At 41.2% G+C, this 144,179-nt stretch overlaps 6 protein-coding genes, 6 non-coding genes and 1 pseudogene across 13 annotated transcripts; 3 read left to right on the plus strand and 10 right to left on the minus strand.

The window, feature by feature from the left end:
* Positions 1-7,802: 7,802 nt before the first annotated feature.
* Positions 7,803-7,956, minus strand: LOC117446045 (U1 spliceosomal RNA; annotated as a pseudogene).
* A 156-nt stretch (positions 7,957-8,112) lies between these two features.
* Positions 8,113-8,276, minus strand: LOC117446052 (U1 spliceosomal RNA). The gene has a single exon (XR_004552084.1). It is a non-coding gene; the product is annotated as a U1 spliceosomal RNA (small nuclear RNA).
* A 2,943-nt stretch (positions 8,277-11,219) lies between these two features.
* On the minus strand, positions 11,220-11,383 carry LOC117446055 (U1 spliceosomal RNA). Its single transcript, XR_004552087.1, has one exon. It is a non-coding gene; the product is annotated as a U1 spliceosomal RNA (small nuclear RNA).
* A 2,943-nt stretch (positions 11,384-14,326) lies between these two features.
* LOC117446056 (U1 spliceosomal RNA) lies at positions 14,327-14,490 on the minus strand. Its single transcript, XR_004552088.1, has one exon. It is a non-coding gene; the product is annotated as a U1 spliceosomal RNA (small nuclear RNA).
* Positions 14,491-17,434: 2,944 nt separating this feature from the next.
* LOC117446057 (U1 spliceosomal RNA) lies at positions 17,435-17,598 on the minus strand. Its single transcript, XR_004552089.1, has one exon. It is a non-coding gene; the product is annotated as a U1 spliceosomal RNA (small nuclear RNA).
* A 2,943-nt stretch (positions 17,599-20,541) lies between these two features.
* LOC117446041 (U1 spliceosomal RNA) lies at positions 20,542-20,705 on the minus strand. The gene has a single exon (XR_004552075.1). It is a non-coding gene; the product is annotated as a U1 spliceosomal RNA (small nuclear RNA).
* A 1,048-nt stretch (positions 20,706-21,753) lies between these two features.
* LOC117446042 (U1 spliceosomal RNA) lies at positions 21,754-21,917 on the minus strand. Its single transcript, XR_004552076.1, has one exon. It is a non-coding gene; the product is annotated as a U1 spliceosomal RNA (small nuclear RNA).
* Positions 21,918-22,643: 726 nt separating this feature from the next.
* On the plus strand, positions 22,644-25,201 carry cks2 (CDC28 protein kinase regulatory subunit 2). The gene is made up of 3 exons (XM_034080939.2): positions 22,644-22,865; positions 23,714-23,841; positions 24,656-25,201. The coding sequence occupies exons 1-3, from the start codon at positions 22,807-22,809 to the stop codon at positions 24,697-24,699; spliced, it is 231 nt and encodes a 76-aa protein (XP_033936830.1). The 5' UTR covers positions 22,644-22,806; the 3' UTR covers positions 24,700-25,201.
* Positions 25,202-25,243: 42 nt separating this feature from the next.
* On the minus strand, positions 25,244-82,970 carry cpamd8 (C3 and PZP like alpha-2-macroglobulin domain containing 8). 2 transcript variants are annotated; one of them, XM_034080936.2, is made up of 47 exons: positions 82,364-82,970; positions 79,865-80,016; positions 79,406-79,428; positions 78,315-78,480; positions 77,947-77,999; positions 77,115-77,132; positions 76,483-76,537; positions 76,120-76,233; positions 75,748-75,832; positions 75,131-75,239; positions 74,644-74,871; positions 73,235-73,405; positions 73,014-73,142; positions 72,357-72,555; positions 71,573-71,751; positions 69,611-69,760; positions 69,144-69,305; positions 68,598-68,740; positions 67,434-67,496; positions 64,747-64,978; positions 62,863-63,016; positions 61,099-61,229; positions 60,883-60,934; positions 60,383-60,681; positions 58,775-58,843; positions 58,533-58,689; positions 58,092-58,268; positions 57,314-57,395; positions 52,243-52,399; positions 52,082-52,156; positions 49,443-49,608; positions 48,312-48,398; positions 46,974-47,110; positions 46,103-46,258; positions 45,281-45,343; positions 41,788-42,047; positions 41,598-41,685; positions 37,507-37,581; positions 37,274-37,379; positions 36,945-37,055; positions 36,653-36,865; positions 35,219-35,293; positions 32,105-32,244; positions 27,595-27,625; positions 26,770-26,880; positions 26,256-26,369; positions 25,244-25,746 (listed from the first exon to the last, which is right to left on the minus strand). In XM_034080936.2, the coding sequence occupies exons 1-47, from the start codon at positions 82,447-82,449 to the stop codon at positions 25,259-25,261; spliced, it is 6,291 nt and encodes a 2,096-aa protein (XP_033936827.1). In that variant the 5' UTR covers positions 82,450-82,970; the 3' UTR covers positions 25,244-25,258. The 2 variants fall into 2 exon arrangements, with proteins under 2 accessions (XP_033936827.1, XP_033936828.1); XM_034080937.2 differs by lacking the exons at positions 25,244-25,746; positions 26,256-26,369; positions 26,770-26,880; positions 27,595-27,625 and adding an exon at positions 30,376-31,352 and having other exon boundaries at positions 32,043-32,244; positions 82,364-82,965.
* A 271-nt stretch (positions 82,971-83,241) lies between these two features.
* On the minus strand, positions 83,242-87,291 carry sac3d1 (SAC3 domain containing 1). The gene is made up of 4 exons (XM_034081330.1): positions 87,234-87,291; positions 86,051-86,462; positions 84,969-85,251; positions 83,242-84,230 (listed from the first exon to the last, which is right to left on the minus strand). Exons 1-4 carry the CDS (start codon positions 87,260-87,262, stop codon positions 83,770-83,772), a joined length of 1,185 nt encoding a protein of 394 aa, XP_033937221.1. The 5' UTR covers positions 87,263-87,291; the 3' UTR covers positions 83,242-83,769.
* Positions 87,292-87,770: 479 nt separating this feature from the next.
* Positions 87,771-95,163, minus strand: haus8 (HAUS augmin like complex subunit 8). The gene is made up of 10 exons (XM_034081520.2): positions 95,039-95,163; positions 94,632-94,696; positions 94,357-94,418; positions 93,463-93,583; positions 92,811-92,903; positions 92,615-92,718; positions 92,326-92,484; positions 91,128-91,269; positions 89,877-90,018; positions 87,771-88,077 (listed from the first exon to the last, which is right to left on the minus strand). Exons 1-10 carry the CDS (start codon positions 95,101-95,103, stop codon positions 87,951-87,953), a joined length of 1,080 nt encoding a protein of 359 aa, XP_033937411.1. The 5' UTR covers positions 95,104-95,163; the 3' UTR covers positions 87,771-87,950.
* Positions 95,164-105,064: 9,901 nt separating this feature from the next.
* Positions 105,065-106,312, plus strand: foxe3 (forkhead box E3). Its single transcript, XM_034082024.1, has one exon. It carries the CDS (start codon positions 105,065-105,067, stop codon positions 106,310-106,312), a length of 1,248 nt encoding a protein of 415 aa, XP_033937915.1.
* A 5,469-nt stretch (positions 106,313-111,781) lies between these two features.
* foxd2 (forkhead box D2) lies at positions 111,782-114,090 on the plus strand. The gene has a single exon (XM_034081395.2). It carries the CDS (start codon positions 112,212-112,214, stop codon positions 113,304-113,306), a length of 1,095 nt encoding a protein of 364 aa, XP_033937286.1. The 5' UTR covers positions 111,782-112,211; the 3' UTR covers positions 113,307-114,090.
* The last annotated feature ends 30,089 nt before the right edge of the window (positions 114,091-144,179 follow it).

A 144,179-nucleotide genomic window follows, 5' to 3' on the forward strand; every position in this document is an offset into this window, starting at 1 on the left:
TGAGTGAATTGTTTTCTAACAAGACCCTTTTATTTATATTAGGTCTTAACGTTTTTGCAGTTAAGTGATTCATTCAGGAAACGAAGCAGTTGCTGCTTCGGACGTCATTTGTCACGTGATTTGAAGCAAGCTTCGAAGCACTGCTTCTATGGAATAGGAAGTCCAGGGTTGAAGCAGCGCCATATAGATAGAAGAGTTACGACAACGGAAGTCCAAAAACAGTTATCGTCACGTGGTTCATGTAGACGAGGATCGTTCCCCGGAAGTTCATGGCGGGCAATGTGAATGCAATGATAACAGGATAGAACTACGATTTTTGGTAATCATTAGAGAATAAAGGTTTTGATTTGCAATATTTATACAACAAATCGATATGTGTATGTATTTACATCAATATGTTTTAAAAAATAAAATAGAATTTGCTAATATTAAGTGATAATATTAGGATTAGTGTGAACAACTAGTTTACATGTTACTAATAGTGCCTTGGTTAAAGAGCCTGTTGCTGTTTATTTATAGCTTTGAATTCTTTAAAACCAATATTATCTTCTTAAACTTGTATGGTAGTCAGGAGCATCACTTTCTAATGTTTATTGATATATTTAGCGGGAGGGGATCTAAAGTAATGCTTTAAAATTCAGATTAGATTAATTTCTACCATTTTCTTAAATTCATGGTAGTTTCAGTAACCCCATGGTAATTGAGGACACAAGTTACCTAAATGACTAATGTCATCTTTATGGCTTTCAGAAAGGACAGGTGACTATCAAAGGACTAGCAGCAGCAGCAGCAGCATGATGATGATGATGATGATGATGATGATGATGATGATGATGATGATGATGATGATGTTAAATGTGTTGTTTTAGGAACATCCATTGCAAATACATGGAATTCAATAAACATTGAATAGCATATCATGCAGTTTGTCTGTGCCTTTTCCTCCGTGTTGTCCTGGTTTGCTGTGCTGCCTCCTAGTCGCCACCATGGTTTGCTGTGCTGCCTGGGGATGCTCAAATCGCTCCGAGAAAGGAGTACGAATGTACGGCTTCCCCACTGACACAGAGCGGAGGAAAAAATGGCTGGCTCAAGTCAGCAGGAGCAATTTCACGACCAACAGCAACAAAATATGTGATGTAATTATATACAAACACTGCATTTGCACTTTTTCACAAAACGAAAACCACACCATTGGGAAAGCTTAATGTTTTGTTTAATACAAAAAAACAGGGAAAGGCTTGAAAAACACTGAGAGTTGAGACTCATGCCCTTTTCACACCAACGCGTTTTCAGCTCCGGCTCGGAGCTGGAGCTGAAAAGTGCCGGTTTTTCCTGTTCACACGGCAGCGGCGCCGCCTCTTAGCTCCGGAATCCGGTTCACTTCCAGCTCCAAAAAATTGTCGGTCTAGAGGCAAGAGCTTCGGAGCTAAGAGGTGGCGTCGCTTACGTCTCTCTTACGTCGAGGTGTGCAGGAAACTAAACCCACCTCCCCTGAACATGGGTTGACTGTCATGCCAGCCTACAAGCAGTAGTGCTTATAAACACACTTTATAAAGTCAGGCAACACTAACCAGGCTTCGTGTGATTCTGTTTATTTGTACCTTACTTTGACCATCCGTTCACTGTTATCGATCATTGTGGAGAGAGGCAGACGTGTTGTTTTGTATTATAGCAGCTATCGGATGGAATCAATACATGGGCTGCACAGGTTGTCGTGTCCGACTATCACAAGTAGAATCATAATAAAAATACGCCGGTAAAATGTGCCTGTAGGAAACGGTTTATGCCACAATAGGATAGCAATAGTTTAGCTTCGGTTGCTATGCTAACATCACCCATTTTATACCAGAGAAACTTTCATAACAGCGTTGTGATGCCAAACAGCGTCAATTCAGACTGACACACATTCACTTAAGGGGAACTGGGGATATGTATCAGCTGCTCGTGTGAGTCGGACAGTGAATAGTAATACTTTAGAGCGGCCGCTGCAGTGTGAGCTAACCGGGAGCTAACGGGAGAATAAACTCCTGTGGAAGAGCAGCACTGCAGCGGTCGGTAAATGCCGCAGAAACACATTAATAAACAATGAACCACGGCACTCTGGAGAAAAGCATAAGGTTGGAGAAGTCGTTATTTAATTGAATCTGGCTTCGTGTGATTAAAAGCAACACGATCATCAACCCGACGCAGTTGTTGTTGTTGTGAGCGTCGTAACGCCGTTGGGGAGCAAATCAGCGATGTAAACGGTGACGTCATGACGCAGCAGCGGCAGCACCAGTCGGGCTCTGGGCGGTGTGAACAGAGTGGGAGAGGAAAAGGGAAACCGGAGCTGAACCAGAAAAGCTCTAGCTCGGAGCTAGAAAGGGAAAAGCGCTGGTGTGAAAGCCGCATCAGGGTGCAGGGTGAGGGTCTCAGTGCAGGTATTCAGGCTCCATTGAATCCCCCTCTGGTTCTTCTGCTGAAAGAGGGAGTAACAGACAGGAGAAAGGGTTATACACACCTATATAGCACACCTATTGGATGGGAAATTGCCTTGGGGAGATAAGGTGTTTACTTATATAAAACAATAGTATTAAACTTACCTTGTGTTTTCACTCTCACTTAAGTCCCTCTCCCTTTGCCATCAATCCAAAATCAGCTGAGCTGCAACATTATACAGACAGGTAATAATCAACATAATCACAAGGACACAATATGGCTCTGCTAAAAACACTCACTCTTACACGCACCAAAGTTATATGTATCTAATATTTAACTCCCTCCACCCCCGCATACAATCCCGTTTAGAAGCCCCTCTTCTCTAATTCAACAACGTTGGACGAAATGACATTAAGAGAACGGAATGTACAATTAAAAGGCTGTTCAACGTGTGTTGCTAACTTGCTTCGGTATCCTAGCTTGATCTGTTATCTGTAAACGTTCCCTAAATCTACTAATTTAGGGATAATCCACTGACATCCTTTAATACACATGTTAATTTGAATCAGATGTACTGATAATATCCGCAATATAAATCTTTAAACTTCTTCTTACCTTTAAAAGTCCGTCACGAACGGTCTATTATGCTGCAACTCTACAGCTCTGCTAGCCTTGGCACTAACTTCCGGGGAACGATTGAGAGGCTCCACGATCCGCCATTGCTGTAAAAAAGTGGTCCATTGGCATGGGAGCCTGCCTGCAGACCTCCACTCTCAGGACAGTTCCGGTGCAGACCTCCACTCTCAGGACACCTCCACCATAGATATATATAAACACTAGAAAGATGACTCACCCGCGCTGCTGGCCAATGGAGACCGACGTTGCCACTTGGCCGCCATCTTGCTACAGGGAGTTCTCTCATTCATAACATTATGGTTTACTATTTAAATAACCATAGCTTGCTCAATTTTCAACCAATTTTCAAACGGTTTGGTTTTTTATAAACATCAAAGATGTAGTTATGATACTGCATACTTATAATCATGGACTTTCATATGAAAATAACATTAATCAGATAAAGCAATAGCTATACACACACAAGGTATTTATATTAAATATTTGCCGGTGTATATATTTCCATTTATTTTATTATATTGTTAATATTTAAAATAAATTATAAAATTAAAATACATTTATATTTTATATATAAAAATCGGTCTCATGTTACCACTCTGTAAGTCAAGAGTTGTTAATTTAGCAATGCCTTAGCTTTAAGAACAGGGACACAACTAATGACAATAGCATATGTTGGTATATTATTTAGATATTCACACCTTTATCAGAAGAACCAAACCAACATAAAATGTGCTCACAGACAGGCCAGTTCTGTCTAATTTATCACAATTATTTTTGACATGAGATCTTCATATCATCCTAGTTTTGTATTTAGTTTCTAGATTTGTAAACAAATCCAGAACCTTTGAAATATGTTATTGAAAAAAGACCAAGAATAATATAAACTGTACCATGTGTCCTTTTGTGTCCTTCTGTAGTCCATTTGTGGTTTATCTTGTCTCACCCCGGCTGATATATCACAAAATCCACTGTTTCAATTGTTCCCTATATTGCCCCTATGCAATATAGGGAACAATTTAAACATAAACTATCCTATGTGTCCTTGGGTGTTATGAAAGGCGGCCCCCCAAAATAAATGTATTATTATTATTAAGAAGAACAACTTGGTGTGGTGTGGAGGGGATGTAGGAAGCAGGAGCAGGTGGGGAGAGATGGGACTTCAAGGTTATTTGTTTTAAATGTGTCTTGGAGATAAGGACCAGCTGCACACAATAAAACACAGTATAACACAAAACCAATAAGACACACGGTGACACATGGCACACCAATAATCAATCATCGTCCAGCCTCAGCTTTGGTATTCTTTCACAACCATGTTATGGGTTTATTAGACTGAGCAAACATAAACATATGTGGGGAACATAGTGCTGCGTCTCATGGAACATGAAGATTTAATAAATACATAGTAGGTGGCGATATATGCTCCTAGTGGTAGCGATTCGCCATTAATATATAAATATCAAAATATACGAATATATAAATAATAGTAATATGGAAATTAATATCCTTCTTCTAATATCCCTTCTTGTGCACAGCGTCAGTGTTGATCCTCCAGTCCAGCCCATTGTCTAAGTGCACTCCCAGGTATTTGTAGTCCTCCACAACAGCCACATCCTCTCCCAGAATGCACAGGGGTAGAGGAGACGTCCTCACCCTCCTGAAATCAATGACCATCTCTCTGGTCTTGGCCATATTCAGAATACTCACAACATTAGGCTGAGGTTCATCTTCCGCTCTTCTTGAAGTGGTTGTGCTTCTTGTTGCTTCTGGCTAAAATAAACATTAAAGACATGTTGAGTGTTTAAAATGTGCTGTAATACACAACACATTATTTATTCCTAAACTTGCAGAAAAAAAACTAAAGTGTGACATTTAATCACATATTTATATTAGGGCTGTCAAACGATTAACATTTTTAATCAGATTAATCACAGCTTAAAAATTAATTAATCATGATTAATCACCATTCGAACTATGTCCAAAATATGCCATTTATTTATGTATATTGTTGTGGGAATGGAAAGATAAATGAAAGAAGGCGAATATATCCATTTAACATACAGTATCTATGTTTATTATAAAATGTTTCTGCATGTCAAAATGAAAGACAACCCACACACCTATCAATCATCAAACCGTGGGGTCTTAATTCATTACGTGTTGACTTCTATCAACGGGGGAGTACTTCAGGAAAGTCGACAGAGGGGGGGGGGGGGCTAGTGGAGTACTTCGTGACCACAGAGTGTGAACGTTGTGATCAGCTGTTTTAGCGCAGTTCTCCAGTGAAGGGGGGAGTCTCCCTCCGCAGCCGGTTGGCGTAGTTTTGGCACAGTTCCGTTGTACAGACCGACGTTAACAGCAGCCATGTATGTGCACACGGAGACCGACTCTGTCGTCCGGTGATCTAACCGCCTTCTGGAAAAGCTTCACAAGTACGTCGGTACGCAAATGCGCTTTGTGACACAAGTGACGGTACGCATTTCAGATTACGCACATAACCTGCGTACCAGTTATGTGCACCCCTGTACCAGAGCCATATTATTACTATTATATGGCTCTGCCCTGTACTACAGCAAAAGTATTCTCCGTCGGGACTTCCTGCAACAACACCACGCCGTTATCAAAGATGTTCTATTGAGAAGACGATCACTACGTGACAAAAGTTTTCAAAACCGTGGCTACTGAAATCAATCTTACTAACTGCTGTCTGTGCAATTTACTCCGCGCGAGTTGGCAGACTTTATTTTGCTTACTTTAACATCATTTTTCATGGTGGGGCTAAGCCATTTCTTGGTTTGGGTGTAGCCTACCCCAGCCATACCCTGGCGCTGCCACTGGTGGCACGTATGGGGCGGGCCATGCTGCACATGCATTAAATGCGTTAAATATTTTAACGCAATTAATTCAAAAAATTAATTACCGCCGTTAACACGATAATTTTGACAGCACTAATTTATATATCAATCTTATACACCTTGAATTGTTGTTGGCCAATGATACACATACCCTTTGAAGATGAGCTGGGAAGTTGAATATTGTTGGCACAACACCATCTTTAAGCCGGACAGTCTGCCCTGTCCGGTCAAATTCCTCACTCCTGAAGTGCTCACTGCAGAGCAGTGTCCTGTCACAGGAAACAAAACCGTCCCTTCTTAGGGCGAGTTCCCACTGCCTCCTCCTCTCTTTGGTTTTGGGAAACCTTAAAAACATGAGAAAGGTAGCCAGATATATAAATTATTGTCAACATGTTCCTCCCTTCTTTCCTTTAACATTAAGGGTAGGACAAAAATACACACCGAAATTATCATATTTTTGGTATTTATGCATGTATGTATAGCCTACTTTAAGAATAAGACAACCACACTAAGAGTAATAAAAAAGGTGTCCAATAGAAACATTAAATAATTGTGTAAAGAAATGGTAACAACTAGAGCCGGGACTCGATTAAAAAAATTAATCTAATTAATTAGAGGCTTTGTAATTAATTAATCGAAATTAATCGCATTTTTAATCAAATATACATATTTGACCTGAGAACAGTGAGAAGCAATTTTCACATGGATTTTACTCCAAGTGGTCTACAGTCCAAGTGCATGACATTAAGGATTTTGGCCCTGTGGGCCATCTAAGCTAATTTACAGATGGCCCTGAGCCCAATAGAGATTGCCCTGAAAAATGCACGCGGACGAAATGGCACGAAGGGTTTTGGGGGCCTCCGTCCCCCTAGAACATTTTGATTTTTGCAGGTCTTAGATTAAAATAATTAGTGGCGTTAATTTTTTTTTGCGTTAACACGTTATTAACGCGTTAACTTGACAGCCCTAGTTTATATATATCGATGACCTCCACTGTCAGTACAGGAAGTGACGATTCTGACGCATTTTTTTCCCGCCCACCGAAGGACTCGTTTGATGGAAGTTTTCAAATCACAATGGAGACTCATCACGGAGGTGATGAGTCCGCCCACCGTGCACTTTGGGTCGGCCTTGGTCAAGCCCTTTTGACCCCCCCAGCCTGGTTCTTGTAAAAGTTTTTCGCTCTAATGACACCATGGAGGAATGTAACGGGAGTTGACAAGGGACTCTGCCCGCCTCACAAGTGCCTATTTGTGGACACGGTTTTTTCACTTTTCCCCGGTTTTATTATTTATTTATTTTTGTGGCTATTTCACCCGGCCTCCGCGCCGGCCCGGCCTAGTGCCGGTGCTCTGGCGGGTTCCTCCGAACTGCGGGGAACCACGGGTCCCGCAGCTGGGTGAAGGTTCCCAGCTGGAACCTCCCCACCTCCGGTTGTTTCTCGAACCTTCCACTGTTGTCTAGCGGGTGTAACTAAAATACAAGATGTCATATTTATATAAATAAATATATATCTATATAGATAATAAGTGTCAGTACGATTTTTATTTTGTATTTGCGTGCATTTCCTGTTCGAAAAGTGGCGCTGCGGCTGTACTGATAGTAACAACAATACAAGGTGTCCGTATATATAGATATATACATATGTATATAATTATTGTCAAGATCCGATTTTATTTTGTATTTGCGTGCATTTCCTGTTTCAAAAGTGGCACTGCACTGATAGTGGTGATTTTATTTTGGAATTCTTAGCTTGCACTTCCTGTCCTGAGAGTGGAGGTGTCCTGAGAGTGGAGGTCTGCACCGGAATTGTCCTGAGAGTGGAGGTCTGCAGGCAGACCCCTCTCTCCATTGGAGTGAACGGAGATGTCGTAACTCTTCTATTATATGGCTCTGGGGAGAGCGCGAACGCAGTCCCCCACTACCACAAATAGTGCAGTTGAGATTTCTACATTTGAGAAATTCATCTGGGTCAGTTTGGCCGGAGTGCAATGGCCGAGCCTCACCAAAGGAGAACCACCTTTGTTAGCTACAGCTAAATGAGATAATGCAGTAAATAAATGTATTCTTTGATATGTATTCTTTGATATGGCTTTCTCCGGCTACAACATGGTTAAGGTTACGAATATTATTAAGGAATAAAAATCCCTCTTTGCAGTGTTTAACAGGCTCCTTAGGCTTTTCAAATTCTTTCACAATTTATCAGGGGAGAGCGCGAACGCAGTCCCCCACTACCACAAATAATGCAGTTGAGATTTCTACATTTGAGAAATTCATCTGGGTCAGCTCGGCCGGAGTGCAATGGCCGAGCCTCACCAAAGGAGCGCCACCTTTGTGATCATGGTATTTCCCCTGCCAGGTAAGTATGATTTGTACACGACTGACGCAGGATAGTGATACACAGGAATACCATGTTAACTGATGGTGCAACAATTGAAATGTCAAAATTCAAGAGATATAAAGAATGCATACAATACATGACTGTAATATAGAAGACACACCATATGCATGATATTACCCATGGATGTAAGAACGATATTACCCCTCATGTAGGCTACCCGGGCCCGGTGACACGATGGAATTAAGAGAGCTCAGACCCTCACTTATATAGAGGTCGGAACATGTAATAAGTATGAATAAGTAAAAGCATAAATAAATGTAGGAATAAAAACATGAATAAATAAATATAGGAATAAATAGGATCCAGTGTTTTCAGGTAGACTCACTCTGGGCTGTGGCTCAGCTGGAAAGCAGTTGACTCACAACCGCAGGGTCCCTGGTCCAACAACTGGTCAATACGTTTTTTTTTATAAAAGCTACAGCTAAATGAGATAATGTAGTTAATAAATGTATTCTTTGATATGGTTTAGCCTTTCTCCGGCTACAACATGGTTAAGTTTACAAATATTATTAAGGAATACAAATCCCTCTTTGCAGTGTTTACCAGGCTCCTTAGGCTTTTCAATCACAATCATTAAACTGGAATAAATACAATATTGTTAACATGAAAATATGATTGTATGTTCGTTGTTTAGAGTTATTCTAAGGCTTTACTCATCGGGAACTCGGTATGATATAGACTATCTCATACCGATAGAGCACACTGTTGAGATGTAGTGATGGCAAAATGAAGCTTTGAATGAAGCATCGAACCACTTGGACAATTGTGTCGGAATTAGGTTCATTTCTCGAAGCTTCAGTTACAGCGACCTATCCTGGCGAAGTGCAAGGATGCAGTGGGTTTAACGTATCTTTGTCTTGAAAAATATTCGATACACACACTAAGACTGAATATCATGCTCTATTTGCAATTAAATATTGATAATTGTGTGTATTGGGTTATTGAGAAGAGACTAGAGAGTGCTGGACATTTTTTTTGGGAGGAGAGGGCCTTTTATCAGTTATTAAAGTTGAAAAGCAATGATTAAAATACATCCATTCCTGGCTTTGAACCAGCTGCGCAGAGGACAACGCCACATTCGGGCCGCCGGCTGTACCCACTGGGCTATCTATTCCTTGAAATATTTAACTGTTTTTATATTACTGATAATTGTCTTTTTGTTCACAACTTCTCCACATTTCAAAGTGTTTCCCGAGCCAGAACGACCTATCTTTCTTCCTGGTTTGCTCTATAATGATATAAAATGCAATACCAACAGCAACAACGCAAACTACGACAACAACCCACACATTGTGCATTGTTTAGAGCGGTCATAAAGTGTTAAAGCACTCAAATTTGAAACTGTTTCAACCTGTCACCTGTCAGAATCGAGACGAGGCAGTGCATTGCATCTCGTGAATGGACCGCGAACCAGTCAAGTGATTCATTCATGAAATGAAGCAGTTGCTGCTTCGGACGTCACATGTCACGTGATTTGAAGCAAGCTTCGAAGCACTGCTTCTACGGAATAGGAAGTCCAGGGTTGAAGCTCCGTTCGAAGCCCTTAGTAGGCGGAGTCGGCCACTAACGGCTCGACTGTGACGTCAGAGTCTAATCCCGCCTGCTCCAAATAAGGGCATAGAGGCGGGACCTGCTGCCTCTGAACTGGAAGTAAACAGAGCTAGCTCAGGCTAAGAAGCTAAGCTAACATGAAATACATGCATACCAAGTTACTGCTAACAGTGTCGTTCCCCTATATAAACGTTACATTCATAATCAAATGAGACAATCTGCAAGAGAATTAGCTATATTTTGTTATTCTTAATGCTTGTCATTCACACGTTGAGAAAAGACGGACTCCACCGCCCGGACCTAACGGAGCCGCAGTGGGCTAGCTCCGAGACGCCGGCTGGAGCTAGCCCCCTGCGGCTCCGTTAGCTCCGGCGGCCACCACTGGGCTAATTGGGTCCCCTATTAACATTTGCTCCCGTTTAGCATTATGGGCGTCATAGCCATAGACTATAAAAGTCTTACCCAAGGCTGGATCATAAACTAAAATGTATGTATGCATAAAGGGTTACGTCCTTAGCTGGCTAATAAGTAACAAGCTAAGCTACCAAGCACACAAACACCTGCGAACGGGTTAACATGTATAATATGATCATTTTAGACTTCTTGGAAGTTCTGTTAGTACATTCAAGCACACAGCACGACATTTTAATTGTCTGGTATTTGTAACAATATTCCCTAAAAGGCACAATCACCACGAACACGGCTAATGTTGTAGCCTAGCAGAGTGGACAAGTTGCTGTTAGCTGACAGTGAGGCATGTACTGTCCATCAACGTGACCACGCCCTAATTTATGCAAACACTTTAAGACCTAATATAAATAAAAGGGTCGTGTTAGAAAACAATTCACTCACAGATTCATAATCATGAAGGTGAAATCTAACTATATCGATAATAATATTTATTGCATCCATGGTAGAAACATGTTTTTTTCTGCTGTAAAGTTGGGCATTTTAACATGGGGGTCTATGGAAATTGTTCCTTTCTGCAGCCAGTCCCTAGCGGCCCATGTATGAACTGCAGTGTGTGGCACTTCCGTATTGGCTTCCCGGCTGTTCCCCAGAGTTTGCCGCTTGGTTCAAATGAAGCCCATGATGAAGCCTCATGAGATAAACCCTTTAGCGAACCAATTCAAGGTTCTTTAGTGTTGTCGATGAAAATCTTAGGTCAGAGGCTTCTCCAACAGTGCAACACAATAATAATACATTAAAGATAAACATAGTCCTCCAAGTAAAGATTAAAAACTAAAATGTGTTTAAATTAGCTGGTAAGCTTCATCAGGCCATCACCATTATGGATGAGGAAGCACATGAGGTAGCGTGCAACCATGTTGTTGGCAATTTTTTCTTTCACAATTTATCAGGGGAGAGCGCGAACGCAGTCCCCCACTACCACAAATAATGCAGTTGAGATTTCTACATTTGAGAAATTCATCTGGGTCAGCTCGGCCGGAGTGCAATGGCCGAGCCTCACCAAAGGAGCGCCACCTTTGTGATCATGGTATTTCCCCTGCCAGGTAAGTATGATTTGTACACGACTGACGCAGGATAGTGATACACAGGAATACCATGTTAACTGATGGTGCAACAATTGAAATGTCAAAATTCAAGAGATATAAAGAATGCATACAATACATGACTGTAATATAGAAGACACACCATATGCATGATATTACCCATGGATGTAAGAACGATATTACCCCTCATGTAGGCTACCCGGGCCCGGTGACACGATGGAATTAAGAGAGCTCAGACCCTCACTTATATAGAGGTCGGAACATGTAATAAGTATGAATAAGTAAAAGCATAAATAAATGTAGGAATAAAAACATGAATAAATAAATATAGGAATAAATAGGATCCAGTGTTTTCAGGTAGACTCACTCTGGGCTGTGGCTCAGCTGGAAAGCAGTTGACTCACAACCGCAGGGTCCCTGGTCCAACAACTGGTCAATACGTTTTTTTTTATAAAAGCTACAGCTAAATGAGATAATGTAGTTAATAAATGTATTCTTTGATATGGTTTAGCCTTTCTCCGGCTACAACATGGTTAAGTTTACAAATATTATTAAGGAATACAAATCCCTCTTTGCAGTGTTTACCAGGCTCCTTAGGCTTTTCAATCACAATCATTAAACTGGAATAAATACAATATTGTTAACATGAAAATATGATTGTATGTTCGTTGTTTAGAGTTATTCTAAGGCTTTACTCATCGGGAACTCGGTATGATATAGACTATCTCATACCGATAGAGCACACTGTTGAGATGTAGTGATGGCAAAATGAAGCTTTGAATGAAGCATCGAACCACTTGGACAATTGTGTCGGAATTAGGTTCATTTCTCGAAGCTTCAGTTACAGCGACCTATCCTGGCGAAGTGCAAGGATGCAGTGGGTTTAACGTATCTTTGTCTTGAAAAATATTCGATACACACACTAAGACTGAATATCATGCTCTATTTGCAATTAAATATTGATAATTGTGTGTATTGGGTTATTGAGAAGAGACTAGAGAGTGCTGGACATTTTTTTTGGGAGGAGAGGGCCTTTTATCAGTTATTAAAGTTGAAAAGCAATGATTAAAATACATCCATTCCTGGCTTTGAACCAGCTGCGCAGAGGACAACGCCACATTCGGGCCGCCGGCTGTACCCACTGGGCTATCTATTCCTTGAAATATTTAACTGTTTTTATATTACTGATAATTGTCTTTTTGTTCACAACTTCTCCACATTTCAAAGTGTTTCCCGAGCCAGAACGACCTATCTTTCTTCCTGGTTTGCTCTATAATGATATAAAATGCAATACCAACAGCAACAACGCAAACTACGACAACAACCCACACATTGTGCATTGTTTAGAGCGGTCATAAAGTGTTAAAGCACTCAAATTTGAAACTGTTTCAACCTGTCACCTGTCAGAATCGAGACGAGGCAGTGCATTGCATCTCGTGAATGGACCGCGAACCAGTCAAGTGATTCATTCATGAAATGAAGCAGTTGCTGCTTCGGACGTCACATGTCACGTGATTTGAAGCAAGCTTCGAAGCACTGCTTCTACGGAATAGGAAGTCCAGGGTTGAAGCTCCGTTCGAAGCCCTTAGTAGGCGGAGTCGGCCACTAACGGCTCGACTGTGACGTCAGAGTCTAATCCCGCCTGCTCCAAATAAGGGCATAGAGGCGGGACCTGCTGCCTCTGAACTGGAAGTAAACAGAGCTAGCTCAGGCTAAGAAGCTAAGCTAACATGAAATACATGCATACCAAGTTACTGCTAACAGTGTCGTTCCCCTATATAAACGTTACATTCATAATCAAATGAGACAATCTGCAAGAGAATTAGCTATATTTTGTTATTCTTAATGCTTGTCATTCACACGTTGAGAAAAGACGGACTCCACCGCCCGGACCTAACGGAGCCGCAGTGGGCTAGCTCCGAGACGCCGGCTGGAGCTAGCCCCCTGCGGCTCCGTTAGCTCCGGCGGCCACCACTGGGCTAATTGGGTCCCCTATTAACATTTGCTCCCGTTTAGCATTATGGGCGTCATAGCCATAGACTATAAAAGTCTTACCCAAGGCTGGATCATAAACTAAAATGTATGTATGCATAAAGGGTTACGTCCTTAGCTGGCTAATAAGTAACAAGCTAAGCTACCAAGCACACAAACACCTGCGAACGGGTTAACATGTATAATATGATCATTTTAGACTTCTTGGAAGTTCTGTTAGTACATTCAAGCACACAGCACGACATTTTAATTGTCTGGTATTTGTAACAATATTCCCTAAAAGGCACAATCACCACGAACACGGCTAATGTTGTAGCCTAGCAGAGTGGACAAGTTGCTGTTAGCTGACAGTGAGGCATGTACTGTCCATCAACGTGACCACGCCCTAATTTATGCAAACACTTTAAGACCTAATATAAATAAAAGGGTCGTGTTAGAAAACAATTCACTCACAGATTCATAATCATGAAGGTGAAATCTAACTATATCGATAATAATATTTATTGCATCCATGGTAGAAACATGTTTTTTTCTGCTGTAAAGTTGGGCATTTTAACATGGGGGTCTATGGAAATTGTTCCTTTCTGCAGCCAGTCCCTAGCGGCCCATGTATGAACTGCAGTGTGTGGCACTTCCGTATTGGCTTCCCGGCTGTTCCCCAGAGTTTGCCGCTTGGTTCAAATGAAGCCCATGATGAAGCCTCATGAGATAAACCCTTTAGCGAACCAATTCAAGGTTCTTTAGTGTTGTCGATGAAAATCTTAGGTCAGAGGCTTCTCCAACAGTGCAACACAATAATAATACATTAAAGATAAACATAGTCCTCCAAGTAAAGATTAAAAACTAAAATGTGTTTAAATTAGCTGGTAAGCTTCATCAGGCCATCACCATTATGGATGAGGAAGCACATGAGGTAGCGTGCAACCATGTTGTTGGCAATTTTTTCTTTCACAATTTATCAGGGGAGAGCGCGAACGCAGTCCCCCACTACCACAAATAATGCAGTTGAGATTTCTACATTTGAGAAATTCATCTGGGTCAGCTCGGCCGGAGTGCAATGGCCGAGCCTCACCAAAGGAGCGCCACCTTTGTGATCATGGTATTTCCCCTGCCAGGTAAGTATGATTTGTACACGACTGACGCAGGATAGTGATACACAGGAATACCATGTTAACTGATGGTGCAACAATTGAAATGTCAAAATTCAAGAGATATAAAGAATGCATACAATACATGACTGTAATATAGAAGACACACCATATGCATGATATTACCCATGGATGTAAGAACGATATTACCCCTCATGTAGGCTACCCGGGCCCGGTGACACGATGGAATTAAGAGAGCTCAGACCCTCACTTATATAGAGGTCGGAACATGTAATAAGTATGAATAAGTAAAAGCATAAATAAATGTAGGAATAAAAACATGAATAAATAAATATAGGAATAAATAGGATCCAGTGTTTTCAGGTAGACTCACTCTGGGCTGTGGCTCAGCTGGAAAGCAGTTGACTCACAACCGCAGGGTCCCTGGTCCAACAACTGGTCAATACGTTTTTTTTTATAAAAGCTACAGCTAAATGAGATAATGTAGTTAATAAATGTATTCTTTGATATGGTTTAGCCTTTCTCCGGCTACAACATGGTTAAGTTTACAAATATTATTAAGGAATACAAATCCCTCTTTGCAGTGTTTACCAGGCTCCTTAGGCTTTTCAATCACAATCATTAAACTGGAATAAATACAATATTGTTAACATGAAAATATGATTGTATGTTCGTTGTTTAGAGTTATTCTAAGGCTTTACTCATCGGGAACTCGGTATGATATAGACTATCTCATACCGATAGAGCACACTGTTGAGATGTAGTGATGGCAAAATGAAGCTTTGAATGAAGCATCGAACCACTTGGACAATTGTGTCGGAATTAGGTTCATTTCTCGAAGCTTCAGTTACAGCGACCTATCCTGGCGAAGTGCAAGGATGCAGTGGGTTTAACGTATCTTTGTCTTGAAAAATATTCGATACACACACTAAGACTGAATATCATGCTCTATTTGCAATTAAATATTGATAATTGTGTGTATTGGGTTATTGAGAAGAGACTAGAGAGTGCTGGACATTTTTTTTGGGAGGAGAGGGCCTTTTATCAGTTATTAAAGTTGAAAAGCAATGATTAAAATACATCCATTCCTGGCTTTGAACCAGCTGCGCAGAGGACAATCGCCACATTCGGGCCGCCGGCTGTACCCACTGGGCTATCTATTCCTTGAAATATTTAACTGTTTTTATATTACTGATAATTGTCTTTTTGTTCACAACTTCTCCACATTTCAAAGTGTTTCCCGAGCCAGAACGACCTATCTTTCTTCCTGGTTTGCTCTATAATGATATAAAATGCAATACCAACAGCAACAACGCAAACTACGACAACAACCCACACATTGTGCATTGTTTAGAGCGGTCATAAAGTGTTAAAGCACTCAAATTTGAAACTGTTTCAACCTGTCACCTGTCAGAATCGAGACGAGGCAGTGCATTGCATCTCGTGAATGGACCGCGAACCAGTCAAGTGATTCATTCATGAAATGAAGCAGTTGCTGCTTCGGACGTCACATGTCACGTGATTTGAAGCAAGCTTCGAAGCACTGCTTCTACGGAATAGGAAGTCCAGGGTTGAAGCTCCGTTCGAAGCCCTTAGTAGGCGGAGTCGGCCACTAACGGCTCGACTGTGACGTCAGAGTCTAATCCCGCCTGCTCCAAATAAGGGCATAGAGGCGGGACCTGCTGCCTCTGAACTGGAAGTAAACAGAGCTAGCTCAGGCTAAGAAGCTAAGCTAACATGAAATACATGCATACCAAGTTACTGCTAACAGTGTCGTTCCCCTATATAAACGTTACATTCATAATCAAATGAGACAATCTGCAAGAGAATTAGCTATATTTTGTTATTCTTAATGCTTGTCATTCACACGTTGAGAAAAGACGGACTCCACCGCCCGGACCTAACGGAGCCGCAGTGGGCTAGCTCCGAGACGCCGGCTGGAGCTAGCCCCCTGCGGCTCCGTTAGCTCCGGCGGCCACCACTGGGCTAATTGGGTCCCCTATTAACATTTGCTCCCGTTTAGCATTATGGGCGTCATAGCCATAGACTATAAAAGTCTTACCCAAGGCTGGATCATAAACTAAAATGTATGTATGCATAAAGGGTTACGTCCTTAGCTGGCTAATAAGTAACAAGCTAAGCTACCAAGCACACAAACACCTGCGAACGGGTTAACATGTATAATATGATCATTTTAGACTTCTTGGAAGTTCTGTTAGTACATTCAAGCACACAGCACGACATTTTAATTGTCTGGTATTTGTAACAATATTCCCTAAAAGGCACAATCACCACGAACACGGCTAATGTTGTAGCCTAGCAGAGTGGACAAGTTGCTGTTAGCTGACAGTGAGGCATGTACTGTCCATCAACGTGACCACGCCCTAATTTATGCAAACACTTTAAGACCTAATATAAATAAAAGGGTCGTGTTAGAAAACAATTCACTCACAGATTCATAATCATGAAGGTGAAATCTAACTATATCGATAATAATATTTATTGCATCCATGGTAGAAACATGTTTTTTTCTGCTGTAAAGTTGGGCATTTTAACATGGGGGTCTATGGAAATTGTTCCTTTCTGCAGCCAGTCCCTAGCGGCCCATGTATGAACTGCAGTGTGTGGCACTTCCGTATTGGCTTCCCGGCTGTTCCCCAGAGTTTGCCGCTTGGTTCAAATGAAGCCCATGATGAAGCCTCATGAGATAAACCCTTTAGCGAACCAATTCAAGGTTCTTTAGTGTTGTCGATGAAAATCTTAGGTCAGAGGCTTCTCCAACAGTGCAACACAATAATAATACATTAAAGATAAACATAGTCCTCCAAGTAAAGATTAAAAACTAAAATGTGTTTAAATTAGCTGGTAAGCTTCATCAGGCCATCACCATTATGGATGAGGAAGCACATGAGGTAGCGTGCAACCATGTTGTTGGCAATTTTTTCTTTCACAATTTATCAGGGGAGAGCGCGAACGCAGTCCCCCACTACCACAAATAATGCAGTTGAGATTTCTACATTTGAGAAATTCATCTGGGTCAGCTCGGCCGGAGTGCAATGGCCGAGCCTCACCAAAGGAGCGCCACCTTTGTGATCATGGTATTTCCCCTGCCAGGTAAGTATGATTTGTACACGACTGACGCAGGATAGTGATACACAGGAATACCATGTTAACTGATGGTGCAACAATTGAAATGTCAAAATTCAAGAGATATAAAGAATGCATACAATACATGACTGTAATATAGAAGACACACCATATGCATGATATTACCCATGGATGTAAGAACGATATTACCCCTCATGTAGGCTACCCGGGCCCGGTGACACGATGGAATTAAGAGAGCTCAGACCCTCACTTATATAGAGGTCGGAACATGTAATAAGTATGAATAAGTAAAAGCATAAATAAATGTAGGAATAAAAACATGAATAAATAAATATAGGAATAAATAGGATCCAGTGTTTTCAGGTAGACTCACTCTGGGCTGTGGCTCAGCTGGAAAGCAGTTGACTCACAACCGCAGGGTCCCTGGTCCAACAACTGGTCAATACGTTTTTTTTTATAAAAGCTACAGCTAAATGAGATAATGTAGTTAATAAATGTATTCTTTGATATGGTTTAGCCTTTCTCCGGCTACAACATGGTTAAGTTTACAAATATTATTAAGGAATACAAATCCCTCTTTGCAGTGTTTACCAGGCTCCTTAGGCTTTTCAATCACAATCATTAAACTGGAATAAATACAATATTGTTAACATGAAAATATGATTGTATGTTCGTTGTTTAGAGTTATTCTAAGGCTTTACTCATCGGGAACTCGGTATGATATAGACTATCTCATACCGATAGAGCACACTGTTGAGATGTAGTGATGGCAAAATTAAGCTTTGAATGAAGCATCGAACCACTTGGACAATTGTGTCGGAATTAGGTTCATTTCTCGAAGCTTCAGTTACAGCGACCTATCCTGGCGAAGTGCAAGGATGCAGTGGGTTTAACGTATCTTTGTCTTGAAAAATATTCGATACACACACTAAGACTGAATATCATGCTCTATTTGCAATTAAATATTGATAATTGTGTGTATTGGGTTATTGAGAAGAGACTAGAGAGTGCTGGACATTTTTTTTGGGAGGAGAGGGCCTTTTATCAGTTATTAAAGTTGAAAAGCAATGATTAAAATACATCCATTCCTGGCTTTGAACCAGCTGCGCAGAGGACATCGCCACATTCGGGCCGCCGGCTGTACCCACTGGGCTATCTATTCCTTGAAATATTTAACTGTTTTTATATTACTGATAATTGTCTTTTTGTTCACAACTTCTCCACATTTCAAAGTGTTTCCCGAGCCAGAACGACCTATCTTTCTTCCTGGTTTGCTCTATAATGATATAAAATGCAATACCAACAGCAACAACGCAAACTACGACAACAACCCACACATTGTGCATTGTTTAGAGCGGTCATAAAGTGTTAAAGCACTCAAATTTGAAACTGTTTCAACCTGTCACCTGTCAGAATCGAGACGAGGCAGTGCATTGCATCTCGTGAATGGACCGCGAACCAGTCAAGTGATTCATTCATGAAATGAAGCAGTTGCTGCTTCGGACGTCACATGTCACGTGATTTGAAGCAAGCTTCGAAGCACTGCTTCTACGGAATAGGAAGTCCAGGGTTGAAGCTCCGTTCGAAGCCCTTAGTAGGCGGAGTCGGCCACTAACGGCTCGACTGTGACGTCAGAGTCTAATCCCGCCTGCTCCAAATAAGGGCATAGAGGCGGGACCTGCTGCCTCTGAACTGGAAGTAAACAGAGCTAGCTCAGGCTAAGAAGCTAAGCTAACATGAAATACATGCATACCAAGTTACTGCTAACAGTGTCGTTCCCCTATATAAACGTTACATTCATAATCAAATGAGACAATCTGCAAGAGAATTAGCTATATTTTGTTATTCTTAATGCTTGTCATTCACACGTTGAGAAAAGACGGACTCCACCGCCCGGACCTAACGGAGCCGCAGTGGGCTAGCTCCGAGACGCCGGCTGGAGCTAGCCCCCTGCGGCTCCGTTAGCTCCGGCGGCCACCACTGGGCTAATTGGGTCCCCTATTAACATTTGCTCCCGTTTAGCATTATGGGCGTCATAGCCATAGACTATAAAAGTCTTACCCAAGGCTGGATCATAAACTAAAATGTATGTATGCATAAAGGGTTACGTCCTTAGCTGGCTAATAAGTAACAAGCTAAGCTACCAAGCACACAAACACCTGCGAACGGGTTAACATGTATAATATGATCATTTTAGACTTCTTGGAAGTTCTGTTAGTACATTCAAGCACACAGCACGACATTTTAATTGTCTGGTATTTGTAACAATATTCCCTAAAAGGCACAATCACCACGAACACGGCTAATGTTGTAGCCTAGCAGAGTGGACAAGTTGCTGTTAGCTGACAGTGAGGCATGTACTGTCCATCAACGTGACCACGCCCTAATTTATGCAAACACTTTAAGACCTAATATAAATAAAAGGGTCGTGTTAGAAAACAATTCACTCACAGATTCATAATCATGAAGGTGAAATCTAACTATATCGATAATAATATTTATTGCATCCATGGTAGAAACATGTTTTTTTCTGCTGTAAAGTTGGGCATTTTAACATGGGGGTCTATGGAAATTGTTCCTTTCTGCAGCCAGTCCCTAGCGGCCCATGTATGAACTGCAGTGTGTGGCACTTCCGTATTGGCTTCCCGGCTGTTCCCCAGAGTTTGCCGCTTGGTTCAAATGAAGCCCATGATGAAGCCTCATGAGATAAACCCTTTAGCGAACCAATTCAAGGTTCTTTAGTGTTGTCGATGAAAATCTTAGGTCAGAGGCTTCTCCAACAGTGCAACACAATAATAATACATTAAAGATAAACATAGTCCTCCAAGTAAAGATTAAAAACTAAAATGTGTTTAAATTAGCTGGTAAGCTTCATCAGGCCATCACCATTATGGATGAGGAAGCACATGAGGTAGCGTGCAACCATGTTGTTGGCAATTTTTTCTTTCACAATTTATCAGGGGAGAGCGCGAACGCAGTCCCCCACTACCACAAATAATGCAGTTGAGATTTCTACATTTGAGAAATTCATCTGGGTCAGCTCGGCCGGAGTGCAATGGCCGAGCCTCACCAAAGGAGCGCCACCTTTGTGATCATGGTATTTCCCCTGCCAGGTAAGTATGATTTGTACACGACTGACGCAGGATAGTGATACACAGGAATACCATGTTAACTGATGGTGCAACAATTGAAATGTCAAAATTCAAGAGATATAAAGAATGCATACAATACATGACTGTAATATAGAAGACACACCATATGCATGATATTACCCATGGATGTAAGAACGATATTACCCCTCATGTAGGCTACCCGGGCCCGGTGACACGATGGAATTAAGAGAGCTCAGACCCTCACTTATATAGAGGTCGGAACATGTAATAAGTATGAATAAGTAAAAGCATAAATAAATGTAGGAATAAAAACATGAATAAATAAATATAGGAATAAATAGGATCCAGTGTTTTCAGGTAGACTCACTCTGGGCTGTGGCTCAGCTGGAAAGCAGTTGACTCACAACCGCAGGGTCCCTGGTCCAACAACTGGTCAATACGTTTTTTTTTATAAAAGCTACAGCCAAATGAGATAATGTAGTTAATAAATGTATTCTTTGATATGGTTTAGCCTTTCTCCGGCTACAACATGGTTAAGTTTACAAATATTATTAAGGAATACAAATCCCTCTTTGCAGTGTTTACCAGGCTCCTTAGGCTTTTCAATCACAATCATTAAACTGGAATAAATACAATATTGTTAACATGATTGTATGTTTGTTGTTTAGAGTTATTCTAATCTAAGGCTTTAGTCATTGGGAACTCACAATGACATCTCAACGCACACTGTTGAGATGTCAAATCTGCCTGTTTTACACACTTTTGTGTTCAAATGAAGCCCATGATGAAGCCTCATGAGATAAACCCTTTAGCGAACCAATTCAAGGCTCAAGGTTCTTTAGTTATGTCGATTAAAATCTTAGGTCAGAGGCTACTCCAACAGTGCAACACAATAACACATTACAGATAAACAGAGAAATATAGTCCTCCAAGTAAATATTAAAAACTAAAATAGTTTAAATTGGCTGGTAAGCTTCATAAGGCTTCATTTCGCCATCACCATTACGGATGAGGAATCACATGAGATACGGTGAAATCATTTTGTTGACAATTTATCAGGGGAGAGCGCGAACGCAGTCCCCCACTACCACAAATAATGCAGTTGAGATTTCTACATTTGAGAAATTCATCTGGGTCAGCTTGGCCGGAGTGCAATGGCCGAGCCTCACCAAAGGAGCACCACCTTTGTGATCATGGTATTTCCCCTGCCAGGTAAGTATGATTTGTACACGACTGACACAGGATAGTGATACACAGAAATACCATGTTAACTGATGGTGCAACAATTGAAATTTCCAAATTCAAGAGATATGAGGAATGAATACAATACATTACTTGAATATAGAAAACACACTTGTTTACTAAGTCTGAACATTATTATTATTATATATATTATTATATATTCGACAATATCCCATCATGCAATGCGGTATCCGGAAAAACGAACCCAACATTAAGTTTCATGTATTTTACTCCAAAAACAACATTTTAAAATGGAGGCCATACATAAATCACACGCTTCTAATCAAACACGTGTAAGGCACAATTGAAATTCACGGGGAAAGATTGTTTTATTTAGACTTTACAGTTATTTCCGGTTTCTTCCCGATACCAGTCGATTTTTAGTCGAGAGAATAAAGCAGCGAAGAGCTCTTGTTAAACCCATTTTCCTTCTCAGAAAAATAGCTGGCAAATTACCAGAAACATTTTTCAAATCCATAAAATACCTTACCTTCAAACACCTGGTGCTGATTTTAACAATATGCCACACAACCGAAAAGTAACATACAATCCAAAATGTATCATTTTAATAAATGTTACGTGGAATTAAACATCAAACTTTGCCTCTTCGTTAAAAGGTGACTGAGTGTTTCATCTTTCTTTTATAGGCGATCTTGTTAGATGGGAAGTACACGTGATGCTGTCTTGACCAATCAGGTGAGTGTGGGGAACCGTTGGTGTTTGAATGTCTCCTGAAAACAGCGGCAGATGACAGCAGCTTGTTGCTCTCGCAAACAATACTAGTTACTTTCTTAGTGAGCTAGCGTCTTCTCCCCGCTTAAAAACTGCTTTTTGGGCTTCAGTTTCGTCTACTATCATCAACTGAACATGTCGAAAAAACAAATTTACTATTCTGACAAGTACACCGATGAGGAGTTCGAGTACAGGTATGGTTAAAGATGTGTGGTTTGTCGTTAGCTAACGTTGTTTTCAAACGTCCGTTAATTAAAACTGAGTTACGTCGTTAGGTTAGCTTACTTAGCACGGCTCAATTAAACGTTAACGTGTGCTGACAACTTCATTTTGTATTGGGTTATAACGTTTAAGTCAGTATGGTATTTAGCTTAGCTTAAGTTGAGTAGTTAACTAATACAACTCAAACATGCCTGCTAACTGCTTCTAAACGTCAACGTAAAGTTATTTTGAAAATGTTTATGAGATGACGTCATTGACGCTGCAATGTAAAAAAAGAAAATACCACATTTAACCTATGCATTTAACAACAACGTTATCTAATATAGATTCAAAGGTTTGATTGTTATATATACAGTAGCTACAGTGTAGTTATGGCAATGCAATCCTGAAGTCCCAGGCTTCTCCAACAATAAAACAACAAGAAATAGTGCAAGAGGAATGTTGCAAATGACCAATGTGCAGGTAAATGCGTAAACTGGTAAATGCATAAGAAGTAAGCTATATTCATGTAAAATTGAATAACATGAGATAAAAACAGAATGAAATACTGTACAAGGATAACATACTGCTTGTTTTAGTAATTAATAAACATGTAAAATGCAAACAGATGAATGCTTGACAGTTATTAAGGCACTTAAGAGCTCAGCATTTCAACAGTATAGAGCCTGTGGGATAAACTGTCCCTGATACTGGTGGTCTTTGTATTGAAGATACTGGACATTGTCTTCCTCAAGGTTTAGTTGACTTACTGTGTTCTTAAATGTGTTTTCTGAGCCATAGTTAGTGGGTAATTCCTGACTGTTCCTTTATCTTTCCACAGACATGTGGTGCTTCCAAAGCAGCTGTCCAAACTGGTGCCCACCTCCCACCTGATGACAGAAGATGAGTGGAGGGGACTGGGGGTGCAGCAGAGCCAGGGCTGGATTCACTACATGATCCACAAGCCAGGTAAGGGACGGGACGGGGGATTTGGGAACAACGTTTTTTATTTCTACAGGTTTTGTCTTAAAACAGTGCTCACAAGCCCACATGCATATTGACAAAGCTATTGCTTATTGTAATCATCCAAGCTGTCCATAGGTTTAATTGTCATGACACTTGACTAAGTACAATTGCAATTATGAAAGACAATAAAGTAAAGTTATATTATAAATATTAGTAGTAAGTAGAATTAAAAAAAATATATATTGAAAACAAGTTAGTAATGCAACCAAGCTTTAACAATGCAAGGCATAAAGTTGTTAGTTAGTTGTTGGAACCGATTGAATACAAGAGATCAGAGACACAATCCTCGGTCCTTGTTCCGTCAATTGTAATGTTCAGCTAAAGCAAATGCATTGTTTTATGGTACTTTCGGCAGTCTGAGTAAGTTTAATCAAAATGGATATTAACAATTTAACAGTATTATTATATATATATTTTACCCTTTGTCTTAGTTTCACTGCAGCTCCGCAATGAAAGAGTGCAGGGAAATGCATAGATTGGATTTTGTATTTAAGACTGTATATTTTGTGCAATTTGAAAATGCTGATGCCTTGTTTTAACTCGGCTTAAGACGGCATGTATACTAAGTGCGTTTTCCACAATCCGTTACACTGCCACATGAGATCTCTTCATGACCATGTGGTGTAGAGAAAGGATTACAATAAACAGGAACTATCGTTACTCTTTTTTTACATCGGCATGTGAGTGCTGCATTAAGATCTCTGTACTGTACAGTATCTCATGCTGACAGATTCTTCTTCTTTGCTTTGTTCTCCAGAGCCACACATACTGCTTTTCAGAAGGCCTCTCCCAAAGGATTAAAATGAGAACCATCTCTAAATGCCTGCTATCGTCTTTGCTGATTTGTATTGTATTTGAACCATACATCTCCTACAAACACATCTACATATGTTCTAATGTATTGTGTAGAAACCCTTAGTTGTGTGTTTTTGTCCTTTCCAACTTCCTCAATTTTTAGAGGTAACGAGAGGCAACCTGATTCCACTGTGAGTGATAACCTTATAAACAATATGAAGGTGGGGTTTGCCTGTCAATTGTATATTTTATTACATTTTAAAAAATGTTTTCTGATGTCATTTTGTCATGATACCATTATTTACTGAGTATCCTACAGGCATAGGATTTCATTTTTCTCAAGCCCACTTTTTTATCCTAAAAGCTTTGTTTTTGCTGTTCTTTAAACTTATATTTGTTATGTACATAATATTATTTCTAGATATTCTAAATGTTGAAAGTGAGTCATGGTTGACTCAACACATTCTTTGTTGCTGAAAGAACAAAATTAAATGTACTTCTTCACATATGTTTGCTCATTTTTCTGCCAGATCACGTCGTTATGTTTCTTTCATTCTGAAGACGTTCAGTCAGAAACATAGACAACCAGTGGAGTCACGAACTCTGAGTGTCTGACGCCCAGGGAGAAGGCAGGGGCCCGGGCCTTGTGAACCGTCACTTTCTCTGGATTATAAGTTCCTGGTCCGGGTTTCTCGGTGGCATCTTTAGGTAAGCTGTGGCGTCCCAGCATGGAGAAGGCCGGCTGTCTGGGTAGATACACACTGGGGTCCGTGCTGTTGTATCTGCACGGCCCCGGGGTCTGGGCTAGATCCACTGACGGCCCCCCTGCGCTGTAACTACCTGACATCGTGTAGCTTGCGCTCGCCTGCTTGTTTGGGACCTGAGGGCCCATGAGAGGAGGGAGACAGTACTTGTTCGGAGCCGGTACTGGGTCCACGCTCCGGTAGTGAGTACGGGACCCCATGGTGTAGGAGGGGGGTCTGCGCTGCAGGTTGCATGGGGGGGTTTTCTCAGGGCTGTATGCTCCTGGGCCAGGTGTCTGGAAAAGCTCCTCTAGTGAACAGAAAAACGGTTTGTTAATACAAACATATGGTGGAGTGTGTTTAGTTTGAGGGCTTCAGATTTACAGTTAGAACAGCTGACACTGGATCTGTCGAGCAGTGTCCAAAACAAATGCCTTGTTCAAGGGTTCGTCCTTTCAAGATGATGGAGCGGTTAGTTTGGTCTGCATCATTATACAACCCGTGAATCAAAAACCATTATATTCTGTGAGAGAATACCTAAATATTGATATAAAATATTTACACTTTTTGATAAACAAAAGTCAGTAATGTGGATGTTAAGGTACATTTATAAAATGACTAGAACAGTGGTACACAAATTAAAATAACATTTGACACTCTATTGCACAAAAAATAACACTTTTGCCATGTTACAAGAAATCTACGACATTATCTTTCCTCAAATCAAAATATCAATATATGTCATAGCCCTAAAATGAGTTTGAAACTATGTGAATTCAGAATAAAAGTAATTTTACGTTGATAAAGAGGAACACTTACTCTGTGCCTTGGATCGGCCCAGCATGGAGTAAGCGGGCGTGCCGTCCCTCCCAAAGCGGGTGATTTTGGCATCAACGCGGTACTGCGGCCCTGGACTTGAGTCTACACAATACACTGCAAAATAAAACAAAAAATATTTATCATTGAATATATTTTAAACTGTCAGCCTAGTTGTATCATCCACTGGTCTAAAGAACTGAGCCCATAACCGTTATGTGATGAATAACTATAGAATTGTGAGGTTTTGTCTCCCCCTACTGGCTCTCATTATACATTACAACAATTTGGATGTTTACTTTGACTTGGCTAAAGTTATGTATTTGAGTCATAACTTAAAAAAGACAACATCCATTAGCTAAGTCTCCTCATACAAATGTCTGTTTCTAAAATTATATGCTTTGGCATCAATGTTCTTACTGACATTAAAGGCATTTATTCACACATATTGAACGTTTTCTCTGCAGCATGTAATATGATAATTTAAAAGTCAGAGAAAGACATTTTAAAAGCTCACTGGTGTCACTCATCCTGCCATGGAAGGAGTAGGCGGGGCTGGTGGACTTGGTGACGTCATGGCCCATAAACCCAATGGTGGGAGGGAGCCCGTATCGCCCGGGGCCCGGCCCTACAGAGACATGGGGGACACGTTAGCGAACCTCCCACACACACTATAACAATGTTGTTCATTAATGACATCATTGTGCAGTCAAGAAGATTCAAGTGGAAAAACGTTTTGCCTAAAACAAGCTGGGCTTCGGACGCTTTTTGTGCCGTATAAAAGTAGTGTATTTCAGCCCCATACACTTTAAAATAAAAATGATTTGTCCATAAAAGTTGCATATTTATGAAATTTGATCAAACATTAGATAAACTTCAGATAAGAAGTCCTAGTGACCTGCATCATCATTCTGCTTAGAGTCATTCTCTTATCGTTGTATGTCTGTCAGATAAACAGCCAGTGAACAGGATGCAGGCAGCATCGAGACACATCCCTGAGCTAAGTGTTACATCGGTAAACAATTTTTGTGACATGTGCACAAGCAGGGAAAGTGGAACAAAAATTCCTAGAAAGAGCGAGTCCAGGCAGGTCTGCAGACTGAGGAGTCTGCTCAACTCGATGTCCCCGCTTCACATCATGAAGTGGCAAATGAGTAACTGGAATATAGATATTTGATGTAGTAGCTAATCGTGCTGCTTTTACTGGGTATTGTTTCTCCATTTATCTCTTCGTAGAAGTGACAGACACATACCAAATGATATTAAACATAGCTACTTATATATGCCTGCAGTTCTACACACATGTTTTTACATAATCAGTAACTTCTATTAATGAACTTACCTTTTTCTCTCCCTGCTATTAGTGGGTATTTCTTCTCCATGTGTCTCTCTGTAGTTCCCTCAATGGATGCACTGCTACCAAAACATTCGTACAGAATGTCCGTCACGAAGCTGGCTTAAAAAGTCCCTTTTCTTTGCACCTTACCACAGATAATTCCCATTTTCAGGCCAGATCTGAAGCTAGCTGCATACTAGATAATGATATTATTAGAGGAGCACCTCCATGTCAACCTTCACATATTGTTCCTCCAGGAGTGGGGCCTCTCTGACAGTGAAACCCAGAACCCTGGATCCTCCACAATCAACCTCTAATTTCCTCTGAAACAAAGAGGAAACCTGAGCTCTTTAATAAATATCAGTGTCAACAGCAGAGCGGACTCTCCACTGGAAAGGGTTTGATCTATCTGTCCTCCCTTTGTCCACCTGGGGTGAATAGCCCTTCCTCCACAGAGGGTGATGTATAGGGGCACTCAGCTGGTGCTCAGGAACAATGTCATCACTCCGATTCACCCTCATGTAACGCTAGCTCTCCCTGCACTCCATGAAACCAAGATCCCCCTCTGCCTCCTCTCCCTTTTCACTCTTTCTGCTCATCGCACTGTGGAGACGCAATATCACTCTTCAGCCATGCATGCGGTTGCCACGGAGACTGCTGCAGACATTTGGACCCCTGCACTGCTGGTGTTTGGTCACCGCAGGAACCAGGTTTTACTGTTAGACTGGAGGGGGTGAATCCTACTGCATCATCTCAGGACTGTGTCTTTATTAGCAGCAGCATAAGAGACTCTCCCTCGGGTCGATGCACATACACACGTTTCCACACTATAGCCACATACACACAGCAAACTAAAACAAACACATTACATAAAACTATCAATCAAATATGGAAGTAGAAGAAAAAGTCAGATTGCATCATCAAAAGCCAAATATGATCAAATTATTCCTCAAGAATATATAAAATACTTCTACAAATAAATAGTAACTCATGACTAATACAAGTAATTGTCTGAAAAGACTTTAAATTAAATATGTATGTATCCTGCTATCCTGCATCAGCTTGGGTGGTCTTCAAACTTCCTATTATTCTCTTTTTTAGGTTCATTTGTGTATTTTGTGCTTCACGTATGGCTGAATGTATGGGGTGTCTTTGCAATACTTCCTGGTTTGAAAATGCATACTGTGTTTTTCGCCCTCAAACACGCATAGGATGCAGATGAAAGTGCAGCACACTGACCAGTGACAGGCCGAGTATAACATAAACATTCTACTCATATACAAAGCTGTCCATAACCTTGCCCCCATCTACATCTCTGACCTCCTTCAGGCTCCTCCCGCACCCTCCGCTCTTCGTCCGTAGGACTTCTCACCGTCCCAAGCTATCGCCTCAAAACCATGGGTGCTCGAGCTTTCAGCTGCTCGGCTCCCAGACTCTGGAACACCCTGCCACGACGCATCCGGCAGTCTGATTCCATAACAACATTCAAAACCCACCTGTTCAAACTGGCATTCTCTATAATCTGTACCCTGTGTCCTTTCATGTCCTTTTGTGTCCTGTTGTTTGTCTTGTCTTACCCCGGCTGATACTTCACTAAATCCACTGTTTTAATTTGTAAGGTAAAATTGTAAATGTAAATTGTAAATCTGTAAGGTGTCCTTGGGTGTTTTGAAAGGCACCCCCCAAAATAAATGTATTATTATTATTATTATTATTATTATACCTTTATCGCCAGTCATTGCATTTTCATCATACAGCCCTCTTCTTTGACCTTCACCTTAAGGTCAGACTGACCCCCCAGATGCAGTTACAGTTGAGCCCTCTTTGATCTCCTCTAATCCGAGTGATGATTTGTAGTTGGGATTTGAAGGACTCATTTAAAGGCCCGATCAGCCAGAGGCCACAGAAACCGAGAGGGTCGACGAGTGACACGTGGAGACAACAAACATTAAACTTTAACAGGCTCAAACTCTCTCCTGGCTGCTGCTTTGGAAACCTGAATCTTTAGTTCGGAGCACGTCCACCTGGAGACGTGGGTACGATGTGATATGCACATGCTCTCTGTCTCCAACACAGAAGCATGGCAGGGTCACAGTCAGCTATCAAAGCAGCCGCAATCCAGCTCACTGCTGACAGGAAATCATCTCCAGACTTAACGAGCCTTTCAAAGGAAATGGAGCGACGCAGCTTTCTGCTCGTGCATCAAATACATGTATGTGCTCAGAGGTGGAACAAGTACCCAGGTCCTTTAAGTACAACTACAAATACTGTGGTTTTAAGAGTTATTATTAGAAAACAATGCACTTAAGATTACTATTATTCCGTTTTTATCACCAGCATGTCATCTTTTAATGTTGTATTTTGTCAATTTCAAATACTGTGTTTATTAGTAGTACACCACTGCATCATGTTATAAGCACATTATGGGTTTTTGTGTACAAAGTACCTATGAAGTTATTGTGTTTTGAAGTAAAAGGTGCCATATTTGCCTCGAAAATATAGTGGAGTAGAAGAATGTGTAGCATATAATGGAAATACTCAAGTCAAGTATGTCAGAATAGTATTTAAATATGAATACTTGAGTACATGTGCTTAGTTAAACTTCCACTGACTGTGCTGCATATGCAGAGTTAAACAAAGTACTCGCACACTTTAGAGGAATAGGTTCGTAACCATGTGCAAAAGTCACGTCATAAACTCAGGTAACACATAATGACTGAAAACATGAGTAAATACATTATTTATATTTCCATGACATTCATACTAAAAACTCAAATAAACCACAGCTTTGGATTGTATACAAATTTTATTCTCGTTTGTCTTAAAAAGCACATTTTGTTATGAATCGGGGCTACATTTAATCAAATTTGGTAAATTTACAGAGATTCAAAACTTCATTCTTGATTTCTTTTTTAACTTGATTGCTTCACGAATCAAAATTGAACAAAAACAAAATAGCTTATGAACTGTACAATCAAATCTCAAGGTAGAAAGAGAGAGTGACTTGAGAGTAAATGTTGATGTGTCTGCGTACGACCAGTTTGTGTCGCACAGAGGGTTTGTGTCATGTCGCCTTCTCTGTCTCTCGATCTGTGCTGCGCCGTATGACGAAGGCAAGAAGCCCAAACTAATCTTTAAACTGAAAAACATTTGAGCTTATGTTTCGGTGAAGCATATGGTTAGCATATGTCTTCTTCCAGCAGGATACCAGCACAGGAATTTCATCAAACCTTTCAATAATTGGGTTAAAGCTTGCTATGGAAGAAGGTAAAAGCCTTTGACAGCACATGTCTTTTGAATGTACGGCAGAGAGTATGGGAGGGGCGTTGACAATAGAATATAATAAAAATTATATGACATCTAGCTAAAAATAAATACCACAGATAGAAAATATAACAAAATATGTTTTGCTTAAAGTCAGGTGTAATTACAAACATAAATACTTGATTATTTATTCTAGTGATTATAACGGCAGTACAGTGAATAACAAAGATGCTATGGTGCCTATTGGTGACCAGGAGTCTGCAGGAAGGACAACAACCGTCTGGAGGACACTATCCTAATAGCTTTCACACACAACCACACACACACGTATAGATGCATCCACACACACTTCATTCCTAAACACACACACTCTCCAGACTCCATTATCTCTTCCTCTCAGGCTGCACCCGTCCCAAGTCTCTCTTCTCTTTCCATTCACTAGCATATTCACAAATAATGTACAATTTGGAGGCGAGTATGGCTTCACTCAGTCAGCGTCTCTGTGGACGAGAAGAACAAAAGGACAAACTGTATTATGACATCATCCAAGACACTTGAACACTTACACAAACTGTATACAGTTCAATCGAACAGACTTCTTGGTGCAGATGTGAGCGTCCTTAACAACGGTCAATAAGTGCTTGACAGCGGTCTGTCTGTTCTGGATTAACGTGTCACGTGTTCTGAATTGACCAATCAGAATCGAGTATTCAACTAAACCATGTAATAATATCTATTATTTATTTTATTTTATTATTACTGCCAAATTGTATTCCATTCTATTTCTATGTAAATACTGCTATATTTTATATAATATTTTTAAATGCTATTATAGTTCTCCATCTGTGTTTTTACATTTTTGTTTTACTTTTACATCAAGTCAAATTCCTCGTACGTGTCAACCTGGTGATAGACCTGTTTCTGATTCTGATTATTTCCCTGAACAATATCAACCTGTTAAAACCACCTGTGGATATTATTATTTACTGTTTGAAGGAATAAGGAGATCGGGCAGAGTAGACGTCTCGGGAAATGTTAAGGGAAAGATATTTGCCTTTTACATGATACTTTGACAGAAAGAAATGCAATAATAACACCAAATTCAAATTCAAACAAAACACATGAGAAACATGCCTGAGATCCAGAAAGCCTGATTACATTTATCTTTAAATAAATAGAGCATCTCCTACCATCGCTCAGGGGTGTTTTTTATGTCCAGTGTGGGTAGCTGGGTGTCGGCCGGCGGGAGAACCTTCTGCTCTACGTCCGCCCCCCCGTCAGGAAGGTCAAACTGGTCTCCTCCATCTGCATCAGCGAGGAAATGCTCCGAGTCCTGGTCGTATTCGTAGGAGTAGTAGGACACCTCTGCCATGGACCCCTGCTCCTCTTCACCTGCACAGATCAGAGACCGGGGAAGATTGAGACACAGTCAGAACATGTAAAAATCCGGCCTTTACATGGTAGCCGTTCAAAGTGTTAATACATATCTGTTATACAATGACTATAGTTGCATTCGGAGTAAATAACTGGATGTCATGGATACATAAAGATACCCTGATGTAGCTCGTGGAGGGATGTCTGTTCTCACACATATGCACAAGCACGTACATGCATGAGAATGATCCGATGCACATTCCTGCTGAATAGTTTTATTCTGTTCCACTGATCTGCAGGTGGTGATAACTCACAAAGAAATAAAAGGATGCGGTATGGAGAGAGAAGAAGGCCGTTACAATAAAAAGGTTTCAACTTTTTAAGGGAAAACATGCTTTTTAGATGTTTTATGAATTAGGAAACGCATACAGCATGTTTGTAGACCTTCATATTCTTTAACACTTGATGTAAACTTAGCCTTTAACATCTGAAGCTCTTGCAGCAGTACACGTCACAGACAGTAGGGGGCACCCCATGCTTAACATTTAGTTTTCTCCCAAAACATGCTACCTTAGACATGTTTTTCTTTTAATGTTTATTAACTATCGGTCCACTATAATCATATCTTCAACTTGTGTTATCTTGCACTTTATGGAGAAGTCCAAACACACTCAAAAAAAGAATATGCACACATTTGATTCTTGCACAGAAAGTGGCTCCAGCGCTGGCATATGTAGGATAACTGTCCGTGTATCTATATCATGTATGACGTCCTCTGGTAGAAGTTCACTAATAAGACAAGTCCGCACAGGGAAGCTAATTCCAGAGCTCCAGCTTCCGCCTCTGTTCCAGTGGAAAGTGTCAGATCCTTGGCACAGACCTTCACCTTTTACACTCTCAGTGCACTTAGCGGGCATGTCGTCAACAATCTAATGGTTTACAATGACTGTGTTTCTACAGTACTTATTCAATCTAATCACCCCTGGGTTATCTTATCGAGGTGAGAGTGTGTGTGTGGGAGAATGTGCCCGTGAGCAAGCAATGTGTGTGTGTGTGTGTGTGTGTGTGTGTGTGTGTGTGTGTGTGTGTGTGTGTGAGATATGTGTGTGTGTGATATATATGTATATGTGTGTGTGATATGTATATGTGTGTGTGATATGTATATGTGTGATATATATGTATATATGTGTGTGTGATATGTATATATGTGTGTGTGTGTGTGTGTGTGTGTGTGTGTGTGTGTGTGTGTGTGTGTGTGTGTGTGTGTGTGTGTGTGTGTGTGTGTGTGTGTGTGTGTGTGTGTGTGTGTGTGTGTGTTAGTCCATAACAGCATTCCTGTGGTGAGTGTGAAGCGTTTTTGTACTACAGAGACCTTTGACTGAGAGCAGCTTTGTGAGGTTCTGCTAACAGGAGCTGCAGGCTGGGAAACAAGTCAGTGCAGGCTGTGCCACATATCACACACACACACACACACACACACACACACACACACACACACACACACACACACACACACACACACACACACACACACACACACACACACACACACACACACACACACACACACACACCACACACACACACACACACACACACACACACACACACACACACACACACACACACACACACACACACACACACACACACACACACACACACAGGCCGACCTTAATGTTCAGAAACAGCTCACATATCACCCTCACACTCGCAGCGTGCATGTACAGTACGCACTCTTCTGCTACTTGTGAATGACCGCAGTGGCTTTCTTGTGTTTTTGTTGGCAAATGCACCACAGCTACATCCTCCCTCCACACGCAGACAAACATCCTATCAGGAATTCACTGGCTGCCTCTGTGGAAGTGGCAGCTGATCTTCATGGCAGAGCTACACTCGAGCCTGCAGTGTGAAAGCCATCCACCTATTTATCACAGCGATCGCAGACATGATGTGGTGTTAGGGGAATGTGCTGCCACACACCCCACCTACGTATCTACTTTCCTCTACGTTCTTCTCATCCTGCCTCTCCTTTTACTTGGCGCTTTTATCTTTCATCTCGTTTCCCGCTCATCAATCTTTGACTATCTCTCCCCCCCCTTCTGTTCACACCCCCACACACACACACCCTTTCATCTCTTTGTCTCTCAATTGTTCTTCTTTCTGCCCTTGTGGACAACACACACACAATTCACTAAAACAACACATGTCTGAAGTCTCAACTCTCTTCATTTACATTTCAGACACAGATTCCCAGATTGACTTTTGATGGATGCAGAATAAGATAAGATTTGGAGGACAAAAAGAGAGCAGATGTAACATGCTTCTGACTCTTAGGGTGGATTCACACCTAAAGGTCCGGTTCCTGAATCAAACAAGCAAAGATTATATATTGGTTCAATTTCCCAACTGGTTCGGTCCGCCTTCACCAAGGCTACACATCAATTGGTCTAGACAATGTAATGTTGGTGGAAATGTCTTTTGATTATTGGTCACACAGTTGGATCCTCGTAAGACTAACTGTGTTTTCCTAAGCAAGCTAACTTTCTATCTCAACCATGCTTTAATTATACACTTTGGATTGAAGGACCTTAGAGTGCGCTAGCTAATTAGCGTCTTATCTGTGGACTGATAAACAGTAAATTCATTAAATGTTTAACCAATTAAGATACACACACATGATACCCTTCCTGTTACTGATTCAGGAAGTGTTCACACAAGAAATAAGGAGGACCAGAGTTCACTTAAAGGGGTCCAAACGGCTCTTTTGAGGGTGGAGTAGGGACCGTTTGTTTAGTTCACACAGGAGAACGGATCCAAATGAACGGCACCACGGGGGTACATATCCTGGTTTTGGTTTAACAAGGCTGCGACGAATGCCCAGTTTAGAACATGTGTATTATCCCCCATAGTGGGCATAGAGATAGAGGGGAGATAGACTGTAATGCAAAGCTGTGTATGAGTAGGGGAAAGGTGTGTGTGATGAAGTTACCTGTGTGTACAGGCACTGAAGGCAGCTCAGTTTCCTGGGTTACTATTGGCTGCCTGTCCTCCACCGCGGCCTCCACTGGAAATACAAACACACACACGTTAGATGATTCACATTTATGTGGCTGCCGCAGCCACTAAATAAACTAGTAATGAATTCAACAGAGTTTCAGTGTTGCATAATGTAAATACTGCCCAGAAGCATTATCCCCCCCCACTGAGCAACACTTTACTGGTAAAACAATCGTGTACACTCAGTCCCAACAAGATTAAAATGTTTCCAAAAATAGCAGGGGCTAAACTGTGGCCAGCAGTGTGTGGAAACAAATTGTATCTTTCTCCTTTTCAAAACAGGGAGACGGTGGCATGAATCTCCCCGATGTAACCATACACAAACAAACAAGGCCGGGGCGCTCTAAACAAACATATGATTCTTTTTGATGTTCTGCAGCATGAACCACTTGGCACACACCGAGGACTTTTCCCACCAAAGTTTTGTCTATTTTTCCAATCTGCTCCACAACATGAAGGCTGCTTTGTTGTTGGGCTGTGCGTCGGAAAGGAATGTGACAAGGATTTCAAAGGGCTGGACAAAAGCACTCTGTCATTTGGAGAGAGCCCTGTAATACAGCAGAGAGCGAAAAGAGGGGGGGGGAGGGCACGGCGGGTAGCTCTCCTCAGAAAGCTCATCCAGTAATCAGTTCAACACCTGAACAGCTGTTTCTACCACTCAGACCATGGCACACACACTGTGCACAATGGATAAGTGGACGATCTCACACACACACACACACACACACACACACACACACACACACACACACACACACACACACACACACACACACACACACACACACACACACACACACACACACACACACACACACACACACACACACACACACACACACACACACACACACACACACACACACACACACACACACACACACACACACACACACACACACACACACACACACCTGATATTCATTGTGATTGTGTTTTATATGAGAAGCATGTTTCGTGCCATGCTGCACCACCACGTTTCTACAGTAGACCAGAAAAGACAAATCAAACACTGGCTCTAAAGAAGGTCTTTTACGTGTTTTGCTTGAAAGCCATCGTATGCTCTACACATTGGAAAGGGAGGATTGAGAGGAGGGGTATTGAATTGGTCAATCTCATCCATGCTGGCCCCTCTTTCCACGAATGTAGCGATTGTATGTAGTCGGCTAATCATGCAAGAAGATGACACCTGATTATTCATCACGCTTTCTTAACTCTAATTAATTGACTGTTTCTGCAACTGGCAGACCTCTTTTGAATAATTGAAAGAAGCTTAGATATCGGTGGAGATCCAGGGGTCTGGAACCAGGTGAGTGATTGAGGGACACTGCCTAGTTGTGAGGTTGTGTGATGAGAGAGCTCTTACTCTGAGGACACTGGGACAGGGGGACCTGCTTGATGCGTGTCCCGTTCCGACAGGCAAACACCTCCATCTGACACTGGTTCTGGTAGAGCTGTCCGTCTGACCCACACACCGGCTCTCCGTCGTACCCGCAGTCTCTGTAGCAAGTGCAGCGCTCAAACTGCTCCTCCTCCGGGCAGCCGAACACATTGTTGCACTGGTTTGCCTGCACAAACCCTGATGGAAAGAAGTGTTTTTAAGACACTGATGAAAGTGGGGTGTCCATGAATCATTCAGTGTGTAGCATGTGTCTCACCTATCCACTGATTGGTTGAACTTTCCACCTCATTGCATGTGGGCCCGTCACACAGCTCCCGAGCTAGCGGGCTGCTCTCGCTAACGTTGTAGAACCGGGTGGCTTCAAAGGCTGCATGAAAAGCACAGACCCACACCAGCACATTCACACATACACACACACACAAAACAATGATGACACTTACCAACACTATAGGTCATAAACTTGAAAAGAAAATCCAATTTCCACGAGAAAAAGAAGCCACTTCATAAATCACCGGTGAGTTAGACAGTTGTCCTGCTCTGTAACTCTTTAAAGAGCAGCACTTAAAATATTCATCAGAGACACACCTGGTTCGTAGTAGTCATAGATCTTGACCGGAACAGGCGCTGTCTTGCCCACAATGTACTCCCTGACAGCTTGAAAGGCCACACACGTCATGCATTGGCTGGGGATCTGAGAAGGGTAACATAGCACAGGATAACGTACTTAGAAAAATACAATTTTAACAAACAATTCTCCCCAAACCTGTGCAAAGACAGGTATCTCCACACATACAGCATTCTTTTAAACAACAACTCACCTCATCAAAGTAGAACAACACTTTTCTTCCACTCAGCTCGTATCTCTTCAGACCCACTCGCTTGTCCATCAGCAGCTGTGGAGAAAGACACAATTGAATGTAGGCTCAGTAAAACCAACACCACTGGATAGGAAATAGTTGTCCTTATACTTCTGTGATCCTTCTCAGTCGTTTATAGAGTTACCCTCTGGAAACAAGATTACAATGTAACTTTTTGAAGGCACCACTCATCCATTAGTGTAAAATAAGACTTAAAGGTGGGGTAGGTAAGTTTGAGAAACCGGCTCGAGATCGCTAGAATTTGAAAATACACAACCGGAGAAAATCTGCCACTTCCTCACAGAGCCCTTCCTCCAACACACACGAACGCGCACATGACCAATGAGGGCACGAGGTAAGTTTGTGCCCCGATGGAAGGCTGACAGGCAGGTAGGCCATTGGATGTACTTTTTACAGTATTACGGCTTCTTCAGATTACATTTTTTTATGGATTTTTTGTCAAAGCACTTCAGATATTCATTGCTATCGGGATGTTAAGAGCACTCCATGGAATATAACAAAAAGTGTATCTCGAGCCGGTTTCTGAAACTTACCTACCCCACCTTTAAGAGGCCCTATTATGATTTTTGGGGTTTCCCTTTCCTGTAGTGTGTTATATAGCTTGTTGTGCATGAAAATGGTCTAAAGGCTAACATCCAAAAGAGGGAGTTTCTCTCCCACACACTTCCCCCCCCCCCGTTGGAAATGCCTCCATTGGACTCCTTTGTTTACTTCTGTAAATAGTGACATCACTATGTAACACTCGTGCATCCATGGGCTAGCGCTCCAACAGTTTGGACGTGATAGAGATGTCCCGCCCCTTAGCCTAAGCGGTTGACAAATGACAACCGGCCAGCTAACCAATCAGAGCAGACTGGGCTCTGGTTTCAGACAGAGGGTGAAAAGAGGTGCAGCAGCACATGCAGTATGAGAACAACTTCTAAACCGCCTCTCTTCAATAATGTTTCCACATCATAATGATATTTATACTCTAGCGTTGCTATGGGATGCGACTAAGATATTACATTTGTGAATAAAAAGCACATGGCTTAGAGTTAAACCAGATCAACATTTAATTCTAACATATATGGACTACTATTGGTCATGGACATAGAAATCGATTTAAAAAGTAATCAGCACCGGACAGCTCCATCTCATGCTAAACAAGTTTTTATTTGTTATCATCTTTATTTAATGTCATGCTTCCCAACACATGGTATTGCTTTTAATCTCTTTTCAACACATTTACAGAGCCGGAAACACAACTGATGTGTTCTGAATGCGTCTATATAATGTATATGTTTGTTTGTTGTGTATGTGGATGTATTCATGTGAGTGTTAGCCTTATATAAACAGCTGAAGTGAATTGAATCAGAGATGTGATGTCTTAGCATAGAGACGAACACTGATGATCAAACGGCAGTCAGCCATTGGGAATCTTTGAGCTGAACTGAACGATTCAAATAAGCAGTGATTTTCACAATGTATACTTCTAGTATAGTGCACCTAAAACCCCATCGTCAAGAGTCCACATGGTCTGCATTTGAATCCACAACTGGAATGCAAAACATATGCACTCTACCATGACACTACTGCAGGGTGGAACATGTAAAAGGTTACCAATCATGGACTCTTGCCAGTTGAAATCAACAAGAGATCATAGTTCTCCTCTTGGACATGTGATCAGTTTTATATCCTCTGGAGATTTAGTCAACCTTGTGCATAATGTATAGTTCTGTCATAGATGCATTAGAACATCTGAGTTTATGAATGAGTAATGGGGAAGCTGTTTACTACAAATGTGAGTGTGTGCATAGAGAGCCAGCAGAGTTCATTTCCCCCCGCGGGAGATTTTTCATTCTATCAAAGGTGGCAGCCTTTGGACAGCAGGGGTTTATGAGGTGCTCAGCCTGAGCTGGCGCCACCGAGACACTGACACACACACACACACACACTCTCTCTCTCTCTCTCTCTCTCTCTCTCTCTCCCTCTCTCTCCTACACACACTACACAATTGGTCTCTGTGTTTACCAAAGCATTGTTTGTCTATCTAGCAACTACACATTGCCAATGAACTCCCATAGCTCTAATGTGATATCCACAGTGTGTTACACAAAGCTCATTATATTGGGTGATAAGAGCCAGTGGCTGTGGAAGCTGCCGGTCAGTCACCGTCTAATCCTTCACAACGGCAGCTTCCACGAGAGCAACTAGACATGACTGCAGAAGCCAAGCTTGCCACCATAAATTGAGGAATGTAAGTGGCAGTCGGGCAGGCAGCAGTAAAAGCCCGAGGGAGGCCAGCAGGGGTGTAAACCGAGTTTGTTAGCCACTACAACACAGGTCAGCCTCAACGGACACACTTATAGGACTTTAGTGTGTGTGTGTGTGTGTGTGTGTGTGTGTGTGTGTGTGTGTGTGTGTGTGTGTGTGTGTGTGTGTGTGTGTGTGTGTGTGTGTGTGTTTAACATCTCCCCAGGTAGCCAGAGAGGTGGCTCTTTTAGAGGTGGAAGCCTGCAGACTAAGGCCCAATAACTGTGTAGTAATGAGGGACAGACTCCTGATGGGTGGCTGGGGAGCTGACCTGGATCCAGCCCTTCATTTAATCATCACCTACTCTCTCTCTCCATTAGTAAACCCATAGCACAAAACCCCAATCCACCCAACATCTTTTACCAGTAACAGATACTCCATTATCTGTCTTTTCGCTCCGTTATGTGTAACAATCCGAGGTTTCTCTGGAGTCTGAACCTCACAAGGCCTAAAAGAGGTGCCTGTGCACGACGGCCTCTGACCCTGAGACATACGGGGTCTGAGCTGGTCTTTCTCTTATCATACCTAGAAAGACCACCATGCAAAGGACCCTCACCTTAATGATTTAGCATACAACACTCAGACATACACATAGAGTCCCACATGTGTGTTACATGCAGGATGTGTGCTACATAAGATGAACACAAAATAAAAACATTAAAGCCTAAACTCAACCAAAATGATATATTTGAGGTCATTGACACCGTTGTGTTCAGTTTTCTTTCAGAAGATATAATACGTTGAGTATGTCCTACTCTTGAAATACACCAATTATCAATATTATCGCTTGTCACATTATTCCCGTTGCCAAGGAGGTCATGTTTATGCAACTCAGAAACAGATATTATTTGTCCCGTTTGAAGGCAGTCTTTTATTAATTGTCTTAAAAACAATGGATATTATATCAGGGAATCACTCATTCCTGCTCTGAACATACAGGGACATGATACCTTCCAGTGTATCACAGGAAAAATAGGAAAAACTCCTCGAGAAATATACTTAAGATATGAAAAAAATATCGATATTTACAGTATGTGTGCGTTTGTTTTTGCATGTGCTTTAAGAGATGCTTCCTGTGTGGGTGTGAATGTGTACATAGAGCCTGGGGTTTGCAGAGGAAACAGGAAGAGTCTGATGCATTCCATGACATACTATTTTTTTGTGAAATTGCCTCCAGATGTGCATCTGTTTCTGTTTCCACCTGCCTTACAGTTCGGGAACTTACCTGACATGTGCCCTGCCTGTTTAGCAGTCTGTGAGCTACTGTGGCAATAGGCATTGGTTTTCGATGACCCTGTGTCAGAGACGGTTTGAAACATGGACATAGTCTAGAGGTCACTTACAGGCTGAAGTTTGTCAATGGAGCTAAGGTAAGCCCAGAAGATGCTGCAGAGCAAACAAACCCACCTGTTACTCAAAGTAGCCACACTTTTAATTTTGCAAAACTTCAAGCCTTAATATAATTTAACCGCCTGATTGTCGATGTAATAGATCACCCCCCGTAAAGATGTCACAAACGGGGGTAAATCAGCTATTGAGCCATTTAACATTTTGTTTACCAGGCTTTTATCATGTTTATTTCTGCTTTAATGCTGGGCGTTTTAAACATGGGGGTCTTTGGGGATTGATTTGTTTTTGGAGCCAACCTCAAGTGGCAATTCGAGGAACTGCAGTTTCTGAAATGATCTCTAGAACTTTGGCAAAGTGTGCACATGTATATTACTGTGATTACTACGTACCCTCTCTAGACTCTCAATATCTGCCCGGAAACCGGAAATCATGGGAACTTCGATGACGGCCATGTTGGACGATCCTGAGTGGAGCCACCTGCACAGAGAGTGGAGGTCAGGATGAAAATGGGGGATTGTCAGAAGCAGCGCTGTGCATGTGTGCCAGCGTCTTCTCTTTAATGTAGTGTGTGTGCTGTACCTGGCACAGACTTCTAAGGAGATTTGGAAGTCCATTTTGTCCTGGTGGGCTGCTGGGTCGTCGTCATCGATGGGCGCCCGCCGCTTCCTGTTTAGCTCAGACCGGTTGTCAGCGCGGCTCCGGGGGCGAGAGGACGGATGACGGGAAGACGGCGAGGAGGGAGGCGGCGTGTGTCGCTCCTGGAAAGGCTCTTTCAGGTCCACCTTGAGCTGGAAGGCCGGCTTAGATACTGGGTCAGGTAGGTTGTAAGATACATCAATCTAAAGACAAACAGGGAGCAGTGCAAGTGCAGGATTAATGAAAAATATCAATGAAATTAAGGCTTTAAATACACATTACACTACATATATCCTTATGCCTGCTGAATTGATGTTTACTTGCGATTTTAAATGTCTGCATTGTAAAGTTACTTTATGCAAGCTGCATGGCTGTAGAGATGGCAAAGTTAGTATGTTTTGCAATTTGGTTTAAACTGTAATATTGCTATTTCATGAATTGCCATTAAAGTGTGTTCTGGAAGTCATGGTCCGCTGTCAGATAAGCGTACAGTTCGTTATAATGTCTGCTATCAAAGTAGTTTTTCATTTGTTTGCCAAATTTGCCATTTGTAAAAAATATAAATCTATATTTTTTGTATGACGAAACAAAATCAATATGTTTTGGCAGCATCAATTGGAAACTAACCACTAAGAGTTCATCTATTTAAGAACTCTGGCCTTAAAAAGACCAGAAAGGGAGAAATAGCTACTGAGGCAGAACTTTAATCTGTTAAACCCTGAGCCTGTTGTTCAGGTCTCGAAAATTACATTCCCAGAACAAATGACTATATCTTCCCTTTTAAAAAGGGGTAAATGCATCATCTTTTTTCTCAAAGCAATGATAAACCTGTGAGTTGGATGTAAAAAAGTCAGAATCAATATAGATTTTTTAAATTTTAATGTAAATTCAGATTGAACATAGTAAAAAAATGTAAATTATAGTGTCCGTCCAAATTTTTGTTTTACTTATAGTGAAAACCACCCTTGAAGGATGGGATAGTAGACTAAAAGCTTTAGGAATCCAAACTACAACATATAATAAGTACCCTGTATCAAGATTGATGCAAAACAAGTGACATTTTACCTTTTTATAGAGATTTAGAAGAAAAAAAACACTTCTGGGGTCATTTGGGTGGATTTTCCATATCTCTGGCCCCCCTTGCTTGATTTTGATGATTGACATCTCTTTTTAACCGTTAGAGCCAATAGAATCGAGGGGAAGTTCCTAAAATCCATCTAAACATTACCCATTGGCGAATGAGTTCTGCGCAGCCAGAATGCCCCGGAACTGGAAGCTGCGATACACTCTGGTGGCAGCTAAATTAAAATATCCGATTTTTACATAAAAATTGAATTATGGATTATCAATACTTTTTTTAAAGTGACAGACACATTGGATTAACCTATGAATTAACCTTCAGCCGCGTTTTTATCGTTTTAATGCCATTGAACAGGTGAGGTGAGAATATCTCTGTGATGCTACATGTTGTGATGTCTGTGTTTGCTTCCCCTGTCGCAAATTCTGATCGCTCAGTGGTGATACCAATACCTATATAATCTGTGGAATCTCATCTTTAAATCGGATATCTTGTATGTGCAGTTACGATAAGTAATAAGGGTATTTTTACCTTGAGTTCTGTGCTAAGTAAGTTAGCATTTTTTCGCTTAGGGCTAATTTAGACGCTTCTTGTGAGACTTGTGCTTTGTTCCGGTAACATTTTTCATTTCTTCAGTTAGCTGAGTTTCTAACCGTTAAGTGAGTATGACACATTAATAGGTTTTTAAATATTAAGAAGCCCTGAGACACAGTTTCGTGAAAAAACTACCCGCCAGACCCGGATTGGGTTCCTCTCGGGTTTGTTAAAGCCTGAACCACAAATCATGTTCACTGGACAGTGGACACCAGACATGCTTTTAGTAGACTTGTATTTCAGCCGCAAGACATCGACACTGCTTTAAATGCTCTTTTTAAATTTCACAACATATTATTATTGCAAGAACTGTAATACATAAATCATCCAGTCTGAGAGTCCTTTGCAAAGCTACTAAATAATTATCCTGAAGCACAGGACACACCACATACTGTACAGTCTGTTAAAACACACACACACACACACACACACACACACACACACACACACACACACACACACACACACACACACACACACACACACACACACACACACACACACACACACACACACACACACACACACACACACACACACACACACACACACACACACACACACACACACACACACACACACACACACACACACACACACACACACACACACACACACACACACACACGTCTCTGATTGCCCCGCTCTTGTATTTCATTAGAGCCCAGGTGCTGCTGGCCTGAGGGTCTGTCAGAGAGTGTGTTGACGCACAGAGAGGTGTGGATGGAAGGAAAGTAGAGACGGAGAGAGGTGTGAAGAAAGAAAGTGTGTGTTTCTGCATGTGTGTGTGTGTGTGTGTGTGTGTGTGTGTGTGTGTGTGTGTGTGTGTGTGTGTGTGTGTGTGTGTGTGTGTGTGTGTGTGTGTGTGTGTGTGTGTGTGTGTGTGTGTGTGTGTGTGTGTGTGTGTGTGTGTGTGGGAGAAACCTGCTGAGTAGAAGATGTTTCAGAGACTGCACAGCAGAACACAACATCCGCTGCTGCAACTAGCCCTGCCTCAGTCAAATCAACTCATCTCACTTACTTAAGTTTCCAAAAATGGGATTGTAAACATCTTTGATCCCTGGTGATTTTTCACTTATGCCTAGTTTGGTTTTTAAGCAGACAGACGTTTAAAAATGGGGGACAAAAGTGAAGAATGATTGTTTTCCTTTATTGGAAAGCATAGTCAAAGGTAGACAGAAAAGACAGAGTGCAGCAAATAAGATACAATTAGATTAACCTTTATCTATAACAGCAATAGGAGACAAAGGAAAGGGCAGAACATATTTTATTTTGTATCCTTCTCTTACAACTTGTTTCCTTATACTGTGTTTATGTTTGCACCGCTGTGCCATGTTGGCAATACACCGATTCTGATTCTGATAAGGGCACACACAGGGATAACAAGAATACAAATGTAGAAGTTGTAAGTTATAGTATAGATTAATTCAAAAACAACAACATGGCCACAGGTCAGATTTGAACCCCGGCCCGACGCAGCAAGAACTCTGCATGAGGCGCCTCAGGACGAATAACTGAATGATTGTACTTACGAAAGAGGTTTTTTATGTCTGTGTTAAAGAACTAAACTGCATCCTGTTCAGGCGACTTCAGGAATCAACAGGAATTACGCAACAACTCGCTAAACTCTACCAGATTACTCCAGTTTAAAGGGAGGAATGTGGGCAGTATTAATGGCAACTGACTATCCTAAACCGTCACATGCAGAGTATAATGGAAGACAGTTTGTGTGAGTTTGTGTTGTGTGTGAGAGTACTGCAATACCTGCATGAGACAGCAACCCTCTCCTTTAGCGCTGACAAAAAGGCCTGTGGGGATACTGGGGATCTGAAAAACAAAACCAGAAGAGAAACAAAGACAGTCAGAGGGGGCAGGGAGAGGTGAATGAGTCATTTATCAAGTGAATGAACGCTGTAGGCTGCTGCACTGCCACTAGTGCTTCCCTGGCTACTAACCAGCAGGCCTTAATTGCCCCCAATTAAGCTGACACCACTAATCACAGCGGAGAAACATGCCCGGCAGAGAGAACATACTGCATTCTCACCTGAACCACTCTGGCTGTCTGATGGATCACTTTTACACACACAGCGAAACACACACGCGCTGACCTGACGCCCTGATCCCTGGCCAAGGTGCTGCCTGCCCACACTGTCAAGTTGTAATGTGTGGGCAAGCAGGCCAATATAAAACGGAGTTATAAAATCAACAAACCAACAAGGCGCTTCTGGGAAATCCAGTCCAGTTAAGCCTGGTTTGGTTTGGCAGAGCAAAAAAGGTCCTGGCTACTGAACAGCCGGACATAGAAAGAGAGATTAATGTTTAATGCCAGAGTGTGGTTCTGGTGCGTAATATCTCATCAATCACTTTAATAAAGAGGGGAAAATGTCTACGTTGCATGGGGTTTTCTCTCGGGGGAAAGCTGTCCCTGAAGTGCTGGAAATCATTAGTGGAGTTGAAGCCTAATGTTGATAAAGTGCTGTCAAACTGGAGGCAGGAGCATGGTTAATCAATTATCATGCCTCATCTGCATCTGCTTGCCGTAAATAAATCATGTATGTTATTCACTGTTTCCATGGATGTGGTTACCTTGGCACTCTGGAGGATTTTCTGGTTGTCTCTGTTGAGGTCAAAGGTCTCCTGGAAGTCGAGGTTGGTGGAGGCCAGTGAGATGGTGAGGTTGACTCCGCCTGCGTAGGACAGGATGGCGTACTCCGACAGAGCCTGCAGAGCCACACACGTGTCCTGCAGAGAGGTTGAAGAAAAACAACTTTACACTGGAGCTTTGGGTTCAACAAAATATATTTTATCTTAAGCAATATCCAGAGGTGGGAAGTATAGTGGAGTAAAAATACTTTGTTACTGTACTTAAGTACATTTGTCTGGTATCAGTACTTTACTCCACTAATAATTGTTCTGACGACTTTTTACTTTTACTTCTTACATTTTCCAAACAGGCTGGTTCCTTCAGTTTGAATGTGTGTTTGGTGGCCTGATCATTATTATTTAGAGTCATTGCGTGCCTATTGATTTGAACACGATCCGTGTATCCATCATTTCCTGGTCTTCTCTAAAGAAGAGGGACCAATGGAAACGTTGTCATGTTGCCGTTGTTCAGCATGGAAACATTCATTAGCTAACAATGACATTATTGTTCTAATAAGGATCATTTTGAAGCCCATACTTCTTTACTTTTACTTGAGTAAAGAAGTTTAGTCAGAACTTCTACTTTTACCAGAGTATTTTTAAACACGAGTATCTGTACTTCTACTTGAGTAAAGGATGTGTGTACTTTTGCATCTCTGGCAATATCTTTAGTAAGATCATTTTCAGTGCTGTGTACAATATGAATAGCTATGACACATGAGGATACATTTGTCTGTGCCTAAAAACAAACTGCATTAGATCATGCTATGATGCAACAAGAGGCTGAACCTAAAGGCAGGAGGAAAGGGGCTACCTGTGTGGAGGAGAAGCCCCCCAAAGCGTTCCTCTGCTGGGAGAGCCATTTGACGACAGGCAGGGCGGACGCCACGTCCCCCAGCAGAGTGTAGGTCAGGAGACCGTAGGCTGTCATCTCCACCTCCGCTGACACCACTGAAAACAAACAGGTTATATTTTTATCTAGATTCTACATTAAAGTGTTGGTAATGAGACAGTCTCAGATCTCTGAAGTTGGCCAAGAGGGTAAAAGAAAGAGGAACAGCAAATATAAATGTCCCATTCAATCTCATCCTATTTTTTCTGATAGGTAGCAGAATCAGACTAAAAATTACTTTATTAGCCCTGGAGGGAAATTTGATCTTTAACAGATGTTCCTTTGTAAAATAAAACAACATTTAAAGTTAAAGTGGACCTATTATTCTATATTGGAAATATATATTGTAGGAACATACCTATACAAAACATGTCTGTGAAGTTTTTTGCTTCAAATACCAAACAGATCACCCATTGTAGCCATGCCTCATACTGCGCATACCCCTCTTTTGCAGCCCTGTTAGAGAAACGCGGATTTTGGGTCCTTAGCTTAAAAAGAAAAAAAAGAGGAGGCGGAGCTAATGCCTGATCAGAATTCTACCGGAGATACAGTTAAATTCTGCTGTGATAAAATGCCATCCTGTTCTAAACCACATCAAAGATTATTTCTGAAACAGTATGGAGAGCAAATGCTTTTTCTCTTGCAGGTTTATCACAAGGTGAGTTCCTTTTTTTATGTCCTGCTTTTTAAACACGTGCTCTCCAGTACAGGTTAGCTCTGAGTGTTAGCGAGGCTTGCTAATGTAAACAAAGACGAGATTACATCCAAAACACGTCAGGCATTGTTTCTGATAGCAACTTTCTGTGGGTCCGCCGCCGATTTGACATCAGTTCGGATGAAATCTGTATCCGCTCGTTGTACCCCCGTTTTTTTTAAAAGATGTGGGTACGGAGGAAAAGAGAGAGGGTTTTATTTTCTGACGCTGCGTGAGTTCCCCGACACCGGGGACACATATTTATGTATAAAAGACATCACAAAGTGCATTTTGCATGATAGGTCCCCTTTAAAGAAAAATACATATTGTACCACAAATTATAAAAATAAAAATGTAAAGAAAATGGAGAAGAAATTAAAACTTATTTATAGAAACAAAGAGTAGTCAAAGTCAAAATGTCCACACTTTACCACACTGTATAACAACATCAAATGTGTAAAAATATGCATGATGATTTCAGTTTTCCAGAACATTGCTCTAAATATACAGTGTAATACAGTAATAATGCCAAATATATGAAATAATATTACATTAAATAGTAGTACCTGACTGAGAAAGGCCATCACTGAAGCCCATGAAGGTGTCCTCGTCTGTCATAGTGCTGCCCGTCAGACTCCAGTGGGTAAGTCCGTCTACAAAAACAAACGGGGTGAGATAAAGCTTAGTGACTCATTGTATCAACATCCTAATGGCTCAATCTTTCAGCATCTATGAAATCAAGCCCTGTGCCTTCATTGTACTTGTGGAATACAATAAATGTGATTAGGAAAGAACATCTTGTTCCGCTAAACTCTGTCAAGTCGGCCAAAACTTGCAGAAAGCTGTAGTCATGAGGAAGAGAAGGAAACGGCCGAAGGAAACAGATGATGAGATAAGAAACAGAGGGAATGGATTAAACTAATGCTGAGCGCTACAGCAGCATCTTTCACAGTCACTTCTGTGTTGAATATAGAGGTGAAGGAATGAGCCCTCAAACTCAGAAATGAGTCAGCATTTTTTCGGCACATCAGGTTCCTTCAACTCGATGTGCATTTCTTTAATTCGTTTTTGGTTAAATGCCTGAAATAAGGTCTATGGTTATCATAAGCATAACATATTTTCCCATTTTGTTCTGGTATCAGTACTTTACTCCACTACTTATTTTTCTGACGACTTTTTACTTTGACTTATATTTTTAACACAAATACCTGAACTTTCTACTTCTTACATTTTCCAAACAGCTGGTTCCTTTAGTCTGAATGTGTGTTGGTGGCGTGATCATTATTCTTTAGAGTCATTGCGTGCCTATTGATTTGAACGCGATCCGTGTATCCATCATTTCCTGGTCTTCTCTAAAGAAGAGGGACCAATGGAAACGTTTTCATGTTGCCGTTGTTCAGCATTCATTAGCTAACAATGACATTATTGCTCTCTTAATATAAAGGGAGGTCAGGTACTCTTTAAAACAGCTGCTAGCTATGGGTACTTTTTACTTATGTGAATTTCAAATCCCAAACTTCTTTACTTTTACTTGAGTAAAGAAGTTTAGTCAGCACTTCTAGTATTTTTAAACACAAGTATCTGTACTTCTACTTGAGTAAAGGATGTGTGTGCTTTTACCATCTCTGAGTGCAGGTGACTCCGACTAAATGACCCAGTAGTGTCTGTGTGTCTCCCAGGTGTGAGTAAGGCAGTACCTTGTGTGATGGCCATGTGGTTGAGGCGGCGCAGGGCCAGCGGGGCGTAGGCGCTGCGCAGCAGAGCCATGGCGTACGCAGACAGCGCCGTGGTGTACGGGTCGTCTGCAGAGTACGTGTTGCTCTCCAGGAACTCCTTGGCTTTGGCCACTGCCAACTTCTCCTCCTGGACCAGAACGGCGAGAACATAGGAGAAACAAATTAACACAAGGGTGTCAATACTTTAAAAGTCAGTGCAAAGGTGGACTTTTTTAGTTTTTTGTTTCTGAAATAGGTCCAATTAGTCTCTGCTGGTGATGACCTGCCGTTTAGATCTGTATATTTCAAAACAATGTGTTTTAATTGCTGCTTTAAGAATATGTTTCCCAATGTTGGTTAAACAAAATGAAGAACCATTTGATACTAAAGCCATGCTGGGTAAACTACCACCTTACATCTGCTCACTGATATCACAGAGAGTCGCAAGTAGCTATTGCCTAAGATCCCAGGATGTGTTTTTATTACATGTGCCAAGTGCTAGGACTGTTTTAGGCACTAAAGCTTTTATGTGCGCAGCTCCTCTAGCTTGGAACACAAAAATATAAAAATGAGCATTTTGGTTCCCCTGCATCATTTTAAAGCACAGCTTGAGGAATTTGATACTCCTGGTACCTGTCTTTGTGAATACGTTTGTAAATTGTACCCCTGTCATTATGTTGTATGTGTCCTTTTCTGTTTTGTGTTACATGTGTAACCAATGTGCGGCAGGTCTCCCTTGTAAAAGAGATCGTTGATCTCAAATGGGATTTCTACCTGGATAAATGCGCAATGCAAGACACAAGTGAAATAAAGTAATGACTCTCAGCTAATGTAACTGAAAAAACTAAATCCATTTCCCACACACACACACACACACACACACACACACACACACACACACACACACACACACACACACACACACACACACACACACACACACACACACACACACACACACACACACACACACACACACACACACACACACACACACACACACACACACACACACACACACACACACACACACACACACACACACACACACACACACACACACATCTTCTCTACCTGTGTTCAGATGTTTACAGGCTGCCCTGTCCAAACTCACAACTGCTTTTACTCAGATGCAGTTTCTGAACAAACATTAATTTTGTCCATTAAAAAGTTGACTTTCATCTCATGCAGATGTGACCTCCCCTCTCATCCCTGAGATGATAGGCCTCCAGAGCCACTCACTGTAATTGCAGCAGTCATCTTTTAATTAAGTGAAATTGGAGGGGGGCTGAAGGTTCTGCTTTGATGTGAAGGATACCTTTTCACTTTTTATCAGTTGGAAAAGGAAAGACTCTCAGAAGAAGCCCTTTGGTTTAGATAGCAGAGGAGGGGGGGGCAGATGGATGGGAGCCAGGGAGAGGGAACGCTAAAATAAAAGAGTCAACTATGTGAACAAAGGGCAAAGAGAGCACGAAAACAATGAGAGCTTTGAAGGCTTTTTAAATTGCCAGAGTACGCAATACATGCTGTGGAGGATTTCACGAGGTTGTAACTCTTTCTTTTCCCATGTCTTCAGCGCACATGCTGAAGTTTAATTGCTGAGGATGACTATTAGTGAGAGAGTAAAGAAAAATCCAAAAGAGATAAAAAGTAGGACAACAGCGGCATGGAGGAATGCAATCGAAGTGGCTTTCACGGATTGAATTGTCTCTGCACGTTAGCAGTGAAATGTTTTCATGTAGTCCGAAATGTAGATATTAGATTAGAGGCACTGGGGCAAAACAAATATGAGCAGGCTGAATGCCAGCTCATCCGTCTTCACAACTATCAGGAATGCAGCGATATGTCCACACACGACCGCTCATACGTTCACAGCAGGCTGGTGGGATGTGCTGCAAAATGTAAAGTGGTTCAAGTGGGACAGATGATTTAAGCACTTTCTCCTCTGACCCACTGACATCATTAATTCATTTTTTACATAACTGCATCTGCTGTAGCGGTGGTGGAAATGTAAACTTAGGATATTTACTCTTCTTACATACTTAAGTTTATTTTTAAGGTATTTGAGTCTTACCATTTTCTGCCACTGTATACTTCTGCTCCACTAAAGACTGATCTTTCTCTTTGCTATTTGGGGTTTTATATAGGTTTTTCTGCATGTAAATGGTCTGCAAAAGGCACAATTCCTGTGTTTCTCTCCAACACCCCCCCCCCCCCCCCTGCCGAAACGCCTCAATTGGACTCCTTTGTTTACTTCTGTAACACTAGTGCTTCTATTGGCTAGCGCTATAACACATTGTACGTGATAAGGCTAAGGGGCGGGACATCTCTAAGCGGTTGACCAATCACAACAGAGCCGGCCAGCTAACCAATCAGAGCAGACTGGGCTCTGGTTTCAGACAGAGGGTGAAAAGACGTGCTGCAGCACAGGCAGTATGAGACAAATAAAGTGCTTTTTCAACATTAAAACATTTAACCGTGTCACAGACACAAAATACAAATGTGAACCTGAAAATGAGCATTGTATCTTCTCTTTAAACACAGTTTAGCTCATCACAGAGCAGTGGCCATGATGGAGTAGCACAGACCGCAGTGACTTGCTGTTTTGTTGGATTGCTTACCTCCGTGTTTATCCCTGTCTCCAAGAGAGCTGCCACCACATAAGCTGTGAGGGAGATTTTCCCATGGATCCCTCCCTGTGGACAAAAGCACACATTAGCTTAAAGTTCATTTCACACTGTAGAGACCTCCAAAACTCACAGAAGTCAGAAGAATATTTCACCTGCAGGTCTTTGTTGAGGATGCGTCCCATGGCGGGGAAGGAGCCATCATCTCGCTGATGTTTGATGAGCCAGGACTTGGCTGCACGTAGCTCCTCGGGGTCGATGAAGATGAAACCACGAGACTGAGCAAAGGACTTTAGCACAAATGCTGTCAACCTAGAGATGGAGGAAGAGGTGGAAGGGTTAGATCAGGGGTGTCAAATTCAATTTCATCGCGGGCCACATTCGCATAAAGCTTGCACTCAAAGGGCCGGTTATAACTATATAAATAATATACAATAGATATATATATAAAATAATGTATTATATTACATTATTGCCTCTGAATTGGATTATTATCTGATAGGGTAATAACTTAGTAATTAACTACGTCTGAAAGCAGAAGTCCAGGGCAAGTAATTGCAAGTCTCTTCATTGCGCATGTCACAAAACAAGATGCATTGTGGGACATGTAGTTTATGGGCAACCTGCTTCTGTAAAGCAGCATGTAACCGTATAATAAACGTATTATATTCTTTGCAAGCTCTTGCGGGGCCACAGAAAATGAAGTCGCGGGCCGGATTTGGCCCCCGGGCCTTGAGTTTGAGACCCCTGGGTTAGATAGATGAAGACAAGTAAAGGGTAGCGGATAAGAGAGGAGTTATCTAAGATACTTTAAACGTTTGCTGACAAATCCCCCAAAAAACGATCACGGTTCTGACTGCAATCACTTTTTCAGTGTGAGAAGTCTTCCAACCAGTCACACTCTTTCAATCTGTCAACAGGGGAGGATGGAGAAGGCTGTGGATGGAGGGATGTTTTTAACAAAGATAGAAAGAGAAAGGATTGCTACAGTATGTATAGATGGAGCTGAGGAGATGGAAACAATAAATCAGCAAGGAGGGGTACTTTTGAGTTTGAATGCGGCAGCTGCGCTCTTGAGAAATCTGAAATATATATCTGCATATATGTCCCAAAAGCTTTCTTATACAAAACACAAATCCCAGGGACGAAGGTTGCGCAGCTGGCCGGCCTGGAGGTGCAGTTTACGAGCCGTGGTTTTAGTTGGCCATGGTGGAGAAGGATCAGGGGAACCACGGAGAAAAGGCCAAGGTCAGCCCTGAGGGGACAACGGCTGAGCTAATAAACACACACTCATCCTTAAACAACAGACCTCCCGGTAGTGATCCCAACAACTCCTCAGTGACAGAGGGACATTCCTTAACAGCACCCCTGAAAACAACCGACTTATAGGATGAGGCAATCTGCTTAAGAAAGAAAAAACAAGAAATGGAGATGGGGAAATAAACAAACAGGTTTCAGTTTCTGAGCATTGATGAGTATAGGAAAAAAGAGAGAAACACTAAATCTTCTTTTACTGGATGTTATGCATCCCTAAAGACAAAACTAGGAATACATCTGCAAGCCTTAAGGAATTTGTATCTTGTTAAGTGATATTGTGTCACTGGCTTTACATGTCAGGCCCCAGGGAAAGGTAATGGAGAGTGTAAATAGAATGAAGGAAAGAAGCACTAGATCACTTCCTACCCTCTCCCAATTCTCCCACTTACTTATACGGCCTCCTGTTTTTGAGTTTCCCTCTCTGAGCTACTCTTATCCAGCTCAATACTTCAAGGGTGGATCTAAATCTCACCATAAGACATTATACTGTGGTTGTGTGTGTTAAATGATAGAGCCTAGGTTTACAAGTTTAAAATAGGGATGTTACGAGTAGGACTTTTTGAGAATTTGCTACTCTATTCCTTTAAAGGTGCGGTATGTCATTTTGGAGAAACCAGCTCGAGTGCACTAGAATTTGAAAGTACGCAGCCGAAAAAAATCTGCCCCTTCCTTCAGACTTCCTCACAGAGCCCCTCCTCCAACACACAGGAACGCGCACATGACCAATGAGGGCACGAGATAAGTGTGTGCACAGATGGAAGGCTGACAGGCAGGTAGGCCATCCAGTTACTTTAGCCGGGCCGACTCAGATGATTGGTCGTGCTTTTTACAGCGCCATGGCTTCCACAGATGACATTTTTTAATGTATTGTCAAAGCATTTAATATATTCGTTGCCATCAGGATGTTAAGAGCATTCCATGGAATATAACAAAAAGTGTTTCTGAAATAAATTACATACCCCACCTTTAAAGGTAAGTTTCAGAAACCGGCTCGAGATACACTTTTTGTTATATTCCATGGAATGCTCTTAACATCCCGATAGCAATGAATATCTTAAGTGCTTTGACAAAAAATCCACAAAAAAATGTCATCTGTAGAAGCCGTAATACTGTAAAAAGCACGACCAATCGGATTGGATGGCCTACCTGCCTGTCAGCCTTACATCGGGGCACAAACTTATCTCGTGCCCTCATTGGTCATGTGCACGTTCGTGTGTGTTGGAGGAGGGGCTCTATAAGGAAGTGGCAGATTTTCTCCGGTTGTGTATTTTCAAATTCTAGCGATCTCGAGCCGGTTTAACTTACCTACCCCACCTTTAAGTGTTTTGTGCTTTCATACATTGAGAAGTTGTGTTGTGTGTGTCCATTTTAAAAGTATTCATAGGTCTTTTATTTTAACTTAGAGTTAGGGTTGAAGTGTGTCAAGACCACCAGTGCGCTTACAGACAAAATCACGACACGTTAATAGATGAAATGTATTATTAAACTACCAAGCTATGTGGTATCCATGTATGGTTTAGGGAAGAGGTGCTTACATTGGCTATAAAGGGTGAATATTCACAAGTTGTTAAATACTCCAGAAAACAATCCCGCAGCAGTATTTTTGCGCAACTAATGGGAGGCAAAAATCTGCTTCACGTTTCATCTGAACACACCTTTAGGAAGAGCTGCCTTGGGGCTAATGAAGCTGCAATGATGGATCAGGAGCTACTGCTGAAGGACACAAGTAAACTGTTAGCAAGTGTCTGCCCGTGGATGATCAACCATTTTAAGGATAGGTCTATTTGTATAATTGTTTTCTAAGGATTACTTTTGCAGGCTGTCAGTGGATGATAGCTCTGTGACAAGACAACATTCCCTTTTGTTTTTTGATCGTACATATTGACAATAGATGGCTTTATTTTCACATTGGATACCTATGCAATGAAGCCAAACTACATCATAGGAAAGAGAGAAACATTGGCTTGTCATTTTGGCAAAGGACTGGAAACAGATATTACAGAAGGTTAATACACCAGCAGATATCAGTTCTCACAATCTCTGGTATTCAGCCCCCTAACCCCACTAACACTGTCAGATCAGTCTTTGGGCAGACACAAATGCCATGCCAGTCTCAACATGTACAGCCAAGCACTGAGACTGTCAGAGAAAATGAAAAAATAATATAATAATTATAGAAGGAGGGAGTCCACCTTTGACACGTTTGTAAAACACACTTATTTAGTAATGCTGCAACTCAGGCTTCCTCTCTTAGCTTACATAGAAAATATGGACACTTTGGGGTCTCCTGTATAAATCACACATATGTTTAAGTACTGTAGGTTTGTGAGAGAGTTGAGGATAACAAAGGACAGCAGGGGGCTGGGATGTTGTCTGTATTGAGATTAAGTTTAAAGATGGAAAGAACATTACACAACCCAAAGAGTTTTCCCTTTACTGTATAAAGGTTTTTGTGCATGTAAATGGTCTGAAAAGGCTCAAATCCCCGTGTTCCCTCTCGTGCCTGAAACGCCTCTATTGGTCTCCTTTGTTAAAGTTAAAAGTAAGGTTATGTTTAGTTCAAAGGCCTACAGCTGGGATCAGTGGTTAGGAAATAAATGTAGTTGAGGAAAAGTTTGGCAATACAAAAACTGTCAATGTTTGCACAAACCCACACCCAACCACAATATTGGTCTGTATTAGCAAAGCAGCAGTCATTTTTATTGAGCTCAACATAAAAAGGAGCCAGGGGTTCAAAACCTCCATCAGCCCCATGTCTCCTTGTTAGTGTCGCCCTGATCCCTGAAGCGGTGAACTCTCAGCCCTCTGTGTGCAGTGTTAACAGCCTTGGCACCGGAGATGGGCAGTGCCAACACATTACTGCCAGCCCTTGTCATTAAGTTCCATCTTTTCATTAGATCCTGTCAATTTCCACTCAGATGCATTTTTACAAGCTGGAATACATTAACACTGCATTACGGGTGCTTTTAAGCAGGCCGTAAATGCACTGCTCTACCCGTGAACTCTGGAACTAAAAACTAAAAGCCGGGCTTGTTTTGGATGCAAACATGTTGTTGATGGATTCATAAAGTGTCTGATGCAGGTTTACAGAAGGTTCACCCTCTGAGCTGTGCCCACACTTGTTGCCTGAGGTGCCAAGGAAAACTCCAAACCGCAGCTCGTTACATCCTCATATCCTCTCACAGTCATCACAGGAAGACACAGCTTTCCATAGCAGTTTAATGTTACCAATTACACACAGGTGGTGGGTCATTAAGAGGCTTGCTATAGGCAATGTCAAAAAAAGGTAAAGCGCCATTTTGGGGAAGTGGCTCCAGACAACTTGTAACAGTGTCTCCAATAGTGGCATTAAGAGCTCGTCTGAGGGGCCAAAGCAGCACGGGGCCACAGTGCAACGGATATGAACCCTGATTAACTGCAGATACATCTCGACAGCTTTGCCTACCTCAGGGATCCAATTATGCTGTTTGTTTATGATTCTCTGCCGTTTATGCAACCTGCTGTTTCACAGTGCTAGCTCTATTAAATATCATAATACCCACCTCAGCTCATAAATCAACCTGAGGTATGCACATTGTGCGTGGGCTTCCAAATACCAGCAGTGGAGCTCCCCATTGAGAGCATTGATTTCACTTTTATAAATATCCTGAGATGGTTCTGCCTGCCAGCCAGCCCACGGGGAGTGTAAACCTGAAATAAACACTGTGAGGAAAAACTCACCAGAGATTTAAACACATCAACAGGAATAGATAAATCTGAGCTCAGCGTACCGAGACGCTGATAAAAACTTCATTACTTTGGCCGGCAACCTATGTCCCAGTTAAAGCTGAAGAATGTGGGTACAGTTAAGCATAGCTTGGCTGGTATGAGCAGTGTAAACTTCCACAGCTACACCTCAGAATGACTTACCACATACTGCCGGAGGAATCCCTCTCTCCGAAGGCGCTGTAGGATCCATCCTGCCGCTTGTAGGTCAGTTGTCTCTGGTAGCCTGGAGGAGAAAGAGCAATAGAGAGTTGCTGGGAGAGCAAGAATAGTTCCTCAAAATAAGGGAGAAATTCCGAAGATAAATGAAGACAAGCTCCAACTGAACATTTCCATGACTGCAGATGCTTAGTTTTACCGTCTCTTACCACTGCAACTGTGAACAGCTTCTCTGATGTTGCGTGCTAGAAAAGGTCAAGTTAGAGTCGTCGAGTAAGTCTCGCAAGGGTAAGTGAAGAAAGTAGAGGAAGTGGAGTAAATGTTGCCAAGGCTCCTTGGTTACACAAACACAGTTCATTATCCAAGCAAAACTTTGTTTCAGTTGTTTCCAGAAAAAAACGACTTTCCAACAAATGAGAGAACATTGCTTTCGCTCAGCATTAAGTCACTTGGTCAGAGTCAGCCCAGAGGGGATTGGACTTGATGGGATTCCTGCTACACTCGGAGGGCTAAATGAACTAATTGGAAGTAGGTCAGCAGGATTCGAGGAATGTGTTTGAGAAATGTTAATGAACAAAAACTTAACCCATATCTTTACTTCACAAACAAGTCATAGAACAAGAAGTAAAAAAAAGACTAAAAGACAACTTTTTAAATCTTAGTGAGGAGCTCATCTTTAATCCACTGCGGTACATTTGCATTCATAGTTTATTCTAAGGGTGCAATGTGTTATGAAAATCAGAAGTAGGTTTGGTTTCTGTACCTTGGAGCAGGTAGTCAGTGGCTTCGTTCTCAACATCAGCGGTGAGCTGCCGGGTTTTCCGCAGGTACTTCAGAACAAAGACGTTGGGGGCAAAGTGGATCATGTTCTGCTCCCCACAGCCGAAGGGCAGCCGCAGCAGCTTGTCCAGGTTGTTAAGAGTCGGCCCCATCACGTCCCCTGGTGCAGGTGCACACAGAAACAATACATAAAACGCATGTAAGCTTTACTGATATGAGCAAAGGCTTTAAAAGGATGCATTATAATGAAGGTAATACAAGGCTCAGGGTTGAATTTAGTGTCTACCAATCAAGGTTCGTTGGGCAAGATGCTTACACTGTAGCTGTGTATATGACATTAAAACCTTTGAACCTTTGACCCTTTATTTCTCCTGGAGGCATTTAGTAGTACTCCATGTATTGTAATGCAATTAAAAAAGTTTACCAATCATAAACGCTGTGGCCTTCTCAGATCCGGGCACCATGTTGTGTGGGACCCCCAGAGTGAAGGCCTCATTGTGGTTCTCATCAGAGTCTTCCTTCCTCCAGATCTTAAACTCCCCGACTGACCCCCAGCCTGTTGAGAAGCCAATGTGACGAACCTGGACGGACAAACAAATGACTTTTAAAAGGAATCTGCAAAGATGAAATGCAAATAGGATATAAAATGCCATAAAAGAGTCAAACCTGTCCGTGGAATTGGCCGACCCACTGCAGGATCACTGAATCATTTGATGGATGTAAACCGTGGCCCACCTGCAGAGAGAAAAGCACACAGGCTGAACAAACATATAGCAGTCAAGGAGAAATCATTATGAAGCCACTTTAAAAACTAACTGCTGCTTTCTTTGGACTCCCCTCATGCTAATAATGTCCTTCTGCCAAGTGTTGGTCACCCACCTCCCACACACACCACAAACATACAAACACACCCATGTAGAGCACATTTCCTCTACTAGAGTTACATTGCGTAATCATATTAAACGAAAGGCCCACACTCAACCCTGAAATGCCATCGTCCCCAGGAAAATAACTGCCGTTGGGTTGTAATACGCAGGCTTTCTAACGGCGGCCTCTGGTGAATGGTGCGAGGGTAATGCTGTGCCAGCCACTGAGTGCCATGGATCACCGAGTGTCCTCACTGACATCGGCCCGTTAAGCGTGACCTTACAGGAAGCCATGCCAGCAGAAGTGGCGCCAGTCCTCCTAATACACAGACCCCATGGCCTGCTGGGTCCTTTTCACTCTCTCCTCTTTGTGTCTTTGTGGCATGATCTAAACACAAATCTGTTGCACTTGTTGCTGCAGGAGGTTTTAGCCAAGAACTCTGCTAACGGGAAACCCCAGTGTAGTTTAAACAAACTCTTGCCTAATCTGATTTTGCTGTGTGTGTGTGTGTGTGTGTGTGTGTGTGTGTGTGTGTGTGTGTGTGTGTGTGTGTGTGTGTGTGTGTGTGTGTGTGTGTGTGTGTGTGTGTGTGTGTGTGTGTGTGTGTGTGTGTGTGTGTGTGTGTGTGTGTAAACATGTTCTCTGTGTGTGTGTAACCATGTTCTCTGTGTGTGTGTGTGTGTGTGTGTGTGTGTGTGTGTGTGTGTGTGTGTGTGTGTGTGTGTGTGTGTGTGTGTGTGTGTGTGTGTGTGTGTGTGTGTGTGTGTGTGTGTGTGTGTGTGTGTGTGTGTGTGTGTGTGTGTGTGTGTGTGTGTGTGTGTGTGTGTGTGTGTGTGTGTGTGTGTGTGTGTGTGTAAACATGTTCTGTGTATAGCTGGAAATATTTATTCATTTTGAAATAATGTCTTAATATATTGATAAAACACTTGACTGCTAGACATACTCAAAGATCTGTTTACTATAAGCTTACTTAATTTATTAATGTATTGGATAACAAGAAAACATGCTACACTGTGATATGTACCAACTGATAGAAGATTTTGGCCCAGCCCTACCCCTGATACTCGGTACTGGAGAAGGACTTCTTCATAATTGACATACAATACTTTATCTTACAGTTCTTGTTAGTTCTGAGTTATTTATTGTGTTGTAATATTTACATTGGCTATTGTTTTTTACTTGTACTTGTTTTATGGTGTGTGAGCTGTGCTGTGTGATATATGTTTTGTTTGTTTATTTGACTGTACAGCACTTTGGTCTGGAGGTTATAAAGTGCTTTATAAATAAAGCTGTATTGTATTGATTGAAGATTCAATCCATGGTACCTCGGTTGCAGTTGAATTTTGAGTTAATTTTTTTTGTTTCATTGGAGGACAAAATGCCACTGCAGCTCTTTGGTCTCCTCACCTGCACCACGCCTCCCTTCCAGCTGATCCAGAAGCTGCGGAACTCGTCCCAGGAGAGGAGTCCCGGTGTGGCCGCAGAGATCAGAGGCTCGCCCATCTTCCCCAGCGAGATCCAGGAGCGAGTGTTCTGCCTTCCCCCGAGCACGATCTCCAGCATCTCAGCACTGTCGTGGGGGCTGGCGGAGAGGGCAAAGTGGGCGTCGTTGTGGGTCTTCACTGCCACCTGGAACTGGTTCATCTTGGCCGGCTTTTTCACATACTGATACTCGTACTTGTTGGGTGTGGAAATGTGGATTCTCTCTGAGAAAGACATTCACGCACTTAAACCCAGGTATTGTGTAATTATAGCTGTAACAGTGCACTAGTATTGAATTCATGCGTATATATCAATTAAAGAAATGTATTTTGTGTGATTATACAGCAGGCAAACTAGGATCTTACATTAGTCTCTTAAAATGTTAAAATAATTATACAATATCAGGAAAATACATCCACACTGACCATTGGGACAGAAGAAGACACTGTAGGTGTATTCCCTGGGAAGGCCTTCTGGCTGCAAGGAGATTAAAGGAAGACAAAGAAAGTTAAAAAGTGGGAACAATTAAGGTAATAATAAAGGTTTTTGACGTATTATCTCAACCCAATTTCTGCATTATATTGAATCATTTAAAAACATATAAAGCAAGTTTTCTCCATCTCAAATATGTGCTCTCTTACCTCCACTTGGACGGTCCTGCGAACATAATCCAGACCAATCGGAGTTCTTCTATCTTCCACATCATTACTCGTCTTACCGGCCTGCATTCCATCAGCACAGCAGCTCGGTTCACTGTAGGCGATGGCGCGGGCTATCGGGACGGCAAAAAAACAATAAACTTTCCTTATTTCAATAATATCACATCACAATATCATTCCATTGGTTGTTTAGAATTGTCAAACTATTGTGACTCCCCTTGGCTTTTTTCCACCCTATATGTAGTATTTGTTCAATCTAAAATGCTAACAGTCGACCTGGGAGCACTGGGGCTGAGAACGTCCCTTTAAATGTTGTCTGCCTCAAGTTTCTTTGAAGTTGTAGTCAAATTATTTCTTATTATCAAAACAAAGTATTTCTTAGCGTTTTGTGAATACTAAGAGAAAACAGTTTGGACCTTTGCCAAAGAGATCTTTCAGCTCCTCCCATGCAAAGGGTCTAACACTCACTCTGTATGGGTTGCTTCAATAAACCAATATGTATGTAAAATCTGCAACATTTCAATGGATTTGTGAAACATAAAAAAGTATTCGTAAGTCAAAAATCATACATGGCGACATTGCTTTGACCTTTGCTAATCTAGACATTGATGCTTGGACTATATAAAGTAAATACAAGTTGCTCTTTATTGGGGAAGTTAACGGAAAAATGTATATCATAGTGTTGCCGAATTTGAAGTGAAGTCAAACATGACTAATACCACAAGGCCATATCTGTTACGTCATGTGTGGTCATCAACATACGATACACAGGCCAACATGTCTGTAAGAGGACTCCACGTTCTCCTGCCTGGGAGGACATTGGAGATGTGGCCCCGTGCCACTGGCGTCTCTTTGTGTGTGTGAACTGAGAGGGAAACACGAGGGGCCAGTGGACAAGGAGCGGGCCGTGGGGGGCCCATTGACCACCATTGACCTGCAAACTCATCAACATGCCACTGAGTGTCACAGCATAGCTCCGGCTGCCCCCCCACTGCCAGCCTGCTTTGTTCTCACATGCGTTGAGCAGAGGACTGTTTGTAACTGTTTGTAACTGTGTGTGGGGGACGTGATCACACACAGCTCGGCCCCTCGGCTCTTTAAGTCAAATGCTTGCCTTTTTGTGAAGCATCACACTGAGACTGATATTTCTTTCAAGTGCTGCGCCACTTAAGAGCTCCAATTATGCAATGTCCATTATGCAGCACAATCTAATCAGCATTGTTTTCATTGGCTTCTAAACTTTGAATAAGACCTTGAGATAAAGGTTGTTTTGTTTTGTGTCAAGTTTCTATTTTAGAACTGTCTTTCTCCAAATGGTTTGTCTTAAGTGTAAGTCTTTGTGTTCTATTATCTTATGACTGATGAAAATGTAGATAAGAACAAAGGCCTCCTTTCTGTTCATGTATTGAAAGATAAGGAAAGTCTATATAATTGTTGCAGTAATTAAACTGCTACCAGATCATTTGATCTTTTATACTAACAGTGAAAATACATGCCGGGAGACCATACATTTCTCAAATATGTTCACATAAATGTAAAAGGTTTCATATCTATTATTTTTGTTTATTTATTTTTCAATTCAGTTATCATTAGAAATGCGATGGCACCTGCTTTCTTCCATTTAATCCCCATTAAAATTGTGGCCACCATTTTAGGTGGTTGTTAAATTATACAGATTGTAAAGCACCTTTAAAGAAATGTGTGATTTGTGAAATATGCTATAAAGAAATGACTTGGCTCTAATACCTGTGATGTTTGCAGACCCCAGTTCAGTGAAAGACAGCACAATGGATGTGGGTGTCGCCTCTCCAGGAGCAACACACTTCTTCCTGGTCAGGTGGTGCTTTCCAGGGTGGCCGATAAACTTTATGCCTTTTGGGACGGAGACTTTAACATGAACCTGTGGGAAGAGAGGAAAGGAGACAAATCAGAGGTAATGGATCTCCTCTGACAGCTACAGTGATATCATTTCTGCCGGCACGCCCCTCCCTCATATAGCGTGTGCTCCTCAAAGCTCGAAAAGCGAGGGAGAATTTTTAAATCACATTGTGGATTTTCCATGCTGTCTGACTCATGCTTCTCGAGCTCCCTGAAGGATTAAGTTTCACTCATCGTCCAACTTTCACAGAGGCTCAGTAATGCGGAGGGATCTTTTAACTGTTCTTTATCCACACGCCACAAGTCGTAAATAACTGAGCAGAAAATATAGGAATCACATGTTGCTGGGACGGACATCAAAGCAAGGGCTACTCTGGTTTTTATATTCACCTAACATGACATCAGGGCAGCACACGCACAGGCCATTTAACGGGCTCATCTGCAAACACCATGATGTCATGTGAGAGGAGCACAGGATGGACCCATTTAAGGGCAGGACGGAGCTTAAAGGGCTACAAAGAGAGCCTTCAACATACTTCCAAGCTAATCTCATAATTTCACATTACAAAAAACACCTGCACTTCCTTTGGCTTCATCTTTTAGTCCGTGAGAACCAATAGACCTCTACCAACAATCATTCCATACCAAGCCTTGCTTTGATTATCAAAATGTTTTGACATCACCGATGAGCCACATCATGTGTTTTTAGGTTGGTTTCCAGCACCTGGTAGAGGCTCTGTGTCTCCTCCATGATCTACAACACATTTTCACAACTGAGGATTTATTTTGTGGTTTAAATTGTTACGCCCTTTAACAAGTTTGTAATATTGAGCTGTAGGAAGCAACTAACTTCACTTTCCCACTTCAGGAGACAGCCTATGTCATCTACGCATGTATTTAAACTGTGAACATCTACTTGCCAAGACTTCCCACTTGCTTCAAGTGACATAACATTGTGTTGGTACTTGTTTCTTTAGCAGTTTAACCCTTCTGACACATTTGATTTGTACATTTCCCATGCCATCCCATTTCATCTTTTTTGATGCTAACTCCTATTTTCCTTTCAGGAATTGGGTGAAGACTTTCAATTTGACTTCTCTGGTACTTATGACGTGAACAGGGATATATTTTCATTTGACAGAGAGGAGCTTGACAAACAATGCACAAATAACATCTTAATACACACTTTAACCTGTTGAGCCAACCACATGTAAGAAAGCAATGTAATAACACTTTCACAACCAAACCTTTCAAATTATAAAAGTATCGTGAAAAGCCAATGGGGATAATATGACCGAGAATTACTTATTATAGATTTTACACATTTAACTATCCCTATAAAAACCTGCTTAAAGACCAAAACATATTTTAAAACTAACATTTATTTTAAATGATAAAATTAATTTGAAGATCTTTGTCAATTAAATCTAAGGCACTTTAATACCTTCTAAAGTCTTTTTCAGAATTGTCATAACCTGCAAATACTGAAAAAATCCAACTTTTAAACCTTCTTTTGAAAAATGCCTCACAGTTTTGTATGTTAAGGGCTAACACATGATTATGGCACTTTGATATCTACCCCTGTAGACCTGGGAGGTGGAACCCATGTCCACTTCAGTATGTTTTTTGAGATAAATAATGTAAGATAAGTACTGTGTGAAGGCAACTGCTGATGAGCCTTAATGCACACATGCTGCAGCGTCTAAAGGTAACTTGTTCCTTGTTGATCTGACCTCTCATTCACCATCTTACCTCGGCACAGGATGGTAGATAGTTGTAGACGGTGAGGGGAACTTTGGTCTGCTCCCCTCTGATTAAACGGTAGGGCAAGGTGAAGTCAACGAAGAAGGGCTTGAAGGTCCGAAGCTCAGCTCTCTTTGCTAAACCGAGCCCCTTCTCCTCCGACAGGCCGATGGCTTCTGTCACCCAGGTGGTGATCGAGTCCGGCACCTCCAATCTCAGCTCGGCCTCCCCGCTCTCAGAGCTGTGAGTGAGTTACACATGTACAATTTGAGTGGCAAATTTAGTTGGAGAGAAAATAGTTTTAGCATCTTTTCATTAAGCAATAACAAGGCGCAGACTACAAAGATGTGTTTGATGATGGCAGATCACTTTTATGTGAGTAACACCTGTGTCAACACCAACACCTGCACCAATGTAAGTACAGTAAACACGCTCAAATGGATAAGTGGTGGGGGATAGTCAGGTGTTGACCGGATCTGTTTCTCTGGATGAAATGGACTGACTCATTAATGGCAAATGTAATGTTGGTGTTGGCAAACGGTCGCAGGATATCATAAAAGTTGAAATACTCCATGCAGGCCGTTTCTTTTGATCAAAGTTGCCCAAAACCCACTTTAATAGACTTTTAAAAAGGGAAATCAGGGCTTTGGAGTTTGCAGGAAATAAGGCAGAACTGAAGTCTCATCCAAAGGAATCAAGCATATGGAAATCTATGGGCAGTTAACTTACATTGGCTGAAAATGAATGGACGGAGCTGTTTAGTGACAGTCCGTTCCAAGATCGCCCAGTTTAAATGAGGCACATTCACACCCAGAGGGGGGAAATACGGGACCTTGCCTCTCTCAAATCTCCCATCTTCACTCGCTGGTTTTCAACTCCCAATCTTCTCTACCAACTTCCTCCTCTAATTTCGTGTTTTTCTTACGATTACTTACGAAACGATAAGACATGATACAAAACGATAGATTACGATACGATATGAAACATGATATGAAACATTGCGATATGAAACATTACGATATGAAATACAATATGAAACATTACCATACGACACATTACCATACGATACATTACCATACGTTATGATACGATACATTACGATACGAGACATTACCATACGTTATGATACGATACGATACCATACGATACATTACCATACGACACATTGCCATACAATACGTTATGATACATTACCATGCGATACAATACGATAATACTATACAATACGATATGAAACATTACGATACGACACATTACCAAACGATACATTACCATACGTTATGATACGATACATTACGATACGATATATTACCATATGTTATGATACGATACATTACGATACGATACATTACCATACGTTATGATACGATACATTACGATACGATACATTACCATACGTTATGATACGATACATTACGATACGATACCATATGATACATTACCATACGATACATTACCATACAACACATTACCATACGATACGTTATGATGATACATTACCATGCGATACAATACGATAATACTACACAATACGATATGAAACATTAGGATACGATAAAACTTGATTATCAGGTAAAGTATAACGTTTTTCATGCATCACAGCAGCTCCATTTGCAACATGACACATAATTAAAACAAACAAAGAAACATTTATCAAACACTTTATGTTCACAGAATCACACTTAGCTAACGAGTTTGGTTTTCTATGCTCTGAAGCCATGCAGATCAGGTTATTTTATTTGGTACAAGACTTAAAATAAATAACGGTTTTTAAGTCCATTATAGTCATGTATGCCATGTAACTAATTCCCCTCGAACATGCTTTTTTATCTCAGTTGAATCTGAAATAGCAGGAGTGAGCACAAATGCTGCAAACAATTTCCCTTTGTGTGTCTGAACAGTTTAGTCCAGTACAAGCCATAGCTTCAGGTTAAAACAATTCTGACTGTTTAAGACAGCTTCAGACTTATTGTTATGACAGGTCTCAGTGTGAAGGGAAGTAAGAAATAATAACGACAATATGTCTTGTATCTAGATTTGTCTCTTCGGAACTCCCTTTTCTTTTCGGTTCCCGTTTCATCCTTTTAGGTTTTTGCTCCTCTCCACTCGGACCACCAGATTGTGACTAAATCCCACATAAGTGTATACAAGATGGTGCATCTGATCTGCCAAATGCATGTAATAATAATAATTCCTTGCATTTATTATAGCGCTTTTCCAGTGCTCAAAGCGCTTTACAGATACACATTACACATATATTTTTTATACATGCAATGGTCACTGTGGACAATACCCACAGGAGCAAGTTCAGGTGAAGTGTCTTGCCCAAGGACACAACGGCTTTACAGACGCAGCAGCGGCGGGTTTCACCCCTTGATCTGATTGTACAGTGCACTGCGCCACACCGTCCATCTTCACGCCTCAAAGTCATCGAGGCGCTTTTACAAGTACACATTGATATTATACATGTACTGTGGACATTACCCACAGGAACAAATCCAGGTGAAGTGTCTTGCCCAAGGACACAACGGCCTGACGCAGTGGCGGCAGGAGCGGGTTTCGAACTGGAGTTCCCCAGCACCCCCCTTGATCTGATGATCAGATGCACAGACCACTGCGCCACCCGTCCCAGACGTCCCATGTAACATACAGACACTCACACACAGTTGAGATATGTATAAAAAAGATTGAAATACCTGACGTTGAGGCAGTGCCACACCCAAGTCTCTGGGAAAAATGTACGCCTTCGCTTCTCTGCTCTGCAACCAAAACACAAGCTGACATCAATAAAGGGTTTCAGCTGCTCACAATAAAACAACACCAGCATGGGAAAATGTATCATTGTGAATTCCACAGTGACAATCTCTAAGTAACGTCATGTGTTTACTGTTCATCACTAAAAAGAGAAGTGTTCGTGCCATTACGGAATGTGGACCAACAACAAACTCTTTTATTTTGTCCTGTTTATGTCTTTTGTGTGACATCACTCATTTGAGATACCTTTGTTCAACCCCGGCATGACAAACACTGACATGAGTATTACTTTAATATAATTCTAGGAGCATTAAGTAATTATTGTTCTCACATGAGTTTTCTTTCAGAAAAGCAGATGTTAATTAACTGTGTGTGGGCCAGACTAAGATCACAGTAGATTTTCTTCAATAACTTGTTTTGACTGTCTTTCCCAATTAGGGAGATTGGAATAAGTATCAGAGGCATTTTAAAAGTAATATATTCAAATAGAGGGACCCTTCATAGTTAGAGACATACAGGGGCCACCCTGACAGAGGAAGCTGGGAAAGATCGTAGGCTTCATTTATTAAATAGCCTTTACTTTAACAACAAATACATTATCTCGTGACACACATTATCAAACAGTTAACTCTCTGTTGATTTTCAATGAGATTTAGTCAACTTTGATTAACAATTATTTTTGAAATATTTATATTTTTCCTTGTTAGTATTTTTGTGATTTTCTATTTTTAATGTAGTTTTTTTTTTAAATGTCTTTTGTATTTTTAATGTTGTCTTATTTTGAGAGTATTATTCTATTATTATTTTTCGTATTGTATCTTCTTGGAGTCATGGATGTAAACACATGCTGCTTGTGTGCAAATATGTTTTAACCTCTGACTGAAAATAAATGTTTAACTTTCAGTTTGTCTTGTGTTGTCCGTCAGATAATTAAAGCAAAAAACCAAAAAAAGCTTTTTTATTATTCCAAGTACTTATTTCTTTTAACTTTGAGATAGAAACGTATACACTTCTGGAGCGTTTTAGATGCCAGTCAAGAAAACTTTTCACACATCACAGTTATAGTGGCGCTTCACTTGTTGACTTCTCTACGGCAGGTTGTTTACCTGGCTGTGGGTCGAGAGTGCATGGCGGCCACTAAGGTGGAGGAGTGTGGCTGGAAGGCGGGGACGGCCTCGTCCGTGTACATGCCTCCACTCTGCCGGTGGTTCAGACTCACCATGTCTGTCATCACCACCAGCCCAGTTTCCTGTGGTAAACAAACCGAGACATTAAAACACACACAAAAAGGATATGTTGAATATGGCTAACCTATTTGGAGAATTGTAAGCTGTACTCTGCTCTGTTTGTGGATGTGCTTTTATTGTATTTTTGCTGAATTTGTTACTTTGCAAATGTAATTATATTCTTGGTCTGTACTTTAAACTGATTTCTAGTAACTGCACACTTTTTATTTTATTAGTTTTTTAGCATTATTTAGTCATTTGCCATAGGTCTAATGTTGGGTAATGTTCGGTTGTGTTTGGTAATGTGATAAATGTAAAAAAAATCAATAAAGACTTAATAAAAATAAACACACAGACAAATTATTTCTATTTTTTTTCTATGCCCATAGCCCCACTAAATGCTCTATAACTAAGAGTGATTCTCACTGAGAAAGCAAAGCGTGCGTCCTTGGTGATGTCCCAGTGCCACGGGAACACAGAGGAGCGTCGGCGTCTCCGTGACGACAGCCCGGGCCACCAGAAGTGTCCGTCATCTTTGGGAATCCCGAAGGCATCCGAGACGTCAAAATCTGCCAGCTCTTTGAACACCTGCACACGGGAAACACTTTGAGAGACTAAGGTTGTGGCTCAGGGTGTAGATGGACTTCTATCAGCAGATGAATTAGTGGTTCGATTCCCCCCATCCAAGTCAACATGTCAAAGTGTTCTTGACCAAGATACTTAACCCCAAATTGCTTCATTAGCTATGTCTATGGTGTTGAAGTGTATGGAAGTAATTTTGGTTCAAAACGTCAGATAAAATGAAATGTAATGTTATGTAGGATTCTATAAAAGATCTAGTAACTTTTTTGTAAGTGGACATAATTAAATATCACTAAAAACGTTGGACTGACCTTGTCTGGACTGAGCTGGAAGTCAGGCTTTAACAGATAGAGGCTCTTATCCACCGTGGCCACACACACACAGGAGCCTTTTTCTCCGCGGACCCGCAGAGTCACAGGGTCTCCGGGCAAAGTCTCGTTAGATGACAGGGAAACAGAAACCTGCAAACGAATCAACACAATTCAATGCACAATACTTTAAATAGAATGAGCTTTTATATGGACTAGCCTGCATTTATAAAACAAGTTTTTTTTAGTTGTTCTCATCTACCTAATCTGGCAGTAGAGATGCAACTTATTATGATAATTGTTTATTAATCAGCTGATTCATTTTATTTTCTGTAAATAAAATCCTTGCATTCGAAAGATGGAGCTAAACATTTATATAAAAAGGTATTTTTTGGGAGAGTGAGTTTTATTTGAGATGCATCATTGACAGGGGGAGACAGACGGGATGACGAAAGGACTGATCCTACGTACTTGGACCAAGAAAAATCCCCTAAAATCCAGATTCCAATAGAATTAGATTTTAATTCTGATAAATGGCATGAAATAAGTTGCTGTTGATTTACTCTTGATCTCTTTCATTAATCAACTCGCTAAATGCTTCAGCGCTAGTTGGCAGTGCTGCGTGATAGTTCCTACGCAGGAATGTGTGTTTCCTATACATTAGACACATTTCCATCCTATAGTGTTAAACTGTCAGATGTGGTGGGAAACATAAGGCCAGAGAGTGGAAAACTACAGGCTCTGAAGGAGGGGAGGGACGGTGAGAGTCGGCTGTAACCTATCACACGTCAAAAGTATTTTTGAGCAGCGCGCAGTCGCAAGTTAGCTCCGTTAATCGGTTCCGCTGCCCTCCTTTCACCACTCTGTAACCTGTCATCGTCCGCTATCACGACCCCGCTCATCTGCCTGCGGCCCGCAGCGCTCCGTCTCATCATGCCCTCAGAACCCCTCCTCCAACACACACTCACGGAGTGTTGTAATGGCATACCAGGGAGCTGTAAATACTTCAGGGAGTTAACTCCACCTAATGCAGGCAGGAACTGTGGAGCTCTCCCGGGCAACACAGCTGTTTGTGTACAGACATCACTGTGGACAGAGCTGCTGCATGGATACCTCCACTCACCTCCAACATTTCTACAGACTTTTTCCAGGTTTTTATTTATAATTGCATAATAAAGCTATTTTATGACAACACAATTCACATCCAACATCAATGTTTGGACGAATCAAACCTACCTGAATGTGTGTAAATACAGAGTAAAAAAGGGATTGACAGAAAAATGCTTTTGCTGGTATATGAATGAAACTTTTAAAAGAAGATTTTGTCGGTTCTGTTCATATCATGTCGTCGTGATTAATACTTATATACGGGAGGCGTTTGGTGTAGTGGACTAGTGCGTTGGTGTTCAGATCAGGGGGAGCACAGGTTCAAACCCCACCTCGTTGTGTCCTTGAGACACTTCACCCCAAATTGCTCCTGTGGGGATTGCCCACAGTATTGAGTATGTAAGTCGCTTTGGATAAAAGCATCTAACAAGTGACATGTAATGTAAATCATATAACAATATAGGCACTTATTTATAATATAATAAAGTCTGTAGTTAACAAATGGGCGGGAGAAAGCATGGAATGAGCCTAAATAATACTTTTTCAAGGTGGGTCAGATCTTCAAAAAATGCAAAGGGGTCAGACATGTGCAGTTCCTATGTCTGATCTTTAAAGTCAAATGTGCAAAAAATGCAACCTTTTCATCTCAGAAGTAGGTTGTTGTTATTTTGATTCTCTGGCTACAAAGCCTGAGTGAAAGTATTTCTGATCGTAATGACAGGACTATTGGACAAGCTCATTAGCCTTGTAATAAAATGTCAATCTTTTAACAACCCAAAAATGCAAATACCTGTGAATTCAAAATGCAAGGCTATTCAAACGTTTATCATATGCCGTATATTTCTGGATAATTCAAACCTTGTTTTCAAAGTCGGGCTCGATGGGGATTTGCAGACTGTCTGTTACACCTTCACCGTTCTCCCTCACGTAGTACACCAGCAGACGGCTGAGCGGAGCCATGCTGTGGCTGACGGGGAAACGCAGATACGACACACAGCTGTCCATCTCCGCCTGGGAGGGGGAGGAGCCTGCAGCACCTGGAAGTGGGACGACAAGTGAAGTGGAAGAAGTAAGTCTTAAAGGTCGACTATTATACTGTTTTTTCTCAATATATTATAGGTCTTAGATATATATACAAACATGTCTCTGAAGTGTTTGGCCTTGAAATACCAGACGGATCATGCATTGCAGCATTACCCATAATCCCCTCTGTTTCAGCCCTGTTTCAAAAGTGCTGATTCTCTGTCTGTTACTTTAGATGAAAATAAGGAGCCCCTCCCCACGCCCCTCTGAGAGATGTCTGGTTACAAAGAACTCAATGGTGCTCTAGGAGGAGATGCAGGTGATAAGGTGGGGGGGGAGGGGGTTACCTTGGTTGCTGATTGGCTAATGGTTACACAAGCCAAAAAATCGTTATGACATCATAAACTTGACAAAATCTGATCAGCTCATTTTCAGACAGGTTTTTATAGAAATGGATCAGGACAAAAAGTGAGAGAATATTTGGTCCTGAAACTTTCAGAGTCTCTTTCCACAGAGGGAACACATGTTGATGTAGAAAAGACATGAACAAGTGGATTTTGCATAATAGGTGACCTTTAACTTCCAATATATATATCTGTATTCTGGGTAAACATCTCACCAGAGGAAGATGGAGGCAGCTGGGTGGTGTGGATGTTTTTGTCGAAGGTGACAGTGGCTCGTTTCCCCCGGTGCGAGGCGGTCAGGTTGGCGGCTTGCTGTCCCGACAGGACGATGTTCCCTCTGGACGCCACCTCGTAGTGCAGCGTGAAGTTACAGGGACACGTGGACTTGAAAGCCACTTCTGCTTCTTGGCCAACCTGTAAACACACAAAGATGCAAACATGCTGGATCATCAAGGGATCATCACTGTGGAATTATGCTGTAATACATATTTTGATTTGTTTAGACCTAATATTTTATGGTTTACCCCCTGTTATTACTTTATATCCATTATAATGTTTTATTTGTTCCATGTCCTATATATATATATATATATATATATATATTCATGTTGCACTGTTGGAAGAGCCTGTGACTTACGTTTTTTATTGCCATATCTACACTGTAGCTTATGTGCATTTGACAATAAAGCCTTGAACAAAAAAATCTTGAATATCACAAACTTAACATGAGCAGTAAAGGTCCGGGAGACCTAAATGTGTTTTATATATCTTTTCATAAAATGGTCAAAATGAGGCACAGCAAAAACGTTGATGCTGAAGAATACAATCCACAGTCACAAGGGTATTCAGTCTGAAAATACCCCATCACTGACCTTGAGTGGGGCTCCGGGGCTCTGGATCTGGATGTGACACCTGCTGGGAGAGTACCAGCTGCTGATGGACAGGTAGCTGGGCAGGTACTGGTCTCCCACTGTCTTACCATCAATGGACGTCACCTTGGTCTATTCCAAACAAAAGCAAAAGTTCTGCTTTAAATGACATTCTCACTCTGCCCAGTTTATATCGCCTAACATTAGAAACTACCACCACTGACCTCCAGCCAGACGTACTGGGCCGCGGTGGGGATGGAGGGGATCTCAAAGGAGGCCTGGCCGCCCTTGGAGGTCAGCTCGCTGGTGTACACGTTGTCTTTGAGGGTCAGCTCCGCCTTCACACGCACCCTCACCCCATCTGCAGGACTCCCATCAGGGTAGGTTACCTCGATCTCCAGGGAGAGAGTTAACAAATAGCAAGTTAGAAATATATACAAAGAGAACAACAGGGTAACAATAAACCTGCAATAGCAACTTTGATTCACTAAAGCATCCCCAGGACACCAAAGTGAGGTGAAGCAGCTTTTCGTTTTTATGCTTCCCAACTATGGAAAATGCTTCCTTAATATATCTAAGGTTCATTCAAACCAGGGTTTACAAATTGTTTGTTAGTCCGGCTTCCAATAAATAACATAACTTCGGGGACTACAAAGGAAAAATGGCTTGTGTATTTATGTGTTCTGTCCTTTTAAAATAAACTAATAGTAAAAACCTTACTTATTTTGGACCTTTAACTATTTGCTTGTGTGCTTTTGTATGTGTTGCATTTACTTTCTCATCTTTAACTTATTTTGTGTTGTTATTGTCTTTAACATGCAGGTTAACATTATCGTTTACTCTGGCTTTCTTTAACATATTTTGTTGCTTTTTTTTGGTTTATTTACATGTTACTTTTTTAAATGATTGTCTTTTAATTGTAATTTCAATGTTTACCTATGTTACCCTTTGCACAGTAGTGCTGTGCAGGGGCGCCGCCAGGGGTTTTGGGCCCCATGAAAAGATATCACCTTGGTTACTTAACCCTCCTCTTGTCTTATCATAACTTTTTTGTTTTACATTCGGTTGCATTAAGGCTTTATGATATCCTTCACAGTAGACATTTGAACATATAACATTGCTGATCACCACTTGATCATTGAATTTTGAATGATTTAGTCAACTTTGTAACACCCATGGTGTTCCCGGTCAAAAATGACCGCCATAAAGAAAAGGAATTAGTAACCATCCGGATCAGATAGAACACACACACAAACACCCACACATACTCTAGATGTGTTCCCCCCCCCTTATGTGCCCAATCCCCCCACATGGATCACACCTGGCACACGCAAATTAATACATGTTCAGTCTCTGTTCTTTGTATATGTACTGCAGTTTTTCATGTATACCAGTAGTCTGATACAATACTTACAGTTTGATAGGGTGTTCAATGAAATTTGGTGATGATTAATGGTTTTTGTGTTAATGTAATAGCAGTTAAAACAGGACCGGTCAAATTTGACCACGAATACCAAAGTAAGGGGGGGAAAACGAAGACAATAGTTTGGGCCCCTGTCAGTCACGGGCCCTTAGAATCGTCCTAACTTTTCACCCCCTTACGGCGCCCCTGGTGGTGTGTCCACAGTCTCACCTTCCCTTTGTAGGGCAGACCAGGCTTGAACTGTTTGCGCGTGTCCTTGGAGTATTTGATGTCGATCAGCTGTTTATGGACGGGCGTTGAATCGTCAAATGTGGTTTGCCGGCTCCCATCCACGCTGGTCACTGACGCCCAGATGCTCACAGTTCCTCTGAAGTGGTCGGCCACATCCACGGGCATCATGTCTTTCACACACAGGCTGAAGTTAGCAGAGCCTTTGATCTACGGAGAGGAAGAGGAGTTGTGAATGTGTGGAACATAATTCTAGTGGCTGGGCTACGACTCGCCCATAATAATTATACTTATGTAGAATTTTCTCTATGATAATAATAGTATTAACCATGTTCAGCTCCAACTAACAATTCAGACACAATCAACAATCTTATTTCAACACCAGCCTTGGATGTGTTATGAACTTCATAACAGCAGCATCCACACAGAGTAATAGGATAGCTGTTGAAAAGGGAATAAATGAACTGACCTCCATGTTTTTGATCACAGGATGGCCCATCTCATGCCGGTAGTATCCCACTCCGTTCACCGTCATGTTCACTGTCAACTTCCCTGTCACTGGTTTCCCAAACGTATACCTGAACGACATCAAACCCAGACCATGTAAGAGCTTTACATCTACAAGGCAGCTCATTGGTCAAAGTCGTTGAATCAAAGAACAATTTAAAATCATCATGAAATGAAATCCCTCTCAAAAACAAAGAGAGGCCATTTTGTTTGATGTAGGGCTAGGCGATAAAGCAATGCGATAATTTATCTTCTTACTTTGGAATCGTATCGTAATCAAAACATCTTTTGAGATATCATGATTCATGGTCTCAATTTATAACTTTACAGAAAATGTAATTGTGAATTTCTTTCAGGGAATATCATGTGAAAATTCCAGGTGTTTTTACAGTAAAATGTCAGTGTAAATTTGGTCTTGTGTTTTTATTCACAAAGGATTATACAAATATAGGCTTTACAATGATAGCCTATTTATTTAGTAATTTACCCTATATTGTGATGGAAGATTTTGGCCATATTCCCCAGCCCTAGTTAGATACTGTATATTGGATAACTTTAATTAATGTATGTGTGACTTACTTGGCTCTGACAGTCGCCTGCTCACAGGAGCTCAGATCACGGATGTAGTTTGGAGGATCGATCATCAACTCAAACTTGGGCATCACTGTGAGAGAAGCACAGAATATTAATACACCAACATATTTTACTTTTTGGTGTGTTTTGAATTATTATGTCTCGTGCTTGTGGCTTTCTTCACCAAATAACAACACTGATTGTACCGTGTCTTCTTGTTTTTAAAAATGTGCATCAGAATAATGGAGCTTTTGAAGTTTTATGAACTACACAAAAATATGAATATGAAATAAAAACACAAGAAATACCTACATTTTATTTTTACTCTACTCTTGAAGCTACTGACTGTTTTGCTCCGTGCTGCATGCAGGGTCTCACCGTATTTCTGCACTTCAAAGGACTTGTTATAGGTGTGGCCCTGCACCTCCACAAAGATAAACCACTCTCCAAACACAGGCTGGTCCGACAGAGGGAAGCTCATGTTCACAACGCCTGTGAGACAGAGAAATGCAGTTAACTCCTTCAATGCCTGAATGCTGGAAAAACCAAAAACGTACCACAGTAGACCCTTCTGATATGCCAAGAGTTTTCTCTGTCTTTTTTATGCAATGAACATTCAAGTGCATGTCCAAAATGTATTCCTTCAGTAAACACATTAGCCGTATAACCACTGCAATGACATTTGAATCTCTGACCTTGGGATAATGATGGTGTAAATAAATTATAGAAGATGTGGCTCACCACAGCAGACAGACTTCAGACTTTTCCACTGGACCATCCTGGATCCTCTTGGATCCTAACAAAACAAATAAGAGTTATGAAAACCAGCGTTGAGATGACTCATTTCACATTAAAAAGCATGGAACTACATGAGTCTTTGAACTGGACTTGACCCCAAGACCTTTCAAAAATACTGCTACAACTGTTCCTCAGTGGATGCATAAGCTGCAGGTAAGAGCTGTTAAAAATAAACATCTATGTTCTTGGCACTAGCCATAAATCATGAATTTGCCCTACAAAAAAATCCAGATCGGGAAAGAGAGACAATAAGTAAGTAAGGCCAGCGTGTGTGTGTGTGTGTGTGTGTGTGTGTGTGTGTGTGTGTGTGTGTGTGTGTGTGTGTGTGTGTGTGTGTGTGTGTGTGTGTGTGTGTGTGTGTGTGTGTGTGTGTGTGTGTGTGTGTGTGTGAGATAAAGACAAAACCAAGAACAGAGAGAAGAGGCGCTTCCTTTCATGTTGTTTATCCTCGCACTGTTCCAAAGAGCACCCTGTTATCTAGGTGAGCTGCTCTGACTCCTGCTCTGTAATCTCAGCACAGGCTGGGAACTTAAATTGCCACCGTCCCCTGGGTGGTCCCGCCAGCCTCCACTCACCAAGACATACGCCTCGATCTGCAAAAAAAGAAACGAGGAGAGAAAAAGACAAGACGTTATGAAACAGAGACAAACTGTAAATCCTGGAGAGGATCCTAAACCTCCTCCCGAGACGCACCCTCCCCCGATGCCCCCCCCGCTCACTCCTTATCCAACAATCATCCATCTGTGAAAGTGAGGATTGCCCCGTACCAGCAGCGGACCTTTATAGCTGCAAACATCAATAAAGCGTCTGGCTGCACAGTATATTTGGAGCCATTTCTCACATTCCAACAGAAATGACTCTCGCTCCACTCATGAAAACAGGTAACTGTACATTTCTCTGAACTCATGGCAGGCCAGGTTTCCCCTCCTAACTCCAGCAATCAGAATTGAAAAGCATGTTTGGGCTCTATTGCCAAAAGTGACATGGTAAAAAAATGGATGTATCAGTTGTATAATGTAAAGATAGATTAGGATATTTGTTGCCATACATATTTATCCATTATCATATTAATTAAAGGGGCCCTATTATGCCCATTTTCAGGTTCATATTTGTATTTTGTGCCTCGATTGTGACATTTTTAAATGCTTTAATGTTCAAAAAGCTCTTTATTCTTCTCCTACTGCCTGTGCTGCAGCACCTCCTTTCACCCTCTGTCTGAAACCAGAGCCCAGTCTGCTCCGATTGGTTAGCTGGCCCGGCTCTGTTGTGATTGGTCAACCGCTTAGAGATATCCCGCCCCTTAGCCATCACGTACAATGTGTCGAAAGCTAGCCAGCACAAGCGGGAGTGTTACATAGTGATGTCAGCTTTCGTATTTGCTTTAACGTGACGTTCATTTTGAATTACCTTGTCATTCACTGGCCTCAGGTCGGGGGTGACTGTGTAGACATTGATGAACACTAAAGGCAGGGGAAAAAAACACATTGTTGTAAAATATAGAAGGTTTGCATATTTTTAACTTAAAAGCATTCATGCATATGAACTATTTTCTGTTTGTATGATGTCAATATGTGTCCATCACTATATCGTAATCCAAACACGCAATACATCAGGATCAAAGTACGTATTTCCATCTTTGTACTTCAGTTTCAACATGACGCCATCTTTAAGCTGATTTTAATTAACCGAAAGTTAGATTTTATGGCAAAACCTCGTCTTTCTGCATTTCTTTGCAGTGATTAGGTGATTAAGTAGCAGGTGCAGCATGAGGGAACCTTTATGTGTGGGTTTGTAGACGGGCTTGTCGGTCTGGATGAAGACAGCTGTGCCCTTGCTCTCCACGGTGACGGTGGTGTAGTTGTGGAAGATGTAGCCTCCCTCCGTCAGGTGACGGTTCCCCCACACCTTCAGATGGGCCTGGCCTCTCAGCCCAGAGGGAACCTGGTGGCAGAAACACAGAAACACACACACACACACACACACACACACACACACACACACACACACACACACACACACACACACACACACACACACACACACACACACACACACACACACACACACACACACACACACACACACACACACACACACACACACACACACACACACACACACACAGAGATCAGAGCTGGATTTATCTAAAGTGAATTAGGTCAACAGGGGAAGGATTGAAATGTTTACTCTAAGCTGCTGCACACAATTCACCTTAATTCGCACCCCCCTCCCTTTTTTGTATTTCTTATTATTAATATTTTTTTTGTTGTTCATGTATTTATCTTTTCATACGTCTATTATTTTCAGGATATTTTTCAACTCTTGTATTGATTTAATGTTGTACTATTTTCTTAGATGTCTTCTTTCTATATGTTCTAAACAGCTAAATGGAAATGTAAAAAACTGCTGACTCAAATGAGAATAACTGTATAATGAAACTAAAATTCACTTTAATACAAGATGTTACGGAATAAAAGGTAACAGCATAGCAAAGAAACGACATTTAAACACCAGAGGAAGATGCCACGCTGTAACACATGACTGTACTTCAGGAGAATGAGGGTGGAGGGAGACAGCGGGGAAGAATCGAGGTTGTGTACACTAGATTGATCTATTCCAGCCTTCAGGGGCGGCGGACCATACATGCACGTCAACAGCTGTTGCGTATTACATCGAGGCTGTTACCTTATTCCCAATGAATGAGCAGAGACAGATGTTGCATTACAAATAATGTTAGTGTTGATTTGCATGTTGCCTGAGGAATGTGCACACAGCGGACAAGGGGCTCTCACTACTGTGCAGCTGTCACCACTAACCAGCAGCGTGCATGTTTCTGTACTGAGGAAAGTTACACAGATCGACTCACCTTCAGTTTGATGGTGCCTTTGTCTAAAATGGAAACAAGGAGATATTTTAATGTAAGAAGAGCATTTTCATTCTGAGAAATCTGTCTAAACATGTGTGTAAAAGTAATAATCTCCAGGAGGTTTAAGCGCTACTAGAATGTGGAGTTTTTTTGACCAGGAAATCCAGCTGCAGCCCGTCTCTATGCCCCTCTGAAGTAGAGCAAACACCATTTATTAATGGTGCTGTCAAACACACCACGCAGTGTATACACAGAGTGGCTGGTGGGATGGGTGGAACTGATGCCTACAATCAAAGATAGTGTCTATGAGAGGTTCAATCTTCAATCTGTTTTTGCCACTTGTGTGATCCCCACATCCTTCCAATAAATCACACAACCATGGTGTCTCACAGCTCGACTTGTTAGCGCACGTTTTCCTCTCTAAAAGTGATGCCGGTGTAACCTTAGCTTTGTTCTCACCGAGCAGCGAGCCGTGGCTGTGTGCGACCGTCTGCCCCTTCACCGTCAGCTGCACCTGGACGCGCGTCTCTGCCTTGGCGTTGAAGATGGTGACGCTCACACTCTCCTCCACGCCGGCTCGAAACACCGAGGGGGCAGCGACCAGATAACCCCTGTGCGGAGAGCAAGGAGAGCGAGGTGGGGAGAGATAAGGAGGGAGAAAAGCGAGAGGAATGAGGATGAAAGGGGAAAGAAGAGACAGATGCAGGTTAGAAAAAGTAGAAGAGGGAGGAGATAAAGTGAAGGTCAGTCATTTGTGTTGCAGGCCCAACTGTTTCGAGTGCATCTTGGCCAACACAAAAAGAAAATCTATCAAATAAAGGAATTTCTTTATGTAACACCTAAAAGTTCTGGCTTATGTCAAGCCAATGAGGTAGAACTTTAAAAGGGTTTGGCTTATAGGAGCTACTTGCAGGATTCTTGCTCTTTTGAGTGTGTAGCTTCATGATTGATTGCATTTATTGTGAGTAGCTTTGTATAAAAGCATCAGCCAAATGATATGTGATGTAATGAAATGTCCTACAGGTGAACTGAGCATGAATTCAGATTCGTTTCTCACTTTCTCAATACACAAACAAACGGGGACATTCCACCTGGATTTGTGCAGCGAGATCAGGTTTAATTGCAACGGTTACCAGCGCCGCAGTATACCTGTTGAAGCCAATGAGCTTTCTGCTCTGGTTTGGCTCTTTGGGTGGTCCGGCACCTCTGACAGAAGCTCGCCGTCTGTTTTGAAGAATAACGACTGAGATTCCACACACAGTCGCTCTGACATTTAATTGAGGGAAGGAGCCTGTCACTGAGGTCACAGAGCAAAGGTCATTCTTTGATGCTCATCGATAGGACGGGGGGAGAAAAAGCCTTTTATTTGCAATGAAAGAATATGGCGTCTGGCGCTGAAGGACTATACCTCCCAAGAAACAAAGATTTATAAATGCATTCATGTTTCTAAAGCGCTTTTATAGACGCCAACTTCAGATGCTCTTGTTGGCATAGTCCGGTGTAACTGAAGTAGTGTGATCCATTGGAGATGCTGGTGTCGAAGGGAAGCTTTCTTTTTTTTTTTTTAAATAAGAATTTCCCCAAATGGTGTATTTTTTGAATATCTAAAAGTTACTCGATGTGAGAAAAGACCCAATTATTTATGCCCACCACATGAGCCGACTATACCTGAAACCTGAATATCTTCGTTTTTCCCAACCTAACCAAGTCATCCACCTCGTTTCTTTTAGGCCAATATGCCCACTCACCCGCTGAAGACATAACTGAAGATCACACAAATTAGGAGTGAGCAAAGCCCTGAGCACAAACCCAATTGCATGCCTGAGAGAGGGATCAGGTGGTTGGCATTACAGCATTTCAGCCGGGGGCTACTGCAGTTCCTGAGAGAGAAAGTCATGAGAAAAACCCCTGGAAAACAAGGCTTCGGAAGAAGGAAGATAATACGAGGAAATTGACTCTGCAGCGTTTGATCTACTACAGTGAGTTTAACCACGATGATCAGGTGGTGGACCACGCTTATTTCAGTCACATGGCTCGTTGTTCTCAAGTTCTTATTGTTTTTGACCAACTTCTTTCTCCTCAGCTGAGAGCTGGTCGGTGCCTGAGAAGGATTTGTGCTCTCTTTTGTAGATGGAGTGTTTCACAGCCAGTCCTTTTTAGTTCAGTCACATGGTGCAATGTTCCAAGACTTTTGCTTTTTGAACACATTTGACCCTCAGATCAGCTGTTCAATTAAGATTTAAGATGCTTCAGTGAATAAAGCCTGCATTTCTCAGTATGTTTGGTTCATTCACATATAGCTGCACACAATCCCTCCCAACTGGACAACCTGGAAGAATTGTTTACAACTCTTTGCTATCAACACAACCATGTCAGGATTAAGTTCCTCGGAAGCTGACTGATCAAAACAAAAGTCAATTTGACTTATTTTGCCACTGGACGCGAATAAATTAGACCACTGTCAAACACATGTATTTAAATATTGTTCAATATCTTATGAGGCATGAGAAAACATCTCCAAAAGCTGCACATACTCCAGATATCGAAAAAGAATCAGCAGAGTAACCTCTGAACATTTCACTTTGTGTGCTGCTGGCTGCAGTGAATGAAAAACTCAAATGAAAGAAAAACATGAATGGAGAGCTGCTGTGAAAGAACAGTGTCATCATATGTTATGATATGAAATCCTCACATATTCACCAACAGTACGAGATTAGGACAGGTTAATGATGCATTAAGTATGGCAAGTTAACGATCAAAGTGTTTGCTGCACATATTAAAAAGTTAAGTTTATGTTGCTATAACCAAACATTTTATACATTTTTATGTGAAATTGTAAAGATTAAATTAAAGTTATGTAGTATTTTCTCGAAAGTTCCCGGTTGAGAGCATCGGAAATGCTCGCAGTGAGTTCAAATCACTGCAGCTCACTTCAAAGACATGCAGCACAGTACTCACTGTCTCTCCGGGGCAGCACTGGGGCTCGCGGTGCAGAGGAACAAAGTCCATGAAAGACCCAAAGCTGTCAGAGACCACCGCAACATGTTGGCCCCACTCCCCAACACAGTGCTGGTCTTCTATCGGAGTTTGGGATCTCCAAACTCTAGATGAGAGGTTGAATGAAATGTTAACAGTCTGCAGCTCGCTCTCTCTTTATATCCATTGGCGTGGCTGGTGTTTAGCGCTCCGTCCGGAACTTAAACTTTTTTTAATCATCCCACTTCGCCAAATCCACTTCCAAGCGCGTTTTTTTTTCCTCCTTTCAGAGCCCCGAGTACACGGACAGTCCTCTCCCATGTGCCTTCACCCGCCCCGGTTCCGTTCTCTCATATTTCAGCATTACAAATTGGAAGCGTCCTCCCACTTCAGCCAGCAGTAAAGAAATGTTTGACATGTAAAAAAAGTCCGTGCAACTATTGCTTCCCTCGATTGTTCCTGCAGATCAGGCTGCACTTCATTCCCTTCAATAGCTGCTCTCCCCTCTGAGCTGCAGCAGGACTAACCCCAGAGTAAGGAGCAGCTCGGAGCTGCTGCTGAGAACACCGTAAATTACCTGCACACGTAGGCCTAACATACTCCAGGACACATCCCAGAAGAGTTACCAGCTTCAACCGGTTGCTTTTGCATTGGAAAACCTCACAAGACGCCTAAACTGGGGTACAGATTTCAAAGAACATCAAAAATACACTTTAAGAAGGATTACTTACATTTAAGTCACTTAATGTTGTACTTGTTGGAGATGCTCTCTGTAGATATCTGCTGCCCTCAAGTGGTAAGCGAGGTTAGATGCAGTTAAGTCTCAAATAAAAGACCAAGACTGTTTGCTTTTAGGTAGAAAAACATTTATTTAAATACTTTTGAGGTACTGCATTGATGAGAATGAATGAGCATTGATGCACAGTAGATTTTCCAGGAGGTTTTCTGAAATGCGTCGCATAAAAACACAAAATGGCATTGACATAACATTTACAAAGTAACATGATAAACAGTCAAGTGTAACATTGTAAAAGTAATTCACATTTTAAAAGTATTTCAGGCACCGTGTTCATGATCAGGTTGAAAAGAATATCCAGAACATCTGGATCAGGACATCTTTTTCTTTGGCCTGAGTTCAGCCTCTCACAGGTGGAGCATTGTAGACAACAGATCAACACAAGCCCTGACCCTTATGTTGAACATTTGACCAAGAAACAAGGCTCAAATCCAATCATCTTTAAGTGATAAACCAACAATGAGGTGTATTTAGACTACTAGACCTTAAGTTAATGCAATTGGCACTGATGTCCTTTCAGAAGGGATAAGAGAAAACGGATAGAGTGAAAATTCAGATTATTTGTACTTCTGATTTACTCCTTTTGTTTGTTTTAAGTGCAGCCGTGAATGATATCGCCAACACTGAGGTCTCTCTGTTTCTCTGCCACTATGTTGTGATAGAGTTTGCAGTGCAGTTGTTCAGGCTCAGTGAAAGCTGCCTTGGAGAAGATCAGTTGGTTGTCCCGGTTAACCTCCACTCCGTGCGCCTGGCAGAGTCGGGTTGTGAGAGACGCGTCTAAACACAAGAGCTGAGCCAGTCGGTCCAGAGGGAAGCGACAGTTGCGGCTGCTGAATCCGTGGCTGTATATGAGCAGCAGATCTCTGCGACATGACACCAGGTGACGGTGGAGAGCACAGCTTTGCATGAAGTTCAATCTCCGAGCCAATCGGAGCACACGTACGGGGTTTCGCTCGTGGAAAGCTCGGTTGATGGAAAGAGCGAGCGTGACGGCAGGAGAGCAGCGGAGACGCTCAGGGAGCTCCATTATGTGCTGCGCTGCACGGGCTGAACCTGGAGGAGAGGAGAAGCAAGCATGAAGACATTATTTACTGACATCAATATTGTACAAGTTGATCTAAACTAAAACTATTATTTAGAAACCAAATCATTAATGGTTATGAGCAGGACCTGTGAACTCATACTTGTTATTTCTTGTCATTCTAAAAGTTAATCCTTTTTTGGTTGTTTTGTACAAAAAAAAGTATTACAGTAGTACAACATGACGCTGACTTTGATTTTTATTTTCAAGAAAGATGTACACTAGAGGAGGTAGGACCAGAAAAGTTGTTTTAAGTTTCTTCTTGCCCCTGTTGAACATGACGGAGACTATTTGAGATTTTTAATTAAAAAAAAAAAAAAAAAATGTTTTACCTTGAACGGTTTTTTTCCTTTCTCTTTGTTATAATTAAAAAAAAAATAGGACACCATTTTTTTTCTGACAATAAAAAAGATAAAGATTATTCTTACAGGTGACCAGCAATACAAATGTCCTTTAAATGTATATTATTGAATCTGATGAAAGCAGAAAGAGGTTATGACTCCAGTACAGCCGCTTGCTTTTGTTGAAGTTGACAAAATGTTGCGTTTTAATGTGAAAAGCTTATTCAGAGAGGAAATGCCACACAGACAAGCTTTTTCAACAGATCTCTGCCTTGACATCCTGTTTATATAATGTATATGATGCTTTAACATGAAAGCAAATCAACCCCCCAAACAACTTGTGTTAAACAATGAAACACGGCGACCAACCCAAGTTGTAGAGCAGACCGAGAGCCTGGAACTCTTCCTGGTTGGGATGCGGTTCTGTTCCAGTTGCGTAACAGTCCAACAGCCAGCTCAGGTTCTCCTGCAGGTGTGTGTCGTTGATGCGTGGGTCGTAGAGCCGCAGCGGTTCACCACAGAGCCGGTACGAGGCGTAGATGAGGAACCGCACCGTCCGCTCTAAAATGGCCACACAGTTTAACCCGGACGTCCTCTGGATGATCATGTCCTGCTTCACACCACGCAGCCGATCAAAGACAAAGTTGTACACCTGGAAGACAAGTTACATTTATGTTAATATAGGTTGTGAATAGTTTTTATGTGTTAATGATTGCATCTTCAATATTATGACGTTCTTATTGGGTCATTTAATAATGTATTTATGCTGTATTTGTTCTTAAATGTCTTTTGTTTTTATTTTGTAAAGCACTTTGAATCGCCACGTTCTGAAAAGTGCTATATAAATAAAATTGCCTTGCCTTGTAAAAGTAACCATATCCACAACCTATTTATTAGCTGAGATCCGTATATTATGGTGTTTCACCAGAGATTTTCAGCAAAAGATTTATTATGAATTTAAATGGTTGCTATAAAATGTGGAATTGTATTACAAACAATACCACACAGCTTGTGCTACAGTACGTATTAAAACTGTTGCACTTTCCAAAAGCTAAACATTTGCTCACATGTGTTCATTATGGGCTTTTTGGCACTTCAAAGAAAAGATTGATGACAGACATGTTTATATGAAGCTGTGTGTTGCAGTAGAGTTAACACAATGAGACCGGTGAGTAGAGTGTAGTGGTTCAACATTTGCAAATTAACTAGTTTTGTTGCAACGCTTCACCTGATCAATGTGTAGTACCGAAACACCACAAATAATACTTACAATACAATACTTAATAATAAATTGTATTTCTATAGCGCTTTTCTTGACTTTCTTTACTTACAAATTACACAATGGGCAGGAGTTTATGTGCTAGAGTTGTTGATGCCAAATGTTCAAATCCTTAATAAATGACAAAAATCGAATATTATAAAAACTGAGTGACTGGGGAAATAACACTTGCCTCTGTCCAGGGACGCAGGTGAGGGGAGGCAGCAACCTTATCTATAAGGTAACACACAGTTTTCAGTAACACAGCAGCTGGACGGAGGTCAGAGGAGTTTGTGGAGTCTTTCCCAGCTGCTGGTCTGGAATATTCTTTGACAGCACGCAGGGGGTCTCCTCTGGGTCGTCGATCTCTCTCTGTGCCCGCCAACAACTCAAAGCGATGGAGGCAGTTCTGCAGCTGGCGGTCCTGCAGCTCACGAGTGGGACACATGGTCTGGCAGGTTCCCCTGGGCACGCTTTCTTTCCCATGATGCTCCTGTCTTTCCTCCTCCTCCACCTCTCTCACCTCGGCTTTGCCTCGCCGTTGCTCTTCAGTCCTCTGTCTCCATTCTCCTCCCGCAGGGGCTTCCCTCCTCTGCGAGAGAGAGCTGGGAAGAGAATTTTGTTGTTAGTTTAAAACGTAAAGCATACAAAAGAACGGCTTCTCCTTTTGTTTGGTGGCCATGGCACAAAATAAGCAAGGCCAGCAAAATGTTGGTAAAATATTCAAGAGGTTTCTGGATTTACATCACACACACATCCACTGGTATTCTATTGAGTGGCTTGGTGACACAAAAGTTCATTTAAATCTTTGTCTTGGCCCTAATAGACAAAAATCATTCATATTTAACTAAATTAGGTTCTGCTAGTATGGTCACCTTTTCCCCCTTCACCTATTCTGTTAATTTGTATGGTATGAATTAACACATTAGCGGATACTTCTTTTACATTTTAGCTGCACTCGAACAATCTAAGGGTGAAGTTAAAGCAGGTCCATACACTTCTTTAATAACACTAAATCTGAAATAGCAAAGCGTGTAATCACTGCTGTCATGATAGCTCTATCTCAAATCTTTACATTGTGTTCGCTGCTTTTTCTAAAGTGATACAACAGCTAGATTTACCCAGGTTTAAGATGTTTATAACGGCCTGGTAAAGGTAACGTTAGCTGTAAGTTGCTAATATCTAAAGGTAAATAAGGGTTAGCCATTAGCTTCGACGTTAGCCAGCTAGCAAACACAGATATCGTGCGAATATTGTGTCTACTATCAAACAATATGTAAGTTATACTAATGCAAACGGTAAATATACAATAGTAAAATTGCCTTTGGACACATTTTATAATGACGTAATATGTGAAATAAAGTGCATGTACTCACATGCGACGAGGCGCTCTCCTGCGGCTCATTGGTCCTTTGGAAGAGACCGACCGTCACTTTCCAGAATCAGCCAATTAAAATGCCGTTTTGATGTTACGTCACTTCCGGAAGCAGTCGCGATAGTTTATTACTCTATTGTGGGGAAAGTTATGAATGTAACACAATTTCCAAACTTAATAGGTTGTTGAACACATTTGGATAGTTGTATGGGCATTTGGCCATGTTAAAATGACAGGTAGGGATGGATGACAAAACAAATACACAAACTTAACACTGTTCCCAAATCTTATTGAATACATGTGTTATTGTTGTGAACATAAATCTAAAAACATTTCAAATTGTCTTGCCATCTCACTTGAACAATAAGGGTCACATAAGTTAACCAATAACCATGACTCCTTTCAGATTTAGGTTTTTTTTATGTAGGTATATTAAACAAAACTTGAAAAGGTTTTCCATTTTTGAGTTGCTTCTTATTTGTATGCCCATGTTTACTGTGTTGTTGTCTTTATGAACAATGTGCCGACCATTAAACAGTCAGAATTCAACATTTTTAATATCATAATACAGCTACAAAGAAATCAAGCAGTATATAAGAAACAGACAAACATAAACAAAAAAAAGTACATGTACATGCCAATGGGGGAAATCTGAGTGTGTGTGTGGGGGGGGTATCCAAAGTGCCTGTTCCGTGTATCCCATGCTGTGGGGTATTCTTCACGGTTTGGGGCAATAGAGCTTCAGGGTTCTTGCAGGGCCGAGCTGCTCCTCCTCCGTGGCCTGATGGACATTTATTGTATGGCGGCAGACGAGTGAAGACACCTCCAGGAGCTCTGAAAATGTGCTAGAAAAATGAAGAAAATGCCAATGTGTGAATAAAAAGGAAACCAAACGGATCGCCCACAAAAGGACAAAAGGTATACGCAAGGTATTTGAGCCTAAAGTCAGAGTTTTCATTGTCACAAAACAAAATGCTGTCTTCCACTAATCAACTCCTTTGGTTAGATGACTATTGATTAGTCAATACTCATCTATAAGCGATACAGATTCTCACGTGAGGAAACACATATTCCAAACAATTCATTAGGCACTCCACCAAAAGAAGGCTTGCGGTAACAGTAGCACAAACTGTATGCATCACGTCGTATTTTATTTGTAAAATCAGTGGTCTGAGCAAGAATAGTTTTATTTCAGCAAGGACTTTCTTGTAATATTCACGGACCATTTAATGACAGAAGCTTTAAAATAAGCCTAATATAAAATAGCAGGCAGCGTACATTAACTTCACTGTTATTAATTATTTTTATTATAATGAATTTTACTTTCACATGGTCAAAAGTATTGATGTATTTTTCTTTTTGCCACTTCTTTTAATTGAACTATTCATATCTTACACTGCACTGTAACTTTTATTCATGTCTTTTCTCTTTTAATGTTTCTTTTATTATCTTTGCTTTTTAAATGCCATTTTCTGAATGTGTTTTATTTTTGTAAAGCACTTTGAATTGCCTTGTGTTGAAAGGTGCTATGTAAACATGGGCATCATTTCCACTGGGGACAGGGGGGACATGTCCTTCCCACTTTTCAAAATCCCGTTTGTGTCCCCCCCACTTTTCAAATGTGTTTATTATTTATTTTTTACGCAAGCGGTCATTGTCACGGAGGAGCGTCTGTGTGTGTGGCACGAGCGCATTTTGTGAGAGAGAGTTACAGGGGATGTTGCATCTGGTGCTAGCTCGGAGCTAACGGAGATTAGAAGCTGTTTCAACAATAAGGAGAGGGAGAGTCCTCTCCTGTCGGACTGAGAGAGATAACGTCAGCTCAGGGAGGTAAAGGACTCTCTGAGGGATTAGATTGTAAACTTTAGTCTAAGTTATCTCAGTGGGTCTCAAACGGTTTGGTCATCTTTGTAAACAAATATTTCCATCTATTTAATAAAGTTGTTCAAAATAAGTTAAGAACTCATTCCAATGTCCAGTAAAAAATAATTCCAATGTCAGTAAAAAATTAAAAACACAGTTTAAAGGAGAGTGATTAGTCAAATATGCAGACTAGGTAAGATAAAGATAGGAGAGAGGAGTTTATCAATGATTTGTTATTGGTTGCGAGCATATTCTAAATGGTTTTTGGAATATATACAGTTCTTCCCGGGGGTGCATGCCCCCGGACCCCCCTAGAGTATGTGAGGTCATCACAAATAAAACAGGCTCACATGGATAGGATACTAGATAAGTTTGCTACACTACACATTTTTCTTGTATTTGTTAACACCATAGTCACTAATATGTTTGTAGAAAGGCAGGAAATGGAATTAAATCGAGAAAATGTTTCATTGCGGAGGACCCCTGTTTTGTGCCCCCCCCCCACTTCTCAAACCAAAGTTACACCCTTGTATGTAAATAAACTTGCCTTGCCTTTTGAATATACGCCATAGGATAAATTCTTTAAAAGTAAAGGATCTATCGGGTTTCAGCTATATAAATATATCTTTAAAGAAGACTTTCATAAACAGAGCCATATAGTAAAATCCTCTGGTAAGAAAAAAAACAAGAACAAAAAATAGCACATAACAGAACATTCACAGCATCACCAGGTTCCCAAAGACACATTCTCTGTATAATGTCTGTCTCTGAATGTTCGTACCCCGACAGCTGCTGACTGATGTCCTTTGATGTGGTCTTCATGTCTCTAAGGCACTCTAGAGAAGTGCTGGTGTCCTTCTGATCTCCCTCTGTGCACTGCTCCAGCAGCTTCTCACTCATCTTCAGGCAGGCCTCAGATTTATCTGAAATGGGTGAGTACAGGTTGACATTATTACATAACATGTATCACAAGTTGCAACATTCAAATCACATGGTAAGGGTACATGGAATATCAAAAATGTCAAGAAGCACATACTTTTTGTTTTAATATACTGATAACTTCTATGAGCATTACATTCCTACAGCACAGCAATATCTGTCAAAAGTGAAAATAACACTAGTGAATAGAGTGGTGCAGGGACGTCGTATTTACCCGGAAGTAAGCTGCGCATGGGATTTCTCCATAGGATTTTGGAAAATATCTCAAAATAAGGTCTGTGGAAAACGAACCTGTTTGATAAATGCACGTTTTGTTCAGCCGGATAATCTCCACATGTCTACCCTACTTTTATAATCATAAATCTAATCGCCAGAAGCAAAATGCTAACGTTATGCTAAACGAACTACAGCAGGGTCGCACCACTTCAACGTCACGCCAATTTAAGATCGATATTCAAAAATACAGATTCTAAATTGTACAAGTTGAAGCGTTTGTTTGAACAGTTTGCAGGAGGCAGGGACTTGCTTTCAAGCAGAACAGGGCAAACAAACTTAGCGGAGTGTTTACGTGTTCGGCCTAATGACGTACAACATCCTCAACAACTTCTGTAGTCCTATTCAGCCACTTGGTAACAACCATCGTTTTTCAGACACGTCAACTCTTCAGAAATCACCAGTGCTCATGTATTTAATGTCGTAGAACAAAACGTGATGCGTCTCTTAAATGTGTGTCAACCACAGACCTTATTTCCAGCTATTTTCCAAAACCCTATGGAGAAATCCCGTTGACTCTGAGACGAGGGAACAGGAAGTGGTAAAATGCTAACTCACTTCCGGGTTTTAGGACGCGTCACAGCACCACTCTATTTACATTAAAGATTTCTGTATTTGTTTTGCTCATCTCATAGGTGTGAAGTAGACAGGACTGTGTTAAAGAAAGGTGCCATCAGATATTTAAATCGGTTAATATTGATCTATTTAGAATCAGATTATCGTTTTTAAAAGGTGTTATTTATCTCATGTTACTGAGTGTTTCATCTTTGTTCTTTTATCGTTGACATTGTTGTTTTGAGCTTTTAAACTTAGTAACTACCAAGAAACTGCTTTCTGTCCCCGTCGATGTAGAAGTTCTTCACTGGCAGCTCGTGCCGGGTGGTGTCGACAGCTGAGGCGAAGGACTTGTAGTTCTTTGTGAACTGTTTGGCAGTTTCTGCCACAGGAGTCAGAGCAGCAATCTGATGGGAAATTTAAATATTAGTAGGATGAGAATCATGTAGTTATACTATCATAAAAATACAATGCACAAAAATTTAAATTCTAAAACCAGCTGTTTTTTCTATTTCAAATATCAATCAAATCAAGTTTTATTTATAGAGCACATTTAAAAAAAAAAATTGGTCGGGCCAAAGTGCTGTACATGTAATAAAAACACTTTACTACAATAACAGGGTATATGCAGGAATCCTGAAGTCAAATGTAATACTTTTTAAGACCTTTTTTAAGATCCTGTTACCTTGGTGACACACTTTACCTCACATTGACTATATACACAGTATTGATTGTCCTTCCTCCTTATCTTCCAACCATTTGGACGCAAACTTGCATTTCCCCATAACGATGTTGTTTAACAACCGGCGTAAACGGAGCTTCGCACGCTATCAAGCAGTGAGCGTGCGACGTCAGGTTCAGATGACGTCAAACCCAACGGGATGCCATCAATAAACTACACAGAATCACACTACACACCTACGCCATGATTACATTCAGGCAGACTGTAGAATACAACCTCTTTGGACAATTTATATACTTATTGAAAACAAGCTACAAAATGTAATACCTTGGAAAATGCCATTTAATAAATAAATTTAGCGAAAATGAAGCCTATCAACTTTTAATACTTTTTAAGACCCCGCGGACACCCTGAATAACAAGAAAAGACAATCATTGAGAACGGAAATATAAACAAAACACAAGGAAATGTCAGGTGTACTCAGCTCTGACTAGAAGGCCAGAGAGAAGAACTGTGTCTTCAGTGAGGATTTAAAAGCCCCTAGGGTCTGGGCCGACCTCACATGGAGGGGCAGACTGTTCCAGAGCCTAGCTGCTGCGAAGGTTCAGATATAAACCAATGACCCTCAATGGGGTATGACTTTGCAACAGCACCAAGTCTACAGTTATAAATGTGAAATGCTACTAGATGGACATTTTAAAGTGTTTTTCAACATTTAATAACATTTTTAAGACGGGACACAATTCAAAAAGGTAATTACAAAATAAGATGATATCCTGACCTGTAAATCTAGTAGCTCATTCGCTAGCCTGTCCTTCTCCATGACGAGGTACTGACGTTTCTTCTCCTGGACTTCATTATACAGAGCCTCTTCCTCCTCCATCTCCTGCAGGATCCTTGCTTCTGCCGCAGCCTTAAGCTTTGCAGTGTTGCTCTCCATCTGAAGACAAAGATTAAGGGACACTCAAAACTGCCATATGAGGTTTTTTTTATTACAATTATTTAAGAAAACGGATGCATTGAAAGCATGCTTTAGCAAATCAAATGTACACTAAGTTGGACAAACTCACCTCAGCTGTGAGATAGGCCAGCAGGAATGTCTGCATCTCAATGATACACTTCTCCGTCTCTGGATTTCTCTCGGGCTCTGCTGCATTTTCCATAACTGTTTTCTCTTTGAGAGTTTTAGAAAAAAAAACACGTTAAAATTGTCGTCTTATTTGTAAAAAAACGTCAAACATGTTAGGAATTTTTAAATCGGTTTACCTTTAATGACTGAAATGTCAAAATTTGGATGGAAGCAGTGTCCATCTGAGAAAGTGGACTGCAAGTTACTTCTACCGAGCAATGAAGGCCCAGCTTCAGAGGACACAAGGAAAACAACGTGCTGGAGTTATTCATGGTAGGGATTGGAATTTGAAAGCAAATTTATATTTGAATATTTGACCCAAAAAACGGTTAACATATCCTATAGATTTTTTAAATGTTTAAAAAAGAAAAAAAGTTGTAATAAGAAATAAATGTTCAAATAAATATAGAAACCAAACCAAGTTTTCTTTGATATTTTTCTTAAGATATTTAAAATGGCACTGTCGTATATATTTAATCAATCCATTTGATAATATGTAATCAACTTAGGCACCCCTCACATAAAAAAATATATTTTGTATTACAATACAAAATATTCACAACTCATTAAAATACCTGAATCATTTTGAATATTCGATTAATCATGCCCATCCCTAATTCATAGCTTTCTTCTCATCTATCTGTCTTTTCAAATTGGAAAGATACACCATGCTGCTATAGAACACTTCAATAACCATACTCTGATTAAAATTCACATAATTACAATTAAAAATGATCTTATTTGTCATGACATCTGTTTAATTCAGTTATGAACATAGGAAGGCCTTACATGTAGCCTGTGGGGCCATGGAGCGTCTCGGGGGGGTGCCCACTCTCGGTTTGACTCCACTGAGTTTAGGTGAGGACGGCCTCAGCGGCACAGCAAAGGACTCGTTGGTCAGTGAGTTACTCTGTTAATGGTCATAGGGGTGCAATGAGCTACTAATTCGTAACATGAGCAGTGTAAACAGACAGACACCTGAACTGCATAATTTAACTAATAATTTAAAGATCACCTATTATGCAAAATCCACTTTCTCATGTCTTTTCTACATCTACATGTGTCCCCTCTGTGTAAAGAGATTCTGAACATTTCAGCAACAAAGACCCCCTCTCTTTTTGTCCTGATACATTTCTATAAAAACCTGTCTGAAAATGAGCTGATCAGATTTTGGCCACTTTATGATGTCATAACGATGTTTTGGCTTGTGTAACCATTAGCCAATCAGCAACCAAGGTAACCCCCCCCCCCCAGCCACCTTATCACCTGAATCTCCTCCTAGAGCACCCTTGTGTTCTTTTTAGCCAAATGTCTCAGAGGGGCGTGGGGAGGGGCTCCTTATTTTCATCTAAAGTAACAGACAGAGAATCAGCACGTTGGAAACAGAGGGGATTATGGGTAATGCTGCAACGATCTGTTTGGTGTTTGGAGCCAAACACTTCAGAGACATGTTTTGTGTGTGTGTGTGTGTATATATGTATATATATATATATATATATATATATGAGACCTATTAAATATAGTGATGAAAAACAGTATAATAGGGGACCTTTAAAACATTAATTGGATATTGGCAGCATTCTATATTCTAAGTAACAATGGCTGACATAGTTGAATAAGCATGTGTGAAACACATCATTACATCCAAACTAAAAAATTAAAGACAAAGGAAGATAGCACTACCTTTGAGATAGATGACTTCTCAGCAGACTGCATATAGCGAGACTTGATAACAGTCCCACTTGCTAAAGATTGATAAAGACATGGACAATAAAAAAGAAGAAAGAAATTGGTTGAATATTATGAAGCTTTAAAGATGACAGCACATAGCAGGACTTTATATAACTGGGGAAATGTTGGACAGAAATATTAACTGCACACTTTGCTGCGGTGACAATTTCTCATAAATGACAGCAGTGCTGAAATAACTAACAACGGGAACCCATGCAAATGCTTACTTTTAACAGGTTTCTTTTCAGGTCCACTGACTGTAACTTTAACAGCATTGCTGCCACTTTTCGAGCTGAAAACAAATGAATAAAAAGTACAAGTTAAATTCAATAATGTTGAAATTAGAAAATTATCGTTTTTTTTCATTTTTTATGAAAACAGGCGAAACCGGAAGCTAAGCTATAATGTTAGCTCCAAGCTACCCATAACTTGTTGTTACGTTTTAAAGTGTGCAATTGTATTAACATTTGTAGTGTTTTTGTGAGTTTAAAGTAGTGAAACAGTGACGTTTCTGGTTAACAACAGATGATAGCGTGTCATTTAAAACAGCTTAAAAATAAAACTAGAAGTTACACGGCACTCGCGTAAAAGAAAGACATACGAGAAAGGATAATACAATGAGAAATGCAGTTACCTTTTAGTGTCAGTGGAGGAACTTTTGAAAGAGCTCGGCGCTGTTGATGTTCTTCTGGACGCCATAATGTTTTGAAGCAAACCGCCCGTGTGCCAGTTTTGTCAACCGGCAGAAACAAGAGGTGAATCAATGGTTCCGCTCTTCTTCTTCTTCTTCTTCTTCTTCTTCTTCTTCTTCTTCTTCTTCTTCTTCTTCTTCTTCTTCTTCTTCTTCTTCTTCTTCTTCTTCTTCGTGTTTGTGACAGAGACACAATTTGTTATACTGTGGCCGGCCATCGTATTTTTACCATACAAAAACATGAAACAAGGTCAATTTAGTTTGAAAGGTTTTTTTCTTCAAACATAATAACCTATAAGGGATAAAGTGATGAAGCTCATAGTTTAGCCTTTTTCTGCAGTGACCATAACAATTGCAGGCCAATTTATGTATACTGAACGTGTTGCATTATATTGAACAGGTGTTACTATTCAATCCAAATTCTGTGGGGAAGCCCCTCAAAATATACTATCTGTGTATAAGGAATGCAGCAGCTGCTTTGCATCGAGTACAAGATATTCCAAAAGCTACAGTTATTCTAGAGACCACTAGATGGGTGTAAGGGTCTTCTCTGCTCTCGGTGTCAACACACATTATGTGACAACTCTACTTTCAATCTGTACAGATTACATAACATATTATGTCTCCCCTGTCTGTCGACAGAAGTCAACATGCATTTATTCATATTGTTTACACACCGAGCAGGTTAACAGATTATAACCAGGATAACAGAGATGCGTCCACCTAAACTGCATCTGTGAACCACTTTAAACTTGAGCACCATCACACTTGCATGGGAGAACATGAAAACAGTTTGTTGTAAACAGTGAGGATTATACCAACTCGTGGTTACATGTATACGTCTTCAAATGTGTGTGTGACTATCTGCTTAGCAGGTTCTCTTACCTGGAGTTTACTGTTTGTTTGTGTGCACACGTCTTAAAGAACATAATGGGTGATGATCCCGCCTGTCTGAGCTGGCCTCGGACAACAGGAAGGACAATGAGAGGAGAGGGTGTGGATCTGAGTGTAAACACCTTCCAGACGGATGGATAAACCACCGGGAGTAGAGGGAGAAAGAGTACTGCTGCCTTTTAACAAATATCACACATTTGTGCAGAGTTTAATATTGGCTTGATTATTTGCATAGGAATGTCACCTGCATAGCTGTTGCGTAATATTATGTACATCTAATAAACAGTTGTTGAATTAAAGAGTGTTTGCTGGCTAACATCCAGCTTTTGAAACTAGTTTTATTCTGACCTTTCTGCTTTAATGAATTTTCATGATAAAGGTTGAACACTTAGGCTTGGCACTCAAACAAATATCTCACAAATACATGCCTGTATTTGTATGTGTGTGTGTGCGCTCATACCTATCAGTATGTGTAAAGGCCGGGTCTTATCATTGCTCTCTTCTCTCTCTCAAGGTAATAAGGCTGTGTGTCCGCATGCTGGCTGTCCATCTCTCACCACCAAGCAATGCCACGACCAATAGCTGCCTTTGAGGTGGAAAACAAGCGTTGATTATAGTGATATGTGCATATGGCGTGGAAGAATGAGTTAAGGATTCAGTCAGTAAAATATGTGATTAAACATAAGTGTTTTATTGTTGATATGGTTTCTTTTTGTACTTTTCTTTCGGGTAAGGCACAGGATCCAGTCCAAGGCAAAAGCTGAAGTGAAAGAGTGAGAAGAGCACGTTGAAAGACGGCAATATAAGGAAACATGGAGTCGCTGAATGAAGTCCTTGTCTCTTTTATGAACCCTCCTTTCTTGCCTTTCTCTCTGCTCCGAAACTCTGACGTCTAACGAAGGATTTCCCGATGTCACCGTGACCTCACTGATACTCTGCTTTGCCCCTTGAAGACACTTTAGGGGGGTTACAATTGCAAGATGAGACGGCTTCAATTCATGTTCTGCATGAGGTGAAAGGAAGGTTGTTTTCAGGTCTCGTACCGCATGTATGTACACATGACTACACACACACAGACAACCCACCCATGCAGCCCACACACCGGACCTTCTACCCTTTGCGGTAAAATGTTACTCATGACTACCCAGTCTGCCAGTCTGGTCCACATAGCCTTAGAGGAATGCCGCAGAAACACAACGCCTCATACGTTCAACCTTATAGGGAGATTTTGCAGCATTCGGTTGGATATCTGAACTGCTTTACATCTGATTCAACTGTTTTTGCCTGTGAAAGAACTTCAGCTCTCCTTGGTGTATGATTTCCTCTGTTTGCCCACGTCTTGGCGGCCCTTTGTTTAGAGAGAAGCTAGGGAAGGACCCAGCCTGTCAACCAGAGGCTCCCAGTGTAAAGTAGTTAAGCTGGTATGAAGTGGAGCATTAGGACAGTGTTTACTTCTAACACTCAGACTATCTGCTGGTCATTTTATCCCTTCTTAAAATCTCCAAACCCTTTGGGTGTATCACATTGGGTATGTCTGAATGGTAGCAAAAGCTTTATAAAAAAACAGAGGTGGAAGAAAGCCATTGTTTTGCAAGTTCTTAGTCACGAGCCAAGTCCTGCACTGAGAGCTTCCAGTCCTTAACGTGTGCTTGTCAACAAATGTAGCCGAATGCCATTTTTAGTATTATTTCAGAAAATGTAAGATTGTTCATCATGTTTCTCTTCCCTAACTTTGACTGGATGCTGTTCAGTTGGTTATACGTAGTGAATGTGGGGAATTCATTGACGACTTGCTGACTTATTGGTTTGTGGCTAACTTTCTAAAATAATGTACGTTTTATTCTTTGGGCTTGGGGGAAGGGATCAAGTGTCTTCTAATCAAAATAATGAAGCCCAAGTGAAGCGAGGAGACATTAAAGTCCAAGTCGAGTTGCAAGTCTTTTTTGATGGCATCACATTTTTGTCATGTGTCTCAAGTCAACAAGACTCAAGAGATTCAAGGCTTTATTGTCATGTGCACATTAGCTACACTGTAGATATGGCAATGGAAACCTTAAGACACAGGCTCCTCCAACAGCGTAACATGAATATATATAGGACATAGAACAAATAAAACAGATGTGCGAATATGAAAACAACACTCCTCAATGAAAATCAACAGTTATCAACACTGAAAAAATGGCTTTGTACAAAGATAGAGGGACATTTTCATGAAGAAGATGGATTGACTTTGTGGCCGAGAGTTAGATGAGAAAATAACACCATTCTCCTAAGCTGTAATGTTATCATTTTTTTGTTATGTAGCTCAACCCTAGTCATTGCACTTTTGTTGACCTCAAATAAGAGGTATGAAGAGTGGACTACAGTTGAGATGGTTGTATTTTTGTCCACATAACCTGAAATATTGCAGTGATAAATAGTCTAATTGTAACACTGCAGACTCAATCAGATGACCAGCTTTGTTTCAGCTTCGTCCACGTGTCGCTCACTTCCTAATTATATTTAATGACAGTGCTTATCTTCACAGGACCTGACCTCTGCTGGGAGCTCAGTCTTGTGGAGGAACCTTGCCGTTTCTCTGAGCTGCAGTGCTGCAGGCTGGGGGGTTTCCTACATGTGTCTTCAGGGCAGTAAAGGGTGTGTGTTCAGGCAGAAACTTTAAGAACATGCATCTTGAAGCACAGGTCAAAGGCTCACGTTCACCAATAGATTACTTCCTTTACAAAATTGAGACACTACCTAATTCAAAAGTAAACTCAAGACACGTTTCTTATCAGCCTTTAACCTCTTTAAGTTTACCATGAAACTATAATTATCAACATTTCCGTCCTTTTTATTTATCTTGCTACGTTTCCTACTGTATTGATTCATGTGTATGTATTACATCTCTCATTATATGTATTTTGTGTGTTTTGTTTCTGTTGATAAAACAGTATCTAGTTTATCTCACTTCTCTAGATGTATGTGTGTTTTGCTCATTGCTCTTGTTATTATACAATCGTTCAAGGAATGCTTTTTGATAAGTGTGGATACAATCAAATTTGACTTGAGTTGTGCAGTTGTAGGATGCATCTGATTGATTTGTTTAAGTGGAGTATATCCTCAAAGTATTACATAATATCATTAAATTGAGGGGAAAGAAGACACTACATTTTAATGAGAGTTACTGTATGTGTATCATTATACCTTCTGTGATGAATACAGTAGTGAAGCAGGTTTTTATGAAGGTCTTAAAATTGTGCTTTTTTGCCTACAGTATGTGTATGTCTGTTTTTTCACATCTATGTGGATTTTTGGAGAATGATGAGCAGCAACAAGCATGACTGGTGCGTGTGTGTGTGTGTGTGTGTGTGTGTGTGTGTGTGTGTGTGTGTGTGTGTGTGTGTGTGTGTGTGTGTGTGTGTGTGTGTGTGTGTGTGTGTGTGTGTGTGTGTGTGTGTGTGTGTGTGTGTGTGTGTGTGTGTGTGTGTGTGTGTGTGTGTGTGTGTGTGTGTGTGTGAGAACCGTGTGCGGTGCTATAGCAGGGCAGTGTAGCGTGCAGCAGTGAGCAGTAATCCCTGCGTTTTCAGGAGCCCTGGCCCGTACTTGATGAGCTTGAGTAAGAAAAAGGTTGCGCTCTCTCTTGTGTTTCTCTCTCTCTCACTCTTTTATTCCCTCTCTTTTTCTCATGCCCCCCCCTCTCCATCCCCTGGAGCCACTTTGCGAATGAATGGATACCAAGTGTTTGCTCAGCAACTCTGCCTGTCCCTCGATATTTCTCAGGATTGCATCAAAAAGAGGATGAGCAGACCAACTGACACCAGAGACCAACAGAGACTTTGCATCTGACTGAAAACTGGTGAATATGTCAGGGGACACATTGCTCTCCTCTGCAACTGTCACACCTGTATTCAACTCATTCGGAATTCATGAAGACACATACACATCTTGTACTCCTGTTAAAAGTTGTTTGGTCTTGTTTGAATGCTTTCATTTTGCATGTTGACACTTCCAATCACTGTGTTTTACACGTATGTCCTAATAGGTTTACATCTCCACTAGACCCTACAATGAAATCTGTATTCATCTGCAGGAGATGGAGTGAAAATGCCGTGGCGCTATAAAACAACTAACTTAGAAATGATGTTCGTTTGTGTTGAAGGTAGGACTTCTAAATGTACTTTTGAATGCTTAGTGTGATAGCAAGTCCATTTGCCAAGATAAATATATGCAGGATATATTTGAAGCACGATATGAAACATGTGCAAAACAACCTCTTTCTTCTACACATTTTTAAATGTTATCCATTCTTAGAATAGTTTGTTTTGAATATTGCATTAAATTTGACATTGCATATTTTGTTGACAAGTTTCACTTTAAAGTATAACTCAGGCCATAATAAAGAAACAGGGACCATTACCTCTAAAGATATGACAATAAAACCTACTTGGTTGAACCTTAATGGCGAGATGTAAACACGCCAAGTGACAATTATTATCATAAATATGAACCTACATTTGCAGGGCTCCACTTTAGGGAATCCCTGCTCAATGCCTGTAACTACACTGATGATTATCTACCATTACAATTGTTGTATAAGGCTCTTTTTTAGCTTTTGCATAAGGGGATACCAAATCAAGACCAGAACGTATTAGTGATAAAGCAGAAATAGGGCATTTTCTCTTTCCTATGAATTTACCGATATTAACACTAGAACCGCCAGGGGTCGCTGTATACCTAAAACCGCCAACGGGTAAAATGTACCCGCTATTAGAATGCATTGATTTTCAAGGTACAATGTTCTTTTATTTTTCATACTAGAACACAGGGTTAAGAGTGAGTTTTGATCGCACAGTGATGAAACTTATAACAACAGAATCTGTGGACTCTCAGCTTTTCATATGTTTATACATCATGCCGATTGCATGAAGTAAAAGATCACTACCGTGAGTTATGTGCAAAGTGTCTCTCTATCTCTCTCTCTATCTATCTATTTATAACTATCGATCTATCTATCCCTCTCTATCCCTCTATCTATCAATCTATCTCTCTATCTATAAGGAACCGCAGTGAACAACAGGCGTTGCTATAGCAACACGTCATGTTTATGTTTTCGCGCAAGATCAATAGCGCGAAGATCACTGCATTTTCTATAAGGTAAATATTACCCGCTGGCGCTGATGGGTGTAAATGGCAATTTCTTGGGCCATTTTTTCAATCTGACTTCATATTGACAATTTTTAACAACAGAGGGTGCTACATAACACACTTTCAGGAAAATTCACCGACTGGGAGATTTGAATATTTTATTGAAAAAAAGTTACATACAATCAAAAAACAGCTGCGGGTAAAATGTACCCGTTGGCGGTTCTAGTGTTAATGTAGACGCCAATGGTGCAGAAGTGTCATCATAATTTGGGTAAGGGGGGGGGGGATATCAGCCCTTCCCTAATCATAGATACATGGGGTGAAGCTAAAGCAATGTGTTTCAAAGAAATGCATGTGTATGATGGTGCATGATGTACAGTTTCTGTGACAAGTGTGAAGTGAGTGCAGAGGTGAAGAGAGGTGTGAGGAGGCTCTGGTGGGGTGGGTGGTTGTTGGGGGGTGTTTAGGAGGAGAGGGGATTATGGAGAGGCCGCAGGCCCCGAGGCAGAGGGCCCGTTTCCTGGCCTGAGCCCCTGTTTGTCCTGCCTGACCTGGCAGCTCTGGGGCCAGATCCTGCTTGGATACAGCCGCTCCCACGCCTGTCTGAAGCTGTTAGCCACCGGCTGTGAGCAGCTAGCTGGGCTTAGTGTTGTCTGAGCTGCGGCTGGGGGGAGGGGGGGGCGACCTATCATCTGTATGTGTGTGTAGGGGGGGACATTGTGTTGGCAGTGTGAGGATGACAGGGAAACACGCATCCAGTAAGGCAGTGGGCGGCAATGACTAATGACTTTGGTTTGATTATTGCCACCGTTTATTTTCATATCAGGCCTTTGAGAAGCACAATTAGTTAGTTTTTAGTTAGTTTTATTTTTGCAAATCGATGACAGATAATGTAATGTAATATAATGTAAGGAACTGGAAAACTTAATATATGGTTTTGTGGTGAAAAATAAGAAGTGGCCAAAAATGCTTTTGTGCTGTCCCAAAGGTGTTTAGGGGAGACACTATTCTCTAGGTGAACAGGGTTAACATATGTACTCATATCAGCACAAAGTTCCCAAGTGTGTTACTTGCATTGAGAACATCTTTTTTTGTATTTAAAGTTTTCTTAATAATGTTTGAAATATGTAAATTCTATCTAGTTATTCATTAACCTTGAAAAAAATGTCATGTTTAATATTAGAGTGTTTAGATATATTTTTGTATCAGTGCATGATTCAGAAAATACTATTGACAGACATAAACGAGTCATTTTAGGAATGATATTTTTTAATTAAATCAGGCTACGACTGTGATATGAACACATCCCTCTGGAAAATGTATGGGAGATAGGAACGACACAAAGTCAGGCGTGTGAACGTGTTGGTGAAGTGGAGATGTTTAGCTCAGAGTAGGGGGAACATTGAGAAGACCATCATTTTTACAGATATCCAAAATGCTGTAATGCCATCTTTGATGTGTTGCCCTTCTGTTATAAAATGTTAAGCAGCATGAGGATATTTTCAGTCTGCTTTGGGCTCAGTCCAGACATCGTATCACTCACATCAGTCTCCATGGTGATGTGTAAAGTGACGGCAGCAGGTCAGCCCTCTGTGTATCTTACCTTTTGTAATTAGCTTCAACCCTCTATTTGCCTAAATAATCAATTAGAAGCACCATCCCATGCTTGTGTTGAAAGGGTGTTGTCTGCGTACCACTTGTGTGCAGAACGGTGTTTTTACTTCAGGATCCGTAAGATAACACTTCTTCTCTCTGGCTGCAGCACTGTTTGATTATCACTTTCCAAAAATGAAAATGAAATGAGGGGATATTTACTTTTCTTCCCCAAAAGCTTTGATAGCTCAATTGCTTGTTTTCAGTGGCTTGTTATTATTTTTCAATTGGTGGATTGGCTGCTGGGCTCTGTAAGTGTTGTTTCTGCCCTGGATATACAGAGAGGCAGAGAGAGCAGCGGGACACTGAAGGGGTCATCAGTGCATCTCTGTTAGGGCCTCAAACACTAACATATATTCATAATAATGTTCAAATAACCCGTTTGACACTTCACCAATTTCTTATGATCTACAGTACCTCAATGATTCTCAAACTTTTTTCAATCATGTACCCCCTTTGGAAAAAAAATGCAGCCAAGTACCCCCTGATCAGCGCAAAAACTGTTAGGGACAAAATGCCTGTAAAGAGGTACAGTACAGCGCTGCACCATCGGTGTCTGATTTATTAAAACAACAACCTTGTAACTGAGAAACACTTAAATGCTACATTTCAAATGTTTACAATCCATCACTAAATTCATGGCAAACCAATTTTAACATCATGCAATAACACTAAGATGACATTAGTTGCATTGAACTGATCTTTTTAATAAGTTGTACTTACAATTTAGTGAGAAACATGCGCTTGTGCTTCACTGAGGATCTTTGTCATTCTCAGTGACAGGAAGGCCACTGCAGTTATTACACTTCGCGTTTTGAAATATGTGTAACTCTGTTAATATAAAACCCACACCGCTCAAACTTCGTTACTTTTTTTTCATTAACATAAAATAAATCTCACGTACCCCCTGCAGTACTCCAACGTACCCCTAGGGGTCCGCGTACCCCCATTTGAGAACCACTCTACCTAATATCAATTTTTTTAATTAATAACCTAAATCTGTAGCCTGTAATTAACGCTGGCAAATAAAAGCAGAGGATCAAAACATGACTTCAAAAGGGCTAAAAGTATTAACAGGAAAATACTCTATTAAAGTACCACCATGTTTTACTTTATTTACAACCCACCACTGGTTATATACAGTGAGCTGGAAAAAACTGACCTTTTCAAATAAAGTGTTTTTTAGTTACATAATCCTAAAATACCATTAATAAAGTGGCATCTGAGTGCAAAGTTACTACATTAACTGTATGATATAAGCAGTTGTTGAAAGTAACTATACGTACAACTACGTTATCTTACGGATCCTGAAGTAAAAACCCACTTCTTTTCCCTGGCATTTACAGGCCAGCTTTTTATCTTACTAGTGTTTTGTATTGTTTTTACGGAGAGTTTTTCAGTCTGTGGCTTCTGATCTGGTTTCATCGTCTCATGTTTTACATTTGTTATTTATGCTAGTTTATACAGTTGTTGATGTACAGCACTTTGTTCAACTCTGTTTTTTTTAAATGTGCTATAATAAAATGGATTGGATTGGATTACCTCAAAAACAGTACTAAAGTACAATTTGGAAATATTTGTACATGTTTTGCCACTTTATACTTCTACATATTGACAACATGGTAAAGGTAACTTCCCTGTGTATTTCACATCTTTAGTTACCAGCAGATCAGAATAATTTATACAAAATATAAATGAACTTATACATTTAGATATATTATTATAAGTTAAGTTACTAAGGAGTACATAGAGCTCCAAATTGACCAGCTGCAACATAAACACTAATTAAAGCATGATTCATTCATTTGATGATACTTGATTCTGAAATGGACAATTATGCATACCGAGTCATGTCACTTTTTATACTATGTATATTTTGATGCTCGTACTTTTTGTCCTTTAACTTAATCAAGAGTTAGAATGCAGGACTTGTACTTAATTTCCACACTGTGGTATTGCTACTTTTACTAAAGTATAATATTTGGGTACGTTTTAGACAACTGGTTCTAATTTTGAAAAATACCCATAACTGCACAACTGTGAGGTCATGTGATTTTCCTGTCAAATTAAAATGATTTTTGGGGTTTTGTCCTCCTCCCTCCATCGTCACCAGCGAGCCAGTGGCGTCATTCGCTCCTCACTTTATAAAACTGTCAACGCCTTCCTCTCACCTGGACTGACACACACCACCCAAACACCATCAGCACGGAGCAGGACACCAGACTCTGGTGAACTTTACGCACACAACGTGCTCCTTTTATTTCGACTAAAGAAGACTATCAAACTGGCTTTTTTATGAATCTGGCAAATTACTCTTACTTCTCTGGCATGTGTAACATGACCGCTGAGACGCAGCACTCGCCTGCGGAGGCCAGTCCTGTGGTCCTGTCTCCAACCGTGAGCCTGGACTCTTCGCTGCAGGCTAGCCCGCCTCTGATGCTGCAGGCCCGGTCAAAAGACAACGTGTTGATCAAGTCCGAGCCCCGGGGAGGCAGCAGCCCAAACACGGAGGATGGAGCCGCTTTAGGGCAGACTGAGGAGCACCTGCCCACCGGGAGCCGCCGCAGGAAAAGGCCGGTGCAGCGGGGGAAGCCTCCCTACAGCTACATCGCTCTCATCGCCATGGCCATCGCCAACTCCCCCGAGAGGAAGCTCACCCTGGGGGGCATTTACAAGTTCATCATGGAGCGGTTTCCTTTCTACAGGGAGAACTCGAAGAAGTGGCAGAACTCCATCCGGCACAACCTCACCCTGAACGACTGCTTTGTTAAAATCCCCCGGGAGCCTGGCAGGCCAGGTAAAGGTAACTACTGGACCTTAGACCCCGCTGCTGAGGACATGTTTGACAACGGGAGCTTTCTGAGGAGGAGGAAGAGGTTCAAGCGCACAGATGTGAGCACCTACCCGGGGTACATGCAGAGCTCCAGCGCCTTCACCCCGACTCCTATGGGCAGGCCCACATACCCAAACACCCTTTACGCAGGGATCGGGTCTGGGTACGGCTCCCAGCTGAGTGCCACCTCCCCGCACCCGGCCATGCTGCACCACTACCAGGCCTCCGGACAGGGACAGCCGCGCATGTTCAGCATCGACAACATCATCAGCCAGCAGTCCGGGGGAGACCTCAACTCCCAGGGGCTGCAGGGAATGGGACTAGGAGGAGGGGATATGGGCACCATGACCTCCAGCTGCTTGGTCACCGGCACCGACCCGTCTGCCTGCTTCCAGAACCAGGCTGGGAACCCCTCGGGGAACATGCTGAGCAGAAACAGTGGGAATCTCTCCTCCAACCTGAGCGCAGGGTATCCGTATTCCTCCTCGGCCTCCCCTCCGAACCTGCCCACCATGACCCAGTCCGGGTTCTCCCCCGGCAGCTCTCAGGTGTATTGCTCCGGGAACAGGCTGTCCCTGCCGGCCCTGCGCCCCGGGTCCTGCGCGGAGCACACGGACCAGCTGCTGGGCCTCTCCAACCCCATGAACTCTTACAACAACTCCTACATGAGGCAGGCCAACTTCGCGTCAGGATTAGAGCGGTATATGTGAAGAAAATCCTAATTTATTATTGGTTTTTATAGATCAATATTAGAGAAATATGCCCTCAATGACCCCATGAAAACATAGGACAGTAAAAACTTAAAGAAGAATATTATTAGGATATCAAAGCCTCACGTAAGGCCTTTCAAAATGTCGTATGGCCTTCTGGTGTGCATGTAAAAGGCAGATTTATACATTCCTGTGAGAGATTCGGTGATATTTAGTTCGCCATAATAAGAAAGAAAGACATTGTGTGACACAATACCGAGCCTCGTGATAAAACATTCCTGTTTTAAAGCCATTTAGATCCGTTTGACACATTCCATGACTGTATGTCAGAGTTTAATGTATTTTTACTGTGCCACATTTCGTTTATTTTGTGTGTTTTAGAGTACGTTTTTTTTACATGTATTTGCTTTATCATTCAATTTAATTCTGCTGTTTTCCATGTAAATAGTTTGTTGATTTATAAAAAACTTTATGAAAGAAAAGAGTGTTATTGTAGACGACAGGTCGCCTGAAATAAATTCATTTTTACAGAAAAATCTATGTGGTCTTTTTGGCTCGATCATTCAAATGATTTTCTTAATAAAAAACACTGTATTTATCTATATCCATATGTTTGGTTTTAGTGCAACAGCACGTCAATGTATATAGCTTGAGTAGTAGTAGAACTGTTACTAAATGAATAGGTATAAGTCAAAATTACAAGATGAATTGTTTAATTTAGAAGCAGATTGTATTACACTATTGTTTTTTGAACATATTCAAGACTAAACCAGCTCCTAAATATGTATTTCAATTTCAAAGAAACTGTAAGAGTCATGTGTTTACTTTTTATTATAAAACCTTCTTAGTGAAACACCACAAGATTAGAAATGTATCTATATATATATACCTTTACATTTTGATATTTTCCACAAACACCAATTTGATTCAATATAAAAGCCAAACGGTTTTTAATGGACGTGAATGGGTTTTAAGACCAAACTACACACAATGTAGAAATAGACAGTTAGACACAAAGATAATCGAGAAAAAGGGACAGTATATCATTACATTCATTAGTATCAAACGTTTGGCCTGTTGAAGTCATTATCCGTGTCAGGTTTTAATAATCACTTTTACAGACTGGAGTCATTAACATCGAAATAGTCTTTATCATAATTTCACTTAGTGGTTTTCTCCTCACAAAGAATTCCTTGAAATCCATTGATATATAAAGTTCTTATTCAGCTTCTATTTTCCTAATTTAACTTGTCTCTTATATATTTACAGAATATTTGTACCTTTGAAATATATGTTTTATCTGTCAGTTTTATGTTGCCAAAAATATTTTTGGATTGATGGATGCAGACAAGATGTGTCATCCATCATTTCAAAAATAACAAATCTAATCATTGTTCACTATTATCAACAATTTAATCATCTAGTTATTTAACGTGTGTTCACATCACGATGTTGAGAGAAAGACAGAGCGAGTGAGTGGGAACACTATTACATATTTAATGTCATTTAAAATGAAAAAAGCTCTGAGTTTGAATTTGCTCAGGTTTTGAATTATTCAACAATATTATGACATTTAATTTGCCTGTGTAACTTTCGGTTCTCAGACACTCGCAAACTAAACTGAACTCAAACTGTGGATCAGGACTGATGGGGGTAATGCTGACATTTCTGAAGTCAATCACCTCCAGTGTAAAGACTGTTTCATATGCAAAGTGTTAAATCGAGTCAGCTCCACCTGCTGCAGAAACATGGCACAAATATAAAAAGGAAAATGGAACACATTTGCCTCAGGGCCCCCTGGTGGGTTAACCTGACCATGCACTAATATAACCAAACACGGGAAAGAAGCTGATGGGATGTCACAGCAAATGATCCAGCATTGTTTGTTTAAAGGTTCATGTTGTTCCCTGCTGCCCTTTAGTCTATTTCATAGCTGCAATTCAAGACTAAGATTATTAATTAAGGCAACGTGATTGTACAAATCAATGAATGTGACAATTTAATTACTTTCTTAATATGACACAGTTAAAGCTCAAAGGAGATCTCGTATACAGTATGTTTACAATTATGGGCTAGATTTTGGAGCCCAGGAAAAGAGCTTCTTAAATAATTAAATATGTGGATACAAGACGTAGATTGGTTTGATTCACGGTCTTAAAGACCCTGAAGCCTGATTGCATTTGACAATTTATACACACATATTTCATGACCTGGGAGCTTTACAGATATTTCGATGTCAGCAGAATCACATTTAAAGAGTAGCGCATAACCTCATTGCTTCTGTGCAAAACAACTGGTTTTTCAGAACAAGTTGGAAATGAAGATAACAGGTGTTAGCTTTCCACCACCAGGTGGCAGCAAAAGCAAGATGTTCAGCCTGACTGTTTTCACTCAGGGATTTCTTGTGGCAGCTTGCAGTGAAGATCAGGTAGACTGATTAAACTGTTCTTGACTGTAAAACCTTTATGCAAAGAGGCAGCTGTAGCATTTGAATAAAAGAGAAAGGTAGGCTCTACATCTGCTTTGGTTTCTCATACTGAAATAAAAGTATTTTTGAAATGGTGTTATTTAATATAATGTACTGTCACGAATGTAATCTGCCGCCAAGTACTGTACTATCAAATTCTTCACATTTGAGATACTTTGTTTTAGTCTTTTGTGTACATGCCACAGACTGCACTACTTGTCCGACTAATTCTGTACTTTTCACCCCACTGCAACAATTTGACAATAAACTAGTCACATTAATATTATCACAAACAAATCTTAAATTGATCAATGGAAAGAATAATTAATTTATCGATGATTACATTGTATGCTAAGTTGCAGGTGATCCCTCAAAATGAGCATCACCTAAGATAAAGACAGTAAAATCCTGCTTTTAAATAAATGTATGGCCATTATAGCAGTTACATTAGAAATGTCTTTGTATTGAGTATATTCAATGAAATACCTCATTATATACCTAATTATTCCGTACTTTAAACATTTTGTTTGCAGGGCTTTCACTTGTTCCACAGTATCTTTACAGTGTGGCGTTAGTACTTACTTGAGGTGAGATCTGAGTTCTTCCTCCACCACTGGCCCACTTAATTTGAAGCCTAGGCCAGAAGCAAATTACATCAAAATGTCAGTTTTCGTGATTACATATACATCACACAATTTAAAAACTAAAAGACACATACATTATATTCTGTTAAAGTATTGTCCTATTGACATGGTGCTACTACTTTTTATTAACAGTAAGTTGCCTTGAATGTTTTATGCCCATGTTTAACACACTGGCGTTTACTGTCATCACAACAGCCATCACTGTCAGGATCTATTTTCTCCACTACCAGCAGAGGGCGCTCCAACACCAAAAAACTGGAGAGCTCCACATCACGGATCAGAAGAGCCAAAATCCCACTCTGGAAACTTGATGAAAATTAAATATCCCACAGCGCATGTTTGGTTGTTTATTATATTTAATTAACTCTCTGATCGATCAAATAATGCATTTCGAGCCAAATTTCACAACAAGATTTAACGAATAAATGTGCAGGTAGCTGTGGAACTTTATTTTTTTTTAAAGAAGTACCCTAATAATGAAGGTAATGTAAATGAAAATAGGAATATAATTTTGTTATATGATGTATTTATATATTAGGAATCTTTTATTGATTATTTGTCACATCATATAGTGGTTATAGATATTTAAAGTTTATCCCATGTCTCCAAAAATGTGTCGATTTCAGGTATTGCAATTAAAAAGTATTCTTTAATATATGGGAAAGTAGTGTGTGTGTGTGTGTGTGTGTGTGTGTGTGTGTGTGTGTGTGTGTGTGTGTGTGTGTGTGTGTGTGCGTGCGTGCGTGCGTGTGTGTGTGTGTGTGTGTGTGTGTGTGTGTGTGTGTGTGTGTGTGTGTGTGCGTGTGTGTGTGTGTGTGTGTGTGTGTGTGTGTGTGTGTGTGTGTGTGTGTGTGTGTGTGTGTGTGTGTGTGTGTGTGTGGCAGCTGTCAGTGCGTCTATTTCAGATTTTAAAAGGCTCGCGACAGGCAGGTCAGGCAGGAGGACACAGGGTTCAGTCAGGGCTTCTTTTTAACAAGTTCCATGCTTAACTTGCACTTGATTCCTCAGGGGAAGTCTTTTCCTTCAATAAATGCAAACATGTACAATTGCTCTGGACTCCATAATAAAACGCCCAGTCCCCTGACAAGCTGTTGCTTGACTTTAAGATGAATGGGGTGCTGATGTAAATGTATTACAATAACTCGATGTTTCTGCAGCGTAATGAACTGGAATGTGAGTATGCTCTGAATAACACACACTTTACACATTGTCATCTGCTGGCCCTTTCACTCCTGACGAAGACGGATTGGAGCAGGTTGTTGCAGCTGACTGTGTACGCGGGGAATTATGCAGAAAATGCAGACGGATAGTGTTGTGACTTCTTGACAAGGAAAACACAAAACCCGTGAGAAGTGACCCGGGAGTCAGGAGGCTGGCCAAAAACTCTGAGGGGGATTTAGGGATTAAATCAGACCATTTATTAGGGACAGAGAAGAGTTACGAGTGTGTTCATGTCATGAATGAAACAAATGCTAATGTAGGAGATCTAACTATAAACTGACATTTAAATATTTGTTAAAAGTCAATAAAAATAGTTATTTATTATAGGCTTTTTTTTTACAGATTATAGGCAAAAACATTATATATTTCATTTCCGCAACAACATTGCGTTTGAAAAGCAACATAAATACAATGATGATACATTTACTATCACTAATAATAGTAAATATAATACAATTGATCATTATAATAATGATAGTAATTTTATTTCAGGCTCTCCCTTTCATGTTGTGAGGAGTTTATTTTTCAGATATTTTATAATTGAATTTGGCTTATATTTAAAACAAATGGGAGATTTCATTTGATTCTCAATATACATTTCTATTATGTTCTAAAGAATTGGTAGGATTTTCATAAAAAAGTGATCGCAGCAGATATTGCTCACTATACCCTGCAGAAAAAAGGAAAAAGCCATTTTAATTGACTCACGCAACCTCAAGTTTAGAAATAAAACAGCATTTGAAATGATTCAATTCGTTGGTTTGTCAGAGGAAAACAATGTTTTAAATATTTGTAATTAATATTCTAAAATTATTTGGGCAATGATTTATATGAATAAATACATGAATTGTTCAATTACAGTATAAGGTTGATCTCCAATTCTAATTAGGTTATACATAAACTAAAATGAATCCATATGCATACGAAAAATGTATTAAATTAAATGTATTTCTGGATCTCTATATTAGTTTTTGTTTGAACGAAATGTGTTTTTAGATTCAGGAGAAGATCAGAATATCACTTTCTGCAGGGCAATTTGCTCCAGTTCCTGGTAACAGTGACTCAAAGACCACGTGATCAGCGTGCTCCTATAAATACCCTTTGAGAGCTAAGGAGGATAGTGTGATAGTCTGTCTGGATACCTACCCAACCCCGTGCGTAAAATATATTTTGGAAAGACAGTTAGGATATCCAAAAGAAGCTTTTTTCAAACGAGCTACCGCATAAACTGATCACAGACGGAAACAATCGCATTTCAAGAAAACACGAATCCAGATTGGAGGAAGACCGATGAACTTTGACTGTTGTTTTTTACGGCTGAAAGTCAGAAGTGTCTCGGCCCTGCTTGACAAGCCCCGGACGACCAGGACTCTCCAAATCCACTGCAGGTCAAAGAGTTATTTATCTTTTCAATAGATTCTAGCCATGTGTGCATTCAGTAGTTGGAGATAAAACTGCAGCAAAACTCTGGTGTGGGTTGTGAGGGGGGAGAGGGAGAGTCAGTTCCTCGCCGGACCAGAGGAGGGAAATCTGGGAGAGAGGGGAAAGAGAAGCGGCGTCTCCGAGGATGACTTTAGGGACGGATATGTCCGACAGCTCTGCATTGTCCGAAGATTTGGACATCGACGTGGTTGGGGGTGACATATCCCTGGGAAAAGACGGAAAGTACATCCACGATGAGTTTGACAATGACTCGGACGATAATTACTCCCAGAACGCGGCCGAGAGGGCTTCCTCTCCCGGGCTCAGCAGCTCCGACTGTCCGTCAGACCAGATGGGCTCCGGCGCAGAGGTCGGCACTGCAATAGGGGACAAATCCAGAAAAAACGCACTTGTGAAGCCCCCTTACTCTTACATCGCCCTGATCACCATGTCCATCCTGCAGAGCCCCAAGAAGCGCCTCACTCTCAGCGAGATCTGCGAGTTCATCAGCAGCAGATTCCCCTACTACCGGGAGAAATTCCCCGCGTGGCAAAACTCCATCCGCCACAACCTGTCCCTAAACGACTGCTTTGTGAAAATCCCACGAGAACCAGGCAACCCCGGGAAGGGCAACTACTGGACTCTCGACCCGGATTCCGCAGACATGTTCGACAACGGGAGCTTCTTGCGCAGGAGGAAGCGCTTCAAGAGGCACCATGCTAACGAAATCCTCCGGGAGGCTGCTGGCTTCCTACCCGGGTTTGGATACAGCCCGTACGGATACAACTATGGAATCCAGCTGCAGAACTTCCACGCAGCCCACAACCCGTATCACCCGCACCACCACACAGGTGGCTCATTCCCGTTCCCCAACGCCCACTGCACCTTGCCCTCATCAGCCTCCATATTCCAAGCGCCTCATCACCTTCCCTCTCTTTTAGGGGCAGATTTAAGAAAGCCCTTTTACCCTCAGCTTAGCCCGTCCCTGCCGCCTCTCAAGACGGACTCCAGCGCCCCGAGTCGGCCTTCTTTCTCCATTGACAATATCATCGGCGCGGCCCACTCCACCGCCTCTTCCTACAGCGCGCCGCCGGGCAGCCAGGCTCAGATCCTGGCTATCCTCACCCCAGCACTGGCCTCGGCTTCAAACCATTTGACCCTATCACAGGACAGCATATTACAACCAGGGCCACAGACATTTTCCAGCAAAAACCCCAATATGACCACTTGTCCTTTCTAAAAAGAAACAAAAAAAATGTCAATAATTAATTAATTAATTAAAATGCCAAATTGTGGCGTCGTCTTAAGTGAAGGTAGGCTGTATATTGTTGGTAAAAGAAGAAGAAGAATGTTTTGGCTCTCCACATTTCCTAACAATGAAAAAAGGAGAGGTTTATTTATGGTTTGTAAATATGTGTATAATATTCAGAGACAAAAGCAAGAGAAACTCGGAGGAGGCTCTTTTTAACTGGCCTGTAATCTGGCCTCCATTTGTCAGTGGGAGAAAATAGATCCTGTTATTTTTAACATATGTGTCAACCATGGCTAAAGAGGATGATTTCCGGCTTTTTGAAAATATAATTGAGAATTTTATGATTTATATTGTTTTTATTTTGTGCGTCGTGAGAACATGGCACTGTTGTTGTTGATAGGCTGACAGAGACGGCGAACTCAGGTTTTACTTAGAAAGCACATGGAGACAAAAGGGGGGGGGGGGGGTTCTGACACAAAAATATCAATTTCCCACTATCAGCCCCCCCCCCCTCCCCTTCTCCCCTGGATCTCCTCTACACAGTGAATTTGTGATCATTTCATGTTGTCGGTGGACACGTAGGCTATGTGTTTTTTTGGTATAAAAGAGCCCATTACCTCTCTCAATCTTTTAATTGTTGTTCGTATCTCACACTTTACTCTGTGAAACATACAGTATGTCATGTGTTACCAATAGAGAGAGACACCTAAATGTTCATAGGTCATTTTTTGTTGTTGTAATGACAAGAATAATAAATGTTTGTGAATTTGAAAAGAAAGGCAAAAGAAAATCGTTATTTTTTATTGCGTTGAAAGTTAATGAGCGAGGGTTAAATTGAAGGTAAAAAAAAGTGTATTTAAAATAAATATGTTTCTCTAATTAAAAAAAAAAAAAGTTAAAATATTACAAATTAATTGAAGAGGTTCCTTCATTATAAATATTAGGCTTTTTTATTACTTTTTATAAAATATTATTGAGTTTCCTTGGATTAAAACGATGTTTCTAATATGATACATGTACATTTTGTTGCACATTAAGGTAATCTAAATATGTATTTGTGTTCTAATCATACAGCTTCTTAATATAATGAATGCATGGAAACTAACCAATTAGGACGATAAACAGACCAAAAACTTCCATCTCTCAGTAGTGCAGTTAATTAAGACTCTTTTAAGGTGTGAAATCCGCACAAAATCCAGTTTAAATATTTAAAACTCGACAAACAGCAATGAATATCACGCAACAGTGCGCAAGTATTCCTCTTGTGTGGCTCCTTCGCTCGCTTGTTAAGGACCATTTTCCCTGCGTGTTACAAAGGCCCTAAATGAATGGGCACGTTAGCAGGCCTCGGCGGTCTGTAATTGAAAGTGAACAAGGATATACCCACGGTCTTTTGGGGCTTTCGTTGCCAATTTGTAGCAGCATTTTTCATCAGGCTCCTAATCCACCATAATGCGGCTTTTTGGGTCGTTTGTTGATGTTGTCAGTGCGGACCCCTGGCCCACAGGAGTGAATGTGCCCACAGCGAGCGGTCCCCTGTGAGACCAACCACACACATTTGGAGCCTGAAAAGCAATCTTCTCGAAAGGCTCTCGGTTTGCTCCGCTTTCATGTCATCTGTGTTGTCTCGGGATCCAAATAAAGGAAGCAGTGGGACTCGGCCGGCCACAGAAAACAGGCCTATTGGTCTTTTTCAGAGTTGTTGGAGCACATGTTTCCAGACAGAAGGGCATGTAAAGCCTCCTTTATTTACCAGATCTGTGTGCAAATGGTTAAATTAGTTTGTGGGTGTTTTGACAGATGATTATTAAGGATGAAGGGTGGGAGGGCTGACTCTGTTTTCCCTCAGCTCAAGTCTTTGAAACGAAAACCAACACATGACTACTTTCTTTATCCAGAGCCGCCTTTATGTTCTCTCTTTTCCTTTCCCTGTAGGTGCAAATTGGCCAATTGATAAATATCACGTACGGATTTAAGGAATAATTCTGATGATAGAGCTTCTCCCGCTGTATCCGTGCTGTTAATTGATATCCTGCATATATAATTTGCAGAGTAAATGAGGTGGAAAAAAACATTAGCAGCCCATTGAAGTTTTCTGTGCACACTCGCTCTGACAGGGGGTCATTACGCACCGCATCAGTCCATTAAAATCCACATGAAGCGTTTGCAGAGGTGGTTAAAAAGCATTTAAATAACGGCAGGAACGAAAAGTAAGCCAATAAAAAATCATGGGACACAAAGCATTACGCACACACACACAATATCTACCAGGATGCACCGGGTTAGCAAATGGACGATTTGAGACTGAACCCATTTTCTTTTTACAGCTTTTCAGCTCTTTTACGCACCTACGCTGTCCATCTCTCAGATTACAGACCATAATAGACCTGGGACTTCTTCCTTTAAACAGTGGTGTTAAGTAACCAAGTGCATTTACTCAAGTAAAATGTTGAGGTACTTGTACTTAACTTTAGTATTTCCATTTTATGTTATTTCCACTCCACTACAATTCAGAGGTAAATCATGTTGTACATCTATTTATAGTGTCGTTACTTTGCACGTATAGATTAGTGATAACACTACGAGCAACACTTAAATAAGACTTTTGTTACACCTGGATTAAATCTACAAGATACCCTGCAGTAAATAACAACAATTACAATTAACTGCACCTTTACCAGCTTTGATAAACACATCAATGCATCAATAATTATAATCAAAACATACTGTAAATTATTCTGAAATGGGCCAATCTGCATAGAGAGTATTTTACTTTTTGTACTTTAAGTATATTTACGTGCCAATTATGTTCTACTTCTACCTGCACATTTTGAATGCAGGACTTTTACTTGTAACAGAGTATTCCTACACTTTGGTATTTCTTTTACTTAAATACAAGATCTGAGTTCTCCCACCTCATGGCTTTAAACCACAAACACTGCACGCATCTTTCAAACGCCTTTTTAATTTCTCCATGTTCGTCCTGATATGATCTCATGTATCCACCCCTCAGAAGGATCCTTGTTTCCCTGGGATGTCACTTTATGACCACACACAGCTTCAGCGTGTCTTTATTTAGGGATCACGACATCCGTCATTTTACGTGACGTTTTCTCAAGCGACATAATGAGCGAGTGATATGTGAAGTGACAGCCAAATGACTCGACAGTCAGCAAAAACACATTTATTCATTTCGAGCCAGTTCCCATCTCCGTGTAACTGTTCCCATATGTCCTGCTTGGAAATAAGCGGATTTAAACTCGTGCCGCTGTAATGTATTTATGGACGTAAATACAGAGGAGGAGAGCTTAGATCTTTTAGTTCAGTAAAATTAGTAATACCACGAGGTATGAATTCAGTCCTGCATTAAAAAATAAGTAAAATTACGCAAATATTAGCACCCAAAAATAAAGGGCTCGTTTTGCAGAATTACCATTTCATATGTTATATCACTCAATCATACTTAGTGATAGTGACCCATTAGCCTAATGTATCCATCCTGTAATTTTGTAGCTAATAACGGAGGAGCTGAATAATTTGTATACTGTATTCTTATTAATAATATTACATCATAATCTATAACTAGATTTATATTTTGTATTATTTATCTAAACAAAGAAACAAACTAGTGTTGTCGAATAAATGTAGTGGAGAAAAAGTAGGCTAAATAGCATAACATGTAGTAGGCCTATTCCTTTAAAATTGTACTGGAGTACAGTTATAACTTTCCCCCTCTGCTTAAGTATCAACATTAAAGTAGATTATCTTTAAAAATATATATATATATTTCTTTCATCTATTGCGATAAAGTCCTAGGAATGACAGATCGTGTTATTGTTATCATTATTATCATCATCATCAAATTATCGTAGGGTCTCGTGTCAAACAGCGCGTGACAGCAGGGGATTAAATGAAATCGTTTTGGTTAAATCTTCCCTCTGCCATGTTGCCAATACCGGAACGTCTCTGATCGATACACTGCACTGTGTCTTCAAGGACAGAGGCTGCTGACACTGTGTGTGTGTGTGTGTGTGTGTGTGTGTGTGTGTGTGTGTGTGTGTGTGTGTGTGTGTGTGTGTGTGTGTGTGTGTGTGTGTGTGTGTGTGTGTGTGTGTGTGTGTGTGTGTGTGTGTGTGTGTGTGTGTGTGTGTGTGTGTGTGTGTGTGTGTGTGTGTGTGTGTGTGTGTGTGTGTGTGTGTGTGTGTGTGTGTGTGTGTGTGTGTGTGTGAAAGAGATGTACTATTCCTCAAGGTCACGCTCGTAAACAAAACTGTTGAAAGCCATTATTTCCCAAATATGTAAAAGGATACAGTATTATACGATGACGAGCTTTATAGGCTATACAATATAATACAATAGGCATATGTCCTCAATTATGTAGGCCTATAGTTGTATCTGCCACACATTGGCCAAAGGATGTATTTATTTATGTACGCTTTATAGTGGCACAGAGATGCATCATTAATTAAGTGTGATTAAACATGTATACAAATCGTTTAGGGTTTTAGCCACCTTGAATATTTCAGTATTTAAAAAAAATCTGATATGATAAAATAGGATGCTGCAAAATGGCCACTCATGCAGGTGCTGCTAAAAAACTGAGTTCTATTATTACAGCTTGTTATATTTTCAGTGGATCACTTATAGGGACAAAAGCCGTTTTAAACTATTTTTATATATTTATATGTTTGATCTGAACCTTATGCCTCAACTTTCTTAAAGCCCATGGAATAAACACCAGGCCCGAGATGTCTGTTCAACTGCAAACTGCTGTAAATCTGGACTACATTTAGGGAGTGTGTGCCTACTATTAATAATGAAAACAAACAAACAACTAACATTTTCCGTTTTTAGATTAAAACAAACCATAGCTCGCACTTGTGCACAAAGTCCTACCTTCATACGCCGACAATCTTAAACCATATAAGCTGCTTTACTCACTTTTCTATAAAAAAAGACTCCTTTCTCTTTTATTCTTCAGTGTGTGTGTGTGTGTGTGTGTGTGTGTGTGTGTGTGTGTGTGTGTGTGTGTGTGTGTGTGTGTGTGTGTGTGTGTGTGTGTGTGTGTGTGTGTGTGTGTGTGTGTGTGTGTGTGTGTGTGTGTGTGTGTGTGTGTGTGTGTGTGTGTGTGTGTGTGCAGAGGAATGTTGGCCGGTCTGGAGGAGAGGAGCAGCATCGCCGCTATAAATCACAGCCTCTCTCTCTCCCACCCTCCCCCCCTCCTCGCTGCCCGCCCTCCGTGTTTTTGCAACAGACAGAGGAATCCTTCGCTTAATTAATTTAGAATGTGTAAATAAAGCGAGGACAGTGAACTCCCCATCATCTCTGGAAACACAATATTAACTTTGGAAGATCTTCGCCCCGCCGTCTCTGACACACTATTTAACGAACACCTGCTGCAGGAAAAAAAAAGATGGGAGAAAGCACGAACACGCGCACGCGCACACCGACACACACACGGCAGGGGTATTAATGACTGAAGATATTAGCCTGTACTGAACATAGCAGGTGTCACTCAGGCCTGTTTTAGAAAGTGAGGATGTGTTTTACAGTAAGTGCCATCAAAGTTTCAATTCATTCATTCATTCATTCATTCATCAATTCGTTGTTTATAATCAGATATTAGTCTAAATACAAAATTAGATGAAACGATTTTGACACTATAGATTTTTGGCACACCTTTTTTTATTGCACTTTCTTATCCTTAAGACACGACGGCCGTATAGCCCATTACTGCAACTTTTTACATTCAAAGGATTTATCACATTATTCAACTCTAATCCACACAAGATTATTAAAACGACTCAAATCAACCACCTGCAAATTACGCGCATGCGCAGTGATACAACAAAAACGCTTTGCAGATAGCACACACGATGAGGCACACACATGTTAGTCAATTAACCAATGTGATGTGCACAAATGCCAGAACACCATTATGTTAACAGACAGAGCGTGTGCAGAGCTGCGCACATGAGATTCAGAAAAACAAAAATAGTACAATTTGAATTATGTGACAGCTAATAAACCCCTTCAAAAAACAAAGTTCCAAAATGAACATAGCGTATACTTGAGACGAGAAATAATACTCGATAGAAAGTTAGAAATAATAGTTTTTTATGCAGCTTTCTGGCTTTGGACTTCTCAATATTTATTGGATTCAACTTTAGGAGTTTCATTCCATTTTTGATTGAGATTTCCAAACCACAGAAGTAGAAATGGTGTTAAACTGAACAGTTAATCCTCAGTTTTTGTGACCCCCTCACTTGAACACACTGCAGAGCTCAGGTGGTCTCATGTGGGGCACAGTTACTCTCTGGCTCCCCTCACTTCCAGGACTGGTGTGAGGTAAAATCAACACAGACTATTGAAACCACGTCCAAAAACTCCACACACATACTGTACTATTATTCAATTAAATTCAACCATTTGGTGCTCAATGGGGTCACTTTCAACGTCCCCTATGGGGGTCCTCAGGCCTCACATTGGGCAACACGAGTCGTCTCCATCAACTCTTCTCTCCTCTCCTCGGTTTCACCCGCGCGCACTGGAGTAAAAGGCGCGTGAGCACTTCCCTCTGCAGCGCTTTGATAAAGAGGCGCAGCTGCTACCGGTGACATGCGGGAGCTTTTACCGGCTGCCTGCATTTGACCTTTGATGCCGAGGCATTATATTCTCAGCTAGGATGCACTGCGACGAATGGCAGCGGTACAACACATTTATTATATAGGCCTATCGGTTATTGATTTGGAAATAAACGTTTTCTCGTCTTTTTCTGCAGTGTTTAAGTAAAATATACGATGTGCTCCAGGCCAGGCCAAACCATAAAGGTATTTACATGTCTTTATGGATTACATTGAATTAGTTATTGAGGGTCTGAGTTGAACATGTATTTGTATTCACAAAAAAGAAGGGTGGGTGGAGGGAGTAAGGAGGGTATAGAGGGGTAGGATAAATACAATATAGCCTAGTTTGTATTCCGTCTTGAATTGTAAGTTGATGGTGTTGCAATAAAAAAAACGAGGGTATACATATACATATTAAATATATAGGCCCCTATATATTCTAAATACAGAATATTTTAGCCAACTAGTCGAATTAATATACACTTATTAAAATCCGAGGATTTATGTTGCCTTTTTGTTCCTGGAAAAATATTGCACGCATCAAACTACTAAAAAAGAAGGACATATGTTATTTAATGTGTTTGCTTTCTTGACTATCATTTGCATTGGTCTCCGCATAATGGTTTTTAAGAGTGTAATGGTTATACTTCAAACGGGGGGGTAAATCAGTCAAGTTAAACAAAAGTCAGCTCAGGGTGTGATATAAGAAATACCAAGGACGCTGCAGCCTTCACGGTGAAAATGAAACTTTGTTTATGTAATCGTTTTCAGCGTGAAAGTGTGTTTTCCAAAAGTAGAGAGGGGGGGAAACCTCACGATAAAATTGAAGTTTACCATCCAGAGTGAAATGCGATCACGCTGAGGTCGTGGGGCCAAACTTTTTAAGACTAATGTTTATTTAGAGAAGTGAGCGCTGTCTATGGGACTCCCCGTTCTCCCAGAATGCTTCACTAATGTCTTTACCAGCCGAGAGACCACCGGCGGGTCTGCAGCCTGCAGCCAGGCCTCCACACAGGGCTGCATTCACACCCTGTGCCACTAACACTACACCAAGCTGATGAGATGTCTTTTAAAAAGAAATGTAGACATGAACAGATACATTCTGGCTTTTGGCTGAAAATGTCACTTAATATTACATCAACTTGCAGGATTCTTTTTCCTGACATAGCTTATGACTTTCTGGTTGTCTGTAACTAAAAAACAGAAAATATCTTCTCCATCTATAGTGCTGAATCCTAGGATGCTATGTATTGTTATTAATTAATTATAACTAACTCTAAATAAAATTGCCACTGAGGCACCAGTGAGCGAGTCTTAAGCAAAGGAAAAGATCCAAGTCCGGGCAAAAAAATATCCACATTTTTATTTTTTATAAACAGAGTAAAATGTAACAGTTTTCCTATAGCTATCTTGCCCCATCCTTCCCCATGGCATGATTGTTTGACCATGGTAAAAAAAAAACATGGCTGCAACACCATTAAACCAGGCTGATGAGATGCCTTTTAAATAAAAAACAACTAATGCACAGAAACATTAGGACCTGAATACATCCCTTTTTTCTTTTAGTTGCAAACTAAATATGTCACTTTATATTGCATTTTCTTGCAGCTAATTCATTTCTGAGATGCAGAAAAATCTGAAGAAACCTTCTGGTTGTCTAGTTGATCTGTTATCCCCCAAAGGCAAATATGTTGCCACAATTCAGAAACTGTATTCCTCATAGAATTGAGCCCATACTTTTTATTTTATCTTTTTGCTTGATCCGTGAGCTCCCACAGGCAAACATATTACTAAAACAATAGTATTTTCTTCAGAAACAATATTTTCCATTAGATATTTAGTCTATAAGGGTGCTATGTATTGTTATTAGAAACAAGATGTAGTCTCCTTGATTCCCATATAATTCAAAAATATTGAAATGCTATTCAAAATACTGCTAGTTGCCAAATAAGTGAGACTTCATTGAGAACAAAAAGTGGTGTTATCTCACAGTTTCATAGTAGTGCAACAATTGACATTTTTGCAGCGAATGTCCCCAGTGCCTGCAGAGCAGCGGCGTGTTTTCTTACAGTTTGTAAAATTGAATTAGATACGGTGGGGAATCTGACCTCTCGCCAGACCCGCATATTTTTCACCCCTCAGGTTTTAGTGTTCCTTTGGTATTTTTGTTTTCTCAGCTGGAACTGCCATTAGAAATTGTGTCCGTGCATTCCGTCATGACCATTTCTATCTTTACCAACTCTCCTCTCTAACCCCTCAGCAGCACCCCAACAACACCTCACTTTGTCTTGCAGCTCACACTCTGCCACCAGCGCTGATCTGAGGTGAAGACAGTAAGACTGCAGAGCACGAGCATGCAAACAAAGGCCCTGCGGAAAGCTCCTTGTGTATTCACAACACAAAGGAAAGTATGTAGGGCCTTCTGTCAAGTACAAATCACCAATTGGTACCTTTAACCATCCCAAACTGTGCAATATGGACAATACTTGGCTGCATAATCTGTGTAATTATTTAGCTGAGCATTACTCATATCACAAAGGGGTTTTTCTGTATTACACTTTGAGAAATAATCAGTTTTTTTAATCATTAATATCTTTATTAATACTAATACCCCACTGTATTGTCGTATTCACATTTTTACATTGTCGTTTACTTAACTTCTTGTACAAAAATAAATAATCTTTACTTTAATTTCTTATGTTTGTATATGTATCCAACAGTATTATTTAATTCTCATTATTAAAACTTCCACTGAAAACAGGGTGCTGCAGGAAAAACTAGAATTGTATAATAATAGCTATTGTGCTCAAACTTGGTTAGCGCTGAGATATAAAGATGGCTGCCTTTTCCTATGCGAGTTATTGGCCAAAAGTGCCTGCACAATTGCACACAATATAGGCCCATATGATTCTTCAGCGCATAAGAGCCCTGAGGATCCACAACAGCAGTTAAAGAGTGAGCAGCACTTCACTGGAGAGGCAGAGTACAGGAAGAGTCAGGGGACAGGAACAAACAGGCCGAGATATATACAGTATGAAGAGATATCAAGATACTATGCTACACTATACATCCTTTTATTTATTATCGCTATGGCTGATGGCGCAAACGAAATGCATGTCGTTTATTCTCTCCATCTACAGGGAAGACTACAGCACATCCAGTTTATACATATTGTATTAATATGAACACACTTAAAGTATCAGGAGGTTTCAATTCATAAATCCTTTTCAAATCAGGTCATGTTCGACATGCTCAGCTTTTATGTGGTGAAGTGTAACTATGCAGACGTGCATGTAGACAAAACATAATAAAAGTGTTATGAATGGCAGCCACGTATTCCCACTACAAAGCGCTGCTCTTTACACATCGCACACGTGTTGACTCAGTTTCACATGCAGCAATTCCTGATATCAAACTGCGTCTCCATAGGGCCAAAGCCTGGCTTTTATTTCAAAAATATTTTCCATTCAAACATAATAATGTGCTAAAGACAGCTACATCATTCATTGCAAGACAATGGGTTCTTAGGTTGGAATCCAATTAGCGCTGATGTATCATAAATGGAGTCTATTTTTACATCTGTGAGTACATCTGTGTGTCGGTGTGTGAGTGCACAGAACGCCCAGGTTCAAAGGCGAGGAAATTGAAAAGGCCAAAGATGATAAGGCCACTCCGAGGCTCCTTATAGAGGAGAAATGACACACATAAAGAAAGGAAAGCAGAGAAACAACTGCCTCCACAGCGAGAGGCTGATGCAGGGGTGAAGTAGCCCCAGATTGCACTCTGAGTAGAGGTAAAGGGGCATCTGATCACATGTATGTGTGTGTGTGTGAGTGTGTGTGTGTGTGTGTGTGTGTGTGTGTGTGTGTGTGTGTGTGTGTGTGTGTGTGTGTGTGTGTGTGTGTGTGTGTGTGTGTGTGTGTGTGTGTGTGTGTGTGTGTGTGTGTGTGTGTGTGTGTGTGTGTGTGTATTTGGATGGGGGAGGTTAATGTTGTTCATGACTAGTAGAGTCATTTCAAAGGGCTAGAGGCGCGGCTGGATGATGGATTGGAAGCTGAAGGGGCTTGCAGATGGGTAAGTAGAGAAAGTGAGGTTAAGTGGCAGTTAGATGTTGCAGATCTAAGCAGATCAAGAGTGTGTGTGTGGGTGTGTGTGTGTGTGTGTTGTGTGTGTGTGTGTGTGTGTGTGTGTGTGTGTGTGTGTGTGTGTGTGTGTGTGAGAGAGAGAGAGAGGGATATATAACGAGACAGGGAGGGAAAGCAGAGTTATACAGATATGTTTTTTCAGGTATTGCCACCTCGACTAAATGTGAATATTGTATTTGTGATGAATTTCAATGTTCCATTTCACATTAGCTTTGGATAGTGATGCTAATGTAAGCTCCTCACTTTTAAGGGGTGTGTTTGCACACTGAGCAACATGTTAGACAGTGCACTACAGGTATAGTAGAAGTCAATGGAGGATCAGCATCCATCTGAAATCTACACTCTCTGGTTTATGTATTAATGTCTGTCTGATACTTTTACCTTGAAGCATCACATTTGAAAATATCTTAGTTATAATAATTTAAAGCTTTCCAATACTGAATTTTCTTTCTGAAATGGTTTTGGATCCCGTGGGCAACATACTGCACAAACATCATGGAAATACAACCAATAGTGGACAATCGTTATTTGAAACCACAAATATCATGGTGGTGCCAGAAAAAAAAAAATCAGGGGATAACCAATAAGTAGGCATCATCCTCTGGGGACCATGAATTTTGGCACACACTGTCATGGCAATCCATAAAATATCTTTCAGCCTGGACCAAAGTGATGGACAGACAGACATTGCCACAGCTCGCGCCATGTTGCAGCGATTCAGGGAAGGTAAGAAGGCAGCAGCTGTGCATTAGAGAAATTAAGTTTTGCCGACCAGCCAGGCGCCAACAAGGTTTCGCAGAGGGGGAAATGAGTTGTGCATGTTCATGTCTGTTAGTCTTCTGCAGTGTTGTGAGCTGCTGGCTGGGACAGGCCGTCCGGGTGGCGGCCTGTCAGGAGCCGTCAGTGCTGCTGTCACAGAGCATTGTGGCAGGGTGGGATTGATGAGGAGCAGCAACAGGATTCTGGCAAACAGGAACAGGAAGAGGAGGACGAAGGGAACTGAAGTTGTGGAGAGATGGTAGAAAACGGTTTGAGGCTTTGCAGACTATCAAATAGAATTAAAGACATGAACAATTCAATATCAGAAATAAAGGTCTTTCGACTGGAATGTCTAAAAACATTTTCTAAGCTTTGAAGCACCTTGATAAGTATCAGTGTTTGCTAGACATTGATACAATACTGGAGGCTATTACCCTTTCCCTCCTATTTCTTCTTCATGTGTTATTAGGAACATTCTGGCTTAGTGTCAAAAACGAAAAGGGGAAATAAACACGCAATAAAGTGTGCCACCTCGGTTCAGCCTTTGTGTTGTTTTAGTTGAACAATTCTCATAAATACACGCACAACTCAAACTGCTCTGCACCATGTGATTGGTTAATGACTTTATTTATGGTGCAAAAGTGCAGAAAAATCAACTTTGTTCCCATAGGGAAAATACATTCGCTTTCTCAAAGTATTCTGGATAAAAACAATGGCTCTAAAAAAGAGAAATACTGCAGTGCAAATAATTCAAACGCAAAAACAGAGAATGCCAGATTTTAATTTACACAGAAAAAATCATTCAAAAATATTTACAACACAACATCACAAGTCATGAGAATCATTACGTTATATAAAACGAGACTTTCTGACATTGCGTATATGACCCTAACAGAAAGTGGGCACTCTGTCAACAGCCAAGTTATGACAAATCTCCCAGGGACTCCGACAACCACCCCATTCCTCTGCAGCACTCCCAACTCCACCCACCTGCTACTCCATTAGTTTAAAACAAACAGTATTCACAAATAAAGTCCGGTCTTAACCTTTCCTCCTGCTGAATCTGCTCTCCCTTTCTTACTCCTCTCCAATTATCCTAATCCTTCCACCCAGCCTGTAATGTTTCCTCTCCTTTTTTCTTTTTTTCTTACCCCTCGACAGCCGCCAAGGGATGTAACGGCTGATGTACAAATGCTAATGGTCCTCCTCTTCCTCCTTGCACCCCTGCTTTCCTCTCCTGTTGGTTTGCTCGGTGCTCTCCCTCCCCTAATTCAATTCTACATGCTTTTCTTGGCTTGACCGGCTCCTGTCTTCATTCAACAATTCTTCTCCCTGCCTCCTCCATTTCTTCTCTGAACTCCTAAAATCCTTTTTAAACTCTTCTCCCACTGTTCATCAACTCCCAGCACTCTGTCTCTCTTTTCTCTCCCCTCTGTCTCTCTGTTTTTAGTGCCGGCTCTGATTTGTAACCTCTGGATGTACCCCTTCATGCTCTCCTTCTCCGGGCCGCCTGCCTCCCTCAGAGGGAGCAGCTCACTGGGGCTGAGAGGGGTCACGCCTGGGTGAGGGATATCACTTCTCCCCTATCTCCTTCTACCTTCCCTTTCTTACTCACCCTTTAACTCCCTCTGTCTCTCTATATCTATTTCTCTCCCTTATTGTTCCCCTCTCTCCTCCTTTTCCCCCTCCTGTTCTTGCTTTCTTTTATCTTAAAGTGACATAATTGATTTGCTGAATTCCTCCAGAAGAACACAAGGCCAAAATCCCATTCCAAGTCTACCTTTAAAAATGTAATTTTTCTTGAGAGGCATTCATTTGAAAATCTTATGCAACTTGTGATTTCAGCATCTCAAATATTTGAGATCTAAAGTCTAAAATCCCAAAGTTCCCTTCCGTACCATATTGACATCACAAAGTAACACTCGTAGTATTATTGGCTCGTGCTCCAACACATTGTACGTGATAAGCTAAGAGGCAGGACATCACTAAGCGGTTGACTAATCACAACAGAGCCGGCCAGCTAACCAATCAGAGCAGACCGGGCTCTGGTTTCAGACAGAGGGTGAAAAGAGGTGCTGCAGCACAGGCAGTGTGAAAAAAATAAAGAGCTTTTTGAACATTAAAGCATGGAGACATGTCACATTAGAGACACACAATACAAATAATAACCTAAATAAGCATAATAGGGCCCCTTTAATACTGCAGGCACTTAGGGAAGAAGTGTGAGACGATGATGAATGATTGTACATAAATGAGAGTTTTGTGTACACAGACTCACAGATTGTGTGCTGAGGACTACGGAGACAAAAGGGACAAGATGGAGATAAAGAGAGAAAAAATAGAAACCGGCCGGTGTGTGTTCTTGTGGGGGGCAACTGAGGGGATCGTCTTCCCCCCTCAGCCCCTCCCTGGCCCCAGCCAGAAGCCTCCAGGGGTCCCTGGGTTCCTGAGGAAAAACATCTCGGCCCCCATCACCCCTGAACCCAGCGCTGGGCTGTTTACCTTGGCCTGGCTGCCTGACAGCTTTACTGATGTTACATACAGGCACACAGGGACCCTGATTCAGAGAGGGAGAGGGAGCAGGAGCATGGGGAGAGGAGGAGGAGGAGGAGGAGGAGGAATGGAGGAGTGAAGACGATGGAGAACGAGTGACAAGGATGGAGGATGGAGGGGAGGACGAATGAGGAGAAAAGTAGAGAAAATAAAAGGTGGGAGAGCGAGAGGTGTGAGGGAGCGAGAGTGTTAGCTTACTCTGATCTTAATCGCTACGATCAGATCCATTTGCGGAGATCTCCAGAGGAGAGAGCTGTTCGCAAGGCAACAGAGTGCACACTGAGTACACACTGAGAAGAAATATTGCCGGCGTAAAGTCTGCGCTGGAAATACAGGCATTAATTTTCATCAGCTTTATAAGTAGATCGCTGTGTATATACAGCTATATTTTGTTTTTAGGATCGTTGCTCAATGAAGTATGTGAGATTCGAAAAGCAAATGTGGAATGGAGACTCAATATTTTGACAGGAGCTAACGTTACTCATTACAGTGTGCTGAAGAAATGTATAGGCACTTTCCACACTGTTCATGGGGAGAGAATGGGGCGGGAGGGGCTGCTGCCACTCACTATACAAATGTTGACACAAGTATACCATATCTATTTTAAATAAATGATCAAATTGGAAACAAAGCATCATAAAAACTAGCTTATTCCTTCAACTAAAACAAGGATGATTTATGAGTTAGGGAGTCAGAGCAAAATGGGGAGTACAATCTGGTAGAAATTCAGTAGAAACGTCCCAGATGGCCATTTTTAAGCAGTTTCTGAAAGAACAAAAAACAAGGAGAGCCTCTCCTTTTGAGGATGATTTCAATTTGCATTCATCCTTCATCATTTCCGAACCCACAGTTTGTCTATTTGTAGGCGTTTGTTTGTGCATTTCTGAGCCGCGATGCTGGGCCGGGCCGGGCCACAGGGGTTTCTGGGCTGGGGTGGGAGGTCTGTGTTTTGCAGCTCCGAGCTCTAAGTCTTGTTTGTCTGTCCTGAGCAGCTGGACAAGCTGTAATAATACAAACGGGCCTTTGAACAGGCTGCTGTGTTGTGCCGCTGTGGCTTAGGTTACATCACACACACACACACACACACACACACACACACACACACACACACACACACACACACACACACACACACACACACACACACACACACACACACACACACACACACACACACACACACACACACACACACACACACACACACACACACACACACACACACACACACACACACACACACACACACACACACACACACACACACACACACACACACACACACACACACACACACACACACACACACACTTGTTCGCTCAGAAACACACTCATATTAAGATCAGACTGGCAACCAACCGCATGCACGCAAAACCATACCAAAACACACATGTTCACACACTCCTGAACACAGGTGGACATGCAGACATGCGTGCAAGCACTAATATGCACAGACATACACAATAGAGGGATGACGTTTTTTGGTAGGCCTGACACAAAAGTTAGCATCGCAAGAACCATTGATGTGGGAAGTGCTTGAATGCTGACTCATTGCCAGGTGTGGGACTCCTGCACCGCTCCTCGGTCGTGAACCATATTCTAATAAGCTCTGATCCAACTGCGATCGATCATCTTGAACTCGGCCATCACTCTGCCTGACGGCCTGTTTGTCTGTCTCCTCTGTTCGCTTGCTTGTTTGTTTGTGTGTGTGTATGTGGACAGCCGGGTGGCTTGCTTGTTGTTTGTTTATGGCTGATCATTTGTCACAATAAATCATTAAGGGGAGACACACACACACACACACACACACACACACACACACACACACACACACACACACACACACACACACACACACACACACACACACACACACACACACACACACACACACACACACACACACACACACACACACACACACACACACACACACACACACACACACACACACACACACACACACACACACACACACACACACACACACACACACACACACACACACACAGTTGAGCCCCCTGGATTGTTTCCACTCCTCTCGAACTGATTTAGGCTAACACAAACACTTCAGGCTCACTGCGCTGTCACCCTTTGCACACTGGAAGCTCCAGCCGAGAAAAAAAAAAAATGGGACATAGTTGAGTGCCACCCCACTCCACTACACTGACGGATGACTTCCTCTGTGGTTATGTAATGGAGTTCAGAGCTTCACCTGCCCTGGCTGGGCCGGGCCAGTGGCCTCTGTACACACATCAGGATATGAGAGGATGGGGAATTGGTCTGTAGGTTGCTGGGTCACTACTCTGGGGATCTACATCAATGCCAGTTGGGGAAAAGGGAAAGGGAATTGGGGTTGTCCACATGTAGTCTACTACAGTATGTCAATATAACCACAAATTGAAGTACAATACCATTGAAACTAATGTTTTATTGCTTTTTGCATTGTTTTCAACCATCTGTGAGGTAAAAAGCGTGGAGAGCTAGGCTATTGCTATATACATAATCAGTTAATACAGTTACTGGTCACCATGACAATGGTCATAAAGCGCATACTGTTAATGTTTTCGCTATATTACAGTAAATATAAGCCTTGTTTGTAGAAATCTACCTGGCTTGTCAGCACAGGAAAAGCAGTTGACCATCGATCTGTTCTATCCAAGTGATCCAGTAAAGCCATGACGGGTCCCAGTGAGACAAAATGCACAATAAAGGATTCAAGATTGTAAGGATTTGATTAACAATAGCTGAAGCATACTAAGGCTATGAAAAAAGTCACACAGTACAACATACAATACTTAAGATATACAAATAGGTATAAACAAATAGGAACCTGAAATTGACACAGCTAAATAATAAATTCAGCCGTTATCAATTTTATTATTAGCCTTTGTGCTTTTAGAAGATAAACACAGATATAAATCACTGAAAACACCTGTGCAAGTGCACCGTGGTTGTAAAGGGCTTTGACAGTGTGTAGAAGTGATTTGAATAGAGTGTATTGACTTTTCCAACTGAAGCTGTGACAGTGCCAATGGAGACAGAGTCAAGGATGGACTGCCTGGATTATGCAGCTGTGGGTTATACAGAGTTGAACATCTGGTCACAAAAACAGCAGAGATTACGTTACACATGTCAAAAAGAGAGGAGGATGTGAGAGATACAAAGAGGATAGACAGAAGAAAATGTTTTGCGAATTATTCATATGTTAAAAAGGACGTCTGTGGCTCTCGGCTGCTACTACTGTCAAGCCAACTGAGTTCAGAACATCTCGCAAGCCAAAGAGGCGTATTTCTCTGAAGAATTTCTACCAAAACAGCCGTAAAGCAACAACGAACATTCACCTTAAACTCAGTAAGAAAGTTATTTACTATCATTTTACTGTGGATTTAAGAGAACATTTCCCTCAGGCAACTTCCCTCCAACCATCTCAGCTTTACATTAATCACAAACAAAACTTAGAAGGTTATTCAGCTAGAAGGCAGAAATGTTTTCCAATCTATTTAAAGTATTATTTTAATAAAATAGTGAGAATAGAGACCGTCTTGCTATAGGAACACTCCAGCCAGACGATAAATCAGAAAAGTGTGGTTGGCCAATGTCCACTATCCTTCCTCCCACTACCTATCTGATATTATTTTGATCATAACTAAACACATTACAGCATTGTATCTGTATTTTGCACAACAATCCAGCTACAGACAGACATACAAATACTTGTTAAAGTTCTCAAAATCGCCTTGTGGTAGTTCCTTGTAGGTCCAAGTCCACATGTTGCTATTATAACAAACCCACAGACTCATAATGTGAAACAATACCTGCCACACTGTCCAGGCTAGTAAAGAAACCCAGTACAATTCCAGATCAAACACAGCACTGCTTTGGCCTCTGAGAGAAAGAAAGCAGAAAAACACTCAAAACCGCAACCTAGTGAACTTAGAAGCAGCTTCCTTATTTTCAGGAAACAACTTTTTCCATACAAGTCAATGTAAGACAATCAAAAAGCAGGAAATCAGAAATAATCATATAACAAAGTTTCATACATGGCAAGTTTTACAGCAAGCATTGGCAAGCAAATCAACAAAACTGTGGATTTCTTTAAGAAGTCAATGTAAACTAAATCACAAACATAGCTGCTTGGAGCTAAATCATTGTCAAACAACATGAGATTATTCATAAATGTCGTTACCATAGGAAACACGTAAGAAGCGTCAATTCCGAACAAACAAGCGCCATGTTGCACTTCCGGTGTTTTTATGGCGCCCTCTGACCTCTCCTAGAGATAGTGCACCCCCTACAGGCAACACCTACATCCTACAGTGGGAATTGTATGTTGAGTTGTTTGCTCTTCCAACCTGGCACCTGAAACCACCTGGTTAATCTTGATCATTTTTTAATGCATAACCATTTTTTACTTTAAAATTGAAAAACTAACATTTGTGATTCATGATATCAGGACAGCGGAGAGTCTACACATCTTCTGACGCAAACTGAAGACTTCCCTTCAGGGGCAGACTGGGACTAAAAATCAGCCCGGGAAACTCGACCCGGCCCAACTCGGTACCGCTAGTCAATTGTCAACGGGGTCAAACTCCCGGTATTCCCAATGGCCAGTCCGCCCCTGCTTCCCTTGTACCTGGCCATCAAATACAAAAATTAAAAATTGCACTTAAAGAGTTACTTATTGTTGGGAAAATACTGAATGCACCAGCACCTACAATGGTCTTTCTTGTTTGAAGTGAATCTGTCAGCACGTTTGTTTTTCTCCTTAATGTGAATCTTGATATTTTGTTGCGCTTATTGTGAATCTCAGCTAAATGCAATGTATTGTAGTGTAAGGATTTTGATGGACACTACTGACTGTAAGCCCTTTACGTTCTGTGCACCTAAACAAAGGGCACATCTTTGTTTTTGTATTTGGACATGACCAACAGCTGAAATAATATGTTCCAACAAAAACACTCATAAAGCATTCTCTTTATTGTCATATAAAGTACAAAGAGAAAACTGTTGCAACTAATTCTGCTGTTCATGACCATGGCTAATCGAAAGACATGCAGGATACCCAAAAAGAGTAAATGCGAGTGTGAGGGAGAAAGGAGGGGAATAGAGAAAAACAGAAGGACAGCAGGACGACATTGTAAAAACAAAAGTGTGCCTCCGTCCTGTCCTCCCAGGCAATTGCTGCCCCCTGCTCCTGACCTCGAGGCCTTGGGGTGAGTTTGTAAACTGTTTCTCAGTGCCCTCAACATCTGACCACCCTGCCCTGTACCTGCAATAAAACACAGACAGAAGCACAACAAACGCGAGCCAGCCACATCAGCAAAGACTAACAAGCAGGTCAGTGCGTGTCCAAAAGGGAGCTCTTTCCAAAACACAAGAGTATGTTTTCAAGCTGTTCGTTTGTCCGTCTCTGTTTTTACTACCTCGTTTTTATGTTGAATTGATGTTATGTGGAGAACTGTTGGTCTAAACATGATGTGTAAGTACACACTGGAAAGTCCTCGCACCATTTATCAGCCTTATATTTACTTGTGAACTTTTGTGGGAGTGCACATACCACGGTTCATCCGTCTCGCTCCCGCCACGCTTTGTTTTTACATGGCATGCTGGGATATTCAGTTGTGTTTGGTTTGTGACTCCTCAGCCAAAGTGTTCATTAGATAATGAAGGGGAACAGTATTTGTGGTGGGAAGGTGAAGGTCAAAACTGTGTTTTGAATACACAAACATGACTGATTGGTCCGCTGTGTTGGGCTTTCTGATGAGTTAGCAAATACAATGGCTGTAGGTTTTCTGGAAATAAGCTATCAGTGGTTGCTTTTTTGTTGATTTTATAAAACAACAACAATTATTGAATAAAGTAAAAATAAAATTCAAATACTTTAGATATTGAATGAATTATCTTGGAAACAGGAAAATTGCTGCATGAACACCAGACATCACAATACAAAAAAACCAACATAAGAACGCATAAGCAACAACCGGTTATTTAAACAGATGCTATTCATTATGTTAAGAGCATCCGAAGTTCAAGCAACACATTTCAAGAACAAACACATTGTTTTACATCAATAACAGACAGTGTGTGTTTAGAGTCTGTGTCAGTCAGACTTTATTGATCCCTGGGGAAATAATGGAATAGGTTACAGTTCTTTATATGTAAAAAAATACAAACGGTATAATTTATGTTCTATATATATATTATTTATGGTCAAATAAAATCACATATTGCGCCTTTATTTTCAACTGTTGTAATTTTTATTACTAATTACCAGTGTCCAGTCGCTGATTGGCTGTAAGGGAGGAAGAGACTCTGTGAGGGTGGGGCCACGCAGAACAGGAAACCAGCTGGATAGAAATTAGCTGAGAAACACAAACGGGAAAATAGTAGACACAGTAATTTAGCAAACACTCAACTTTAACTACTTAAATGCAGTAATTTACTACATGTTGGAGCCTGTGTTTGATTTAAGTCTGTAAGTTACTTAGCTGTTAGTCGCCGTGCTAGCAGTAGTGCTAACCGCTAAGCTATATGTTGCTATGCAGGTAGCTTGGGCTACCCAACGTTTCTTGAAGTCAGTTTTTGTGTATAAGATTGGTCAACTAACAATGAGTGTGAGATTCAGTGTCAGCCCTGGATTCGAGTTAGGCTAGACCCAAAAGTGACCGGAAAAGTGTGTGGCCTCTGATGAAAACACCTGCTGGGACTTCGGAGATGTTACAAAGTCAGATGGCGCCATTGTTGACCGGAAAAGCCTCGGACCTGCTGCTCCCTGAACCACAACAACAGAACTGTAAGTTTGACATTTCACTCCTTTTATTGTTGTTTATGTAAAGTATTCTTGTGGCTGCACAACATTGGGCCATCTAACCTACAGACCTGCAATGGGTTTTATTTTGCGTGTGTTTGGAGGATGGTGATTTAATCTTCCAATTCAACACTTATGGGGATTATAGTTACGGGACATTTACTTTGCATTGCTTAGCTTTTTTAAAATAATGTTTTAGATATTTCGTGTGACGCCAGGCCTCGACTCTGTCAAAGCCCTCTTTCAAAACTGGACCCATTTACTGCTTATAGAAATACAGGTAAGTAGTTTATTTACACTTGTCCAGTACTTTTATTATGTTTCTTATGGTTTAGTTGAAATAGTTTGTCGGGCCAAAATGATATGATTGTTGACATTTTAAATTGTCTTATAGACATGGGAGTACAAAGAACTAACACACTTTTTTATTTCAATCAATCACCCTAGCCTAACCCAATTGTCATATCTTCTCTTTTTTGTTATGCATTGACAGCTTTTCAAAGTCAGCCACGTTTAAAATCCTCTTCATTTTTTATGAATAGATTTAAAATGCCAGAAAGACAAGGGAGTGGAAATGTGCAGTGTGTGTGTCTATCAGCTGCAATGTTTATAAATTAGTGTGTGTTTTTTGTATGGAAGTTTTGTTTTTTCAAACCGCTTAGGCCTTAGTGTTGTGTTTTGGTTGCCTCTGTAGCACTTGGATAATGCAGAAACATATCTTATGTTTCACCCACACGTTTTGTTGGCGTTTTCTAGTCGAACTGATCGTCCCTGTTGTTTGTTTAGTGTTTGTCAAGTTTATGATTGCCCTGTTTAATGCTTCTTGTTATTCTTTGGAAAAGGGGTGGAACAGAGGATAGTTAGGGAGTGAATAATGATAAATGGACAGAAAGGGAGAGAGAAGGAGATATAATGAAAGACAAGAAAATGATGTTCTTCCAAAGTTTTGCTGATCTCATGCCTTGTAGAGGACTGAACCATGGTTCAAGAAAGGGGGATAGATCCAGAAGTGTGGTAGAAATGACTTAGGAAGAAGCACAAGGATTGAATAAAGGACGCTGGGTTGGTAGGAAACGGCAAACGGACATGTAAAGGCCACACAAGCCACAAAAATGTAGTTGAAATGAAGCATTGATAAAGCCCTAGTGGGCTTTAGAGGGGCTATCGAGAGCAGCACATCTGCAGAAGTCATTGAGGAGTGTCTCTGTATGCGGCGTGACGCTGTGTTTTCTCTGCCAGGTCTGCTTTGGACCTGCGCAGCAAAACTGGGATCAGGTTTCGTCAGCGTGCAGTGGGGGGCCGTCTCCAGTTGACGCGTGATGATTTAGTCAGGTGTGAGCGTGCACTTTCCAATTTGCAGGGAAATAAATTAGAAGTGATTTTTTACGAGGCCTCTGTCCCAGGCTGTCTCAAGGCGCCCTCTCCTCCCCGCTGCGCACTGTCAGCCCAACTGATGTGTTTATAAAGAGTGCTGCAGTGGGAAAGGCCCCCACATAAACACATGTACAATACATAGGACTCACAAGATACACATGTGCCTATAGACATGAGTAATGCATGTAAAAACAACATTAGAAACACATTGTAATTGCACTGTCTTTTTGCACAGAAACTGAATTTTGCAAACTGCACACAATGTCACATTTGTTGTAATGTTATAAATTGCTCATTGTGTGTTGGGCAAGAGTGTGGAGTATGTAATCACCATTTAATTGCATTACATTTTTATGAACGTGTACTATAGACCAAGCATGAAAATATACTAGAATTACAGCGACAACAGCAGGAACAATCATCTTCTCAACCAAGCTGAGTATATGTCCTCCTACTCATTACACACAATTCCTCTGTGTGTTCAGTAATTCCAGTAAGAGCATTTTCTGCAGTGCAAATACTGTTCTTCAAGGTTGTTCAGCTTCTCTTTATGATATTTAAGTATAAAACAGAAACACTGGTGTGTTAGCAGTAGATGACACAGAGCAGAACAGATCCAGGCAGAGATGATGCATTTGTGGCGAGGGAAACATGTTTGAGCTCCACTGGGGTCTAGAAGCCGGAAACCCAAATCCCATCTGACCTCTGACCTCTGTTTGGTTCCGCTGCTACTGCTCCCACACATGGCTCTGGCTGCCTTTACTAAATAACATTTATTTTGTTTATCTCTGTCCCTCTGACTCCCTGTCTTGCTGACTTAATCAATCAATGTTTAATGACTGCAGGACCTGTCTGTCTGATGGTCTGCATGGCTGTGAATGAGTGTGCGTCTGTCAACCTTTTTACTTACCCTCATATGTCAAATGAAAGGCCGAATCCATGCTTCTTCCAGGTGCATTTAAAGTGCACCTATCATGCTATTTTTAGGCAATAGCATAGGTCTCAGATATATATAAAAAACATGTCTATGAAGTATTTTGCTAAAAAAAAAACAGATCACCCATTCTAGCCATGCCTCATATCCCTCTATTTCACTTCCTGTTTCAAAAGTGCTGATTTGGGGTATAAAGCTTTAAAGGTCCCATGTCATGCTTTTCCGGTTATCACTCGTCCCCTTGTGTTATGAAGGTTTTTCTGCATGTAAACGGTCTGGAGAGTCACAAACCCTCAAAGTACACCCTGTAGCGAGTACAACTCTAACACAGAAAAGACCTGTCTGTGCTGCCCCAAAACGCCTCGTTGGACATTTCTCTTTTTCTTCCTGGGTACAGTGACATGCCCATACCCAAATGGACCCATTGGTCCAAATGGACCGAGCCGTTATGAGACGTCCACGGAGCCGTTACATACACACACAATATTTTCTCAGCTGCAGCCCCGCGATTTCTCCCCCTGAGATGGCGGAACGCGGCGAGGCTGTGAGTCAGTGTGTGAGCACACACACAAACTCCCAGCCAGGCTGCGGGTGTGTGTGTTCGGGCTGGTTTCGGGCTGGGTTTCTCTGTGTCTTTCTGTCTCGCAGACGGCCACTGGGCTCATGTGGGGGGGCAGGAGCTCCAACAAGCCGTTTAGGACAGAGTGAATACACAAACTATACAGAGATGCTGTATGAGAAACCAATGTAAGTTTGGAAAATTGTACAATATAAATCTATTTTAGTATACCTCAACAATGGAATTATGATCAGTAGAAATGGCCAAAATACAAAATAAAAAAGGAGGGGGCTGAGCTCATGCGGGACCCGGCAGCTTCTCTCTAAACTAAATACTGCCGTGATGAAACGCCATATCATGGATTATCAAGGATTATTTCTGAAACGTCTGGAGCTCAAAGGCTTTCTCTCTTGCCGGTTATACCACAAGGTGAGTTCCTTTTTATATCCAGCTTCTTTACACACATGCTCTCCAGTACAGGTTAGCTCTGAGTGTTAGCGATGCTAATGTAAACACCGATCATATTACATCCAAAACAGTCGGGCATTGTTTCTGATAGCAACTTTCTGATTGGGCCGTGGGAACACATTTCTGATATTACGTCATATCAGACTCAAATCTGGATCAGCTCCGTTGTACCTCCGTTTTTAGAGAATTGGTGTTCGGAGGAAAAGAGAGAGGGTTTTATTTTCTGACGTTGCGTGAGTTGCCTGACTCACCGGGGACACATATTTATGTATAAAAGACATTAAAAAGTGCATTTTGCATGATAGGTCCCCTTTAAATACAGGTTAGTGTGAACATTGCCTTTTTTAAGAGTGGACAATTGTAATAACCACCAGTCATCAAATTCCAAAAGAAAAAGCTATTTCCCAACCCTCTGTATTTAAAACACAATTGAATCTATATCTGTGTGCGCTGTGCACAGATAAACACAACATACACAAGTTGATCATTCACAGGTCTGTAAAAGAGTGTTTTGTGATTTACTGCTGTTGTTGATTTATATTTACCTACGAAAAAATGGGGCTGCAGTGAAAATTCAGAGAAATACTTGGTTTCACATTTGGATACTAAAACAAGATAGTACAGGCCTCATTTCCCAGATTATCTATCTTTTATTTGACCATAAGTATTTTAACTAATTGGGCTGATATTTTTGTTATGACCCTTATGTGTGTATATCGATTTCTATCCCCAACCTGGTTGGGTAGTTCTCCCTTTCACATGTCTAACTGTACATCATACTTTAAAATAAGGAGAATTGTGATGCAAGGTTGTGGCTGAAGTTGGATCTGCTTCATGAAATATTCTCCTTTTACGTGCAGCTGATAGCAGGCACTTTGGGGTTTGGAACTTCATTCACTGTACGCTGAAGAATGAAATCTCATCCCATCATCACACCACAAGGACAAACTTAAAACACACTGCCTCATCCGATACATCAAATGAAAAAACATCCAGTTGGAAGGTCAAAGAGGTATTTGAATGGAGAGTAAAAGTACAGCAGCAACAGACTCAATTGTACGATCCTGTAACAATATATTGGTCTGTGAAGAAAGTAATTATGATATATTACACCAAAAATATGACTTATTCTTTAACCTTGTGCCGAACTAGCTTGTTAAAACATGAAATCTGGAATGAGTGTGCTGTAATACGGCGGGCTAGGATTTACACAACAAACATGATGCTAAATGTCCTTACATTGAATTTGGTCCATTAGAAAAGCACATTTTGGTCACAAAGACTCAACATGCCATTCTGTCAATTGCATACATTTGCACACAAATAATTAAACTGTTGTAAAAACAATTAGTCATTCACACAGTTATTTTAGAGTAATGATTTTCACAGGATCCTTTTTATTTATAAGGAATGTGATGTTTTATCGTACCCTACTTTTTAGCATAGCAGTACGATGAACAACTTTGTGGGTGGTTTACTTTGCTTGACAAGGATGGTGGCATCTAAAATACGACTTTAGCATTTGAAATGTTATGAAGTCTGTAGTTTATTTTACTTAAACCACTTTTAGCAGCTTGGACATTTACAATGGAACTTTGAGCAGGAAGTCAGTACACAGCCGTCACCTCCAGGAGAGCGAGTCTGAATCCAACCCTCCTGCACACAGCAGATGAACGAGAGAGATTGGGAACATTTTACTGAGGGGTCAAAGTCTCCTTCCTTTACGAGTTGTTACAACATGAATGGGAGCACTGAGCGAGAGGAGGGAGGGAGGAACTAGGTAGGGAGGGAGGGAGGCGCGGAGGGGAGGAAGTTAATGGTGTAGTTTTTCTCAGCTCGAGCGCCCCTGAGCGAGGTGAGAGGTGGGGCCGGGGGGCACTGGCTGGGTGGTCAGCATGATCTGCGAACTGTGTGTGTTTATGTGTGTGTTAATGGCTGTGTGTGCATGTAAGAAAGTCAGAAAGGGAAAGGAGTTCCGTATGCTAAGTGCCCAACTGTGGGAATAATCAAAAGCTTCTCATATTTCCCTCAAGGTCGTTTGATCCTTTTTTCTATTCTTGTTTTTCAATCACTTTTTCTCTCCCTCAGACTACTGCTTCTATTCTTGTGTCATTGTTATTCCATGCAGCGCTTACACTTGCACATTCTCTGAGGTTTGGTCTTTATGGGCTGCAAAATGAGGTGTAGACCAAAATGACTACTCTAATCGAGTAGCCGCACGGGCCCTGAAACAACAGACTGCATTTAGCCAATATAACTCATTCCTCTTGACCATAAAATATCCAGACTTAATAAAAAAGCCATCAAGTATTGAAAGCTGAAGTGTTTCCCTTCATACACTCTTGCAAAGAAAAATGAAGCGAGCTGAGAGCTATGTTAAGTTTAGAGATGTGGGATGATGGCGTTAAAGGAATAGTTCAACATAATTGGTAACACACTTGCAAAGAGTTAGATGAGAGGATCGACTCCACTGCGCTAGGGCTGCGCGATTTGGGGAAATAATGTAATTGCGATTTTTCTAACAGATATTGCGATTCGATTTGCGATATTTGTTTTTAAGCAACCCAACAGAAGTTTATTGTAAAATGCGGCCATATCTCCGGCTAGGAAGGTCACATCAACATGCTCCCGTCTCTAGCACCCCCGCAGCCCGAGCTACGAGTGAAAGAACTAAAGTTACATGAAACTTCCGTTGGGTTGCTTTAAAGTCAAGCTTCAGTTTAAGATTCACCCCGTCATAGAAACGTGATGGAGCATTACTAACCTGACTCAGAAACCATCTAGGAAAGCTCCATTGGAAGCCATTTGGAAAGGGCAGGCACTTTAAAAAATACTTGGCAGGTGATTGGATCAATCTGTCTATCACCTTCTATCATGGGCCACTTCTGATTGGTTGACAATGACTGGTACATGTGGAGCACAGCACTTCTGATTGGTGTAGATGACTGACACACAAGAAATAAAAAAGAAAATCGCGATTTCGATTTAAAATCGATTAATCGTTCAGCCCTACACTGTACAATAATTATGAAATTATGTAGGATTGTACACGTCACACACAAAACAATTAATATGCCAAAAATGTGGTGATTAATCTCAAATCCCAGTTTATTTTGTCGGTCCATAAGGCTGGTGATTTTTTTGTCGATCAACTCATTTCTACAGCTCTTGAGACAGGCTCTAAAGCTCACTACATACCAAAGATAATCCTTACATTATACTCATCGAAAAAGTAATTAGATAACTAATAACTCAACCACAAGAGTCACTTTTAGATACTCAAAAGCCTCCACAGACTTATGTTTTGAATATATATTATATATATATAAAAAAATATAATATTGTTTTACATGTCTAACAAGAAATCAGCCTAAGTATTTTCAGATTATCATCAGCTAGTTCATTGTGACTGCATCACAGTGTTTCTGTTATTTACCGGCTTTGACAAGGAAATCTGTGGAAGTCGGACAATTTAAACCTCTCCTGTCATAATGTCCTGTGGAAATAATTCCCTATAAACTCAATTTGAAGTGTATTAAAACATTGCTGAGTAGATGAATCAGCACCAGCCCCTAATGACACTGGAGGCAGAACTCCCATCTTCCCAGTGAGGGTGAGGCATTTACACACCCTCTGACTCTAAACAACTTATCCATTCAGGCAGCTATCCGTTAGGCTGTAACATGCGGTGTTCCTGCAGTCTTTTGACTCTGGTTATTCAGGCTGCAGCAGCGGTGTGGGCAGCTCAAAGCCACATTCAAGAGCAGCGAGCTGTCATCAGATGCTGCTGAACCTAAACACTAGCAGCCACAGACCCTATCCCCTCTTACACTGTTACTCTCCTATCGTCTTCCCACAGCTACATTTAACATGCACACATGTTCTTGCTCCTAAAGTATTACTCTCAGAATTATTTTTCATATCTTCACAGCCAGCTCTCTCTCTCTCTCTCTCTCATGCTGCCCGCATCTTTGATCTTCTGATTGTTCTCAGTCAAATGCACACATGTTTAGTAGGACTACAAAAGTTAAACACGGTGAAAAGTGAAGCATTGTACATTTATTAGGCTTTGATCTGGAGGACTCATGTGTGACAAAATGTGTTTGTGAGGGGGAGGGGGGAATCCAAACCTGGCGGGAGTAAGGGGATGGATCAACGAGATCAAGCGATGTGGGGCGAGAACATTCATTTCAGATGGCCCGGGCCGTGACAGAATTGGTCCGGCATGCTGTTCTCTGCCGAGCACCGGTGTCATGTTCGCAGGGTCCATGTGTTGTAAAGTCGGAGTGGTTTTGGCACGCGGGGCGACGTCGGCTCCTGTTCTGAGGGAGAACCCCATCCTGCCCATGGTGGGCCGCAGACTTGGGCGAAAGGAGTGAAAGTGTTGACAATGCTGAAGCTAGAAACCCAACCCAACCCTGACACTGAATACTCAGACTGCCACTTCATGTTCCCCTTCACAAACATCAGCCCCCTCCACAGCTCTCCGTCTTCCCCTCTCACTCTTTGTTTGTCCTTTTGTCTCCATTTTTTATTAGCCTGTCTCTTGTCTCAGGTTCTCAGTTTTATTGATAATGATGTGTTGCGTTGGAGGAGGAGAAATGCCAACATTCATTCTAAATTCCCCAGCAGTCTCTTACTTGCATACTTTCTCTCTCCCTGGCTGCTTTAGCACCTTTTGTCATCATGTCTCGCTCTCTGTTACTGTCACTGTGCTCAGCACTTTACGCCATCATAAAACAAATGCTGTAAAACCTTGAATCACTAACTCATAAAAACACTCAAAGCATAATATTTGAACTTAGAAGAAAATTGCTGCTGCTGTAAAACACCTTTCTGTGGTATCTTGAGTTGGACGTGCCAATGTTATCGAGGGTATTTTATAGCATAGACGGACGGGCGGGCAGATGGATGTGAAGACCACTGAGACAAATGTATCATTTGTGATATTGGGCTATATAAATAAACATTGATTGATTGATTGATGTGACATTCCTGTGTGACTGGAAAGGGAAGATGATTCCGCAGACAACCTTTCAGATGCTCCTCATTCCTGTTCAGGTGAGACTATCTTGTGAGACTATCTTGCATGTTGCTTCACTGGGGCAGAGCCTCGCAATCAAAAAAACAAAAGGAGAGTTTTTGTATTGAAATCTGTGCAAAAGACGTACAAATGATGAAAACACAGTCAATAGGCGCTTTCACACCGGAATAAGTCCCAGAGGGATGATTAGGCAAATGAAGCCGCTGACGTCACTTCTTCTTCTTCTGCTTTGGGTTTACTGGCAGGCCGCAAACCACTTCACGGCGTATACTGCCACCCGAAGTCCCCGGCCGGAAGTCCCCGGAGTTGGGGGCTGAAGCCTTCCGAGCAAATCGCCAGAACGCCGACACCTCCTCATCTCCACCGCTCCCATGTTTTATTAATATAAGTTAGTCTCTCTCTGTTGGTGCGCTGGGCTAATGCTAATAATGCTAATGCGCGCAAATAAAATGGCGGCTTCACAAAACCTTTTGGGAGTTTTACGGGGCGTGGTTTGCAATCCGCCCAGCCAATCAGAAATGGGAACCTTTTTCTCCCATGAAAGTACCTGCTCTCTAGCAGGCACTGAAAAGGGGGAGGAAAGGTTCTCATGAACTAAGTTCTAGTTCCGGATTTTTTTGGTGTGGACGCACATTTTCGGAACTATATCGGAACTATACTGGGAAAAGTACTCCGGTGTGAAAGCGTCTAATGGTATATCGTTTGTATTCAGGCAATGAAGGCAAAGGCTTCACCGTGCAACACATTTTTATGGTTGCTTTTTAAAAGAAGATGCAGCGATAATGCGTGTGGAGCAGTGGCTAGAGTCTTGGTGTTGGGATCAGGGGGTCACAGGTTCAAATCCCACTGCAGTCAGCATGTCGTTGTGTCCCTTCACCCCAAATTGCTCCTGTGGGGATTGTCCTAAGTATTGAGTATGTAAGTCGCTTTGGATAAAAGCATCTAACAAGTAACATGTAATGTAATGCAGGAAAAAAAACAACTTGATGGGTACATAACATCCCTAGAATATAACGTCAGACAACCTTCGAGTGCAGAGTTTAAGTGGAGTGCCAACATATTAGGAAGACCCTAAAGAAGACAGTGCATCCCAGCCAGCTGCAGTGGGCGCTGTTCTGTCATCGACACTCGTCAACTCCCTTTTTGGCACCTTCACACTGTTTGAAAAAGCGATGAGTTTGAATGGCTGATGATGTTTGTGAAGGTGGAAGGTGGCAATGATTGAAGTTTACTGGCACTGTAAACATCTGATAAGAGGCAGCCGGGCATGTCATTGTTTTTATGCAGTAGCTACAGATTACCATTTGTTGTGGTATCAAAATCTGATAAGGTGTGAAATATAACCCTTCATATCATGGTTGGTTATGTTTGTGTATCTGTGCATACACTGCATTCTGCATGTGAGGAGACTGAGATGGAAGTTGGTGAATGGGACAGAAGAGAATAGTAACACTGGAACGTGAGAAATACATTCGGGAGTTGAATGAAAGGGGGAACATGGGCAGAGCATGAGGAGGTCAGAAGGAGGGAGGATGGGTGTATGAGGAGGATAGAGGGAATCACAGAAGAGGGCAGGCAGCCAAAAGCA

This window comes from Pseudochaenichthys georgianus, chromosome 4 (assembly GCF_902827115.2).
Source record: "Pseudochaenichthys georgianus chromosome 4, fPseGeo1.2, whole genome shotgun sequence".
Classification (NCBI taxonomy): domain Eukaryota; kingdom Metazoa; phylum Chordata; class Actinopteri; order Perciformes; family Channichthyidae; genus Pseudochaenichthys; species Pseudochaenichthys georgianus.

Bases quoted from the DNA above. Each gene is read 5' to 3' on its own strand.
- cks2 (XM_034080939.2), top strand. From the start codon at position 22,807: ATGTCGAAAAAACAAATTTACTATTCTGACAAGTACACCGATGAGGAG. The intron at 22,866-23,713 runs GTATGGTTAAAG...ATCTTTCCACAG, and splicing joins GATGAGGAGTTCGAGTACAG to ACATGTGGTGCTTCCAAAGC. The intron at 23,842-24,655 runs GTAAGGGACGGG...TTTGTTCTCCAG, and splicing joins CTACATGATCCACAAGCCAG to AGCCACACATACTGCTTTTC.
- cpamd8 (XM_034080936.2), bottom strand. From the start codon at position 82,449: ATGTTGCGGTGGTCTCTGACAGCTTTGGGTCTTTCATGGACTTTGTTC. The intron at 57,396-58,091 runs GTACAGAAACCA...TTTCTCCTCCAG, and splicing joins CACTGACTACCTGCTCCAAG to GCTACCAGAGACAACTGACC. The intron at 37,582-41,597 runs GTACGTAGTAAT...CTTTCTCCACAG, and splicing joins ATATTGAGAGTCTAGAGAGG to CTGCTGATGGACAAGCGAGT.
- sac3d1 (XM_034081330.1), bottom strand. From the start codon at position 87,262: ATGAGCCGCAGGAGAGCGCCTCGTCGCAT. The intron at 85,252-86,050 runs GCAAGTGTTATT...CTTGTCTTCCAG, and splicing joins ACCTGCGTCCCTGGACAGAG to GTGTACAACTTTGTCTTTGA. The intron at 84,231-84,968 runs GTTGGTCGCCGT...CCTCTCCTCCAG, and splicing joins CGGTCTGCTCTACAACTTGG to GTTCAGCCCGTGCAGCGCAG.
- haus8 (XM_034081520.2), bottom strand. From the start codon at position 95,103: ATGGCGTCCAGAAGAACATCAACAGCGCCGAGCTCTTTCAAAAGTTCC. The intron at 94,419-94,631 runs GTAAGCATTTGC...ATCAATCTTTAG, and splicing joins TGAAAAGAAACCTGTTAAAA to CAAGTGGGACTGTTATCAAG. The intron at 91,270-92,325 runs GTCAGGATATCA...ATTTCCCATCAG, and splicing joins ATGAGCTACTAGATTTACAG to ATTGCTGCTCTGACTCCTGT.
- foxd2 (XM_034081395.2), top strand. From the start codon at position 112,212: ATGACTTTAGGGACGGATATGTCCGACAGCTCTGCATTGTCCGAAGAT.
- foxe3 (XM_034082024.1), top strand. From the start codon at position 105,065: ATGAATCTGGCAAATTACTCTTACTTCTCTGGCATGTGTAACATGACC.